The 144,179-nt window shown below is 37.6% G+C and overlaps 2 long non-coding RNA genes across 7 annotated transcripts; one reads left to right on the forward strand and one right to left on the reverse strand.

The window, feature by feature from the left end:
* Positions 1–26,219: 26,219 nt before the first annotated feature.
* Positions 26,220–111,750, reverse strand: LOC103563395 (uncharacterized). Of its 6 annotated transcripts, XR_547870.2 has the most exons (6): positions 111,462–111,750; positions 110,228–110,351; positions 109,596–109,784; positions 103,832–103,917; positions 82,778–83,104; positions 68,175–72,259 (listed from the first exon to the last, which is right to left on the reverse strand). It is a non-coding gene; the product is annotated as an uncharacterized lncRNA (long non-coding RNA). The 6 variants fall into 6 exon arrangements; XR_011543154.1 differs by lacking the exons at positions 109,596–109,784; positions 110,228–110,351 and adding an exon at positions 26,220–27,679 and having other exon boundaries at positions 72,105–72,259; positions 111,462–111,724; XR_011543152.1 differs by lacking the exons at positions 109,596–109,784; positions 110,228–110,351 and adding an exon at positions 73,435–73,522 and having other exon boundaries at positions 68,180–72,296; positions 111,462–111,724.
* On the forward strand, positions 47,442–51,261 carry LOC139085108 (uncharacterized). Its single transcript, XR_011543155.1, has 2 exons — positions 47,442–47,523; positions 51,040–51,261. It is a non-coding gene; the product is annotated as an uncharacterized lncRNA (long non-coding RNA).
* Positions 111,751–144,179: the final 32,429 nt, after the last annotated feature.

Raw genomic sequence — 144,179 nt, forward strand, 5'->3', positions numbered from 1 at the left:
CTTAATAAAGGCACAAATATTTTTGTAAACTTTTTCAAGCAAATTATTTATTTATGAAATAATTTATGAAAAAAATTTTTACCTCATGCTTTAGATATATTACATATGCTCTTGATTGACACAATATGTTTAAGCTCAAAGGCCCTCATAGCATTTTTTAATTCTAGTAGGAATATTTCAAAACAACCAACTAGTACATGAGGTCATAATTGTTTGACAGTTGTTTTTAATATATAAAATAAGTTATGTATATTGTTTTCCTTCAAATGTTTGTTGATTTGTTTTTATAGTCCTGACATTTGCATGGCACAAACTGAATTAGGGGAAATATTAAAGATTTATTTACATTTATTATCTTCTGCTGTCAAACATATGCAAAGCTTTTAAAAGCATTCTCTTCTTTTGCTTTTATTTGCAATGCATTTCTGAACAATGGAGGCTGGAGGTTAAAATGACAACCTGAGTTTTTATAGGATACATCAGAAAATAAAGCAGAACTTAAGAGGAATTAAAAAAAGCAAACAAAAGAAATAACTTCCAACTAAAATAACTTCTTTATAATCTTTCATAATTCTTTGAATTCTGGATTATTCACTCATGGCTGGACCACTGACAAAACAGATCCTTGAGCAGTATTAATGAGTATTATTTATTAAAATTACACAATACACGTTCTCTGTTTTATTATTTAAACACTCTTTTTTTCCCCTTTTCTTGTAGTTTATTTAGCAGAGATACAAAAACGGATTCGTAGTTAAGCACAAGCAGACTTGTTTTACATTTTCAACCTTTAGCACATAACTTACAGTTCCAATGCCTGTAATCACAATGATTTTACCTGATGGAACACGTATTTCAGAAATGTAATCCAACTGTTTACCCTAACACGTCATAAATTGCAATTCCTTTCAGAAACCTCAAAGATTGACAACCCTTGGTCCTAAATGCAGACTGCTTTAACACATATTATCAAGAAAATATTTATGTATGATTTGCTCTCAAGTTAATACTATATCGCATGAAATGGAAAACCATTTTGCCTCTTAGCATATCAAAAGCAATTACTGAAGTAGTAGTCTGCCCTCCTTCATGGCGAGACCTGAAGGAACAGAGAATTATCAAAGGTGAACTTCCCTGAGCTTATTTCTTCTCACAATCGCACACCACTCAACCTTTAAAAAAAAGTCTCTTCCACACAAATTATGATCATTTTCCGAACTACCTATTGCGGAACACCTCTGGGTGAATTTATTAAAGATAAATTCAGCTTTAAATAGCCTGTATCTGGTATTCAAATTCACACTTACACTTGCCAATCCTCCCCCTGCAATCTCAGGCAACTGCCTAGTTAAACAGATGGGCCTTGCAGCCCACCCTAAAAGCCAACAAACATGGGCTTTGTTTAATTAAAAGAGGAAACAAATTTCTGAGGTGTAGACACACACGCACACACACATGCATCCACCCATGCACACAAAATCCCTGCTTAGGGTACCCCAGAATAATAAGAAGGATTCTTGCTTTTTCATAAAGTTTTGTGAATGTCCAACCATATACTATCCATTGGATCAAAAGTAGTATTAAATAGGATCACTCAGTGCTGTGTATTCAAACCAAACCACTATGGGAAATAGCTGGCCTCATTTCCCTTCTCTTAAGAAAGAGAGAATATTTACATCTGAATTTACCCAGATCCACCATCTGACCCTGAAAAGTAAGTGTTTTCCTGTATTCTCCGTGTTTCTACCCTCTGCTCTATTATCTTCTCCTACTATACTCTCCCACCCCATCCACCCTCCAAACTTTATGCAATTAACTTTCAGTTGTATGGAACCAAGCCTGATACCCTGTTTTGCGTAAATTTCAGAGTGAAATGTTCCGCTAGAAATTCAAACTTGTGAATTTGAATGATATGATATGCATCTAATATCATAATTTAGGTAGAGGAGGCTCTAAAGAAAGACAACATGGAAGGAGGAAGGAAATAGACAAACCCTATCTCTGTTAAAGGTATGAGTCATCCGGACCAGAAACCTCAGACATTTGGCATCTTTGGCAATACCCTCTCCCACAGGCCCCACATCCAATCAGTTACTTAGTCCTCCCATTGCTCCTTTTCTAAAGGCTTTTCTACCTCTTACTGCCTTTCTTTCCATGCACACTTTCTCTTCCCAGGTTAAAAAGTTATTATCTCTCTCAAGACACCCCATCGAGCTTTTTCTCCTTACTCTCTCTCCTTTCAATATTATGCAGAGCTGCCAGATCAGATCATCTGCCTTCTGCATTTTCTATTCCTCATGACAAAATCCATGACTTCCGACTGCCAAAAGAATAACACCAAAGTGCTTGGGGCATTCACATCCGTACATAACCTAGTCCAAAATGCTTTTCTGGCCTCATTCTTCACACCGTTCTTCCACACAGGTCACTCTCCTGACCCACCAGTTGAGCCGTTCCCCAGATCCATCTGACATTTCAGACTGCCTTGTTTTATACCCACTGCCACCTTCTACTTGGAAGGCTTGGAAGGGCCTTTCCTGCCAATTCTCCATGTTAAATACCCTCTCTTCTTCTAAGGTCAAACTCAGATTCTGCCTTTTGCATGAAAGCCATGCCCAAATTCCAAATCAGAATCAGCAACGAAGGAAGTAAGGTTCTAGGGAGCTTGCTTCTCTCTCTAGGCAGCGATTCATCACTGTGACTTGTGTGATGTTGTTTGTTGACTTATCTCCCTCCTTGGCTAAACTGTAAGATTCTTGAGGGCAGAAGACCATCAAAGCATAAATACTCAATAACGTCTGTTCAATTGAATTTAGAGATGGAACAACCTCTTTACATTCTACTTAGAAACACTATTGAGCCCAAGTTTCAAATGTTCCATGTGGCTTTTTCTTCCTTTCTTTCTGTTTTGTCTTTTTTTTTTTTTTTTTTTTACTTTAATACATATGGGCTGATGTCTCATGTGCCATGGAAGCTTCTGGGTGGTCTTCATCTCAGCAGCATATTTTTGGCAATGTATCAGAGGAGACGTTTGTCCTCCTCTGAAATATTGTCCTCATTATCATTAAGTTTGGGTTCATAATTCCATGTTGCTCTAAAAATAGTCAATTAAATGATCTTTAACTACATCTTAGGCATTAAAATGTGGGGATATAGAAAATGAAGCTGAAAGCTGAGAATTTTTAGATAGGAAGGTATTATTTGTAGTTTTAGAAGCCAAATTCTGAGTTAGGAAAGTTATAAAAGTGAGGTAGAGGGGCTGGCCCCGTGGCCGAGTGGTTAAGTTCGCGTGCTCCGCTGCAGGCGGCCCAGTGTTTCGTTGGTTCGAATCCTGGGCGCGGACATGGCGCTGCTCATCCGACCACGCTGAGGCAGCGTCCCACATGCCACAACTAGAAGAACCCACAACGAAGAATACACAACTATGTACCGGGGGGCTTTGGGGAGAAAAAGGAAAAAATAAAATCTTAAAAAAAAAAAAAAAAAAAAAAGTGAGGTAGAGATAAATGATCTTTTTAAACATTAATAATGTTTTTTCTATTAACATTAAAATATTGGATCATTTTAGTAGGTCAACCTATCGATAGCTATTAATTTTTGGAGATGTTAAATTATCAAACACTTATGTGATATTTAATTGATGCTATAGATCCAATTGTCCAAGTTCTCACAGGGATCACATTTCATAATGTCATATGAATCCCATGGAAGTGTATGTGTGAGTGTGTGTGCACGTGTGTATTCATGTGCATGTGTCTAGCAGTGTGTGATCATCTGGTAAATGAAAACTTCCATTTAGTTGGTGTTCTATCTGGGTGTTCACACAATTGATTTATCCTTGGTGCATCTAGATAACTTAAATGGGTTGCGATATAGACAGCCACACGGGCATGACCAAATGATAAGTACTAGTTATAATTCTGACTCTAAACTTGGTTCATCAGCAACTCTACACTGAATGGAAGACTGTAGACTGTCAGCTTCTAGAAGGAAGCTACCCTCCACGTTGTCTTTCTGTCACAAAAGGAGGAACACTCAGTCACCTGGGCTCCCTTGCCATCTGGTTTCTGGAGGGGTTTGACCCATGACACCATCAATTCAGAGAATGGGAAGAGAGACAGTCAGGGTACTTATTCCCCTGACTCCCTCCTGTCAGGCATCCCCTCTACCATGGCCACACTCTCATGAGTTCCAGTAATAAGACCCCCTCCTTTGTAATTTTAGACCTAGGGGCAGATGCTTCTGGCTGTTGCTGGTGATTCACCATCTCTTTTGGGCCCCAAAACCTGCCCTTGACTTTGCAAATGATCCTTCATTAAACTCTCTTCAAATTCTTCTATGTTCCTTGTGTTATCTGCCTGGACTCTGATTGATACAGAAGGCCTTGTGATAAAATCATCTTTGTACCCTAGGGGCTGGCATAGTCCTTATAATATAATTAATAAAGTTAAACAAAAATATGGTGAGTAACTATTGTGTGCCAAACACTGTGTTAGGTGTTGGGTACCCCTGTGGTAAATGAGCTGACATGCCCGATGCCTATGGATTTTATGGTCTAATTAAGTGCTTCGTAAATTACCCTGAGTGCATTCTAAAAATACACATGTATAGACCTCACCTACTGAACGTGCATCTCTAGAGGTCTAGAGGTAGGGCCTGAGACTACAATTTTAACAAGCACATCATATGATCCTTGTATTCGCTAAGATATGAGAGCAAGAGCAATCTTTTGACTACGACAAATATCAAATAATCCAATACAAATCTGAAGGTACAAAGAAAGACCTTGATAAATGTTAGTTGAGTGAATGCATGAAGGCATGAACTAATGTTGAAATAAGGCAGTTTAGATATGGAGAGTAAGGTCATTTACAGTGGTTTGCAGTGCTTAGGGCACTGGGGTCACTACCCCTTTATGGGGTGGGCAAAAGTTGGAGTAGAGGATGCTCTACAAACTGTGCAAATTGCTTTTGATAATCGTGCTCTATTGTATTAACTCCTATGTTCTCCTCCTTCCTCCCTAGCCAGCATCCACAGATCCACTGTAGCAGCTCCAGCTGCTGGGTTTCCCCAGCAGAGCAGAGCCATGGGCAACTGTTCCAATCTGCTCTAGTCTAGACTCTGGAGATAGCTCTGTCTGGCGAGAGAAGCATGGACACTCCTCGTTCAAAGCTAATTAAGTCAGTAAGATAAACAAGGTAAGACTCCTGGGAATAAGGGGAATTTCTTGAGTCCCAAGAAATTCACAAGTTAGAGACTGAGAACGTTGGTAATATGTGAGACGTCTAATTCTATTATTCACCCTTCCCAAGGACATCTGAGGTTTTTAGATACGGGGCATGCCAATGAGTACAGATGACCACTATATGATCTTTGTGATTAGCTTTTTATTAAATGATATAAATTACTGTTTTTTTCTGTTATTCACAACCTTGAACTAAGTTTCTAGACAGTACTACCTACTCTGTTCTCAATATTCTTTAACTTCTTTTTTTAAAGCAGTCCTGGGCAAAATCTTTGAACTACTTATATTCACTTACATAGTCATGCAAAGTATCATATCACAATACATACATATCCATATCCATATATTTACATGAATATTAAGGTCCTTTAAACAAGGAAACATAATCAAAACACATCTCCTATTGTGTTTCCTAAACACAGACACGTGAAGAATGCGAATACTGCTTCAATTAGGCCATGAGTTTCCAACTGTATATGTTAGATTCTAACAGTTAAAATCACAAAACAAATTTGAGGGACTTCAAACCAAATTTTATTTTATTGAAAGAGACATGCTACTTCATATCTTGATCTCGTATTAGGTGAATAGAGGCAATTCGACCTTTAGACCACAAAAGTGAAAATGAACATTAAGTAGCCATCTAGAAACAAGCCATTCTGTGAGGTACATCTGAACGATGTGTATAGATTAGTATATGGAATCGGTCCTAAAGACGGTCCAAGTATCAGTTACAGTTACCAACGCTATGATCTGTCCTACACGCAGAGCACACTGTTCACTAGGATACTGTGCTATGACTTATATGTCATTGGACAAAAATTAAAATCTTGCTCAAAGTTTCATCACATATCCAGCATGATACTCTATTGAAAGCCTAGAGGTAAGAGCTGAGGATCATTCTGCTTTATGAAGACTTTTTATGACTCAACGACAAGCTACTCTAACAGGTAGCTTAACCATATTTTTGGCACTGGGTTTCTTTTCTCATTCAGAATATAGTTAGAGGAAAGTTATATAATTTCTACTGAGGTCTTGGTAAAATTTAGCCTCTCCATGATGGCTTCAGGCCTCCTGCTTTAAAGACTCCTTTGGAAAGACTATATTAGAGGACGAGAATCGTCCACACGCTTCTGAAAGCACAGAATTACAGAACATCGACTTTTGGTTATAAGGCAGACCCTCCTCCAATTTTACAAATAAAGCAACGGAAGCCTAGACATGAAAGACGGCAATGCTCCAGGGCACGCTGGAGTAATAATAATGGCTAACAATTATTCAGGCCTTGCTGTATGCCGGGCTCTGTTCTAAGTCTTTCACACATATTAATTCATTTAATCTGAACAAATACTACATGAAGTAGGTGTCACTATTATCTCATTTTGCAGATAAGGAAACTGAGGCATATGCGATGACGTAGCAAAGGTCAATCATGTGGTCAGATGTGGAACTAGCTGAGTCAAATTCTAAGGTCCCGCCATACGATACTTTCATTCTGGTGGCAGAACTGGGACTCCAGTCTATGGTTTTGACTTGACACTAAACTTTGCAATTATGGAGTCTGTGAGTGTGTGTGTGTGTGTGTGTCCACTTGTGGCGAACACTTGCTATTCTTTAGATACCAACATCCATTCTCTCTTCCTTAGCAATAGCCCCCTGGTTTCCCTCTGGAGAAAGAGAAGCCCCAGTTCTTAATCCATAGAAATAACTCACTGTAAGGAAAGCAAGCAATCTGACTCTGGCCTTTCTTATCAGAGCATCAAATTTGGGAACCTGACAGAGTTGGAGCCAAGGAAACCTCAGAGGACAAATGGAGAGAAAATCTGGATCTTTTATTCCACGGCACTGGATCCCAAGAAGATAGGAGGCTGGAGCTCTTGCAGCCCTCTCGCCACCACAGAAAATTGGAGCAAATGCAGAGAAAACAGAGCTTAGACATGGAGACACGAATTCTGGGTTCTGCAGCATTGCTGGGACCCCCAGATAACACCGCACCCCAAGTCAGCTGTACCTCCTGCATTCTCCAGTTTTCTTTGTTTATGGCTTAAACCAGTGTGAATTGGTAGCAAAAAATTATACTATTATGGAACTTTAACAAATTTGTAATTGCATTTCTAGCCAATTATAAGCAGTTCAAACACAAAGATTTTCATGCTTTTCACCCAAAATGATGTTGCACAGATTGATGACCCATCTTACTCGCCAGACTTGGCTCAGTGTAATTTTTCACAATATTCAACATCAAATTCACCCTCAAATGGCCAAGACATGAAGATATTAGAAATGATTTGGAAGTGGAGCAAACGTATCCAAAAGACAAATTCTGGTAACTTCTGTGGACAATAGCAGTGTGTTTGGAATACCCTGTGCTGTCTCAAGCTCTGGGATGTTTGCTTGTTTAAATCGGCAGTTTTATCTAATAATCTTAAATTACGTATGTCCTTTAGTTCACAAATTATTACTATTATATTAATAGAAGGCTGTTTTTTGCACAATACCCTTGAAAACTTACTGAAGAAACTAAGAGACAAGGCAAATGTTTATCACAACATGTCGACAATCCTTTGGTATTTAAAAAGCTCCATACGAAGATGACCAAAGAATTCAAATCCACACATGGGAATGGAGATTTCGTAGAAAGTCATTGGTGGCCGTGAAATGTTGATGGACAAGATTAAAATCTGTCCAGTGCAAGAGGTTTACATTTAGTGTTAGCATAAGTGGATACAATGATTACATATTTCATGCCTATAAGCTTTGAGCTCTAAAAGAAGATTATGGGCCTGAGGAGACCTAGGGAGACAGACTCAAATAATCTTTCTGCTGTCAATTTTTTTTTAGCTTTTTTTTTTTTGAGGAAGATTGGCCCTGAGCTAACATCTGCTGCCAATCCTCCTCTTTTTCCTGAGGAAGAGTGGCCCTGAGCTAGCATCCGTGCCCATCTTCCTCTACTTTATATGTGGGACGCCTACCACAGCATGGCTTGCCAAGCGGTGCCATGTCGGCACCTGGGATCTGAACCGGTGAACCCCGGGCCACCGAAGCAGAACGTGTGAACTTAACCACTACACCACCAGGCCAGCCCCTGCTGTCAGTTTTAATAGTGATTAAATACCAACCCATTACATTGTGCTTCATTACTACTTATTACACTGTATGCAGTGTGGTTCTAGTGGTGTCTATTTTAGGTTTGCCTATAAACACAGCACATATTAAAACAAGGTTGTTCTGTAATGATGTGTAAGACACTGAAGTCTAGGAGATTTAGACCTTGGATGTTATATCAGCATCTAAAAAATCTGTTAAACTAGTAAAATGTTTGGATTATTCTGACCTTTTAATACATATTTTCCAATTTATTCATGAAATATTGTTTATAAAAAATAAAACTCTGGGGCAAGGCAAAATGCAACATTGTCTTACTCTAGTCCAGATAAAGTCATATAATGTTAGACCTGAAAGGTTCCTTAAAGATTCATTTAACTGTTCCCTCTTAACAACTTTAAAATCAGAAACTGAACTTTAATAATAATAATAATTATTGTTATTACTATAGAACGTTTATTCTGCCAGACCCTGTGTTAAGCGCTTTATGCTTTATGCTTGTTGTCTCCTTAACTTTCAAAACAACCCTTTCAAGGAGCTATTGTTATCATTCCCATTTTAGAGATGAGAACATTGAGGCACAGAGCTATAAGTTCCTTGCCCAGGATTACACAGCTGGTAGGTGACAGAGCTAGGATTTAAATTCAACTAGTCTGGCCCCAGAGTTGCCCTAAAAAAATTAATTAAGATATTTCATATCATACGTATATTTTTTTAAAGAATCATTAAAAATTTTTAAATACTACCAACCAGTTATCCCTATGGTAACTTTTCAGACACCTTCTGCTTAAAACCCAAAAGATCGGAAGGATTGTGAAGCCCCGCTTTCACGGTCTGTATTCTTAATAAATATCAAGATCAAGCAAGCTTTTGCCCTTATGGTCCACATGAGGTTTCTGTCCCACCTGAGCTTGCCTTAGCATATTACATTTTATATTTCGTGATGATATGTAATCACTAGGTTAAAAAGGATTCTCTTTTCACTCACTAAAAATTAGTCCATTATGTAAAGACTGTGTTTACCAAGTGGTTTTTTTTTCTTGTTAGAAGAAATTTTTCTAAAAATATAATTATTGCAAGTGCTCTTGAACATTATTTCATTGTCTTTGGTGGGTTTTCCTTTATTTCTTGTTTGGGCCAAAATATCAAAAGTCTTGTAACTAACATGCTCTGAAGTACGTGACTATAAATCGCATTTGGACAAGTTCTGTAATTAAGATAGTTTTGAACCTGGTTTATATTGGCATCCCTCAACTAACCTTGTAGGCTAGCAATTGTGAAATATGTTTTGTGATCCTGTTAAAACTTGAGCCAGATGGTTTAACACACATGACCTCAAAATTCCCCAATGGCTTTCCACATCATTCTGCGTTAGACCCAAACCCTCACCCCGTAACTCAGAAAGAATTCCACTGCCACCCCTAACTTTGCCTCTCAGTTGATTTCCTATTACCCTCACCTTTGTTCAGTCCACTCCAGCCACTGACGTTGATATTCTTTTCATATGAAAACGTGACCTCCTCAGGGCCCTTGTACCTGCTGTTCCCTCTGCTTGGAATGCATTTCCTATGAACATCCCTATAACTCTCTCCCTCACTTCATCCAAGTGTTTACTTAAAAGTCAGCTCCTCAGTGAGGCCTTCCATGGCCACTCAATCTAGAACGTTAAATCCTACTCCACATTTTATATCCTCTTTCCCTGCTTTATTCTTTATTCGCCATGCTTATCAGGTTATGATATATGTTTTACTTTTTTATCTGATTTGTCTGTCTCCCTAACTAAGTTGCAAGCTTCCTAAGTGCAGGGTTTTTATGTTTGGTTTACTGCTGTATTCTGTGCATTCATAACAGTACCTGGCATATAATAGGTGCTCAAAAATTATTTGTTAAATTAATCGGTTAATTAATAGGTGTTGGTTGCATTGAATTATTTTAAGTAAGAGCAATTTCCATTGCAAATGAGAGAAATTGCAGTGCCATTAACGTGAATGTACCTCTCAGTCCACCTACTTTGAATATTCAATTTTATCATTCAAGTTCTTTACTTGGCAGTTATATTAATAGGGACTTTAATTTTATTTATAAAGCATCCCAAGCCAATTCATATCACCATCTGCTGATTTTTCTTCAGCTTTCCAGAACAAGTCAGTGCTCAGCTTGCTGCCGGTTGAATCTAATCAATTGATGGGTGGAGAGATTGACTGATTAAGTTTTTCGTTCAATAAATATTTACTGAAAACCTACTATGTCTAAGGCACTGGGATAAAAGCAAGAAATTCAAGACCAAAAAGAACCCTCATGTTACAGAGCTTATGATTTTATAGGGAAAAGCCATCGGAGTGGTTATAGGGCTATTAGAATACTTAGGTGAGAGATTAAGGTTGTGCCTAAGGAGGAAGAGAGAAGTGGGCAGCCTTGAGAGATAATTTGCCTGAAGAATTGGTAGGTATTTCTGATGGCTTGGATGTGAGAAATAAGAGATGAGGAGAGTGCTAAGATGTCTTCAAGTTTACATGAGAAATAGGGTGATAGTGGTACCCTTTACCAGGATGGAGAAGGCTAGGGAAGGAACAGCTTTTAGTGGGGCATGTGCAACGTTCAAGTATAGATGTCAAGTCTAGAACTCCTAGTAAAAAGATCTTGGAAGAAATATATGTAAATACAAGTCATCAGTATAGAGGTGATATTTCAAGCTGTGAAAATGGACCACATTATTTTTGGAAAGATTATAGAAAAGATGAGCATCAAGGGCTGAGATGAGAGAGGTCAGTTAGAGGAAGAGATTTCTTTTCAGCCAGCAAAGTAGGTTGGGAAGAAACAATCCATGTGAAAGGAGGAAAACCAGGGCAGGGTGCACACAATCCAAAAGGAAGGAAAATATTTTAAGAAAGAAGGAAAGCTAAGAGGTTGAGTTACATGAGTTATATTTTATAGCATTAGGTTGTTGGAGAGCCTGTGGCAATATGTTCCAGTGGAATGATGAGAACCGAAACCATAATGGAGAGAGGTGGGGAATGAGTCAGAGATGAGAAAGTGGAAGCAATGTGCACAGATAACACATTGAGGATCTTTGGCAATTAAGGAGCTAGAGGCTTAGTTACTTGGAAGTATGGGTGAAGGCAAGACATCTTTTTTAAAGATGGCAGATGCGTGAATATGTCTGCATGTGGAAGGGATAGATCCTGCAATAAAGCAAATAAGAGAGGGCATAATGTGAGAAGCCAAGTCCTTAAGATGGTGACAGGTGGCGTCTATAGCATATCCTTCTTCTTGGATGCAGGAGGGTGCACTTCCTCCACGGTGTCCAAGAAAAGGCAGAGATGCAGGTATGAGTGTACATTTGGTGATGGAAAGCAGAGAAGAATGAGTGTATCAGAGTCCTCAGTTGCGAGCTAACTGGATGATTAAGAAGAAAATAAATCTATTCCACGTGTACCTGCAGCTCAAACAATCATTGGGGGAGCTGGAAAACTAACTGAAAGCTGAGCTTGCGGAAATAACACCCAAACTATCTTCAGAATTAGATTGATAAGCACATCACCGCTGCCACCACTGAGCTCACGCAATATTATCGTATAGAATAGCACATGCTGTTCTGTAACTCTGGGGATTTTAAGCCAGAAAAAAGAGAAAATCCTTCAGTTATAATATAGAACCAATAAATACGTAAGCACAGTTGCAGATATTGTAATTCCTGATACTAAAGATGTTTCTAAAAAAAAAGCCATTCCAAATTTTAATATTTCACAACTTAGCCTTGATCCAGAAAGAATGCTCACCATTGGCAGTGCTGTTACCCAGGTGTTCTTCTGTATTCACTTTCAGCTCATCAGGAACTAAAGTGATTCTTTATTCATTTTACTGTTTTTGAAATATTGATACATATTGATTCTAAAAAATTCAAGCACTACAGAAAAGTTCCAGAAAAGAATTAAAAACTACTTGAAATCGTACGAATGCATTTACATTCATCCACACAGACACACGCATAACTTTTCATAAATGATATGGTAGAAATGCTGGTCTCTAATTTCCTTTTTATAATTGATAAGATGTTGTCCACATTTTTCCACTCCATTTACATCATTTTTTTTTTTTGAGGAAGATTAGTCCTGAGCTAACTGCTGCCAATCCTCCTCTTTTTGCTGAGGAAGACTGGCTCTGAGCTAACGTCCGTGCCCGTCTTCCTCTACTTTATATGTGCCTGCCACAGCATGGCTTGACAAGTGGTGCCATGTCCGCACCCGGGATCGGAACCGCAAACCCCCGGGCCACCAAAGCGGAACATGCGCACTTAACCACTGTGCCACTGGGCTGGCCCCTACATCATTATTTTTAATGACTGTTTAGAGTGCCCATCTGTTAAGTTTTAGATTGTTCTCAATTTTTCACAATTGTAAACCACACTGTCATGAACATTCTTGGATGCAGAGCTTTCCATGCCTGTGTGGTGATCTCCTCAGGTCACATTCTTAGAAGAGGGGTTCCTGGGCTACAGGATATACACATTTTACATTCTGATACATGTTGTCCAAATTGTCGCCAGAAATAAAGCACTGATTATATCTTTACCAGCATGGCATGGAAATGCCCATGAAACCAAGACTATTTTGAAGACACTTGGAGGAAATGGGCAAGACTATATAATTTCATACCTTCTGACAGCTAACTTTGATCCCCCAGAGCTGCTGGGGCTCTATAATCAAGTTGACATTTACTATTCCTCTCAGATTTTTCCCCTATGTATTACAGGCAGTGGAGGAATGCAGAAACACAAAGAAAGCAGTCAGCCAGTAGCTCCAGACTCTCTTGTGTTGATAAGGTTCAAAATCAAAGTTCATGGGTTTCTCTTCAGCCTACTTGGTCACCTACACAGATTCCACATGATAAAATCTCATAAAACTTAGTTCTGTGAGAGAGCATCTAGTCTCATCTCTTCACTTCTCAGCTAGGGAAATGAAAACCCAGAGAAATTTAGTAACTTTCTCAAGTTCACACAGCTTCTTAGTTAAAAAAAAAAAAAAAAAAGTCACAGAACCAAATTTAGTTCCTGTGCTATGATATTTTCCCCATCCATTTCTAGGTTAGATCATGTCATATGAGTTCAAGCCATTCTTAGATGCGTTCAACATTTGGAGAAGTAGGTTATCTCTTTCAGGATTTGACTTTTAAGCTATATATCAGGTAGCACAGCTCTACCCCCACCATTTAGCAGATATTTTAAACAAGTTAGCAAATTAAAACCAAAATGTGAATTAACACAAATAACTTTCCTCACATCTGTTCCTAAAACAAATTCTTACAAATGAAATAAATTTAAATATATTATGAGAACGTGGGACTAAGTCTTTGATAAATATTTTTACAGGGAAACAATATTATATGACTAGTAATTTTGGCTTTTCGTACCCTGGATATTCTTACTTGAGTTAGTGCTACGTATAAGGTACAATCAATGACAAATTCTGAGGAAGGGAGATTAGTTTCGCTGCTCTTCTTGGTGAATGTTTTTCGACCAATTCCTCATTGATAGTCTTGCCAGATATTATATATTGAACCCTAACTTAGCTTAAGCACTACCCAAAGTGTCATACCCTAATAAGAAATCTTACTGATTTAAAAGGCAGCATATTTAAGAGCTGTGAGATCTGATAATGAAAGACTTCATTTTCACGTAGTACGTCAGAGCACTTCTGGACAAAAATCAAATGAATACTCTTCTTTTCAGTGGAAACCTTAATTTGGAGATCTCCACAGAATTTCCACTTCTGTATTGTTTGTTATCAAAAGTATATGTAATCTCTGCCTTTTAGGGACTTACATACTTAACCATTGTAATACATTTGGTCAAGAAAGTGTAATGGATGCACATTTCACTTATGCAACATAAGTCACTGAAAATCATGTATTCTTTTTAAGAAAAGTCATCAGTCAAATATTATCAACAATTACAATGAATCACTTAATATGATATGGTTTTCTTCTCTTCAAGTCTGCCAACCAAATGTTTCCCATATTCCTTCCACTCCATTTTGGAGTATTACTCACTCAGGATGGACTATCCATTTGCTCAATGACCCAGATTCCACAGATCCAGATTTCACAAGGCTGACAAGCATATTCCATGAAAAAGTACATTTCTGAGTAATGAGACAAAGCCTCTCAGTCACCCAAGCTCAAAATCATGTATTCATCTTTGATTCATTCTCAACCATATCCCATATGCGCAACCAGTCATGAGGTCTTATTGATTTTTTCCTTTGTCATGATATTTATTTCCATAAACTTTTCCTTCCCTGTGGCTGCTTCCCCTTATCAAGACCTCTGTCTCATGCCCGATTGGTTTGCTCTATTATCTTCTTTCATTAATCTACAATATGTATTTATTAAAGAAATACTTTTAAAACCCTTTAGTGTAATTATTCTTCTGTATCAAAAACTTCAGGGAACTCCATATTATTTAAGTCACAGATGGTAAGTATCTAGCGTGCATTCTGCATGCATATTGCCAGTACTTTCATATCCACAGTCATAGCACTCTTTCCAGCTGAACCTTGAAAATCCTTCCCAGAGCCAATTCGTAATCTTTGTTAACTCGAATTTCAGGAAATCATCTATAAATCAATCTATCTGTAGATCAGTCAATAAATCAGATAGGACACATGATATTCACTATCCTAGGCTTTCAGAATGGAGCTTCATCTTCTTAATCTAGATTCAACGTCTACCTAAATCTTTCCCCAGCCACCTTTCCAACATTTTCCCAGAAACTCCCCATGGGCTCTTTATTCCAATTATTCCATTCCATGAAAAACACCTTTTCCTTTCTACTTCTGTGGCTTTTCTCCCAGCATTCCTTCAGTCTAAAATGCCATTCCTTCTCCTTTCTGCCTGTCAATAGGACGTTGGAAAAGTCCTGTTTCTTTGTAACAATTTTTATAGTTCAGGTTAAGACAATGTGATAGATTCCATGCCTAAATCTGGTCCATTTGACTCATTTGGTAATTAACCACATGATATTCTTGACATTTCTTGGTATTTAATCATAGAATTATTTAACTTTTCATTTATTTGCATCTTGCATCATTGAATGGGTTGTAGGTTTCTAATTCATATTTTTCTTCCATACATTACAGTAGCATGGGAACTCATAAATACAAGCCAATATTCTAAATAATTTTTCTTCATTCCCATAGGAGGAGAAAATGGTAAAGGAAAATATCAATCACACAAGAATGAAAATATAGTGGAAGGAAATACAAAGAAAATAAGAAAGCAATAAATATAACTAAAGTTAAAAAAAATATTATAAAATGCAAGCTTACATGTTGTGACCAAAGGCTGAGGTCACCATGCTAAAGATAATCTGACCTTTTGGAAACAGAAATCCTATCTGGAGTTTATAAGCAAGGGCATGATATATACTACAGCCGAGAGATGAATTACAGTAACTCTTCCTTCCCTTGGAGATATATTATCCAGCTAACTGCCTGTGCTCTGTTTAGTTTTATAAAGCCAAATGAGATCATCCATATTCAGGCTTGTTCAACTCTACTCTCTCAAGTAGCAATCAAACAGCTGTCTTCAGTTGCGACTTTGTGACTCATAATACATTCATCCCAAAATGCCCTTGTACATCTTGTAGACCATATCATCACCATCATAATAATAGTAACACTTAAGCATTGTGTACAGTCTGTTTCATCTTCGAAGCTTGTTTAAATTCAATAATGCAGTGAAAACGTGACAAGCTGAAAAGGTATGGAGGGTTTTTCTTGTTCTAGGAAAAGGGTTCTGAGCAGTGCAACCCTGATAACAATGTGGAAACCACGGAGAGGGGTCTACAAGTTGGCAGCGTGCACATAAAATGAGACTTCAGAGCGAAAAATTATCAGCTTGAAATGATCTCTCCTTTCAGTGCAAATAGAAGAGAAATCTTAGCTCTTTAAAGATATATCAACTGATTACGTGGTTCTTTTCTGAAAGCATAGTATTTGGTGACTGTCTAAGCTTAGTTTTTCATCAAACTTCATCTTATGAAGAAACAAATGATTTGTGGATCATTAAAAAAACTTGTATGCAAGCTTATAAGTTTAGATGCCCATCTTTTGGAAATAGTTCTCTGTATATTTAAGCTAAATTTTTAGTTGGAGTTACAGTGTTATTCTTACCAGTTACCTGAACTGTCACACTCATTTGTTTGCAGGCTTCTCTTTCTGCAGCTTAAATGACACACTTTTTTCTCTTCTAATGCATGCTTAGAGCTTCTTCATTATTTTGATTGTTCTTGGCTCTTACTCAGAAAAATCAAAACTGTCCCAAATTTTCTTATTTGGATCCCAGGAAGAAAGAGAAAGCACTGCTCCCTTTTGGACATTAGTGTTTTTCTTTGTGAACCAACTATGTACCATCCATTTCTATCATCTACTACGCTGCTTCTCAGTTTTCTCTCAAGGAAACTATAAATTGGTCATCTTTATGGTTTTACTGGCAGGACTAAAAAAGTTCCTAAAAGAATTCCACCTATTTGCTTTATTGAAAGGAATATAACAAGGATTATTGCAACAAAACATTTCGTGGGCCATCGGCTTCCCTGAATCCCAGGCAGGCAGTGTGGATTGTAAATGACAGCCAGCTCTATAGAGGAAGATATTTATTCCAAGTGGATCTGTAAATGCTGGTCACTCGTCCTGTTGCTGTGGCCCAGAGAAAGACTCCTCAGCACCCTGTTTTTCCTCCCTATTATTTCCTTTTTACTGGAAGGGGGGTCTGGGGGTGAGGAGGGTAGAAAACCAAAATACACGTCCTTCCCCTGTGCCATTCTGTGTTTATCCAGAAGGTCAGGAACACATTTTCCCTCGAGGATCCTTCGTGACGCTTCTTTAGACCCTCAGCAACCTTAATCTGGATCACGACCCAAGGAAGGGAACCAATGATCAACAACAATTCTTAAGCATCTTTCAAGTTCACCACAAAATAGTATATTTTCAATTATTTTCCACAGATATTTTGGTTTATACTTATTTAATTTACATCATTATTTCTGTAACCATTTCCAATTCTTTAGGAGTACTCATATTTTAACATATTTCTTAGTGTTGACAATTTAATATATGTTGGCATCGATTCGCAAACTCCATTAACATAGATGCCCTTCTCCAATCTTTAAGAAGCTAAAGGAAAATATACTTGTAATTCCCTTTAAATACCCTTATATAACAAAATATACTGTCAGTGAGTAAGTTCTTTGAATTTTGGCCTCTTTTTCTTCCATATAATTTTGATGCTTAACTAATTCAGCAAGTGTTATTTGGGAAAGAAAATTAATGCTTTTCTGAAATTTCTGAAAGAGGAACGTATTACTTATGGTTGAGCTTATTTAGCATTCTTTTGGACAACGCTATGTTTTTCTTAAAACTAATTTGCCCTAAAAATTTATTAAGCTGTTTTCTTAGTCTTTAGGCCTTAAGATTTTTGTTTTTCTGTTCATATCTGTTTGATTACTTTAATTATAGAGTTATATCTACAGTAACTCTTCTTATTTTTGAAATTCAATGAAATCCTTTACTATGTTGCATATAGAGTTCAGGAGTAATACCTAAAACAAAAGCTAAGGGGTATATCAAGTTCTTTGACTTTTTTTTCCTGTGCCTAATTCATATAGGCCTGAGGGTTGGAATGGATGGGTGGGTCATGATTTGCCCTTTCGCATATCTGAATCCTTGTTATAATGAAATGTATTATACCTGAGGTTTGCTGTGCTACGTTATTATTTTTTAATCCAACTACCTATAGCAACTTTTGCCTACGGTGTGATCTTCCTATAAGCACTCCATTATGGTGATTAAATTACCTCTCCACGAATCCAGCAAGCACTGAAACTTATATAATGATTATGTAAGGTCATGTTAGCTAAATTGCTTATACTTTGCATATGTTCAAAAATATTCCTTGATGTTATCAACCCGTAGTCAAGTTTATTGAATGTTTATGGTGCAGTAAGCAAGATATGTAATATACAATACAACTGCTTTCTCTTTAATTTCGAAAGAAAACCTTCCTATCATTCTATCTAAAAAACTAATTTAATTTTTCTCTGTATCTTAAAACTCCTCATTTCCTATGAAATATGCACTGAGGTACTAGCATCTTTCAAGAGAGTGCTCCATTTTAGAGACTGCTTCTTTTTTTTGCATACAGTTCATTGATTTGAATATACATTCCAAAGATTTCATCTTTAACTGACATGCAAATTTTCTGAGCTAGGAGTCCAAAAATTTTATACGTACGCCACTCGTGAAGACATATCCTACCACTTAGGCTGAATTTGAGTAGCTCATGGAAACTGAGAGTAAGTGTGATTATATTTTTTACAATATCAAGTTATTTTCATCCTGTCAGAATTTTTACTTTCTTGATGATAAATTTTTAGCACAAAAGACTCTAAGAATCATCAACCAGTTGCTCACTTCTGAGTCTTGCAATCTATATTTAACTAAATCAGTAAAGCGAAAATGATGTTGAGCTAGTATAAGTGTACGGTTTAAACATGCTTCTTTTATAACAACAAATCAGATAAAATGGCAAAATATATGTTCATCGTTAAGATCACATAAATGTTGTGCCTATGCCAAAGAAGAAAGCTAAAATAAAGCTTTTTCTGGGATGTATTGTATGATGACGTCTGAATGCCTGTCTTCATGGCAATAAAAACTACTGTATTCAATAAACATTTTCTAAATATTTAGAGAGTATTCAAGATATTTTGTCTTTCGTTTACTTTTTTTTGGTGTCCAAAGAATATTAAGTACTAGTTACAACTGCTTAGAATCAAATAATCATAGAATTGAAAGGAATCTAAAGACTTGACCAATTGCCCAAGCAATGCAGAAATCCCTTTGTTCTATTCAGTCTCTCCCTGAACACTCCCAGAGACAGGAAAATGATTGCTTCGTAAGATAGGCGGATTCAGTTTTTGGTATTTCTAATTGAAAGAAACCTCTTCCCTGGTTTCCTGCGACATCCACCAATTGTTCCTGGCTCCAGACTCTGGATCTGCTCAAAAAAATCTATTCACTATCATGTACTCCTCCTTATATCATTGAAAACAACTCTTCCAATTGTTCTGTTGTAAGTCCCTCCATGGTTTGCCACTGTGATGGAAGTACACTTCATCAGCCTGGTCACACTTGTTTGGACAGACTGCAGGTTAACAATATCCTCCAAATGTTGGTGCCCCAAAATTGGAAACAAGAAGTGTCAAGATGAACTCTGATTGGGTGCAGGTGCCATGGTAATGCTGTTTTCCTTCATCGGTATTAATAGACCCTACGATATCGTCACCGTTTTAGCATAGCTGTCACACAACTGGCTGACACTGAGCATGTTGGCAATTAAAAACTACAAGTCCTGTTCACATGGCTCTGGATATATAAATTTTCATCTGTCCTGAACTAGTAAATAAATTTGTCACCTAACATACCATACTGCTTTGTGTTCATGTTATATATATGTATTTTTTTAAGTAAGATTATCCCTAAGCTAACATCTGCCACCAAATCTCCTCTTTTTGCTGAGGAAGACTGGCCCTGAGATAACATCTGTTCCCGTCTTCCTCTACTTTATATGTGGGACTCCTGCCACAGCATGGCTTGCCAACAGGTGCGTAGGTCCGCACCTGGGATCCTACTGGTGAACCCTGGGCCGCCAAACTGGAACATGTGAACTTCACCACTGGGCCACTGGACCAGCCCCCACGTTATGATTTTTGACAGTCATTTTAGTAATGATGATTTGTGACGAAATTCAGAAATTGAGGTTAGTTTGGCAATATTTGTTTTTAGGTTACCCACAAAGACTTATAGCAATTACTGCATTTTTTCCCCCTACTTACTTCTAAGCCATCTATTTGATCACATAATCTTGAATTGACTGGGAGCTGACAACAAGTTTGATCGCATGTAGTTGATGCAATTTGCTTTTACCCCTTTTAGAGAATTGAGATATTTTCACATCCCTAGTCTTCTGGCACCTCTCCTGTTGTCCATGATTTCTGAAAGATTACTGACACTTGTTTCATCATCACATCTGCAAGTTCTTTCAGCACTGGGGGATGTTATTCTTAAGGAGACTTGAATTCATTTGAAATGCTAGGTACTTTCTACTATCTCCTCATCTATTCTGGAATTCAATTCCCTCTTAACGATGTTTGTTCTAACCTTTCCAGTTTGAAGATCATGCTTCTTGATAGAAAAGTTGGAGAAAAAGAAGTTGAGTAGTTCTGCTTATTTTTTTGTTGCCTGTTCACATTACAAAATCTTTCCTAGGCAGTGACTATAACCCTCCCTTGTTCATCTTCTAAAGCAAATAGTAACATTAACAAGAACAACAAAAACCTGTTTTTATTTTTAGCATTCTGATCATTAATAATTAAAAGTCTTAATGATGTTAATTAGTGTATAGCGATTTTTTTCATGCTGTGGCACTGAGGAGCTCCCTAAAGCAGCAGTCATTGAAAGAGTTAGCGTATGAGACAGCTCCATAATGAAAAATCTAAATTCCACATTGTTCTTTCTAAGTGATGTGAGGGTCTTTAAAGATGGTTTTCTTTCATTTTGCTTCGAAGTCAAATAAGTTGCCATAAAATCAGAAGAGTGTTTTCGATGGTAGAATAAAATTTGATTCTAAATCAAGTCCAATTTTCAAACTTCATTAGCAAATACACTCATTTTTGTGATTTATACTTTGTATGTTTAAAAGTCCCCTTTATAAAAAATTTTGCAAAACAGCAAAAACTGTATTTCTGAAGTTTTCGCAAATTCTATAATGGCTTAGTAGAAGTTCTATGAAGACAATATGGATACATGGTCCCATACAAGATGAAAATCTCTCTGGCCCTCAAGTTTAATGATGCTGGGGTAAAGAGGAACCAGTGTTCTGAGATCCTTAAAATGCTTTGTAAGTTACAGGGCATTTTGGGTTTTTCTTTTTAGTATTTAGGAGATGATATGTATTGATTGCTTAACATATGGTTAAATAGATTTATTTACACAGGTTTGCCTATACTAAATGCACATCAATATGTACACATTTATGTATTACTCTCAGTCTAAGGAAACATTAATTAGCAGCTACGCATACAAATAGGCACTTTCACTGCATCACTTTTTTAACCATACATGTAAAAACATTTCGAGTTACGCTATAAATTTGCTAATGTTTCTGAGAAATGTGACTTTATTTTTGTACGCAAACATCTGCCAAAACAGTGTATTTTCAGACGAAATAGTTGAAAAACTTGAACTTATTAAAAAAAAATTTAAAATACACACAGCATGTTAGTATATAAAAAACAAGGGTAATATTAATACTAATTTCTCAGGTTAAAGAATTTCTGTTAACATCTTTTAAACAAAAATTTACACAAATTAAATGATACTTACTCAATAATTATTACTCTAAAAATGGGAACTATGCAGAAACAGGAAAATGGAATCACATTTCAAAATTAAACAAAAGTTTTAAAGAACCTTTTTAAAAATCATCATAGTCTGACAAAATTAAATAAATAGTAACACAACCAGTAGGAATAGTTATGAGATATATTTCTGAACATATAATGAAATAGTGTCTACAAAATAAAGTGGAGCTGATAAATTATGGAAAGACATATACATAATGATGAATATCTTCCTGAGATGTATATGTAAGGGGTTATCACCAGACACCAGGAAATACAACTAAACATTCACCAACAGCCCGTGGGATTTAAACGCCTTGCTTGCGAAGGCGTTCTTCTGGATCAGGCTGAGTCCAAGTAGGCTGTCAACGTGACTTATGTCACCCTTGCTCTTTCACCGCCCTTGCGAGTCTACCTCTGTGTGGTTGTGGTTTTATTTACTTCTCTTTTTCCTTCTCTGCTTGCCTGCATACTTTCTCCCTACTTGGTCAGGTTGCTGACATTACAATGGTAGACTTTAATCTATTTTGTTTATCTCGGACAACTGTAGTTGTCAAGAAGAAATAAGTCTAGCATTATTTCACCTTTTGCAAACCACTAGTCTTTCGGTAACATTCAGTGGAATGGAACTAACTCTAGTGTAGATTAGTTTAATTTATTCTGTGCCATGGTTACAAACTGCAGGCTGATTCCCTGCCAGCCATCTCACATTTAATGGCATTGGGTACCGGGAAATAGAAGAGGAGGTGAACTGTATATCTTGCGAGAACATTGTTCACCACTTCTCAGCGCTTAGTACATACTAGGTGCACAAAAATATATGTTGAACGTCCAGTGAGTCAATTGATCAGTAAAAATCTATCACCACACGGACTATTAATGACAGCCCAGTCCCACCTACCTAATAAAAAATTATATGAACTGTACGGACAATTTGATTGTTGCTACTCTGATTTATGCATATGGCTTTCTATCTCTTTTATTCTGTCTGTGAGTGTAAAATTACAGTGCCTTAGAGCATAAAAGGACCCCGGATGCCATTTTATAGATGAAAAAATTGAGGTCTACAATAATTCATATCTACAAATAAAATTTAAACCTCTTAAAGGCTCAGGTAAATATAGGTATTTGAGTGCTCTTACTATATGCCAAGCCATAGCAGTGAATTACTGCAACAAAATCCCTTCTCTTGTGGAATTTACACTGTCCTTTCTGCCAAAGAATTCGATCTACAATGGGTGTGCTACATATATTATGCATGTTGGACAAGTGACTATTGCTCGTGTCATTAGTTATGAAACTGATTTCCATCCAGGTCTCTAAATTCTTAACATTTGTAATTTTTCTAAAGTACTATCTTGCCTCCCTGATAATCACCAAAACTATAATTTTCTAAATAATTTCAAGGTGAGATAAGTAGCTTTTTAATTTTACTTACCTTTTGGTAATAATCACAAGATAAATGTGATTCTATAGGAGTGGATTATCAAGTCTGCCATATCGAAGGACATCCTTAGCTATCCATCTCTCTCTTTCTCCATTTATATAAATATATATATTTGATCTCACTTAGACAATTCAGCGACTCTGCAGGCATTATTAGTCCCCCTTTGCAGATGAACAAAATCAGACGGAGAAAAAAGAACAGCATAGCTGGTAATTGACATGACTGGGTTTTGACTACAGAGGTGCCTCACTCCAAATCCCGTATTCAGGATCACACTACCTGCAACTAATCCTGCGCTGCCAGCTAATCTGCCAGAAAATTAACCTTTGGAGTGTGACTTACTCCCCAAGGCATTTTAGGACTACCGTGCTACGGTGCACCTGGGTTCTTCAGGTGTGCTCATCTTAGGGAATCCCTCTGAAACCTGATAGAATTTTCAATGCCAGAGAGAAAATTAAATATGGATAAAACCCCCCAAATAGACCGCATTTTTGACTCAGACTCAGTAATTTCTATTTCACTTATAAAAGTAATATGAGCTAGCTAGCAGAAGACTGTGAATGTGAGTCTCCTCAAGAAATTAATATTCCAGCTTTCGAACTAAAACGATTGCCAAATCCGGTGGACATAAATCTTCCTGGAACCCCGCTGCACTGGAATTTGTTGAACACACTCTCCTGACACACTCTCTTCCCGCGGCTCCTGGATGTCCTCGGCTATCTTTGACTGCTCTTTCTTGGTTTCTTTCTCTCAACTGGTGTTGTTCTCAGAAATTCTGCGTCCCTTTGCTCTTCTAAGTCAACATGTTCTCCCCAAGTGATCATGCCCCCCGTCGTGATTTTAACAACCAAAAATAGACTGATGGCTCCATATCTTTCTCTCTACCCTAACGTTTCCTCAGATCTACAAATAAGAGAATCCAAACTTCGGATGGACATTTCCCTTTGAATTTCACATTTCGCTTTGCTAAAAATTGAAAATATTGTCTCCCATATCTTCTTCTTTGTCACCTGTTCTTTACTCTGCACTTGCTTTGTGAGGTGTTTGAACTCAAGTTTCTCCAGTCTTTGAATACAGATGAGATCATTGACATTAATGTCTACGATGCGATAGTGTGTTAGCCTCATGGAAGACCCGCAAGACCCCAGCAATGACTCTCACTCGTTCAGGCCCAGGTTCCTCCTTCTCAACGACTCTCAAAATCTAATGCATCACTTAGTTCTGCTTAGTCTGGATCAGTGCTTCTTAAACTTGAATGGGCACATGAATAACTAGGGGATCTTGATAAAACGGATCCTGATTCAGTCGGGTTAGGGTGCGGCCTGAGATTTTGCTCCCAGGTTATGCCCATGCTATCCGGAAATCACACTCTGCAATTGTCTCCTCACTCATCTTCTTGCTTCCATATTTGTCCTTTTATGGCAGCCTCCTTTTACACTGACTCTAGAATGATCTGGAAAACTAACCAGGTCTGCTGCTTAAAGTTGTTCTCTCTTGGGCACTGAAGAAAATCCATGCTTCTTTGTATGGTCCTCTAGAGACCTAGTAGCCATCAACCTCTCCAGACCCATCCCACAACATCTCACAGGTATTAATTCACCAAGAATACAAGACTTATCTTAGGTGCTCCCTCTTCTAGAAAGCCTTCTCAGATCTGTAGCATCTTCACTCTTTATTATAGTTTTCCCCAGATGTTCCTGGATATTTTTTTCTATGTGTTTATTTCCTGTTTCTATATCATAAGCTCCTTAAGGTGAAGGACTATGTCTTGGTTACCTTTGGGGTCCACTGTGCCTAGGATGGTGCTCGCATATAATAGATGTTCAGTAATTGCTTGCTGAGTTAAACTAACATGTTTAAATTTTCCACTTTTCACTTTTAAAAGTGCATCAGCCTCTTCAAGGCAAAATATGAATATGCCATCATATTTTTAGTGGAAAACTACAACATAAGCTTGAAGCCTTGGATCGCTTTCAGAAACAGTGGCAGAGAATGATTCAAGAAATTAATTAGAAACTGGTTGCTTTTCAGTCTTGTCTTTCTTTGTAGCACATTTCCTCATGGACTTTAGATAAATATCTTAATTTTTTGTCATCTGAAAATTATATTGCCTTACCTGCCAGTGCCAAAGTGATATTGCTTTGATGAGCTAATTTATAATTATAAATGCCAAATCTTATGAAAAGAGGGGAAAACATGGGAACACGTGGAAAGTACTAGTTAAAGCCACAGAGCTAATTCAGTGGGACTGAGATGTAAAAAAAGGATGAAAAATATAACATAGCAATTTCTAGACTATATAAATAATTTTATTAATTTATTAATGGTATTAATTTTAAACTGTGTTGTCTTATTTTTAATATGCAGGCGTCTTATTTGAAATGCATAATATATTCAGCCAAACACTCTGATGTCAGCTACAATCACAGATGAGGTAAAAAAACAAAGTTTGAGTTTCCTTCTGGCTGTGTTTAGATGACTTATTAAAATGGCCAGGTATGGAAACCCTCCTATTGGTAGATCCAGAGCTGCACATTTCACTCCCTGCTTCGGCAACATACCAGGGAAAATTCATGATTGATGAACTGTGGAAAGATTAGAAGAAGGAAAAAAGTATGCTACACTTGCTTCTCTACAAGCAGACCGAATTGGCCTTTTTTACAAAATAACTATTTTACTCTCAATGCATGTAGGCAAATTCAGCTGGTTTAAAATTTTCTCTCTATGAGAAAACATAGAGGTAAACAACTTGCTTTGTGGAAAAACGACCCTGATTAAGTAACTATGATGTCCAATTTTTCCTTTAAGTTAATGCATTTCTGGGCTTTTTCCGTTGTTTTAACAAATAGGTGATACTCTTAGCAGAACTGTTAAATGTTTCACAAACATAAACCAAACCAGTTTCTATTGAATAGTAGTTTACCTTACTTTCTGACTCGTATTTTTTTTTTTTTTTTTTTTTTGCGTTATGGAAAAAATACATTATATAATTTGCTCCTACAATTTACGGATTTAGTTCCTCTAATTTTCCAGGTGAAACGGTCTTTAATTCTCCACACCTACATTCTTTTGACTGGGTGAGGACTGCTCCAGAAGATCTTCTCTATCTTAAAGAAACAGCTTTTCTTTTCCTTTCTTTCTTCTTTTGTAGATGGCATGTTTTCTTTGAAAGATTCTTACTGCTTTGTAGAATTCAAATAAGTGTGATTGACCCTTTTTAAAGCACTTACAAAGAAAAAATATTTTCTTAATGACAGCCTCTTTAAAATCAGTTGCTCAGGTAGAGTTTAGATTCTGATACATGACAGATTATAATGTTGTTGAAGGACACAACAGAATATCTGTACTCACTCTGAGCTCTTTGAAAGTTGAAAACAATGCTACTTTCTACTCAAAAGACATTAAAAGAAAGTTCTATGTTGAAAGAGCACTGGCAAAGCGGGACTTATTGGAAAGCATTCTTAGTGGAATGTTGAAATGGCAAATGCATGAGAGAGGCCACAGTGTTTATATGCATTCGTTCCACGGGCAACTTACTTCTAGAAATGATCCTCTCCTATGACATGTGAAAAAATTAATGTTCACCCACCTCGCTTTGGTGGAGGAGAGTTTAATTAAAGCATATTTCCATCTGCATGGCACCTTTTATCCAAGAATATTTATGAAGTATCATTATGAGACAAAATAGTCGATAAAAATGAAACAAGGAAGAAGGAAAAAGGGATTCTTAGAAAATTATTTGTACTGAGATTTATATCAGGAAATTTTCGTAGTAGAAAAACTATCCTCAGTAATAAAATTTTAGCTATAAGTTACCACTTTTAAATTACCTGTCTGAGAAATATTAAATCAACATTTTTAAAAAGTTGAGTTGAGGGGAATAAAAAGCTCTATTTTTTGCAGAAGGGTTAAGATCAAGCCCAACTCAACTCAAAATTATTTCATCTGTGAAGAACATAAAAAACAAAAATGAATTCCTAGAAATATGGAATAGTATCAAATGACATGAAAGATAGAATGAAGTTTGAAATGTTTTTCAGGTGCTGTCTTTCTCCTAAAGTTACACAACAGAAACAAAATTGAAATACACTCACTTTAAAGAAAATATTGCTGACATTAGAGTATTTCCTTTCTAAAGAAATGACTTTGAGTTGGGAAGGAAAATGTATTGCAATTCTAAAATAGACCTCAGAACACCCAGTCTAGTGTATGCTTGAATCATTGGGAGTAACACAATTGTTGAATGTTCACTTATAATAAATCGCATTCTTCTAGTTGTCAAGTTTTGACGGACATAAAATATTTGAAAATAATCCTATTTCCTCCATTCGAAACAGAGACCACTCTTCTGTTTCTCCGAATGCAGTTATCTTCATTCTCCCTCTGCATTTCTCTACACCAACATTTCTTTTTCTGCTGGACACTAGAAAGAACAAGGAAACAAAATTATTAAGATATTTTCTCCATTGATTCAAATAGCAGCATTAAACAGGTCGACCAACGTTGTTAGGTGAAATCATTCCACCACAAGCCAGCTTCACATTAAGACATCGATGCTCAGGTGCTGATCTTACGACATTTTCCTGGAAATAAGAGCTAGAGAGAGCAATGAAATGATGCGCATAAAGCACTTATCACAGGGCATCACACACAACAAGTACAAGGAAAAGTTTAAGGATGATGATGATGATGGTGGTCATGATATGATATGATGATAACGATAAAATATAAAACACGCATGGAGCAGGTAAAAACTACTTGAGTGTATCCTAATTACAAGAAATATTTTCTTATGTTTTAATGCTTTGAAAACACTCCAAATTTATTCTTCAAGATCTAGTGTCATGGGCTTCCTAAATGATGTAACAGGAATATATTGGCAAGGAATATTTTCGATATCATTAGATAAATTATACATTTAAATTAAATTTACAGAAATTTGCTTCTTTTTTTCAAGTTAATGATGAAGTATTTAGTTTTGAATTTTGAGGAAAGAAAATCAGCATAAATCCACTAGTAGCAAATCAGAAATGCCTCGACAATCTGTTGGAGCAAAAACTTTAAAATTGTGTAAAGTAGTTTAGAGAATAGTATGATATATACTTCAGTATGGGACCTTTTGCATTTTGTTTACTAGAAAGTTATCTTTGAACTGTGGGTCTGACATATTACCTAGTTATACAAAATATATTCAAAACCCTACAACATCATCTAGCAGGTTGGAAACACTTTGACTCTCCTCAGGAAATCACAAGAGTGAAGCATTGGTGTGCTGCAGGAGTTACTGTTTTTAGTGACCTTTCCTTTAGACGTTCTCTTTGAATCAAGTTTCCAGATCTTTCCTAAGAACTTTGTTCATGAAGAAAAAAATAATTGTCAAACTGTAAAAGTGAATGCTTGGGTTCAGGCATAAAACCTAGCAAAGCACACGTGTCTCGCTAATTTTTTAAAACTTGTGACCCAGGAGACCCGGAAGTAAACCCTGTTCCTGCTTCCTATGATGATTTTTAAATGCAGAAATGAGACATCCTTGATCCTTGTGAGGTGCCGACTGCTTGCTGTATCTACTTTACTGAGTGAAATTTAATAAGAAAATAATATCCTTTGCTAGCTGTGTGAAGGAGAAGTGGCATAGCAGTCATCCGGCTCACAAGAAATTCCATGTAGATCTGCCTATATTTCAGTTATGGTAAAAACCAGGTTAAAATAATTCTTCAGTCAAGAATTTTCAGTTTTATTTCCCTCTTGCAATTATTTTTAAAAATTGAAAAGAACAATATGGAAAAAAACAGAAATGGTCTTTATTTCCATTCTTTAGGAAAGGAGTGAGAAATAATTTGGCAGTCTTAAGTATTCATCAACATTTAAATTTCATATTGAAAAATATGACGGTATTTTTAAAGAACAGTATTTTTAAAGAAATACAATCTTTTTTTTTCCAGTTTTTATTAGAGAAAACTAGTTTTGCTTAAACATATCTAGTGTTTGTTTTCTTTGCCAATACTTTACACACTTCCATAAATAAATAATCTTTTTTTATCTTTAACAAAATGCACATACCTCGTCTCAAATTACTAATTCAAACTGGTCAGTATGTTTTGGATAAAGTTACTAAACCAATCCAGAGAACTGCTTCTTGAGAAACACCGGGTAACATGGGCTTTTGGTAGAAAATAACTCAAGGTACTCTAACAAAACAGCATTCTAGAACAGTGTAGTAGAGGCATTGATCTTTGCTTAACTTTGAGGTCCGGTTAGGCTGCTTGCTGCAATGACTATTCACAAAATAATTTCCTTTACTTTTCCAAAAGTGCCATCTCTTTAAAATGTTTGCCACTGCAGTGTGACTGCTTTTTAAATGTTGTCAGCTACTTAGAATGATGAGGCACTCTTTGTTTGTCAGTTCATTAATTTATTTAAGATGTGTGTATGGTCAGATTCATGAAGGTAATAAATCTCTTGTGTAGAGACAGATAATTACTTTAACATGGCAGGACACAATAACACAGAACTTAATACAAAGCAAGTTTAGCATATGCATGATAGGAAACAATAGAATGTAAGTATTAATAGAAAATACAAAACAGTTCTCAATTACATAATCATCGAAGAGAACACATTTAGAAGTTGAACATTCGATATTTTTCTCCCTCTAACAAGCAAGATACTTTCCCACATTAAAATTCCACTAATGCCACTGTATTCATATCTCTAGGGAGCCCTTTCTCCTCTTGAAAATATTTTGGGGTTTCACCAAAATTGTTTGCCTGTCTCACTGGATTGAACCTCAAAGATTCCTTTGACGCAAGCGTGATTTTTGACCACGTGAACATGGTTTCCATTTTTTAACTAGATTAAAACATGCATGGACAAACTGCTCATTGAACTTTAATGTCGCTTTGTAGCTTTGATGGTTTACAGATTTCTGTTGCATAGATGGTTTTCCCCCATACATTGGAAAAGTGAAATGATACATTGTAATTTGAATGATAATTTTGTTTTGATGATTTAATTGATAGCAGACAGCGATCTGATCCCCGCTTTTCCATTGATGCTTTTCCCCCTGCTGAACAGATGAGACCACTAGGAGTTTCAGAAACATCTGTAAATAATTAAGGGATGTGACACTAAACTGTATTTCCTTTACCTTCACCTGGGCTTTTCTTGAGAAACTAGATGGTAATCCTGGTTCAGAATAAGAGCACCTTCTTCTTGTCACTCAGAAATCCTTGCCCTCTCTTTTTGTCAATTTCAGTGATGAGTAAAGGCAATGTGCCCGCATTCATTTTCATGACGCCAGGCAAAGTCTTCCCACACCCTTTATTGTTATCATTCCGACAGTCTTTGCATTCACTCAGTTCACCTCTAGCAGAGCATTCTAATGCTGTCTTTTTTTTTTAACTAAGATTTTCAAAACTGTTCCTATGTTTTTGCAAACAATTTTCAGAAAACGTCATGCAAAATGCTGGCGGAAAAAAAACCAACCAGAATGTGGTTTCTAATCTGCTTGCTTGATTCTCCAGCAATACCATATTTTAGAAGAGCTGTTTATCTTTGTATGGACATGTAAAAAAAGGAGAGTGCCAGCTGTTCAAACCTGCTCCACCTCTGTTGCATCCAAGAAGCTATTCATTTCCGTTTATCAGCTATTAAAAAGATTAGATTACATCCCAAATGGACTCTGACTTTCAGCGAGGAACATCCTCAATAGATGAAAAAAAATTAATTCAGCTACCAAAACGTCTTTGTTGGCTTCAGTCCTAGCAGGACCTTACGGCCTAGTAGAAAGAAAAATCCTATCAGCAAACTGAAAAACAAATCAAAATTCTTTCACTGAGTGCTGTTTGGTTATCCTAACACATATAAGGTCAAAGTTTAAGATGCTACTATATATTTATTTTGACCTGCTGCCTTGAGCTTTTCAATGCTGTTTTCTGTTTACGGAAATTTGCAGCCCCGGGAAGTCTTATGGCATTCCCTAGATAAACTGTTTTTCTCTAAATCCACCTTCTGAACCCCTCCCTCCACTCCGGTCCTCCCACATGAGCAAAGTCTGTATTATTGGTAGTTGGTTAGACTTTTCCACTAAGAAGTTCAGGAAAATTGGAGGGATTTTTTTTAATCACTGAGAGATTTATCGGATGTAGAAACAAAGTCGGGGTGAAATCTTAATAACTGTTTGAGAAGTCTCGTTTTGAATTTTTACACTTTGATTGAAATATAATTTCCATACAGACTAGTGCCCGTAAGTAGTCAGCTGGAAGAAGTTTCATAAACTGAACAAACTCGTGTGTCTTTGGGCAAGTACTTTGGGCAAGAACCAGTATGATGCCTCATCCAAGAAGTACCTCTCATGCTCGTCCCTTCTCCCAGCTAATGGCAGCAACCATATGGAATTTTCCTCAATTATTTTATGGTACTTAGTGAATTATTGTAAAGTGAACACCTACTTTATACCCACCACCCAGGGCCAGAAACTGATCTTTACCAGCCACCTCAAAGCCCCTCCATGTGCCCCATCCTAATTGCAGCCATTCCCTCCCACCGGGCTGATTTTTATAGTAATCATTTCCTTGCTTTTACTTTTATGGTTTTGTCACTCAAGCATGAATCCCTAGACATTACACTTTATATTTAATTTTGATGGCTCTGATGGCTCTCAGAGCATTCTCAAACAATTATATAGAATATTGATTTGTATTTACTTGTGACTGCCATGCTATAACGTTTATACTGCCTGCTGAAAACCTTGGTATTATGAAGCTTGCAGGAGAAACAAGTTAAAGTGTGTTAGTCAGTGGTCTGGAGAAAGAAACAAATCAGTAACTAGCCCTCCTAATTCCTCTCTGAAGGGGCCCAGGAATGAAGCAGCGGGGAGGAAAAATTAACTACCTTCATTTAACTGGGTACCCCCCCCAGGCCAAATTTGTGATTACTGACAGACAGATTTGCATTTTGCCTGTTTGTACCCTACCTGGTGTATGAATGAACAGAGGACTCCAGTCTCTAGCCCTGACAGTCCCTTTTTCCTTGTAAAGCGCATTTATTCATCACCTCGTTAAAAGGAAGAAAATGAGCAAAATATAAACAAGTTAGATGGGAGGACAGTAGGGGTGGTCTACTGTTAAATTCTGAGCTAGAGAAAAGATTGCCCCAGGAGCAGATAGAGGATGAGTCTTCATGGCCGTTGCAAGTCTTTCTTTCTTTTATTATTAGTATTTCACTCAAAATGGGTCAAGACACAAGGGAGGGATGTGTAAATGGCAATTGAGGAGAAACAAAAAAATCACACACACACACACACACACACGCACACAGATGTCCAGAGAAAATACAACCCTCCCCACCAAGAGTGTTTGCTGCACACAGTATTTCTTTTGGCAAAGTTTAGACATGTCTTTCTAGTTAACAAATGTATTCTGCTGTCAGCTCCTTTTAAGAATTATACTCCAAGCTTCATGCCAAATAACCTCTTTAAATATTAATAAATAACTCAAGGTATCTTAGAGAGTCTGTGCTTGAGGAATTATGCTAATACTTTGAATAGAAATGACAGAGGGAATCCCCTCTTAGGTATCTGCTCCCAGGAAAAGACTTCCCCAAATTTGGCCTCCAAACTGGTGCACTCCCACAAAAGGGGGCGATAAAAAGAAAGTCCATTAATTTTATTCCCATAAGATATATTGTGCATGGACCCGCTGTAGGCTCCTCCTAAACTGTGTGGTTTCATTGTCAAGATTCTCCATTGTTGATCCAAACCAGGCCACCCTGATCCTAACCCTATGACCAACACCACAACGTTTGCACCATAGATACAAAAAGAATGAAGAATCCTAAGTAGAGAGAAGAATTTACTGAATCTCTTTCTACTGGCTGTGTCCATGTGGTGGGACCTTGAAGGAATCCTTTGACTAATCCTGCTACTGTGGGGTGTGTCTTGCGTTTTTCGTGCAGTCATCATAAACAGTGTGAATGTGTGTGTTTTGTCGGCTTTATCCCAGTTAGTTGGTTTTATTCTCCAGTCTCTCTCTCAGAGGCCTTTGATACGCAGGCACTGAGGCAAAAATGATTGTTCTCTTGGTTATCTCTAAAATATTCCAAATGATCCCTTCCATAAATCACCCTTCCCACACAGACTTTGTCCAAGAGATGCAAACAACTTTTTAGCTGAGGGATTCATCAACTCAGCTTCGTGACATCAGCAAAGGCTGAGATAATTTATGAGTAGTATGAGGATAAAGGAGACTGATCTTACAAGGTGAGCTATGTCTCAGCCTTCTTCACAGGGAGAGGTTAAGAGAATATTGACTCCAGCCCTTGGCCTCCTCCAAACACAATATCAAACAAGAGCCTTTTAGCTATACCCCGTTTGTCTCAAGCAGAATTAAAATCTAAATTAACTGCTTTTTAGTTGCATTATTCTTTCCTCATGAAATTAATATGTCATTAAAGTGGACCCCATATTTAAGTATTTCAATCTTGTTTTGTTCTGAATTGCAGGTATAGGGCATATGGAATATTATAAAGGATGATTACGAAATTATCCTATAATGCAAAATATATATAATTAATATATGGGTAATGTGTATCTGTGTATACACACATACACATCTGTATGTATATACATATATATTCATACATACAGGTGTGTTTTTGTGTATATATATATACAGTTATTATTTGAGCTAGTTATGTTCTATAAAGTTGCCGTGAACAGTGAATTAGTGAATACTGAAGCATTGTTCCTATGGAAAATAAAGGGTTAGGTTCCTGTAAGCCTCGGGTCACAACTTTTTCATCACTTGATCAATAAGCAAGCTTGATTTATGTGTGTTTCTGTTTAAATATGCCTTATTTAATATATATTATTGACTCATTAACATTGAACTCATGGCCAACTGCACTGTAGCTCATGCCTGAACAAATCTTACACGACAGAAATATTTTCCCTGTACAGCATTCATGCCTTCTTGCGCTAAGAAACATGAGACAGCACCTCAGCCCTACTCTTGGGAACCATTTTAAACAGCAAAATCACCAAGAAAAGGCTCAAAAAGGTGAAAAATGTGGCAATAGGCATACCGTGTCAAGGACACCTGTTTGCTGTATGAGAGCTGAAAGGAGAAGCCAGAACATCGCGTTGCTCAACCTCAGCTGAGAACTGTATCTCCAATGCCTCCAACTGTTTGCCGCTCTCTGCATGCCCATGAATGGCTGTAACATGCCATTAGTACTGGTTTTGGGTTTACAAATAATTGTTAGTGAGTAGGCCAATTTGAAAATATAGACTCTACAATTAACGAAGATCGACTCTCTCTGTATAACACAGCGATTATATATCACAATCATATATATATATAATATGTATGTCTATCTCATATTCATATTGAAGCACTATAATTGGCTGAATTATCCCTTTGTTGTTAAGCATTTAAGTTCTTTATAAAATTTGTTATTGTAAGTAAAGCTTCAATGAACAACATTGCACATAAACATATGATTACATTTCAAATTATTTCTTTTAATGAAATTTCTCAGAAGTGTCACAGGTATGAAATCAAAGGGTAAGAACTTTCTAAAGCCTTTGTAATATATTGTTTAAAGACTTAGCTACATTTATACTCCCACTAGTAATGTGCAGGTATCATTTTTCCAAAAAGATGAGCATCTCTTCATGATCCAGTACCTGATTATCTCTTTAGAACTCACTTTTGTCACCACCACTAGGATAACCCTACTAGGCAGCTGTACCAAACAGTTCACAGGCCCAGCGATATCCCCCACGTTCTGGGCCTCCATGTCTGTCTCATTTGCCTCCACCACTTTTCCTTGGGTAGCACATCCTTATCTTTCCCATTTCATATTGGAAGCTGCTCTTTCAGCATGCCTTCCCTGATCTTCCCCAAAACTGATGCGGGGCTTCTCCCATTTGTTCCTAGAGATCCTCTCCTTCGTTCCTACCATCGTGTTTACTGCAGTGCCCTGAACTAGCTTGTTCACCTGGATGTCTCCTCACCTAAATTTTAAGCTCTTTAAAGGCAAAGATTCTGTCTTATTCATCTTGTATCTAAACACTTATTACCGTGCTTGACGTCATAAAGATTTGTTGAAGGGATAAATCAATGAACAACGTATGAAAGAACAGCACAGTTTCTCACCAAATCTTTATTGTAAAAATGAGTGAACAGGATGGAATGACACTACGTGGTCAGTGCTGAGGGTCAAGGATGGCAGTGTGGTTCTATCTGCTCGCTTCTTTCTCCCTGAGATTCAGTGTAGGGCAGAGCTCAAGATCACAGACGTTGAAATCAACACAAGGGTTGAAATCCTAGCACTGCCAGTTATGACTCTATAGCTTTGAATAAGTCATTTTACTTTTCTGAGCTTTGGTTTCTTCATCTTTAAAATTGGAATTATAATACCTGCCTCTAAGTACCATTGTGAAGATTAAAGGAAAGAATATGGATAACATGGTTTACATTCACATAAGGCCCTTAACATGCATCTGGGCATTTAAAATCACCTCAATTCATTCTGAACTCTGCTGTCAAATTAAACTTGCAAAACCTGTTCCTGGATATTTCATCCCTATGTTCAAAACTGCCTTTTCAGCTTCAACTGGTCATCCTGTGTCCTCTTCAATATGTCCTTACTCCTTGGACACTTGAGCACATCCTCGTTCCTTGCAGCTCTCACCAACTGAATGGGGTACCTAATGCTGGCCTCCCTCTGGTTTTACTCCCTAACGATGGCTCATGTGTGATTCGGTTTCACCATCATACTCTTAGCTCCTTGCACAACGTGTGGCCAACAATATATTTATAATGAATTTTATATGAGTGAATGAGTTCTTCCTTTATTTCTCCTTATCACAATCCTTTGAGGCCCATATCAAGTGCCACTATGATAACCATATGTGACAGTCAAGCCAAACTACCCATATCAATAGCTCACACTCACTCTGCCTTCCTGTAAAGCTTTTGGACTTTGACACAACCAAATTTGATTCCTCTCTCCTTTGAATCCTGTGACATTTTATTTTTACCCCCATTACGCACTTGCCTTTTTTACCTAACATCTTATTTATTTGTGTATCTGTATCATCTACCTTTCAGAAAATACGTTTTCCCAGGGATTCCACCCGTATCTGCCAAGTACAACGTCTTGCACATAATCACTAAGCAATTGTATTTGTTGGGTGAAATCTATTGAAATGTTTGTAAAACTAAGTTCTTCTTTAATATCACAGAGCAGTACCCCCATGACGTCCTGTAGTTGGATATTATGAATTCCATTTTATTTATTAAGACACAGGGAAAGAAATAAATTATGTAACATGAGACTTCCGAGATAAACTAAAGACAACTTGTCTCTGCAATTTCCACAGCCAAGGGGGAATAAACATGGATTCACTGAGTGTGCAATTCAATTTCTCATACCTATAGGTACATGCATCCATATTTACATATTTCTCTCCAACCTTCTTGTTACTTTATTGTCCAGACAACTGTGACTAGTTATGTTCCTAAAACCTTAATTTCTAAAATTCCCAGTGCTTTATCTTCTATGGTCTGATATAAAGACATCCAAAGGATAAAACATGATCTTTATTAACAACCTTCCTGAACCTAGTAAAAATGATATTAATAACCATAGTACTATCTTTTCCTAGTATACTACTTTATAGCATCCATATATCCTCTCATTTGATCTTCACAACCACGCAATGAGGCACTGAAGGCAGGTGCTTATCTCTGTTTTGGAAACAAGGAAGTTGAGACAATTGCATGATACTCAAGGTCCTTCACTTGGTGAGCAGCAGAGACGTGACTCAAATCCAAGTTGTCCAACCTGAATTTCTCTCTGCTCCATTGAAGTGTTTCCCTAGGGATGCGCAACAGCAACAGTGAGAAGAGAAAGGTAACGAGGAATGAAAAAAAAAGACAGGAGGAATATTACGAGAGTGACGGAAATGAATTAAGATTAATTTAGGAATATTGTAAGAATATTCTAAGATGTCTGTGAGTGGAAGGGAAAGTTCCGTTTTGAAGATGGCATTCTGCATATACCAACGAATGTGCAGAAATTTCATTCAAATTTGTGGAGGAGAGAGAATATGCATTCTCAAATCTGAAATCTGAAAACTAAAAGCTGTAAATTAACATATGGTCAGTCCTTTTTAAAGGTTAAAAATATAAGAACAAAACAGTGTATGCTGCTTCTTGCTCAAAATTGTTCTTTAAAATGAAATCTTTACATTTGATATAGAATAGAATCCCACCCTCCCCCACAAAATAACTGAGTACAACATTTTCCCCCAAAATGAAAATAGTATTTTTTCTAATTGATTATGTTTTGTAAAAACAATCCAAACACTATAAAAAATACAGAGAAGGTTGAAAAATATCACCTCCAATCTCACTGCCCTACTCATGTGCAGGTTTAAACCCATAAAAATGTCTCTTTTTTTTTAAACAAAATTGGATCATCGCATGCATGCTGTTTGTGCTGTTTCCCCCTTCCCCTGGCTCGCTCTAGCATCCTTCAGTGAAAGAAGCTTAACGTCTGGCACCTGCATCCCTTCAGCTCTTTATATACTGAGTCGAAAACAGTGGAGCCCAAAGGAAACCACATGTGTTGAATCTCTGACATGTGAATTAAACCCAAAGTGGGTTGTTATGAATATGGCTATTTTCTGATGACAAAATTGCTGGGGATTAAATTTAAAAGCACTAAGCAAGCTGATAAACATAAACTCTCATGACAGATACCCTGAAATGTCAATAAAAAATTTCCCAGAGAAACAAAAAGGATACTCCCCTAGAATGTATTAGGAGGGAAATAAATTTTAATTCCCGGTTTGTTCATGTCAAAAGGGCCTTAAATGCCAACCAACCCGTGAACTCTCATCAAAATATACAGAACTACGACTTGATTCTATTCATGCATCTATAAATGTAAAGTCTTGTCCAATTTGTTTGAAATTTGTAGTTTATGTGGAGTAATTCACTATGCCCAAGAACACCAGTATTTTTTTCAAAACTTTAAATATTTTCAGATTATAGTAACTCTTTAGTGACATGCTTAAGAGAACAAAATGGAGACTGTGGACAAAGAGAATGTCTCAATACCAGCAGGGTTATCAAAATGTCTTTTGCCCACTTCCCCTATTGTAAAATAAAATTGAAGTATGTCTAAGACAAATTGTCTCAAGGTATTTAAATTAATTCTGGAGTTTAATTATAGTCTGTAAAGTTTCATCAATTTGTCACAAAAATAAAGAGACATTCTAGTTAATTAGTGAATATTCCAAATTAAATTGTTTTAATGAAATGTAATCATTGCTTTTAAGCATGAGTCATTTTCTAGTGTGATATGAAAAAGTATTACTAAGAAAATTACAAAAATATCTCATTCAAGCAGCAAAGGTATTCCTAAAACAACAACAAAAATAAACAAATAAACAAAAAATGCTTAACTACCGGAAATTTTGGTAAAAATTGTGAAAGCAAATGTTAAATTCATGGCAGAAACCCTTATTTAAAGGAAATCACTAATACAATACTTTACTTAAAAGAACTTTTTGATTCGTTTCTTTTGAAAGGTTAAATTTTGAAGTGTAAGCTTATATTAAAGTAAGAAAGAGACATATAAAATGTGTACATATTTGGGAATAACTTTTAAATAATTAATTATGATTAAAGTAACAACTGAATTATGGTGTGTCCAAATTATCCCCACTTTTCAGTTACTAAGTGTCTATGACATTTGTCCCAGCTATTGCTGAGCATTTTAACAGATGGGCCATTTTGTCACCCTGAAGAGGAAAGAACAATATCTTTCTTTGCCTTAAGGTCCAATCTTCTTTAAGGCCAACTTCCTGGATCTCCATGAAGTGGCCAGGATGGGGTAAAACCAACCCCAGAAAAAAACAGATCCTGAAACTCTTCCCTGAGTAAGCTAATACATAGCTGAGTTGTCTGCATCTAATTTAGCCAATGCTTACGTCTTCCACTCTGTTTGGAAGTTAATTACATGTCAATTTCTCCTACTGGGCAGCTAGCGCTTTGAGGGTAAGGTCTGTGCCTTGTCCTCTCTGTAGTCCTCAGAGCATTCAGCACCATCTCTTCTACACAGCACATATGTGAATTCACCTTTCAGCAGTATTTAACACTTTGGATCAATTTTGTTCTCCAAACTCTCTTTTCTGTGGGCTCTTCTCTTGGTTTTCTGTCTTGGACTCAGAGTACTCTTTCTCAGTCTCTTTTTCTTGCTCCTCTTCTTCTTCTCATCTTTAGGTAGCAGAGTTTCTCAGAGCTCTGTCTTATAACTTCTTTCCTGCTCGCTCTATATACATTCTCCTTAGGCAATCTCATATACTCACATGGCTTCAATTACCATCCATAAAAGCAAATCTGAAATTTATATCTCCAGCTCAGAACTCTTTTCTGAGCCCCAGATCATGTTTTCAAATGCTTACTTGTCATCAACAATTGAATGTCTCACAGGCACCTTAAAAGCAACATGCTCAAAAGTGAGTTCATCCGACTTTCCCCGAATTTGTCTTCCTGGTCCAGCTTCCTCAAAAATCCACCATCCACCCAGTTGCCCAAGCCAGAAATCTATAAATCTCTCTTTATCCCCATATCTAAACTAATAGCCAGGTCCCACTGAGTCTATATTCCAATTACCTATCCACACCTCTAATCTTCACAACTGTGTCCTTAGTCCAAGCTATTGTTTAGACTACTGAAATAACTTATAATGGTCTCTCTGTTTCTACTCTTGACTCTCTTCAAATTGTCCTCCACCCTCCATCTTGAGATTGATTTTCTTAGAATCTCCTATTTAATAGCTTTCTCTGGCTTCCCATTGCACTTGGGACAAACTACAAAGTCCACATCATGGCCCATAAGACCCATTATTATCGACCTTCTGACTAGCTCTTGGAGACCTCATCTTATGTTGCTCCTCACTCTGCTCTTCCAACTCCTTGGACACTCTAACATCCCTCAGCATTCAGGATCTTCAACCTATTGTTGGTTGCTTGCCTGAAGTGCTCTGTCTCTTCCCTCTTTCTCTCTTCTAGCCTAACATTAACTCTTACTCATTCTTCTCTTCTTAGCTTACATGTCACTTCCTCTTGAGACATTTTTGTCTTTGCCTTCCAGATCAGGTAGTCCTGCTACAAATTCTCATTTCAATTTTCCCTAGTCTTTTATAATCTTCTCCACATCCTCTTATCTTTCATAACATTCCTCACACGCAGACTTATCTAACTGACGTGACTCTCCCCGTGTTAGACTGTGAGTTCCATGCAGGTCGAGGCCATCTAGGTCTTCTTCACGGATGCGTTCTGCATGTCCAACACAAAGACTAATATATAACAGGTACTCAAAAAATATTTGCAAGACAATTGAAGGAACAAATGCATGAACAGAAGCTGCTCAAGAAATGTTTACTGGATGAGCAGCTGTGCATCCCACTATGTTAATATCAACTCAGTTTTTAAGTGTATTATCAATAGTTTTTGAAGAATCAAGGAAGTTACCAGTTATATTTTATTCTTATTTTTGTTTCCATAAAAGATTTAATGTGACTACTTCAGTAATATTAATTCTAGATTCAATAACATAACTCATATGCTTAAGAGAAAGTAGAATTTTTTAACAAATGCTAAGATAGTCTAACTTACTCATTGCTGGTGGACAAATACTTGCAAAGAAGGGATTTATTATTGCAAAAATGACTTCATTATCTTCAACTGTTCAGATGAAAGAAATCATCTGTTCAGATTTAAAAAGGCATATTAGAAACATACATTTAGTTCCAATGTAAATGTATTAAGAGAAATTGTTTTAAGTAACTCAGGAAAAAATCTGGTTTACTTCCTTGCTTTTGCTGAAACATTAAATATTAGAGTCTCAGGAAATAGTATATTTTCTATAGTATGTATCCATGTATGCGTAAATATAATCTATTCCATTTATCAAACAAAAATTTAGTGTGGCAGAGCAAAATTATATTATATGAACAGAGTTGTCTGTGTATTTTCTTCATCTTTATTTTAAATGGTTAGACTTTAGCTATTTTTCTCAGAAATAAGCATACATGCAATTCCCAAATTACAGAAGGAAGATCAGGCTGGTACATTCATTTCTCCAATGAGAAGAGAAAAGAGATAATGTGATCAGCCTATTTTTTTACTAAATAGCATTTCTCAGTTTTTACATAGAACTTTCATACTTTCTGAAATTATGGAGACTTTTTATTTAAAAATTGTTGAACTTGACTCATTTAAGGTCTAAATATATATATAAAGTAAATAGAAATCAAGCTAAATTTATCTCTTTGGTAGCTAAGTGTCTATATTGGGAAGTGTGCTCTATAATAGGTAAACATCAGAATAGGAAAGTTGGAATTTAGACAGTTTTATTGAAAATGTCTCACTTTTTATCTTTATATTTTCCAGTTATATTTTCCTTGTAGAAGCAGGAAGCACTTACAATTTTTAAGGGGGTGTGGACCCTGATTATATTTGGGGATGATCTTTCTTTTTGCTGAGAGGAAGAGTAGGGTATACCTTGAAAGGAACTGGAGTCATAAATAATGTCCACATCTAAACTTTAGCCAAAAAGACTCAGTAAGTCAGTTCACCACACTCACACATTATAAAGGCAATTCCACTTGTGAAAACTGGGCACTAGTACATTTTCAAGACAATTAAGAACAAAAGATCAGTTCAAAAGCTTTGGCGTGGAAGACTGGTGCTTGGTGCCACTACAAAATGCCAGTAAGTGCAATGTGGCAGAATTCAGACTTAAAGCCATGCAAATTTCTACAGAAACTTAATGTTGAAAATCACTAACTTGAGTGAAATATCAATACTATTGTGCACTGAATGATTTTCAGTTTTATTTTTATACAAAATATTCAAACAGAAACTATCATATCTTGAACACAATTCCTCTTTATTCCAACCCTAGGTAGTAAATCAAAAGAAGTAATTCAGTTTACTTATTGGAAAGTATTTCAACTCCTACTCACCAACAGATTAGAACAGGTTAAACAGGTATTTTATAGAAGTATTAAAATGATAAAGCCAAATATCAATCAGTTTAACTGCCAAAACCATAATGTAGCTTCACATGAGGATTGGGGAGAGGTGTATTAGTCATGTCAGGAGATGGGGCATGACTCAGATGGTATTACATGCCTACATCACCATGTACGTACAGGTTGTATTTTAGAAGTAAATCTTCCCTTTGATGATCATTTATTTGTGTAGCACATTTCCTTTCATAGGCTTTCAAGGAGGAGTTTCTGAAAGAGGATCACATAATTCGCCTCTGGTGGAAATGCACACTAGTTCTGGAGGCACAGTCTGCCTTCAGTACCTTGTCATTGCCTTACCAGAAGATCTTAGCTGAGTCATAAAAGTGGGGAATTTCATAGATACAATCCATCTTAGGGGTAATCTGGTCCAAATCCCTCATTTTACAGATGAATATGTGAGGACCAGAAAGACTTAGTGAGTGGATTCAGGCCATTTAACATGTTTGTTAGCAGAAACAGGACTTGAAGGCTGGGCTTCTGATTCCCAAAATAGGTCTCTGTCACCTTGAACACTTGTCTTTCAACTTGTTTTCATGTCTTTCAAGTTTCAAAGAAACTTTTTTTTTTTGAGGAAGATTAGCCCTGAGTTAACATCTGCCATGAATCCTCCTCTTTTTGCTGAGGAAGATTGGCCCTGAGCTAACATCCGTGCCTATCTTCTTCTATTTTATATGTGGGACACCACCACAGCTTGGCTTGATAAGCTATGCATAGGTCTGAGCCTTGATCTGAACTGGCAAACCCCAGGCCATTGAAGCAGAGTGCATGAACTTAACTGCCATGCCACCAGGCCAGCCCCTCAAAGAAACATTTTTAAAGTTCAGAATCAATATATGTTCGCCAAAATTTATTTTGCCAGAGGAGATATTAAAAACACATCTATCAACTATTTACTATTACTATTATTTAATAGAAGTAATGGCATTTCGACACACAAGAGAGGAAGAATATACAATAACAATAAAAGGGAATATTCTAAATTAAATAAATTGGACATTCTGGAAATCTCACTAAGCTGTTTTTGGTTTGCTCACTTTGTTGTCGGTCAGTACACTTCACCTTAGATCGGTATTTACCCTTACCACTGTGTCCTCATTTGCAAGCTCTCAGTGTCCATTTCACACAAGACAGAATTCCCTCATGACAATAAATGTAAACACCAGTTTTAAATGATTGTAAAATTGAGTTTTCTTCACCTCTTTCTCCAACTCTGAGGAGCTTATCTCAGTGATATCTCATTCTTATTTCTGAATGAGAACACCTTTCTGGTTGAAACAGTTTGAAAAGTTAGGGTACACTAGCCTAGCTGCTAGCCAGATGTAGTTATTATGCAATTCAAACGTGGCAGAGCCAAATGAGATGTGCTGAAGATGTAAAACAGACACCAGATTTCACACAAAATAGAACACAAAACATACATAAATAATATCTATATTGATTATTTGTTGAAATGATAATTTGAATGAACTACATTAAATGAAATATATTATTAGAATAAATTTTGCCTGTTTATTTTTGCTTTTTAAATGTGGGCGCAAGAAAATTTAAAATTACATATGCAGCTCACAGTTTGGCTTTCATTACGTTTCTGTTGGACAGCACTGGGCCGCATGGAACAATGCTGTGACTAAAATAGCCAGGTTCCATCCCCTAGCTCTCCCCAGTGCTGTCCTCAGGGGTCACACATGGCTTAGTGTCCCTTCTCACAGAATGACTGTAACCTAACAGCAGAGTGCACGTGCCGTATCTGATGAGACCGTGATTCAGGAGGCATCCTTCATTAAAACAGGGGCATCACTCCTAGAACTAGCCTGGGTCCTCAGTGAATTATTTTAGGCCAGTGTAAACGCGGCCACTCCTATACGATCTAAACGGATAAAGCAGACAGAGCACTAAGTTCTCTGAAATGCCAGGAGCATCTAAATAAATTCAGGTGCTTATTCACATGGGCTTCTAAAGTGGATCTGTCTACCCTGTAGAATACAAATAGGAAGTGGTACCTCTCTCCTGGAAGCCTTTATTACACTGTCCACATTAGTAAACAGAGCACACAGGCAGAAACATTCTGAAAAAGCAAATAGAAAAGGAATGTGAATCCAAAAACATTTGGAGTGCTTAACAACATTAAAATTTTTTTCTTCCGTTTTCCTAAATTAAAGACATTGTCCATGACAGCAAATTGAGGGATTTTCCCTGTAATTGAGAGTGATCACAGAAACTGTTTTTTTCTCTAAATCTCGATAAACTGAACCTTTTCTCAATTAGTGAAACCTACTCATGTTAATGTCTAACAGTTGATTTCTTTTTTCACAACATATAATTCCATTTGCTGGTTGGGGCATAGGCTGTAGTTTATAGGTTGAATGGCTCGTCTGTGGCATCACAGAATTATTCAGCACAGTTTTTGATGATAATCTTACCCTACCTTCCAGGTATACTGCAGCTGAATACAAAGTGAGACTGTCTGAATTCATTGTTTAAAATGTCTCCCGTGACTCATTGGTCGATGGCCTCTGTCCAGTTAAACTGGTAATCTCCAAGTTGGCAAGGCCATGTTTTCGTATTATTTTCTGAAAGACTTCATAGACATGGCCGTTGCCATGAGGTTTACATAAGGGAGAAGAAAGTCCAGGCCATCATTATTGCACACCTGGATTACTGTAACAGCCTATTAGTTGGTTTCTCTTCTGTCCTTTCACAAACTTAATCCATCCTGTATGTGGCTGCCAGACCGGTATTCTGATATTTATCTTTTTCAGCATATCAAAACCTACAGCATATCGTAACTAACAAGGACTGGCACGTCTGGTATAAAATCTATCTCACGTCAGAGTCTTTCATGTATAAACCACTTACTCATTTCCAATCTTTTTTCCTATAACTGGAACCTCTCTCTGTCTTAGTCACTTTTTATGGTCCTGAATATTCTACTTCCATATGTGTGTCCTCATAATTCCCACTACCAGACTCACCATCATCTCTGCTCATTCTAGGCAATTTCAAGATCTTTCTTTCATGACTTTTCAGTCTCCCAAAGATGTCTTTATTCTCTAAATGAGCTTACCACTAAATTATACTCCCTCTTGACTTCTTTCATCTTTGTTTCCCATCTGTTAATCTATCCTCCCGGGTTAGATTGTAAATTCCTTGATATTGCACATCAAACTCAACAGAGTTCTAAACTCATACCTTATGTCACGTATAAGAGCAGGAATGTGTTCCCACAGACCTGCTTCTGAAATTCCAGCTCTAAAACTCACCTAACTTCTGTAAGGCACAGTTTTGTTGTCTGTAAAATAGTGATAATGGGATCTAATTCATGGTTGCTGTGGGGTTAAAGAAGATGACCATAACAGGTTTCCTATCTTCTCCAAGAGAAGTTTTTGATGAGGAGGATGAAGTGGAGTGTATGAGAGGTGTGAATAAAATGAGTGTACTATAGAGGGGGAAATGGGTACAGAAACAGAAGTGATGGGTGTGGATAACAAATTCATTTTGCATAGGGCTAGCTTTCATTATACTTTATATTTCTTTTAGTGTAGGTCATTGCCATTTAGCTATTTTATGCAGTTAAAAAAACCCCTAATATTATCATTTGTCTCTTTAAATACCTTGGAAGCTTCCCTATTGCCTGCCACATAAAATCTAAATTCATTAGCTCTACATGATCTGACCCCAACATGCTTCTCTAGTTTATGTCCCATTTCACATCTACATTATACTCTGCTCCAGCTGAATAAAACTATCTTTTCCTGAAGATACTATAGTTTGAGTCTGCATTCTCCTTCTGCATGGAATACTCTTATTTCTTCTATTTTCTCCATTCTGTCTTTGAGAACATCTGGCTGATCCTTCAAGCTCTGACTTGGTCTCATCTCCTCCACAGATAAGACATTCCCTAACTTTCTCAGGATTATCTTGGGTCTGAGTGTAAAGTGAGCTTCCCTCTCAAAATCGTCTTTCTAAAAAGAGGAAGGGGACCTTAATTCTTTACAAAGCATGTTATTGTATGGAATTCTTTCCATTTCTCTTTTGAATAACAGTTTGTTTGGGGGAAGTCATATTAAGCAGAAATGATTGCTATTGGTACTTAAAGATATCCCTGATGAAACTAGTTAATAAAAGCCGGCAAATATGTTTACATGGATTTAAAAGTTACTTTTTCCAGGGTGTGGCCCAGTGGCTAAGTTGTTAAGTTTGGTGGCATGGGTTTGGGGGTTTGGATCCCCAGATGTGGACCTAAATCTCTCATCAGCCACGCTGTGGCAGCAACCCATGTACAAAATAGAGGAAGACTGGCACAGATGTTAGCTCAGGGCTAATTCTCCTCAAGTGAAAAAAGAGGAAGATTGTCAACAGATGTTAGCTCTGTTAACGATGTTAGAACAAATCTTCCTCAGGAAAAAAAATTACTTTTTCCAAAGTGATATCACACCTGAAAAAAGTACTTATTGGGAATGTCTTTTAATGATCACTTAAAAATGTAATACTGGAAGTTGTCATAATATGGAGTTCACAAATATATTTGTAAATGAGAAATTAAAAAAAAATGATTCCACTGTTATTTACGTAGGCACTTGAGACTTTGGATAAAATTTTCAATGACAATACCTAGATTAAACAAGTTCTGTGCCTCCAACAATTTGAGAGAATGAAGATGGCATGCTCCAAAAAACAGCTTGATGAGCCAACAGTCTGGTGATGACAAATACACTGAGTCAAAGTACTAGGCAGAGTTTGAAGTACAATTGCTACACGGAATACGTGAAAGACGTGAAAACAGTATTATAAAATTAATATCTCATTTTAAATAGCTTTTATAATCCATTCAACAAATAGTGGACATCATTCTTAACTAGTTCTTCATCATTCTAAAGTTTTATGAATTCGAGGTGACCAAAAAGCCTTGTTTTGCTTTTTCATTGTTTCCTTTGTATCTTCCTTTTGTGAAAATGGGAAATCACCTTACAGTTTTGGTCACTGTTTATTGGCACACGCACAGTAGTTGCTCACTTCCCTGCGCTGCGCTCTCCTGACAGTGTGTCCATTCCATTATGTCATAATTATTTGTTTTCTTCTCTGTCATCCTCCTACGCCAAGAATGTCTCCAGCACAGGGTCAATTCTCTTCTCATCTTTCTGTCCTGAACATGTAAGCCAAACTTGGATCAGATATTTTTTCATAGAAAGGAAAAATAAGTGAAATCCTAAAAAGAATGGTTCCTTAAGACAGTACCATATTAAAACTTTTATTTCAATATTTTATTAAACTGCTGTAAACTATGTGCAATCTAAAAGAAAGTGAACCTAACTTTTATCGTGACCTTTTATAATAAGTGCTCAGAAAAATTTTCTGAAGGAATGAATGTGTGAATGATATCCTTTCTAAATAGCATCACAGATCATTGATTGTAAAACATGCTTTTTTCTTATTTTAACATCTCAGAAACTGGGGTGTGTTACTATGTCTATAGAATAAGATAGCATTGTCTCATAATTTAAGTAGTGACCCGTCTTTTTTTTCTTCATGGTACATAAAAAAGGGTATTTCTTACAAAGAGGTGACTGCCTACAGAGCAAAAGCTATGACTTGTTAGTCGCTTTCTATATGTAAGGCACAACAATCTTAAGTAGATAGTATAATCCTTATTTTATAGATGAGCTCCCTGAGGCACAGAGAGGGTAAATAACTTGACTTAAGATCACAGCTGGCACCACATGTTCTCCCTTTTGGAGGAAAGATTGTTTGACTTTTGAAAAGGGAGTGAAGAAATTATGAGAGGTCTTACTTCTATTCTATAGGTTTATGCTATGGTTTAAAATGTATCATTTCTAGTCCTTGTTAATCGCAACAACTGAGTTTATAATAACACTTCACTGTCATAGCAATTATACTTAAGTAACTGCTACAAGTAAGATATTCAAACTATTTGTGTTGCTTGTTAAAAGCACATATTTCTAAATTTTATTTTATTTTCATTAGAAAAGCGGAAAAAGACCAATTTCTGCTAGGTACTGGAGAGAAATACTAAGATAGACATTGCTTGCCTCCCTGACATAGCCCAGTTTTCAAAACAATTGCTATGAATTCAGACATTAAAGTCAGTACAGCATCCCTCCCCATACTATTAACTCCAAAAACCCTTCTCCTTTTTCCCCATAGAGGAGAAACAACAGCAACACATCTTAAGTGTATACTTGTAGGCATCTTACTTTGTTTGAAGGTGGCACTAGGATATTCTGTGATAACAGAAATACTTTATGTATGTGCATGTATATATATATATATATGAGGAGAGAGAGAGAGAGAGAGAGAGAGAGAGAGAGAGAGAGTTTATGCACACACACTTTTTTTCATTATATAAATATTCATTTAGCAATACTACTATGAGGCAGGTGCTATGTAGGTCTACATACATTAAAATTAAAATAGGCAAAGTTCTTGCCTCCGGGGAGTCCGTTGTCTAGTGGGAAAAAAAGACAAAGACATTTAAAAAACATAGTTATAAATTAGAAAAAAGAAAAAAGATTAAAAAGGAAATGGATGCTAAATATGAGGCATGAGAAATAAATATGAGGCATGAGAAAACTTCCATCTCCTCATATTGTAAGAAGTTGAAAATGTTGCCCTTTGAGTTAAACCTAATCCATGTGCTATGACTGTGTTGTGTATCAGTAGAAAGCAAACCAAGGTGGACCAAGTAGGGGTCTCTTAGGATGTAATTAAAGAGGTAGGAGATGTTTAATGCTTCAGTCAAGGCGATCAAGTAGTCCCAGAGAGGGAGGGCATAGTTTCAATCTAATAAACAGAAATATTATCAGTAGAATGGATTGGGAGACAGACACAGTGATCAGAAAGGGCAAAAAGCATCACCCACTGCTGTCTGGGGAAGAAAGCCATCATGCTTAAGGAGACTTGAGGATCATAGTTTCCTTGCCAAGGCTATCCCCATAGTAGAGGGTGAGAAAATTTAAAGCTGCCTTAGCTGAGAGAAACTTGTTAAGTTTACATAACTCTCTTTGTTTAGCAGCCATCTCAACGTTGGCTTGCCCTCAGGCAGTGGTCCTTAGTGGGGACTATTTGCCCCCCAGGAGACATTGAGAGTGGTAGGAGACAGTTTTGATTGTCACAAATGAAACAAGGGGACTGTTACTGACACTAATGGGAAGAGGTCAGAAATGCTGCTAAACATCCCACAATGCATAGGACAACCCCCACAACAAAGAATTATCTGGTCCAAAATGTCGATGGTGCAGAAGTTAAGAAATACTGCCCTATCATACGAAGGACTCAGCAATAACAGAGAGAGAGAGAGAGAGAGAGAGAGAATATGCTAGGTAACTACTCTTGGGAGGAGTTCTCTAGTTCCTGAGAGCAGTCCTTATTTGAGAGCCAGTAAGAAGGCAAGAGCTTCAGTCCTACAACCTCAAGGAACTAAATTCTGCCAACAAGAAGGAGCTTGGAAGCAGATTTTCCTCTACAGACAAGAGGTTGTTGTCTGTACAGGCCTACAGACAAGAACTTGGCCTGCTCGACACCTTATTTCAGCCTTGTCATACTCTGAGCAGAGAATCCAGCTAGACCATGCCATATTTCTGATGCACAAAAATATGACTAAGAAATGGGCATTTCTTTTAGCGACTAAGTTCATGGTAAGTTGTCACACATCAATAGAAAAGTAATACAATGCCATAAAGGACCAATACAGGAGGTTAGCACATTCCAATATACCCAGTTAGACTGGAAAGCTCCCCTTGGGGCAGGAGTTAAGCACATAGCATTCATTATTATATTTCTCAGCACTCACATAGTGTGAGGAACATGGCAGCCTTCAATAAGTATTTGTGGATTCACTCATTTTCCTTGGCTTCATATTTTTTTCTTTATAGTCAAGGTACGCACTGGAATTTTGTGTACAAACATGAACTAATTTTATGTAATCTTTGATTTTGTTTAATGTGAACCTGACACAAAGGGTTGAATCCATGTTGACTGTGCCCATAAATGTAAATTTCTTGTCAGACAAAGTAAAGTCAAAATCTTGTAAAGAGTGCGTTAACCATGGCAAAAGTCATCTTGTTGAGGAAATGACCAGGTGGTCAGTTGGCCTTAAACAGGTGAATTTACTTTCCCCGGTGAATACGTTGGTTAATGTTGTGTGTCAACTTGTCTGGGCCCTGGTGCCCAATGATCTGGTCAAACATTTTGCTGGATATTTTTGTGAGGGTGCTTTTGGATGAGATTTACATTTAAATAAGTGACCTTTGAGTAAAACAGATTACCCTCCATAATGGGAGTGGGCCCCATCTAATCAATTGATTGACTAATAGCACAAAGTCCACCTATTTAAAGACTTAATTTGGTACAATAGATTACATAACTATTATGAACTTCTGAGGGCTCAGTTGTTTAAAACCTTAAAAAAGTTAGTCTATAAAAATATATGCTTTCTTACATCCAGACTTCAGTTTCTCTTACATGAAAGGCTAGCATATGCTAATTTATTTCCACACAACTTTATCGCAAATGTGAAATGTATAGTTTCATTATATATGAATTGCTAGTGACTCCTAGGTCAGGCTCGTTAGAAAAAGTAGGATTTGAAAAGGGGAATTGAAAGGAAAAGGTGCCCAGAAAGCAGAGGGAAATATAATTTTCTTTTTTCAGTGTATCATAGAGAGAAACAAATGAAGATGGAATGACGAAACCTGGCTGTTAGAAGCATTGACTAGTGTTGGAAGAGGTCGAGAACTGAGACTGTTTAAGGACAGAGCACGAGCTTTGCCATTCTGTCACGATGGGTGAAATGAGGCTACTTAAAGCTCTCCTTTGAGGAAAGAGATGAGAAAACCCCAATTCAGTAATATATAATAAACTAAATACAAGAGACTGATGTTTTTATCTTATTATGCTGAGAAGAATATCCAAGAACAGGATCCAGTCAATAGTACCCAATAGTTCATTCATGAAATTGAAAGTTTTAAATATTTGGATAGGTTATTAAACGAGAATAATAATAATAATGGCATCTAATAGTTGTTGACGAATTAGTATGTGCCAGGCACTGCTATATATACCTTAGGCATAATTATATATTCATTCCTTATGACAATCCTATGAAGTAGTATTATTTTTTAAAATTTTTTATTTTTTTAAAGATTGGCACCTGAGCTAACATCTTTTGCCAATCTTCTTTTTCTTTTTCTTTTTCTTCTTCTCCTCAAAGCCCCTTGATATATAGTTATATATTCTAGTTGTGAGTGCCACTGGTCGTGCTATGTGGGACGCCGCCTCAGCGTGGCCTGATGAGCGGTGCCACGTCCGCGCCTAGGATTCGAACCAGTGAAATCCTGGACCACCAAAGCAGAGCGCGCAAACTTAACCACTTGGCCATGGGGCTGACCCCAAAGTAGGTATTATTTTTAAACTCATTTTACAGAATAGGCAAAGAAGAATAGGCAGAGAAATTGAATAACTGGCTCAAAACTAGCTTGTGTGGGAGTTGGAGCCACGGTTTGATCCAAGCAATCTAACTTTAGAGCTCATGCTCTTAATCACTATTACTTACAAGTCTCTTAAAATGTAAACTATTTACTACAAACCAGAATAAATTCACCAAAATATTTTAAAATTGTAACATCCTTGTTGAAAAACAAAGACTAATCAATAGGATATCAGACTAAACTACATGAAATGTCCAACTTGTAGGTAAAAAATGATTAAATATTGATAATCTTGTATGGCTTAATGTATTTCAAACCCATTGCTGTTCACTTAGCAGGTGTAAAATTTCATTGGTCTCTTTAATATATCACCTTTAATATTTAATTTTAATTAATTTAAAGATTCAGAAAAGCATTATGTGTTTTTTCGTGATCTTGGCCCTATTTATTTATTTTTTTAAAATAAGACCTTAACTTCCTTCATCACCATCTTTCAGAAAATTAACACCAATAGTAAGGGAAAATTAATAGTATTTGTTGTCATTGTGAACTTGATGTATTCCTATAAATATTTATCTCAACCACCATGGAAATAATGAGGATCTCTTGAAAAGACATTACTAACAATTAGTTTATTCTTTTTTTTAAAAAAAGATTTTATTTTTCCTTTTTCTCCCAAAGCCTCCCAGTACATAGTTGTGTATTTTTAGTTGTGGGTCCCTCTAGTTGTGGCATGTGGGACACCGCCTCAGCGTGGTCTGAAGAGCGGTGCCATGTCCCCCCCAGGACTCGAACCAGTGAAAGCCTGGGCCACCGGAGCAGAGCGCGCAAACTTAACCACTTGGCCACGGGGACGGCCCCTATTTTATTCTTAATTACTTCTGCTTTAGCATCAATTCAGAATAAAATCCAGAAGTAGCAACTTTATAAGAGAATCTTTCTTAGAAAGGTATTGGAAACTTTTTTTAGCAGCAAATACAATGTACCCTCCACAGATATAATTGCCTACCACATTAAATTCAAACTTCATAGCTCGATGACACAATGGATGGCACATTGGACTTCTAAACTCAAACTTCAGGGTACTTTTCCAACCTTTTGTTTTCCTTTTCCTACAAATGTGTTACATTTCTTCTTCACTCTCCCCAATCTGGAATGTTCCCTTCATAATTTTTTTTATGCTTGGAGTTGTCATTTCACATTAGTGCCTGTCAAAACTTTACTTTCTGTTAGATTCTATCCCATATGTCTCTATTACATAAAGCATTTCCTAATACCTACTTTTGAGAAACGAACTCCCTCCTTTGAGTTTCCGCAGCATTTCCTTCGCACCTTTGCTGAGGGTTATCACATTTTTCCTCTCACTTATTTGTGTTCATGTTTTTTCCCCATGCTGGTTCCTTCTTCTACATCTCAGTCCCATTGATTTAATCTCTTAAACATGTAATCCATCTTTCCCCTCTCCTGTTGTCTCTCATTTAGATTAATTGCAATAGGTTTAAACTAATTTCTTTGTCTATCTTCTATCAGTTAGGATGCTTTCAGCTATGGTAGCAAAAACCCTCACTCAGATTGGTTTTAAACAGTGGGGATATCTATCATCTCAGACAAACAGAATTCTAGAGATAGAATGAGCTTCATCCGAACATCAGGGTGGGAGCTTCATCAGGGCTCACTGCTATTGTAGTGGATTCATCTCTACACTTTCATCCCTCGATTCTGCCAGATCTAGTGTTTCAGCTTTGCTCTTGTGCCTGCTTCCATCACACTGACTGCATGACTGTCCCAGGGTCCTTGTGTCACATCCAGATTCAAAAATGCCCAGAGGAAGAAATAAATTTTTTTCCTTTGTCTTTTTCTTAGGAGTGTGGAGACTCCATTGAGAAGACTCTTGGCAGACCTTATAACCTTTTCGTTTCCTTCTATAGACTTTTATTTCCTTCTAAATTCATTGGGAAGCATTGTATTAGGGAATGGATTATAGGGAGCCAGTCACTGAATTGGGTAGACCAGTTAGGAATCTGATAATCTGGGAGAGAGACGATGTGTTGAGATGAGGAGACAGACAGTGCAGATGAATTTAAGCAGGTGAATTATAAATGGATTTCATGTGTAGAAACAAAAGGAATTGATGAGTGTCTGTAGGGATGTAGGAAGGGAGGCTTCAGGGCTGACCTCTGGCACGAACTTCTTGGGTGTCATTTACTCAGAGGGTTAACACTAGAGGAAGAGCCTTGAGGGGAAAGAATGTTGAAGATCAAGGAGTCGGATTTTAAACATGTTATGTTTGAAATATGCAAGTAGATATGTCAAGTAAGTGGTCATTTATACAGGTCCGAAGTTCCAAAGAGAAGTGCAGGCTGGAAATATAAGTGTGGGAATTGCTCCCTTATAGATGGTATTCAAAGAAGTGGGAGTGGATGAAAGTACTGAGGAAGTATACGGAGAGTGAGAAAATAGAAGACCCAGGCCTGAGGCCTGTGGAACACGAGATAGAGAAGAAGGAGTTGACAAAGGAAAGTGGAAGGGAGTGGCCAGAGACGCAGGGGGAACATCAGGACTGTATCATCTCACAAATGCCAAGAGAAGAGAGGGTTTCACAGAGGAATTGCTCAACAGTAGAAAGAAAGACAGAAGCAAAGAAAGGAAGGGAGGAAGGAATACTGGCTCCTACTTAAAATACGATCAATCCATTGATACTATTTGAAACCAAAAAAGAGCCCACTCGTGGGAATACACATAACTAAAAGGACAGAGATCTTCACTAGAATGTCTTCTGACTGTCTTCTGCCCAACTTGGCACTACCTGAAGCTGTAAAATATTTAGAAACTGATCATTAAATGGGTTTTGAAAGCTCTTTTGTGCCAGTCTGTCTGCTTGCCTTTTATCTGATCTCTGCACCCAGTTCTCCGTTGGAACATGCACTAGTCAAAATGGCCATTATTATCACAAATAATGAATTAGATGACTCATGAGACCTGAGTCTTCAAAGTCAGCATTCCAGAGAAAAATAAAAATTTCCATCATCCCAATGTCTGACATTATGTGGACAATGCTCAACCCCACGGAATGAGCAGCTAATGATAGGATTTTAGGCACTAGGCACTGAGTAGGGGAGGATAATTTAAAGTAAGTTATGAAATCATCTCGTATAGACAACTGCCTGTACTGTTTCTGACTTGAATAAATATATAGATAAAATAATGCTGATATAACATATTTTTTCCCCAAATTAGACTATGCTCTTGGAATTTCAAAGAATATATCAACTGTACCAATGATGATGAAACCGGAATAGTTTCATATGGACAAATTTGATAACTTCTTATCAGTCTTTGATTGCCATTGGTGAAGGCTCTTTTTCATTGTCCAACTTCTCTGCTCCCCTCCCCCTAACAGGGAGAGGTCAAGTTTCAGGCATTTTCCCCCAAGCCTAGGGAAGAGGAGTGGCTATATAGATTGACTTACAATGCCAAAGGGAAAGAGCTTTTGCTGTACCTAAAGTTGGAGTGAACTGAAAGTGGTTTTCCTTTGGAAATTAGGAACAAATTACATCTTAGGTGATAAGATGGCCTTGGTGTTAGAACAAACCAAAGTTCAAGTCTCAGCTGCAACACCCACTAGCTCAACTCACTTGGATTATTACTTAACCACTTTAAGCCTCATTTTTCCTCACCTGTAAAATGGTGATAATAGCATCATCATTGATTACTCGAATATCTGTGAATTATTGTGACCATTAGAGGTGTTAATGCATGAGAAGCTGTTAGCACCAAATAAATGTTATTATTACTGCAATTATCATTGATAACAGCATTGCTATTCCTAAGCCTAGGGAGAGTGGTGAGGGATCCTAAGCAGCTCACCTATGAGACAATCTCCAGCCATTGCTCTTTCTCTCTGATTGTGTTTGCTTTCTGAAGCTGGAATGGTGGTCTAGGCTCAGTGCTGTTCCTGAGGGAGGAATCCAACTAGAGATGTGTCTCTTTCTCAACCCATCACCACTCTCATTGCTACTCAGTTTCTTTCCCGGGGGTTACCTTTGGGGAAAGAGTGCTGTTTAGTCAGCTTTGGTTTTAGTCTGCATAAGCCCACCTGGTCAAAATGAAAAGGAATTCTAATAATCCACCCTAGATTGCTGATATTTCAGCTGGGACTTTTGGATCAAAATCCCAGCTAGTAATGAAGTGTTCATTGGCTTCCATATTCCTTCGGTTGCTGAGAGATGTGGTGGTTTTCAAAGGAAAGTGTTCAAAATGCTCATTAGTTCTTGTCTTCCCTCTCTCTTTGTAAATAACCATCACTCCTTTTCCTAACAAAATTTGCAGGTATTATCATCTGTTTATTGACCAGATATGTCACCATATTTATTTGGCCATTGACCTGAAGTCAAGTATGGGATGTATATGTTTCAAGTTGGCTAATAATCCCATACGGCCAGGCATGGTATAATTAGTGAATGGAAAATCCATTTGGAAAAGAAAATTTGACATATTTAATTTCTCCACTTAAAAATTTAACTAATTTTGTACATCGTATTATTCCAATCTTTCTAAAGCCTGGAATGCTTCTCGCTTTCTTGAGTGATTTCACGTGCACCAGATGGTTTGAGCCTTGCAACAACCCTGTGAAGTAGTAGGTGTTATTTTCATTCCTACTTTGCTGATGAAACTGATGGTTCAAAAGATTAACAGATTTTCCAAGAAAATATGTATGATGGAATGATGGAAGTGTCACTTGAACCTACATGATTTTGCTCCAGGATCAAAGTGCTTCCTACACCAGACTTAGATCTCTGTCTCATAGGAATAGGATAATGGGGCCCCATCATTTTTAATAAAAAAAACATCTAAACTCCTTCCTATGGCTTGCAAGGAAGGCTCTGTATGATCTGTCCTACCAGGCTCTCTGTCCTCACCTCTACACTAGATCCAAGGCTATACTGCTCAGTTACAGTAGCCATTGTGTGTTTATTGAATATCTGATTCTCCTCCCCACCTATGGGCTTTAGCACTAGTTCCAGTTACCTATTGCTGCATTACAAACCACCTCCAAATTTGGTGGCACAAAACAACCATTTTATTTTAATCCTGGATTCTGTGGATCACAGATTTGTACAGGACACAGCAGGGACAACTAGTTTATGCTCTGTAAAGTCTGGGTATTCAGCTGGGAAGACTCAAAGGCTGGGGGTGACTCTGGTATCATCCAGAGGCATCTCTAGCAAAGGCCTCATGGTTGATGCTGGCTATTGGCTGGGGACTCATTTGTGGCTCTCAGCTAGAACACCTAGTTTCTTCAATGTATGCTATGGGTTTCCTCACAGCATGGAAACTGAGTAATAAACGCAAGCATCCCAAGAGAATGGGACAGAACTGCATAGCAATTAGTGTTGCTTCTACCAGGCTCCATTGGTTGAAGTGGTCGCGAAGTTCTGTTCAGGTTTAAGGAAGGAGTGTCAGTGGCACATCAGAGCAGATTGGATGTGATATCTTGTCTTGGCCATCTTTGGAAAATACAGTCAGCCACACAGTTGCTATTTGCTCTGTCTAAATAGTTTTTTCTTCTGTTTTTTGTATTGCTGGCTCCTTCATGTCATTCCAGTCATTTCATAGGTACAAATATCCCCACCTATGAAAACTGTATCTAAATAGTATACGTCCCATCTCTCAGCTTTTTAATTCTTGCTTAATATATCACATATCCTGCCTGATTTTCTTTTTCCCTTTCTCTCTTTCTTTTCCTTTTTCTTTCTTTCTTTCTCTCTCTCTTTGCTTCCTTCTTCTCTTCCTTCCTTCCTTCCTTCTGTCCTTCCTTTCTTTCTTTCTTTCATCATGGATCAATTTATGTCTACTTATTTATTCATCTATCTGTTGATCACCATATTCTGAGACATAAGACAATGCCTAGTACAGAGAGAGCAGATGCTCAATAAATATTTGTTGAATTAATAAATGCATGAATAAGTCCACTGATATGAATGAGGTTATCAGATCATTTTGTTTTGGAGCTGGAGGCACATAGACCAGCAATAAGATCACTGAGAACCTGGGTCAGGGAACTGCTCAAAGGCAAACCTGCAAGGGCTGGCGGGAGGAGATGGAACAACCAAACTGCTAACTTCACGGTTTTTTCCTGGCTCAACTCTGACTCTCCAAATTCCCAAGTCAAGATATTCTGACGTGGTTTATCAGCCTTTCCAAAGTGTGTAGAATGTAAGAAACATGTCATGATACATCATTTCATTGCTTAAACTTGACTTAATCTTCATGTAACTGAATTTTCCTTTAACCTGTACATTTTATTGCACCAATTACTCATTCTCAGAAGTGTTTTTCCCTCCTTTGATTTGTTCTACTTTGTGATTATAGATGGTGAAACCAGACTTTGAGAATGTCACCTCAAATTTTGCCTGACACGGTATCAAGAGTTGAGGTTACTTATGTAATGATCTTCAAACTACTCTTAATAAATTACTAATGTTTGTGGTGTCATTTTAGAGTTCAGCAGCAGTTGAAAAGAAGACCTGTTACTCCCTTACATAGCAACATTATCTTCCATATTTAATAACTAGGTTCCGATTTCTCTCTAAATCACCATAGATTTAAATCTAAATGATAACTCCTCAATTATCTATTTCCAACTCAGACTTCTCTTTTAAAGGCAAGATTTATATATCCAATTAGTTATTGGACATTTTCATTTTGATGACTCACTGGAGTCATATCTAAAATTTATTTTATCACAGACCCTGAAAAATCTTCTCAGTCTATATTTTCTCTCTTAATGAACGGACCCTCCGTCGGAAGCAGATTCTCCATGAAGCTAATGAAACCTAAACGTCTAAATTCTGTGCATGCATGGATTTTTTCTTGTATTATTTTTCTTAATCAGGATGCATGTCCATTTTCTATATTGATAAAAGATGACCGTTCTCTTTTAAGCATATGATACAGTTTTATTATCATGACCTAGGTTGGCCTTAGCAAAAAGCTGGCCTTGCTGAACACCATTTGCCCTAAAGAGAATCTATGGATCACTATTTTAAAATAAAAGCCATTATTTTTATTAATACTTTACAACTTTTAACTTTTTTGCTACTAATAAATGCATTGAGCAAGTTACCTCGATGTCGAGGGTACGCATGGCAGTTGCATTATTCAAATCTAAATATTCCAGGGATGCTTTACTAATATATTTCAAGGACTAGCAGATGATGGGACATACTATCTTTTAAATTTTTCAGACTGTAGTTCTGGTCATATCATATGATGTAGAATTTTGAGTTAGAACACATATATGTATTTTCTCTGTGATGTATTTCTTTTACCTGATATTATCCCTTTTGCTTATTTCTGGATAGAAAAGGAGTTTCCTTATATCCACCTATTGTCCTAGCCAAGCTTTACAATATTCTCAAAGGTTATCAATGTTACCCATAGTTTATCTTAGGGATTTAACCTGAGCTGGACAAACTAAATGGCTGCCCTTCAGATACTTGTCATAGAGTATAATTCTAAATTCACTACTGCCCAATACTTGCCAATGGTTTTCCTGGGAGAATAATATTTCTAAAGGAATCCATGAAGTTTTTAAAAATAAATCTATGAAGATCTCCTGAAAGCTATTCTTAGATTATGCCAGACTATTAGGGAACTGAGCACATAGCACACAATTTGCTTTTATAAAAGTGCTTTTTGGTATGATATTTTTGTCCTAACCTTAAAGCATTATTAGAAATACCTCTATAAAAATTCTTACTTGGTTCACTCTAACAATGCTTATGAAAATGCTACTCATGAAGTTAGAGAGTTGTCTAGATTCTCTCCCTTCCTTCTCAAGGTGGCAGAGTTTGATAGGTTTCAGGATACAGTCATCCCTCTGTATCCACAGGGGATTGGTTTCAAGACCCCCCCATGGGTACCACAATCCGTGGATGCTCAAGTCCTGTATGTAAAATGGCATAGTATTTGCATATAACCCATACAATGCTCTCCTATACTTTAAATCATCTTTAGATTACTTATAATTCATAATACAATGCAAATACTATGTAAATAGTAGTTATACTGTATTGTTTAGAGAACAATGACAAGGAAGAAAAGTCTGTACATGTTCAGTACAGACACAACCATCATAGACCTACCCATGTGTGGTTGGTTAAATCTGAGAATGTGGAACCCCGGATATGGAGAGCTGACTGTGATCAGAAAGTTTGGTTTTACTATTCTCTTTTCAGGGCACGATTGTGGTTGAAACATTGATCTCTCCTACAAACTAAATGGTTGGGAGTCCCATAGATCTATTCTCTGCTGGTCTACTTTTACATAGCCTTTATCTCACTTTTGGAGGGAGAATATTCTAGTTCACAACTCCACTTATTCAGGAAATATTTTTTGAGCTCTCCATATATATATGTCTGTCACTCTTCAAGTCATTGAAACTATAGCAGTGAAAAAGTCCCTTTACTTAAGGATCTCATGTTCTAACAAAGGGTAAGATTGTTCCTGACTTCCTTTATATGAGACTCTTTAGTAGATATTCATTCAAATTCAGCAGCAGGACAATCCTGATCAACTTGTTTATCTTACAGATATAATAAATCATCGACTTATAGGAAGCCTAGAGCCAAATTTGCCTCCCTTAGATGTTGATTATAAGCGCATGACCTATTTTTGTGTTTTATCTCATTTCAGGTTCCATTTCATGTCCCTGCCTTTATTTTCCCTTTGCCTTATTTCTACCACTACTTAATAATTTGTTAGGTCACTGTGCTGTATGTCTTCTGAGAGTCTAAAATCTGCTTTAAGAGCAATATTGAGTGTAAAACATAAAAAGCATACAAATAAATAAAAATACTCGCCTCTTTATGCCTCCCTGTCCCCATTTTTCTCTCTCTAATCCACTTTACCAGAGCCAACTTGCTAAGAGGCCACTTCCTTCATATCATAAACTCTCTCATTCCTTTGGTGGCTCCCCACATAGGTCCTTCATAATCTGCCCCCGCTGAGCTACCTCATTTCAGCCGTTTTCCTTCCCACAGAGTAAGTCCCTACTTTACTCAGTGATTTGTAGATTCCCAGAAGTGTTTTGCTCTCTCTCACCTCTGAGCGTTTGCCTTTGCTGTTTCCTTTGTTTAAAAAGCCCATCCTCTCCACACCCTCTCACCTGGCTTGCTCCCATCCACTCAGTGTCATCTTCTCTGGGAAGCCTTACCCACCGCCTCAGGCTTAGTTGTGTGCCCCTCCTTTGGGTTGCCATAGTACCCTTTGCTGACGTCTACCCTGTACTTATCTCATTGTGTTATAAGTGTTAATTTGCCTGTTCTTGTCTGTCGCTAGACTGTGACCTTCTTCAGGGAGGGGACTCTCTTTCATCTACGTGTCCTGGGGCCTAGCACCATGCCCCCAGACAGTGCTCAGTTCACTTTTGTTAGATGACTCAGTGAAGAAGAGACATATTTGCAAAGGTTGCCTAGAAAACTGGCTTCCTTCCCCAAGTGACTCTAATTTCCAGGAAGGCTTGAAATGGCCTATGATTTACTCTACCTTTTCAGTCAATGACTGGATGAATATTGATCTCTCTTATAGTCTCAACTTTTGAAAGTTTGTTCAAAAAGACAAAGGAGGATCTCAAAGAGAAGTCGACCACTTCTTTACAAGTTTGCTATTTTCTTCTCTCAGATTATGGTCACATTGACTAGTACTAAGCTTAGCGTACAACAGATGCTCACTAAATACTGGTTAAATAAATATTGGTTGAACCAGTGACTCGCTGATTGAAGATACGAATGTAGAAGTTCTGCCTACGTGGTATAGCTGTTTTATAGTAAGCAGAACTGATTGCTCTCTGATGCTGGGAAACCTCTGCTCTCCCCTTTCTGCTCTACGCCATTGTTAATGATCGACATTTTGGGTTAAGGATTAAGAATAAAGACTGCAAGGATGGTAAAATACTGAGTGGCCTTAGTCAATAAAATTACCTGACTGTTTTGTTTGTGAGTCCAGGGCCGGTCTCATTAATTGGAGTGCCATGGGGGATGGGAGGGCAGAGTTGATAAACGAGGAAAAGAAGTCTGAAATAGGACAAACACAGGGAGAGTGGAGACCAACCACTGACCAAACTTCACCTATCTTTGCTTAAAACAGGCTTTGCTAACTCAACCCATCACTATTTTCTTCTCACCCTCCCTGTGTCCTTTCTTCCACAAACATTTACTAAAGACTTGTCATGCGCCATCTACCTTGGGGATGCAAGTGGCAGAACAGAGAACAAAATAAGCACAACTATTTCTTCATGGGCTTGCAACCAAGCATGAAAGACTGATAATACAATAAGGAATAACATAAATTGCAATGAATGTTATCAAAGGGGGATTTTCAGAAGTTGGGGACATATTCGAAATATCTAAGCTGGTTTCCAAAACTTCTTTGGTTTCGTGGGTGGCTGTTCAAGGTTTTGTATCCAGGTAGTAGTGCTTTGAATAAGGGGTCCTTGAAAAGGCTCTTGTGTCTTTGTAGAAGGTTGAAGCTATGTAAACAACTCTTCTAATGACTGAAATGTGCTGGCTCCCCTACAGTTTCCTCAAGTTCTGTCTAGACTCAACCATTGTTCATTGACTGAGAGTATGTCAAAATCTCTTATGTAATTAAAGTGCCTGGCTTGAACACATCAAAATATTTGATCTCAGGAAATCCCCCAGATACACCATTTCCCCTTTTAAAGGTGAGAATAAGGGCAGATTTACCTGCAAATATGGAATCCATTTTTAAATGATCTATTCTATTAAGTTACCTGAAAACACCATGAGCAAAATGTAAGCAGTGCTCTCGGCATTTACTAAACCAACTGAGAATGTTAAAATTGAATGGTCACTTTTGAAAACCTTAACATAATTGAAATAATTCTTGGAAGCTCAAAGCTTGATAAAATGGCTATTCATTTAAGGCTTTTCATGAATCAGCCGTGGGTGTGTAAAAACAGGTTTATCAAGATTCTAAAACTTGTTTTTTTTTTTCCTTTTTGAAAACATATTCAGTCTGGGACAAAGTGATGTGCTGGTTGAATAGTGGAAGCATAAATTTTTGCTTTGGTTACCAAATTATCTTATCAACAACTATTATATATCTTCCTTTAAACTATGAAATTAAATACAATATCAACTAAATGGGACACATCAGAATTTGATCTTCTTGTTAGCATTATGTCTACATACCAGCCAAAAGAATTGACTGACTTGGCAAAGTTAAGTCAATTGCTGATATTCAACAATGAATAAATAAATAACTAAGTAAATAGAGATAAAATTATTTACATAGCATTGCATGACAAACAGCGAAGCCATTTGACTAAAATTTTACTTTTCAAATGATGGAACACCAGAGGGGAGATATAATCCAGGGGCCTGGATTTTGACACAAGCCACCATGAAAAGGAGAATCCATTCCTTGCCTAGTGTTTGTCCATTATTTTAAATGAAAATTTAATAATTAATCAATATTCGTAAAACTGAAATTCCACAATGTGAACGGCACAAAGAAGTTGTAGGACAGTTTGCTTGCTGGCTAGCTGTTCAGAGAAGACACATAAAAGCACCTGAAAATCTGATTAATAAAACCAGGTGAAGAATGTTAAATTCCAATTGAGTAGCATGGTTCATTAGTATTGGTTGAGTGCAGAGGAAGGGAAAAGAGAGAAGGAGAGCCAGGCCTGGCCGCTCAGGATTTGAAGTCTAAATAGGGGAGAGAGAGCATTTTGAGCAGAAGAGCAGTGCTAAAAAATGTTAATATCTTTGAAAGATTGAGGGTAATTAGTTATCTGAAGCAGAGATTTGTTTTTGTTTCTGAGAGTAATGGAAAAGATGCCAGAAGAAATTGAAGTTGATTTCAGGCTACAGAGCTTAATTTTCCTTCCCAAATATTAAAAGGCCGTGATGTACTCAGAGGCCAGCCACTGGGTAAAATACCGGCAACCTCAAATCCTCTTTGGAAACATGTGGGTTATAAACAACTTATATAGACTTATTTATACATAAAAATATATCTAATAATCCTGAGTCTTCAAAAAAGCATTTCAAACTGATAAAAAATTAATGTTGTTGAGATTTGTCAAAAGAGTGCTATTTCTTGGGCTCTGTATTATAGGCTTTACATACTTTATTTCAACTAATCTTCACATCCAAGATGCATTATCTTGCATAACTCTCAGAACAAACCTGTGAGATAGGAGCCATCATCACCTTCATTTAACCAGTGAAGAAACCGAGCATCAGAGAGGTTCTACAACTGCTCAAAATCATAGATCAAGGGCTTGGGGCTGGTCAAGCTTGATTCAAAAGGCTGTGTTGGAATTACAATGCCAGTTTCAAGTATAGATAATTCTAATTAACTATGTAGGAAATATATTGCCCAAACCCAGGCCAAGGCTAGGCACTGTGTCAACACTTCAAAATGATTTGTTTGAATCAATTATGCTAAGGTAACTTACATATTTTCATTGCAGAAAACCAGGTAATCAAATTTCAGAGAATGAAATAAGTAATGAAGTAAGATATCTAAAGAAACCGCTGGGAAGTGGAGGTGCTGGTTTTTCATTGTTAATGGATGGAGTTTGTAGTCTACAATTTGAAGTGTCTCAAAAATTGTTATAGGAAATGTGAAATGATTCCTTTACTCTTCCCCAAATTCCTCCTGGGCTTTGCCATCTATTGGTTCTAGCTTAGGGACTAGGAGTGTAAGCCTGGGAGCTAGATAGATGTGGTTTCCCCAGCCTGGCTCCTCTCATGCAGTGACCATGGGGGAACTTTTTTCACTTCTCTGAGTCTCTCAGTCTCAGTTTCTTCTTCTGTACAATGGGGATAATAAAATCTTTGAAACATTGGTGCGAGAATGAAGTGTAAAGATGGAAAGAAACTACTTTGTGCAGTGCCTGGCACAGAATTAATGTTCAATAAATGGTAGTGATTATTAGTCATTTTAGGCAAACCAGCATTGTTCCTAAGAAGAAAGAACTGTTCAATGCGAACAATGAAATCAGAGTGGATTTCCTGTTCTTTGCCTTTTAAGCTTTCCATCAAAGGCAACACAATGCAACAGAGTCTCTCAGAACAAGCCCAAGACTGAAGCCTCCTTTCTCTGATTAATGCAGTGCTTTGAGCACAAGCAAATAGTCTGAAGAAGGTTAAATTCATGCATGGCTTAACTTGAACCAAAGTGGTCAAGGATCTTCACAGGCTCTTTGCAGCTGCAGAACTCCAGGGAATTGGTTAACCTCAGAACTTAGACTAAAACAAATTTAGAGACAAAGCATCATCAAGAAATAGGTTAAGTTTTGGCCCTGTGGTGACATCAGTAGCCTATAAACTTATCTGATAATTCATCTTACTTATTTAGGGATTATACCTTCATCCATTTAGCAAATTCCCTTTCTACTTCTGGGAATGCATCAGCCTAGCAACAGAATAGTATGCTTACTTTTTCCCTGCTGTATACATATGAACAGAGGAGACCAGGGCAAAGGACAGTGAGGGGAGTGGTTCAGCTTTATCCGGATAAGCGCTACTATGATATATTCCTGCATCACTTTCCAGATCATCAAGTGCATGCGTATACGTGATCTCACTGTATTCTCACACAGTAGAGAAGGAAAATGAGGTCCTAAGTGTTACATGCTTGTTCAAGGGTACACCCCATTAGAAGCCTGACCTCGAACTCGGGTTCAGCTAATTTTGCATCACACCACAGTGTCTGAGCTGTGACATTCCCCAAATTTTATGTAGTGCTTTATGGTTTGTGGGTCCTTCTACATACATAATTCTACTCAATTCTCATGGTATTCTGAAAGGAGAAAAAGTCTTGTCCTCACTTTAAGGACTAGGAAATAATCTCAGATAGAAAGGCCATCTACGACTTGAAGTTTATGGCTTCAAAATATCATTCATTCATTGATTTATTCATGAATTCAACACATACTTACTGAATATCTTTTATATACTAGGAACTTCTCTGGACCATGAGGATAGAGAGGAGAATATGACAAACTCTCTGCCTTTATGGAGGTCAGATTCTAGTGGAGGAGATGAGCAATAAACAAATGAACCAATAAAAATAAAAGTTAATGTCAGATAAAGATAAGTAGTGTCAAGAAAAATAAAGAAGAGAGTGATAGAAATAGGGAGGCAGTTATTTTAGATAGAATGGAGGACCTTTCAAAATGAGACATTACCACAGAGACCTGAAAGAAGTGAGCAGGAAGCCAGAAGAATAAGGCAAAGCTTTCCAGGAAAGGGAATGTCAAGGTCAAAGGCACTCCAGCTGAGTGTGCTGGAGAAACCACAAGATGACCAGGCAAGAGATGACTTAAGCTGAATGCGAGGAGGTGAGTGTGGAGTGATTGGCAAAGTCTGGGAATAAGTAGGGCTTTAGGGCTTTGTCATAGCGCATCACGACTTTTTTCAAAGATCTCACTGGGTTGGAAAAAGCAACTCAAGCAGGATGGTCATAAACCCTTGCAAGTTCCCTTTCCCACCAATTCATTTCTCTTCCCATCCTTGGTACAATTCTTCCAAACCATTTCAATTCTTACCAGCTCTTCTCAGATCAGTGTGGACCAACAGAGCAATAGTTTCAAAGTCATGACTACTTTCATGAAATGTGTAGCCAACTTGTAAGCAAGAGGTCATGTGTTCTGTATTTTGATTTTATGGCTACTAGTCATGAGCAAATAGTTTTCAAGAGCAGAACGTAGGAGCCAGAATTTTGGTAACCCTGAAGTTCTTCTAAGCTAAGTGAGTAGCTTGAAACAAAGTAGAATCTAGGAAAACAGAGTCACTTAATGCCTGAGAAAAAGTAGTGCAGTGACCCTATAAATTTATATAGATTCATTGGAAATCCAGGTTTTTATGAGAAATTGCTTACTGACATAAACTTGATTATTATGCCAATGTGTAGAAACAAGACAGAATCTGAGAATCAGAGTCATAAAATAGAACCATCAATTTATCTGGTATATTTTTAGTTAACCTAATATGTATTTCCTTTAAGTCCTGTGCTCTCCCCAGCATGTGTATGGCAAATGTTGCAGTAAAAAAGGCCCTCGGTATCAAGTACCTCTGATTGGAATACATCTTCTGAGAAAGACAGAATTGGGCAATGCCCAATAAGCTTCTCCATGTCTTTGCAATGTCATCAGTGAGTTTCCAATTTCACCTTCTTAAGAACTCAGCTATGATTCCAGCTGCAAAACTAAGGAATAGCCCAATAGACAATGCTCTGTGATATGAGGTGAAGCAGTTTAGAAAAAAGAGGCAGCTGCTAGAATGGAGGAGGAAAATATTGCTCCAAACCAATTAACGTGTGATAAATGACAGGAAGATTTGTATTTTAATAGGTGCATGGCTTCTTATTCAATAGTATTTTTAAAGTTTGCTCTAAATACAGGAAGTGTGGATCTATTTAAAAAGCTTCAGGCTGATCTTATAGCACTTTATATTTGCAAAAGATTTCTGCAGAGGGATCTCAAATCACTAAATCCAAAGGTACTGCTATAGCTTATAAATTACCCTGTAAAGCAATAACAGACAATTCTAAGTGATGCCTTCAGGGTTTGTGAAAGTGTTTCTGAAAAGTGACCACCAGCCACCTGATGCCTTGGCCAGGGCAGCTCTCCCTTCCCTTTAGCGCTTCCCACTGCCTGACCCATCCCAGTGCTGCATCTTCTTAACTCTCTAACCACGTGCTTACTCAGGACCATGGGATTTCAGTTCCCCTGGGGGTTTCTCTTCTCCATCCCCATGAAAGGTTATCAATATTTGTAATTGCATGTGAAATGCCAGAGGGAAACACTGGGCTAGTCCCCTTTCTCCCTTCGTCTCCACTCCCATTACACACTGTCATCAAAATACCCACTCACTATGTGATTTAGGTACACCATCCTGGCAGTAGCTAAATGTACTTTTTAAAATAGCAAGATCTTTTTACTTAGAAAACACGTGGATTCAAATTTGTGTTTAAACAAAATTAGGCACATATTTATCTTAAGGACCTCTGAGGTCAGTTGCAAATAACTCAATTTGTGAAAGTCGAAGAGCTACTAGATTTGGGCTTTCAGAGTCCTTTCACACACGAAACCTCATTTGATTTTGAAGAATTCCTGCCAGACAGGTGCAAGAGGCATTCTCTTCCATTTTAAAAGTGAGATCACTAAATCTCAGAGACATTTCCCCCCCAACCAAAAAGGCAGGTACTCGCCTCTTGATTGAAAGCCTGCTTCCCTCCTGCTACATTAATTTCAATTAAGCTATTTGGTGATCATTTACAAAGGAGACAAGTAATAGGATAGGAAAAAGAATTGCCTGATTATAAAATAGTAATAACGGCCAAGGTTTATTGAGCACTTAGTACATACTGTGCAGTTTCCATGTGTTTTACTCTGGACTTCATTTTTGGTGTCATCATCAAGGTCCATAAGTAACATGAGAAAGTGTGACAACCAATTAAAAAATATATCAAATCTAAGAAATTTTATGAGATCATATTACCGAATTTGGATATATTTAAAGGATTAAAAATAAAATTGAAAAGAACATTGGATAACCCCTAGATTTTTCTCTAAATATAAATGAAAGCTGTTTTACTAGCTCTACTTGTTGCCCCTATTGAGTAATCAATTCATCAACTATCAAGATGTAGTATTTATTATGATCAGAACTATGTTAAACTTTTTCTCACATAAGTTTTATGGATACAATCTGTATAATTCAATCCAAATATTTGCTATTTTAATCCTATTTATTTATGGCAAACAAAAGATTCAGTTAAGACAGAGACCCACATCAAGGTTGGCTTCCTATTATTTCCCGTGTTGAATTTCTTCTCAGTTTTTAGCCATCCAAATTAAAGGACATCTAAGCAGCTAGGATAGGACACAAAGGAGAAAAATAGAAATAATGTAAAAGTGAAGAAAGATTGAGAGGAATAACTATTTATTCTCTAAAACAGAAGTATGGGGTATGGGAAGGATAACATGGTGGCTAAATACTTGTAGCTGGAGAACCAAAATAAGCTTTCCTCTTCTTCCAGGGTGCAGAGCTGGACCAAATTTCCCAGGCTTTCTCGAAGCCAGATGAGGCCATAGGACTGAGGTCATTCCAGTGGAATGTGAGCAGAAGTGATATGTACTATCATGCTCCTTTTGCCTCCTGAAGACCTCAATGGAGAAGACCATGGCAATCTTGGAAGCCATAGTTTGAAAGGGGCCGTGTCAGTCTTGGTCTATTTCCCTAAATGACTCTTCATGGAGCAGAGACACTGCTGACTTAAAGTCACTGCCCAGGCCTGTTTCATAAAAAAAGTAAATTTCTACTATGCTACCTTACTGATTCTTGGGGATTTAATGGTCTCAGGAGCTTAGCCTCCTCTAATACGTATAGCTTATGCTGTTAATCCAGAGAAAATGAGCATAAAAGACAAAAGATAAAGATATGTTATTAGGAAGTAGAATATGGAAACATAATTCGTAATAAAGCACAGAAAAATATTACATGCTTTAAAATTCTTTAGGCGTGTTTGAAGAAAACCAAAACTAATGATGACAAATCTGAATTAAAATATATGGTGCAATGATGACACACACTCTAGATGTGCTTTTCTGACTAACGTAGATACAAGTCAAACGGTGACACTAGAATCTTGGAAACTTCGAATGATTGCAAAAAATGTGATGGAAACATTTGGAAGGGAAATGTGGGAACGATACATTTTGCTAACTCTAGAAATTTGTTAATCTTCAATTTGCTGAACATCTCCAATTCTAGTCTGTTGAACAGGACTCTACTTTGCACTTCTGCCTCCCTCTAGGCTAATAAACTACTTTCTAAGCTAGATAATTCTTCTAAATTCTATTTAGTGGCCTCTACGTTCATTCAATTGTTCAACAATTACTTTTTTAAATGTCTTGTTTAGGGCTTGATGTTGTAGACTGGTATTCATTACATTTGGATATTGAAGAATCATTTTTGATAATCCTGAAGATAGTCCTCTCAGCTTTAAATATATATATATTTATATTTGATTGTTACTGACTCTTTGGGTTTACAAACTTGACTTTACTACTTAATCCATATAAGTGACTTATGCTGAATTGGCACCTAGAAAATTCAATCCTAGTCATGCATATAAACATAAATCTCATCCGGAAGAAAAGGGTCACTGCAAAATTAGTCAGATTTCTGTCTCATGTTTCACATCACTTCACCCAACCTGGTATCTTATATGTGTTTAAAAGCGGATGAAGGTAAGAAAGAAATAGGGTTTCTTCACTGATGGATCAAAACAAGTGAAGTGTTAAAGGAAAAAGTCAAAAATGTTGTCTTTCTTCTGCGAATTATCGTATCAGTCAGACAAAACATGTTTGAACACTTCTAAACATAGAATAAAAATATCCCCAAATTCCCTGGAGGGAAAAGAAATCTCAGTATAATGATACAGGTATGAAAACACAAGAAAACACCACTAGGCAACTGAAGCCATGGAAGCAGTTGATAGGAAATATACACAATTGACATTAAGTTCTGCCACTCAGATGTAGTAAATCATCCACTTTTAATGACAGAAAAGATTCCCACTGAATACATCCTGCCGTGTTAAAAAATGATGAAAGAGAATCATTTCTGCCTTCTGTGAACACACACGAGACAAAACATTAGACAAACACACGTGTGGAGTAAAATAATCAAATTCCATAAAACTCTCATACATGTATCTGAATAAACTTGAGAACACGTTGCTACCTCATTCCCCAAACTTTTCAAGGGACCAAGTAAGATCTGGGGAAGAGTGGAGGCATTGACTTTCCACACAGAATATCAGTGAAACTGCTGAATTAAAACCAGATTGCAAAAGCCAGTGTGAAGACAGGAAGTCATGGTAAAGAATTCTAAAATAATGCCACTGGTACAAACAAAAGATCTGAATGAAAATGCCAACATGATACATTATTAAGTACAATAGTAATGATGACTAATATCAAAGTCTCAACATGATTGACCTTTACTTCTGCCTGTGTCAGTAACTCATATTGATGAAGCACAAGCAAATTCCAAAAATGGCATATAGGAGGAACCTGTATTCACATATCTGTTTTAACTCTAGCTGTGCTGAAACATTTGCAACATTGATGATAGCGTTTAAAGGGATCTTAGATAGCAGAGCTAACATGTTCATGATTAAAGATAAACAATATGAAGCTCAAATAAGGAAACTGACTTGTCCAAGGTCACCACAACAAATTCCGGACAATTGACTGGCTGAACATTCACCCCCAGTCCAGTGCTCTTTCCTCCATATCTCATCTACATCTCTTGAGTCCACCTCGAACAGTAGATTGAGGGATTTAAGAATATTTGAATTGGTTTTGCTCATAATATTGTCATTTTTAATACAAATAAAACAATAATGGCTACCATAAATTTTTGAGCATCTACCACATAATCTGATAGTCATATAACAACTCCAACTTGTTATATAATCTTATGATAACCCCATTTTGCAGACAGGAAAACTATGGCTCAGAATATCAAATAACTTGTGCAATGTCACATGGCAGAGCTAGGATCCAGATATAAGTTTATCTTCATCCAAAGTGTTTATTCTTGCTACTAAACATCATTACTTCTTTTAATCTCTCGGTATTTTTTGAGGCGTGTCAAGAAATCCAAAGCAGAGTTGACACTTGAAGCCTTGGCTAATCACTCTAGAATCTACTGTTTAGCCATTCAAATATTGTCAAAAACTGATTCTTCTGATCAAGATTATTAGAGATCTGTTTCTACAACAGCCCTCCCAACCAGCACCATTAGCAACTTCATATACAAGGAAGTGTTTAATTAATTTTGTTTTTTAAATGATGAGAAAACAGTGGGCACTGAGAGAAAGACTGGTGAAAATTTTATGGTCTGGTAAAAGTCTCTGCAGCCTGGTAATTGTATTATCCTAGCTGACACAGATTATGTCAGCCTTGTAGATGGTGTTAAAAAAAATAACCCTATGTCTGTATGAGGTCAAAACATCAAGATAGAATTTAACCCAGATGCTTGGCGCTGTGTAGACACAACCTATGTCATATCTTCCGTTTTCTGTGGCGGCAGTAGAGGAAGGGTGTGACTACATGCAGTTGTTAAAGGAATGATATTTCCAGGCAAGCTTGCATTAATACTTTAGGTGTTTTTCTTCTCCCTCCTCTGTTTAAATTCCTAAAATGCATCAGACCTTATGAGTTTCAGGCAGACATACTCTGTTAGGAGTTGAAGGAAGATTTGCACATTTCTTCTCTGACATGTGGACAAGCAGACGCTCAATTGCAGGCCTTCGACTGCTCACTGGCTTTCTTTGTCTTCATTCACACATAAGCCGTTGCCAATTTCCCACTGAAAATGCCACTGCAGATCCTGAAAAGTTTTTGGAAAGAGTCTCAGGGCTTTCAATCTCCTCGACAGAAAGAGAAAATTTAGACAGTCTTACTTAACAAAAAAAACAAGATTGAAGGCAGAGTTCGTCATCAGTACAAGCATCATGAAAGCACTTAGGGATAATGGGTTAAGTGTAACTGAATCAGAAACATACCGATTTGGCAGTAATCTCATTCACAAAATGTTAGAGTGGTTGTAGGTGATGCCAAGTTAAACAGGATGATGGACTCAACACAATACATGTTTGCAACATTAATGGGTTGTCAGTTCAAGGCCACCCACTTCCAGGTGACAGGAAGTGAGGGCAGCTGCCCCATCTCTGGAGAGTCAGAGGGTCTTCCTGCTCACATGGTCAGATATCCGGGGTTGTGAAAAAGAGAACGAGGGTTTGCTTGTCCTTGGTGTTTCATGATCAGTGAGGAAAGGAACATTTACCCCTGCACTGGAGAGCTGAGATCTCCCTCTCATGGCCTGTAATTCATTTGTGATTCGTGGTGTAAGCCAAGGGATAGATGGATAGTAGAAGTGTCTTGCACTTCTACTCAGTGGGGTAACTAATAGCTGTGGTCTTAAATGGCAGAACGTTGGGAGGAATATTAAAGAGGAAGCCAGACATTTCAAAGCCGTTTGACATGTATGGTGCCTTTGTCCAGAACCCAGATATTTTCTTTTGCTTCTTTCCAAGCTCCATTCTTCCTACTACTTTGTCTAGTGTGCTACTTTATCCCAAGATCAGACATCACCCAGTGTGATGTGAAGACTTTCAGACTCATGGTGTCTTCACACTGATGGTCCCCTTGCTTTGGAATGCTAGGGCAGACCCAGTGGCACCCGTAGTAAGTATTGGCCCCATGGAGAAAGCATTATTTGAATGTCCTCCAGTATTTAAGTTGAAAAAGATCGCACTTGTGGAAAGTAACCTTTAAAAATGTTATTTCAATTTGAGTTAAATTGATGGTTATAATTTTAAAAGAACTGTAACTATAGTAGTCAATAATAATTAATTAATTCTAATTGAGTTACCAATGCTAATAGTGAATACTATGTGCGAGGCATGCTTCTAACCACTTCACATGTGTTAACTTGTTTTATCTTCACAGAAATCCATACCATTTTAGATGTGAGGAAATTGAAACACAGAGAGGTTAAGTTACCTGTCCAAGGTCACTCAGTCAGACAGCAGCAAAGGCATACTTCAAGCCCAGGCAGTTTTCTGTTTATGACCTGCTATTTGGCACCAAGCTAGATACAGATACAGAAGAAATAGGACATGTGTGCAGGAGGCAACGAGACCAATTTTTTTTTAACTGAATGACCAGGAATTATATTCAAAGTTAGAACCATCTCCTTCAAATTAGTCACCTTTGGAAGAAATACACTTAGAATAATGAAATGTCACTCTTTAAAACATGTGTCACTATACGTCTGGCATTGCCATCACAGCTGGTTTGTAAATAATGCAAAAAAGTCAGTGCCCATATTTGAGAGTCTTTATTCCTCACCAGAAACTGGGACACCCTTCTTAATCATTGAGTGATTGGTTATGTCCAGGCTCCAAATGACTCTTGGCCGTTTCCAAAACCTAAATCCATCTTCAAAAGTCAAGGATTTATCATCTTAGGGATTACTCCCAAGAAATGCTGGGCCATAGATTCTGAGGACAGGCTCCCAGATATTTGTGAGTGGTGGCCACTTCCTTGCAATGCAGGTATACCGTAGTACAGTGGCTGGCGGAAGGTGAGGGCTTTCTTTCACTCGGATGTCCAAGTTCAGGTTTATTTATGAGAAAATCATTTGTATAGTTTTATAGTCAAATGTCATCTATAGAAATCCCCCAGGAACTTTGTACTCTTACTGGGGAAGAAATGTTAGACATAAAAACCTAATCAGTGAACAATATATGGCAGATTAAAGTCAAGGGCCAACAAATATGGCAGAAACAAAAAGTGCTAAGGGATTTCATAATGGTGAAAAAGGAATGTAGAAAGCAACCAATAAGTCAGGAAGGCTTCAAGGAAGAGGTGACTCTTGATGTAAGCCTTAAGGGAAAAGGAGAATTTGGACATCATTTTAATCATCATACTAAGAACTATTAACATGGTAGATGGATGATAAATATTTGATGACTAACTCTTAATTCCTGACCCTCCCATGTTTGCTGAAACATTAAAAGACAGGGATATTTAACTTCTCTCCCTAACCAGTCTGAGAAGTATTTTAAGTTTCTCTTCTCTGAAACAGGTAAAGCAGAATAAAAAAACAAATAATACCAAGAAAGAGGGAAAACAAAGTTCTTAGAAAGTGATTAGGGGAACTTTTGTGTACTTGCTGTTTAGAATGTGAGCCATACAGAAGAGAGACAGGACTTACAAGTATTCTTTACAATCTTTGTTGTGCTTGGAAATATTTGGTAGACTTGTTACTCTAAAAGGTGCTGTGGGATGCCAAAGACAACTCTTTAAATACCCAATACTAAAAACAGTTATAAATATGCAAGAAGAGAATGACTGCTTCCTTCCAGAAACAGACCCTGTTTATTCAGCTCCTACAAGATACAAGTTAATTCATAGCAATGGTGGCATAATTCTGTTAACTATTAGTTTCCAAGTTGACACCAATATCAAAATTCAGAGAAATCTTTTACAATGATTCAGTCATGCATCAGTAGATTGAATACCAATGACCAAATTGCTCACTCTAACGTGTAAACATCCTTGAAGTTAAGTTGGTCAAACAGTCGGTAGAATTAATTAACTAAGTTTTGAGAACCTTTAAGTTTCTCTTCATTTCTCCACGTATGCCTTCCTGTACATAACCAGATTTGGGTATAAAATACAATGGGACTATTAGATCACAAAGTACTTCTCTCTCGCTCTTTCTTTCCTTCAACTATTATTCTTTCTCTTTTTTTCTCTCTCTCCTCCTTGTCCTTCTCTCCATCCCTCCCTTCCTTTTTATCAGAACAGCTCTAAGACGTAAATGATGAAAGATCACTAATTAGGATATGGGATATAACTAATCCACTGGCACTGAAACAAGTTTCATCCTAATACAGTTCTACTGGTTGGACCAAGTTGAAAGCAGTCTCAAGATTCGTAAATAACCATTTAATATGATGAGTTGCCATGAGGTGACCACAAAAAGGGCGGATGAAAGAGCTGTTTAAAGAAACACTGTGTCAGTGTGGCATCTTTTGTACTGCTGGCACACAACAGCGCATGCACCAGCTCAAATGAAAACAGTCAAGTAGAAAACATTCTGAAAGAAGGAGAATTTTGAGGAATTAGATTATGACTCCAATTGAAACTAAAAAACTATTCATTAAGTTCCTACTCTGTATACAGCTAGTGAGGAGGAGAACTGAGGACGACAGGGGTGTCCTTCAAGTTTGTAACGCAGCTGGATGAATAATGTATGAAGTCATCCTTAACATAAGGCTAGTTAATATACAACAGTTAAAATCTAACTAGACTGAACTAGGACTAGAATATGCTTGGACGCACTTGTAATGGGAGACACGATGCAACCATAGATGAAAAAGACTTTTGCTAGCTTTTGGCCAGGAATGTATTATTTTCCCCTCCTACTCCCATTGGAGGCACCAACAACCTCCCTCCAACTGTCGCAGAAGGTAATCCCGTGTGTGTGTGTGTGTGTGTGTGTGTATTCTCAGGGAGACACATAGGGGACCCACATCACTCACAGATCCTGAACTGCGGCCACATTTTTTCATGGAAAGGTATAGGTGATCTCAATTAAAGGCAGTCTTCTCAGAATTGAGAGAACTAGGCAAGGCTCGCTCGTTAAATATCATCCCGACTAGGTGCAATAAAGACGCAGGAAGAAGCAATTGTGTCAACAAGTGTTTGTTGAGCACCCATTTTGCTTCAGGGCGCTAGACCAACCACGGTGTCAATGAAAGTGTACCTTGTTAGCCTTATGGGGAGATAAAAGCTTCCTTCAGGTTTAGGGATAAAATGTTTAGAAGGACCAGGTGTGTTTTTTCGTCTCATCCTTTTTGCCCTCCCTCAGCTCAGGCATTTTAAAAGCTGCCGGAGGTTGCTCATCTCCGCCCTCTAGTTATTCCTGGGCAGCTTTGCTATTCTCTGGCATGGAAACGAAGAGTGTGGAATTGATCGAGCAGCTTGACTTGCTTCACGCTGATGTTCTTTAGTGTGGTTATCTCATGCTTTTCCCTCATGAGGCTTGTCTGCAATCGTTTCAAACCACTGTCACTTCCCTGTCAACTCTTGCTGTACTCTGAAGCCCAGGCTAAGAGCCAGAGCAGTGTCCAAGGGAATTGTATGGAAAACGTGGATCTTGAATTAGAGTTGGGATGTGTGTACTCTTTGGTTGCCTAACACGGCTCCCCTTTCATAGAGATAGAACCTCTGGGACAACATTGGAAACCTGTGTGCCTTGGAGCTGGGTTACTTCAACATGTTAATCTGGCATGAGGGCAGTCACCCAGACCAGGACTGGGAGGCCAAAATGCTGAGACATCCAGATCTAACACCTACCATTTCTCTGCCTCTTACTCCTATAGCAATACCTGAGGGAAACTGGAATAGTTAGCACCATGGAAACACTCCAAGTTTAAAAATTCAGAAAGGGATTGAGAATATCAAAGTAGGCATTGTGGAAATTCTAATATTGCCATTGAAACTAAGAAATGCCTGGGAGAATGCAGATCGCTATGAGGTGCACAAGTAAATATTTGGAGTTTGCAATAAAAAAATCAAAGTGATAGATGAAATAAAAAGATAATGTGAACCCAATGACTTCTGGCTAAAACTTCACCAGAGTCCCACTTAAATTATAATTACAAAAAGCCTGCATGTTATTCATAATTCACTAAACATTTTGTGTTTGTCTAGAGGATTGTTAACAGAGAGTAAATTGAGATCATACATTACAAGTAAATTGGATCGATGGTAACCTTGCACAAAGTCTCATTATGTGGTTTACTTTCTCCTCAATTGTTCTTTTGGTTATATAAAACCATAAGTTAAAAACCTCCTTTTAGAGTACATCCTACCAACATTTGCTGTTTTTCTCCTAAGGAGAGCCCTGATTGAGTTGACTAGACAAGTACAAGTTTGACACTTTTCCTGTGCTTGGTTATTGGGGATGTTCAATAAATGCTTGTTTAGTAAATAAATAAGCCAGAAGCACACGTGTTATGGGAGTTCAGAGGACGTGCTAATGCTGTAGATGGTGAGAGGATAGCAGTTAATTTTAAATTGGATGACCAAGTCTTTCTGAAGGTAGTGATGGCATTTGACCTGAGTCATGCAGGATAGGTAGCATTTGGACATGCAAAGATGGAAAAAAATTGTTCATACGGTGGTACTGCAGGAGCATGGGTGCAGAGTTACAGTTGTGAGTAAACAAGGTCAGAAAACTGATGGTGAATGAGAGAGAAAATGGAGAATGAAGTGAAAAAGCTCCAAGCCTAAAGGAATGCTAAAGTACCTGGATTTTAATGGCTAGACAATAAGGAGTCAGTGAAGAATTCTGAGCAGATGAGGAACAAGATCAATGTCATGAATTAGGAAAATTTATATGGAAGTAAAGTATGATGGATTTTAGAGAAGGAAAATAAATCCTAACTTCTCGTAGCTGGAAATCAAAGTTTGATTTTCATACACACATATTGTTGAAACATCACATTGCCTTCACCGTATTTTCATATATGCTAGTAAAAGATGAATAGAAATGATCCATATATGTGTATGTGTGCATGTATGTACTCAAAATAAATTATCATTCATCTGAATGATGCTGTCATGCATGCACATACCTGTGCGCATATACATACATCCTCACTGGGAAAAATTAAAAGCAAACTAATATTTATTCAACCTAAGTGTCTACTGTGTACTGATGCTATTCTAGAACTGGAGACAAAGATGAATAAGGTCCTCGCCTTTTAAATTTATAACCTATCTGGAGAAAGACAAACAAATGTGATAATATGTAAAGAAAGCAATTGTAGCCGTGTAAACAAAGTACAACGAAAACACATAGAAGATAAACAATAAATACTTCTTTGGAAACAATAAAACAGGGACGTTTTAGTAATTAGATGTCCTAAATCTTAATTCCTAATCTGGAACTGACAGAAGAATAGCGTTCTGAAAAATCCTGTTGGTGAAAATGCCCCATAGGTTAGAAATTAGCCCAAGGAAATTAAGAAGGTCTGGAAGATATGTTTCTCTTACTTTTACTCAGTTTTGGCTGGTATTACAGGTACGTGTGCTTACATTATACGTCTTTGCTGCAGAGCGATGTTTTGGTGTTTTCCTACATTAACAATGGGGAGCAAATGAAACATGGAGCCGGATTCATGACTGTGAATGCATGAATGGAGGTTCTGTGATCAAAACAAAGCTTTTACAGGAGGAATCACTGAATTAATATGTGTGGTTCTAAAGGTATTGATAGAAATGGAGACATATGTAGTTAAAACAGCAAAACCTCTTTTCAATAAACTGTACTTTTGACTTTAGAAAACAAGGGACAAAATAACATCTAATTCTCATTTCCAGCTTTCTTTTGATTTCATTCCTTTCATGGAACATACAGCCTGAATGAAGGTATCTGAAGCCAGAGGAGAGCTAGGATTCATGGAAAACAAGGCCAAGAGTAGGGAAATATCTTCTAAAATCTAGGTTCGTTGGGATTATAGAAAACCTCCTTTCACAAGAACGCTCCTCCAGGTGTTGGCACTGTCAAAAACTATGCCTAGAGTCACCAGAATAAAGGCAGGTGCAATCTGTAGAAACCACAAGATCAGTGTAATAGAGGGCTATTTTGAAATTGGTTAATTAAGGAATCCAGCAATCTCATTCTGCTTCTAGTTACCGAGTGAACAAAGGATGCTTGGACCCGTCATGCACGAGCGCCTTGAAAGTAGGAAAAATATCCATTGAGTTGACATTTACTCACATCCTTTTGGATTAGCACCCACGCCATATTTACTTTTTCAGCTTTCTTTTATATTTGCTGGCTCATGAGGTTTTTCTCAGCAAAACAGTTTTGTTATGCTTGCTTTTCTTTACAGAGCTATCCAGGTCATGTCTCTAACATACGAAGAAGATTTGTGGATCAGTTATATTGTAGCACCATTTATATTGCCAAAATACAAAATCTGCAAATCATGGGAGAGAGTGTCTATTGAATTAGTGCCACAGAATAAAGCACTACTGTGATGCTGAAGGCACTATACGATCAGTAGGTACTTAGACTTGTCCAATAGCTTTTAAGACACTTGGGAAATGACCTTATTATAATATTGTCCAAAATGATATTTTATTTGTAAATTTGATTCCTTTCCACTGACAGAGATTGGATATTTTCAAACATCTTCTCTTGGGTTGTGGTTGATTTATAGCAATAGGCAGTGTACAAATAATCTGCACTGTTATAAAAATTTTTCATAAAAAGTTAAATTATTGCCCTTTGAATCTCACAACTTGTATTGCAAATATAAATTTTACCAATGAGCATAAACCTTATAACTTAGCTTTCTCTGACTATATAGCACTTACTTTTGAAGGCAGAATCCATGATATATTTTAAAGTTAAAGTGCTCAAATATATTATTAATCTGAATACTGTTGTCATCTTAAATAAGCTTTTAGTCTGGGGCTTGAAGAGCATTATTATAAACAGGAATCTTCATGTTAGTGGCATTAGTGTGAGCAGCAAAGGATTTTTTTCTTTTCTCTCTTTTTGTTTTTTTAGCATTAACACTCATTGTAGCCGATGATCCTTGAGCAAGAACAAATCCGTCAGGTGAGAAGACCCGAAGAGAGAGAAAAAACCCAGAAATCTGTAGAGAGTTAATTTCACTTTACAATTCTCTATTCAGATTGCATAGCTCACATTCCAGGGTGTAAAATTCTAAGGGGTAGTGCTGATAATTTTTAGAGGAGAGATATTAGGCAGCTATTTATTTTCATTGACATACTCTTCAAGGAGGCTGCCATGGATAATAAGAGCCGTTGGAATCTGAAGATTCCATCAGAGCTGTCTAACTCAATGGAAGAAGAAAAGAAAGGAAAAAGGAAGAAAAGAAAGGAAAGGAAGAGAAGAGAAGAGAGAGAAAGGGAAAAGAAGAAGAGAGGAGGGAAGAAAAGAAGATAGAAAACAGAAGAAGAGAAACTTGAGGGAGTAAGAAACGATCCCGATTCTGCTTGATGGAGTGCAGCAAAGCCTTTCTGCTTCAGGATCTTTGAGTGCCCCTCCAGCAACTTCGCACCCCAACACGAGCACTGGGTCAGTGATCTGAGAACATATGGCTTGCTTAGAAACTGTTTCTATTTTTCTTAAGAAATTGTAAGTCTCTCTCAGCTGAGTAGATTAAGAATGTTGGTGCTCATGTCTCCAGAGAAATCCAGCTAGGAATCCCACTTGACAAGCTTGGCTCAGCAAATTTTATGAAATAAGAGAATTCCATGTCAAAGCTTCTAGGAGATAAAGCCAGGATAGATCACTTCATAGTCTTGATTTCAGGTAGATAATCAGCAATCAGTTTCAGAAAGAGCAGTGTGTAGCTTGTCGGTATCCTCAGAAATGACATTTGAGAAATAATATCTTACTTTAACTGAGCTTCCCTGATTCGTACCTGCCGACTTGATTTCCCTAAACTCATGAGGCATAAGTCCCGATCAGGCAGACCCTGGTCAATTTATTCTAATTTGGAACTGTCCTAATTGTCTGCCAGGATCCTAAGTGAGTAAATGACTACAGAGTCTTGGCTTGAGCAAAATTCTTCCAGAAATGCTTCATGGAACCTGAGTTCTGTGGAAAGTTAATAGATGCCTTGTAAATAGAGGTTATGTGTTCAAGTTAACTTGGAAGTACTTGGGTTAATCAACAACAAGCAAAGTTCTTTACTAGTCTTTACCATGGGACTTCTTGGAATCTGTCACGAGCATTGCTATTTGCTGAGAGGAGGATAGAAGATGAAGTAATTTTTAAAGTGAATTTTTTCTCACAGAGCATCAAGTTTTCCACACAAGATTAACTGAAGAGCATTATTTCAGCTGGTTCCACATTGGTTTTGTTCCTTTAATACCTACCCCTGAAAATCTGAGACATTCACAAGCCTCGTGAATATCTTAGAATAGTGTGGTCTGATAGAATTTTCTGCTGTGATGGAAATGTTCTGGGTTGTCCGATATAATGGCAATAGCCACACGTAGCTACTGAACACTCCAATGTGGTTAGTGTGGCCAAGGAACTGAATTTTAAATTTATTTACTTTCAATTAATCTAAATTTAAATGGCTATGTGTGGCTGGTGGCTACTGTATTGGACAGCACAGGTCTAGAATATGACACATGTTAGACAGAGGGATGTTAGCAGCTCACGCATGTTTCCATGCATCCCTGAGCCCTGCAGTGATTTGTAGGCTGGGGAAGTGGACTTTTGAGTTGAAACAGTGAATGAAAATTCAAACATTTTCAAGTGCAGGGTTATTTCCTCATCCAATGTTGCTCTAAATTTTCATTTATTTATTTATTTCAAATTGCAGATTCCAGCATGGGCATTTGTTCCTGCCTGCTTTCCCCCTCCTCTTTTCTGTTTGTTTTGATCCACAAATTACAGGGAATTACACAGACATTTAAATCTTTCCATGCAAATCCTGAGCCAGGGACGGCCAGCATCTCCCTTGTCCTCTACTACAAAGGGCTCCACCCGAGACAAATGTGCCTCTGTGGCGGCGCTCAGCTGCATTCCCCACATACCTCGCCCATTCATCAAATAGGGCTGTTTCAACATTTATTACAGCACTCTTCTGTCCCCGAGGCTTCGTACCACTTGGCCCACCACCTTTTCCTGTTCGAGCCTGGGATCACACTGCTTCTGCCGGTTGGCACCAGATTAAGCTGCTACTTGCAATCAAATGAAAGGAAAACTTGAACCCTTTGGAGAACTTTTCCCGGTAAAGAGGACAACACTTCTGTTCCCTTTATAAGGGGAAAAAAAGGAGTAGGGGCGGCGTTACGCTTTGGTTCCAAGACCCGTAAATGCGGAAGGTGTGAGGAAGATGACTTTCAAGGAGAATATTTTCCCTCCTTAGCTTAGGCTGTGGTCAAACAGCTTCGAAGCTTCACAACTGTTCTTTCTCTTGTTGGCTGATCGAGTTCCAGGACATTGCAAAAGATTTATTTACGATCACCCAAAGAGCCAGAATAGCCTCACCTTCATCTAGGAAATAATAGCTGTTTTGTGCTATTTTGTTCAACAACAGTGATTCATTATGTAGCACTAGTCCTTCCCTGATACTTGTAACTGTCAGGCCCATTTCCTATGGCTTGTCCTCACACAATAGACCTATTTTGTCACATTAAACCTAGAGATGTATAATTATCTGTGTGTGTAGATATGAGTGTACTGGCGTATACATATATAAGGATGCAAATGTATTTATTAATACATGTTTCTACAATGACATCATTCTATAGCCATTGTAGGAGTGCTCACCTGAGGATCCATCCCCTTGGTCATCTACACATGACTGGCAGACAGAGCTCAAAGGGAGTGATGGCTTCTAGTTGAAATGTGCAAAATTATTCCTCTTCAGGGCATGGAGGTGAATTGTGTTGCTCTGTTGCCAGGGGAGAGAGAGACATCTGAGGTCTTTAAATCTCTGATAGCCAGGTTAACCAAAGGAATGATTGTGCATACAATGATTGCTGTGGAGATGATAACAAAAATACGTGGAGGGTTGTCATGTTCAGTTGTGAGAATTCATCCGACGCTCTTTCTTCTGTACATCTCCTTTATAGCCTCTGGATCCAAACATGCGTCCTGTGAAATGCAGGAAGGGGGAATGTCAACGCTCCTCCACGTGTTCAGGGCTCTATAGGTTTCTCTTAACTAGTTATAGGGATAAGTCTTGGACTTGGTATTTATAATCAAGTTTTATTTTAGAATACATTTCATTTAAGCTACAAACAATAAAGTAGACCACATCTTGCTTCTTCAACTTTCTGTCGAGCTAAAATAGGAAAAGCAATGATATAACAATGTAAGGTCCTGATTTCCTCATCGTTTATCAAGAAACTTGCTTCAAAATTCAAAATAAGAAGATAATTTTTTTGAAGCAAAACAATCTGTTTTAAACAAAAGCCTATCAGAAAATTCCAAATCACTTTTAAACTATTTGCTTTATACTAATTTGATTCAAACTTTATATGATATTCAAGGAAAACAACCAAATTTCTAATGACTCATAGATTCTCAGTGGTGCCCAAAACTTTTAAAAGCCTTCAGCAAATGGGAAATACAGCTTGTAAAGACATTTTTGTGGTCTCAATAACATCATCTTACTAGCCGAAGATAGTGATTTGTCTGAAATAATTATCTAACTGTGGTCAGGTATAAACTAAAAGTCAGAACCACCATGGATGCAACAAATAAATGAGAACAGGAGAATTTCTTTAATGAACTTGAAACTCAATATGAGCCTAGACTTCTGTTTTCAAAATATCGGTTTTAACTATAAAAATGATCTTCTATTTTATTCTTGTTTGAGCGTCATCTAATAGCCAACTTGCTGTCAGTAAAAAAGGCATATATCCTGTTCAAGATCTTTGCATTTTTGCTTGTATTCATTCATTTGTCCATGCCAATGGACTAAAGCAACTGTAGTTACCCAGAAAAATATATTAAAAACAGTACCCCAAGATTTGGCTTGACTGGAAACCCAGTGAGTCAAAGAGTAATGAACAACCAGAAGATCTAATGCAATCATGAATTGCACCAATGATGGTGTCTGGAAGGAAAGTAAAAGAAATTCTCTACACGGATTAGGTTAGGCCTGGATAATAGAGCTCATTTCTGCCTGATGTGTTTTCAGAAGGATGCTGACAAACTGAGTATGCTCAAAGAGTGTAACCAGAATTTTGAGAGACATGAAAATGATGACATATGGAAACTTGGGCTTTATAACACAGAGAAGAAATGATTCAAAGTTGGGGATTTGTGTTTGTCTGATTGGTTAAGTATCTTCAAATATTTGAAGTATTTACCGATATAAAAATGTTTTTCTTACAGAGGGTAGAACTAGCATCAAGGATGAATAAACTCCAAGGAATCAAATTTCCTTGGATCATAAGAACTTTGTAACAGTACATGGAACGAGATGCAATGAATTGCCGTTTTCCTGGAGTAATTGAAGGGGAAACTGTGCATGAATCCTCTCTGAATTTCAATCACAAGATTTTGTAAAAGGAAATGAACTCTTAGATGGGACAAGAAAAGGGTTTGGCTGTCTGGAGAATCTCTTCTTGTCTTACACTTTGAAATATCTGCTGAGCATCTATTGCACATTCTCTTCCTTTTTTAAGAAATTACTTTAGCAAACTGGTTCAAGAAAGGCGAGAAAATATATTTGGAAATGGCTCTTGTGACTGACATTGTGAACTCATAGTATGCTAAGACCCCTGAAAGTTCAGTGACAAGAATCAGAGATGTGCGATCACTGCTTCAGCAGAGAGAAATTGTGCAGAAGCAAATTCATTTCATTTATTCCACGACTCATTGTGCAAGAGAAAAAAATAAATGGGAAGAAGGAGGAAAGGGATGGGGAAGCCGCACATCAGTCACTTTCATTTCAGATGAGCAGTAGGGTATTATCAATGTTCTGGGCTTTACCGATAGTTTGAAGAGTGTATCAATTTGCAAGGAACAGAGGCCCTGCCGACTGCGATTCCGCAATAGCTTTCAGTACCCTGGGTCAGAAGCAGCCCAGTGAAGGGAGTTACCGTATTTCAGCCACTTTGAGGCTCTAGGCCCTCTATTGTTTCCTCCTTTTGTCATCACTCATGCCTGCTGTAGCAGGAATAGCATAAACGGCTTCCTGTCTGGTCAGGTCTTAGCTAGTTCAAGGTTTCTATGTTTCAGGAGCCGTGAGTCCTCACCTGTTTTCTTGACTGGGCTCCGCGCTTTCATTCACTGCATGGCCCCATTTATTTTTTTAAATAGCTTTATTGAGGTATAATTCATATGCAAAAACCTGCACGTATTTAAAGTGTACCATTCGATGAGTGATTTTGGTGCCGTGTCTGTCTCTGACAAGGTGACTGCTTTTCCATTCTCTGCTCTCTTTCAGCCTGGGGATCTTGTGTTTTCCCTATTTTTGACAGCTTAACTTTTTTGTGTGTGTTTGAGGAAGATTGTCCCTCAGCTAACACCTGTGCCAATCTTCCTCTAGTTTGTAAGTGGAATGCCACTACAACATGACTTGATGAGCAGTGTGCAGGTCTGCGCCCAGGATCCGGGCCTGCGAACCCGGGGCTGCCATAGCTGAGAGTGTGAAATTAACCACTGCGCCACTGGGCTTGCCCCTAGCAGCTAACTTTTAACTTTGACTTCCTCAGCTTCTTTTTCTCCATTATCAATCTTAGCCTTAGTTTTATCCATCTCTTTCTACATCCCAGTTTCTCTAATCCACTGCTATTCTTAGCCTGGGTGTAGCACTTCCTAGAAATGATCAGATGCTGTAAGTTTTAATTTGTAGGTTTTAAGAGAACAGCATCACAACCAAAATGCTGTCATCTCTTAGCACCTGGAAGAGCTGAGGCTTATCTTCAAGGACAATTTACAGTGAAGGTGTGCATTAGGACTTCAGGAAAATATGCACTTATTTATTCAACAAGCATTTCTTGAATGGACAATGCGCTAAGCTTTATGTTAATTACTGGAATAGCGTGTTGGATGTGGACAGCTCACTGTTCTTAAGGAGCATCTCACATTAGGCTCTTTATAGTGTATCAGCGCTTCATTTCTCTCAGTCCAATTCACTAAAATTTTTGTGATATTGTATTGCTTTATCTCTACTTGTCCTATACCCCCCTTATTTTTCTTTTTCCTTTCATAGAAAACTGAGAACTCTGTCACCCCTTCTCATATATTGAAGAATGCCTCCCCGCTGACCTTCCCAGTCGTTCCTAAAAATGCATTTGAGATTAAGAAAAGCATCTTAAACTGCAATTTAAATTTGGGGGTGTGCGGGTGGTAAATCACACACAAAAAGCATTTGACAAAGCAATTTATCACTTAATTTTTAAAGACATATACATTTCAAGTGAATTTAATTTGCATATTTTCTGACTCATTTCCATTCCATTATCATAAGCTCTTTTTAAAGAGTTGCTACATTTTTACATTTTCAAAGGAGGCATTTGTGTCATCTATGACTTCCTAACCTTTGCTTTCTGGCATTTGACTACTAGAAAATTCTTCCTTTGTCTAACCTCAATGCCTCTTAGCTGAGATGGAATGCTCAGCCATCTTCTGGAACCATAAGGAATGGGAGAAAGTCAAATCCGGTTGTTTCTCATCGGTATGAAAAGCTACATAGGACCTTTGGTCCAAGAGTTTTCATTAAATTTTTTTCATCATTTCAGCACCATGTCTGAGCACTTCACATTCATCAAATTGTGCAAATAAAAACTGACCTAGATGCTTGGCAGGTGAGGATATAATAAATGGGTTGTCAAGTGGCAACATTGGGGTACACCTCCTATATCGTTTTAAAGACTGTATTTTTCCTTTTTCTCCCCAAAGCCCCCTGGTTCATAGTTGTATATTTTCAGTTGTGGGTCCTTCTAGTCGTGGCATGTGGGATGCCGCCTCAGCATGGCTTGATGAGCGGTGCCATGTGTGCGCCCAGGATCTGAACTGGTGAAATATTGGGCCACCAAAGCAGAGGGCGCAAACTTAACCACTTGGCCACCGGGCCAACCCCTATATCATTTTCATAGCATATCTATTGATTCATCCCACATCATGCTCTTATTAACGAATACTATTGCTGACTTGGGTTTTGCAAGTGGTCTGTTAAAACTTGTGTCCTATTGCACTTCACATAAACAATGTCCATGTTGAAATATTGAAGTGTCATAAGCTACACTTAATTCCAAGCTGGCATTTTAAAACAACTGGACTGAGCTTTTTGAGGAAGGGTGCCATGTTGTACTGACATTGGTATCTCCAGAGCAATTGGTTTTCCAGAGTTATCATAGTATCCGACACAGAGAAGGTGTATCATTTTTCACCTGAGTCAATGGACGAATGATAGCAAGTGTTAACTTTATGGAATGTTTACTGTGTGCTGGGTATTGTGCTAAGCTTTGTACATGGACTATCTTGTTTAATGCTTCCCAAATCTCCATGGTACAATTATTATCTTCCGTTTGCCATTGAGGAAACTGAAGTGCAGAGAATATTGCTGAAGGACATACAATTACGAAGCAGTTGAGCCAGAACTCAATCCTAGGTAGTCTTAGACCAGAGACTGAGCTCAAAGTTGCTCTCATGGTGTCAGGACCAGTTACATATGTATGCACATATGTATATGTGTATATAAGTACCAGTTAAATAGATATGTATATTAGAATAATGCACGTTTATTGGGTTCCAGGAAAAATATTGACCAAGAGTCAGGAGCTTGTGAATTTCATGTCTTCTCTGACTTTTTAACAACAAACTGTCCTAAGTAAATCGTCTCACTGCTTCATGCCTCAGTCTTCATCAGCAAACTATGTATTGAATCAAGAAGAAAAATCCTTTGGCCTGTAACCTTCCATGATTCGTTGGTTCCATAAGACCGCACAGCCGAAAGTGTTTGAAGGCGGGCAGGCCTCTGAGTTGGGTGCTGAGCCATGACTGAGCACAGAACACAGAGCTGGTGTCTGTTCTTCCTGTTGGTCTTAATGCTGGGTATGGCTTGTCAGCTGCTGCTTATTTTCCCTGCTCAATCTTTTCTTATCAGAGGCAGAAGGCATAAAGGATGCCATCTGGGATTGCTTGTTTAGATACAGCATGGTGTTAACAAGTTTTTCTCTCTTCTTACTCTTTCTTATTTATTGCTGGTTGCAAGGAACAGGGATACACATGTCCAAATGCAGCCATTGCCCAAGCTCTGCTCTTCATCATGAACTTGGGGACCAAAGGGAAGGGGGAGACACAAGCTGTGAGTAAACCAGAGGGAAGGCAAGTAGTACTGGGACCAGGGGTGAGCACTATATTCCACAGCACCTAGAAGAACTCTGAGATCAAGTTGTTTTGAACTGTGAAAGAAAATATAGGAGATTTTATTGACACCTTCTCTCGGAGTAACAACAGGAGATTGCATACTCCTTGGAATCTGGAGACTGATAAAAACTTGGCACTTCTTAACCCAGTTAAGAAATTTTGTGTTTACAATATAGCACAGAACTCAGAGCCGGGGCTTTCGAGTCACACAGGATTTGAAGCCAAGTTTCTCCACTCGTTAACTGGCAATGGATGCTATGACTCCTCCACCAAGCTTCCCTTTACCCAGTCTTTGCACTCACCCTAGCTGCTGTGAATACTGGCTGCTAACTCTGGTCACAATTGCCCCCTCCTTCAAAGAATTGCCCTCGGCAAAAATGCAAAGACCTCTCCGGGAAGCCAAAGAGTGACTGTCAGTCTGGAAAGAAACAACTGCCCTTGCCTTAAGGTGGGATCACATCTAGGGTGCACTTTTTGCTTCAGTGCTCCCTGTGGGATCAGAGTGAAGGTGGACGTCAAAGGAAGGCCCAGTCTTTCCCTAAATAAGTCACCACTTCCGGGTCTGCTTCTAGGGAAACTGACCTGAGACATTGGGTGAATTTGGGAAGTAACAGCTCGTTCTGCTTCTGGCCTCTAATCTGTTAAAATCAGAGTGATGCTATTACTGACCTCATAGTTTTGTTGCAAGTATAAGTGTCCACAAAGTGCTTAGCACAATACTTGGCACATAGTGTTGCCACATGATCGGCTACATTATTTGCTCTATGAATTGGGGCTTCTGAAAAAGTGAAGCCTCCTCAAAGGTTTGGAAACTCCAAGAAGTTCACCACCCCCCCAATCCAGAATGAGAATAATGATTGAACATCCTGGGTCCTAATCAGATTAAAAAACAAACAAACAAGGGCCGGCCTGGTGGTGTAGCGGTTAAATTTGTGCACTCTGCTTCGGCTGCCTGGGATTCCCTGGTTTGGATCCCAGGCATGGACCTACACACTGCTCATCAAGCCATGCTGTGGCAGGCATCCGATGTGTAAAACAGAGGAAGATGGGCACAGATGTTAGTTCAGGGCCAATCTTCCTCAGCGAAAAGAGGAGGATTGGTGGCGAGTGTTAGCTCAGGGCTGATCTTCCTCAACAAAACCAAACCAAACTAACCAACCAACCAAACAAACAAACCAACCAAGGAACAGTCTAAACCGACCACAGGGAAGATCTTGAGCTCCTGGTGCCCAGCCTCATGCGACAAAGTGATGCATCTGTGGACTGTGTGTTGCTCTGTGTGCATACTAGCTGCTGGCAGTCATCTGTATTGTGCAATGGAAAACATTGCTTTCCTCAGACAGAAAAAAATATATATACGTGTGTATATATATATATACATATATATATAAAATGTCTCCCTACTGCTAGTGTCTAAATTAAGAAATGTAAAAGCCAATTCATGTAAGCCAGCAGGCAAAACCAACAGCAGAGCTGGCTGTGAAAAGAGCAGACTTCCCAGACGCGGAGCCTCTAGTCGTGCCTCCCCCATCGCGCTCGTGGGTCCTTTCCAAATGGAACATGGGAAATTACGTGGCACCTTGGAGCAGATGTTCATTCAGAATGCAATTAAGTGAAGGAGGGTCCAAGAAGTAAGGGGAATTTTAAAGTGTTGATAGAGGAGTCGAGGAGCCACAAAGTCAAAAGCAGACTGGGTGTGCCAATCAAGAGACCCATAAAGAGGGATTCTGGGGCTGGCTGCAAAACTTCCTCTGCACTTTGTGGCATTGACTTATTATTTACCATCTGCTGTTGATCCCTTACCTGGGGCCCTCATCTTCTGGGCGAGAGGAGCTGCATTCGTTTATTCATTCATTCAATTAATACATTTTTTCCCTCCCAGAATACTCCAGCCACTCTACAGGGTGCTCAGGATAGAACCACAAGAAAATAGACACCATCCCTTGGCTCATCAATGTTGAAAAGCAGAACTGGTAATTCCCAACCTGCTGCAACTTCAAAGATGAGTTTCTACCCCCAGGGAATTTTGCTGACCAGTAAACACTTTTGTGTATAGCTGGGCTATCAACATCGTAAGGACATGGGGGCTGTTTTATTAAATGACCTCCCTGCCTGGTGCTTGGCACACAGTAAGTGCTCAATTGTCACATGACTTGAGTTGATTTCCCCATCCCTTAGTGATTTACGGAGGAATTCACATAGGCATATATTTTAGTTGAGCTAAAATAAATCCATTTTTCTTTTTTGCTCTGTCTCATCTTCAGCACAGCCAGGCCTGCAATGTTGTACCTGAAGAAGGTCTGTCTTCACGTCCTAGGGCTGCCACGGCAAATTACCACAAACCGGGTGGGTTGAAACAACAGAAATGTCTTCTTTCCCAGTTCAGGTAGCCAGAAGTCTGAGACCAAGTTGTCTGCAAGGTTGGTTTCTTCTGGGGGCTCTGAGGAGAATCTGCTCCTGCTTCTCTCCCAGCTTCTGGTAGCTGCTGGCAATCCTTGACATTCCTTGGCCTATAGTTGCATAACTCCAATCTCTGCCTCGGTCTCCACATGGCCTTCCCCTCTGTGCACCTCCTCCCCTTTTCTTCTCTCATAAGGACACTTGTCATTGGATTTAGGGCCCATCCTAACCCAAGATCCTCTCATCTCAACATCCTTCACAATTACATCTGCAAAGACCTATTTCCAAAGAAGATCATATTCACAGGTTGCGGGTGAACATATCTTCTAACGGCCCACCGTATGACCCAGCACAGGATCCCAAAACTTTCAAGTGAATTACTGGGAGTGGCAGTTGCCTAGTAAACCACAGACCAAATATCCAGAATCAGGCAAGGACTACTGTGGGGTCAAGTGGGGCTTAGAATGCATGAGTCATATAACCTATGCAAATAATTGCAATCCAGCCAATCGATCCTCCCCTTCTCGCCTGGGTCTACAACCAATCCAGTTTTTCACCGGATCATCCAGCCTTTCATCCTCATTTTATTTCTGCTCTTGGCTTTCTTATTTCAATGGCAAGATGGTGGGCATTTGAGAAGATGTCACTCGGTGCTTTCTTCTTCTCTTTGAAGTAGGGGAATTCCTAATTCTACTGCTCATGCTCCTCCCTCATACCACTCTCTGGTATCCTGATCCCATCTCTCTTTTCACATCTTTTTCCTGTTGAAGCTATTTGTGATCGTCTAGGTTTGAGCAGAACATGAGCTCCTTACCTCTAATTTGTCTTGCCTTAATCTCAGTTTGTTTTAAGGCCTCACCAGAATGCCTATTAAGGAGATGCTAGTTCTTTCATATGTGGAAACCGAATTTCAAAAGACAGCCCCTATTAGAAAAAAAAATATTCACTTCTCTCCTCCGTTTCTTTGCATATGCCTCTTATCAAGAATATATGCTCCACAATAAAAAATAATGTGTCTGAGAAAGCCCATTAAGTTCCTTTTGAGGTTTGAGTAAGCTTATGCGAGAATTGGATCTCAGAGAAAAATGACTCTTCTTTAATGAAACTTGTCTGCTTATTTATCCAGCAGCTATAGTCAGGCAAAACAAAAAATGAAACAGCAAATCCAAGGCCTGGAATTGCTATGAGCCTCTGAGGGTGAGCCTCTCCTTTGCTGATCAATTTGACAAGTTTCGTTGGGGAAATTCTGGAGACTGACTTTTTCCCCAGAGGATAGCTGTCACCACTTGCTCAAGGTTTTATCACCTTAGAAACTCTGCCAAAATCAGACACACCCAGGCCTGAGCTGATGGGCTGTACTCGCCTTCTTGCTTGTCATAAGCAAACTCAATCATTCTAGTCATCTGAATGCTAAGCTTCCTCTCTCTTACTACTTCAAGTCTGGTGGATAAAAGACATGAACTTGATTTTCTTCTCTGTCTAACCAGACAGATCATTGCATCATCTCAGAGACGCCTTCCTCATACGGGACATGAAGGAGAGAATACCTTGGTCTTTGCTTTAAGATGCTGATTTAATCAAATCTTCTTACCCTTTTCCTGTGACGTCTTCTCTCCAGCACTCTGCTCAAGCTCATCTTTGTTGTTTTTTAGCCAAGGTGCATTTTGCATCTTTAGTTCTATCCGCCTATAAATTTCTATCTTTAAACTGAGCAATAGACCCCAGCAAATGCTTCACCAATGAAGGCTGGGTTTGCTTAAGATCTACTTTTAGCGAAGCATCAATTTTCTCCTTCAAAAACAGTCCAGAGCCAAGGAGAGTGGCATAATAGAGTGTTTCATATTTAAATTTCCCCTGTCTTGTGTTATTTTCTTGACAATTGGATTCAGAGTTGCTTCTGAGATGATTAGTTCCACGTGTATTCAGACATTAAGACCCCTGTTATAAAGACACCACAGGAAAAAGCAAAAAAATTTTTAAAATGTTCGTACACTAAGTGATTCTGTTTCTTTACATCAGTGTGCTTGATCACAGACAAAATCTGGAAGGCGCATTCGTACGCATTTCCTCAGGGCACCTGGGAGTAAGTAAGAGGAGAGAGCGTTTATTTCCTGGTTTTCCTAATCCTTCTGTGCTTGTTTTCATTAGATTCGAAGGCCATTAAACATTATGTAGCCCAAGCCGATTTCAGACTCACAGAGATGAGCTTCCTTTGGCCCATCAAGAAAGCTCTTTCAGAAATGTGTTTTGAGCCCTTTGACAAACTGGGCATCATAAACTCCTGCTGCTTTTCCTCTCTTCCCTCCCCCTCAGTCATCTCTCCCCTCTACGCCCTCTCTCTTACAGCGAGTTGCCTGTTTTTAGCTGAGTCACAGCAGCTGGCTGGCACCTCCAGGGTCATACTGTACGTAACACAGAATCCTCTCTGTTGGCTGCCATGGTGCTTCAAAAGAGGGGCTGTGGCAGCCGCTGCAAAGCATCCTGGGTCCTCCAGCCGAGCCCTTCTTTGAAGCCCTGCAGCCAGCGGCTGGCAGAGCCTGGGACAGCTCAGGGCTCCAAAGCTCCTGGCTAACATGGCTTCACTGAATCCCAGGGCCCCTGCTGCCGCTGAGATGCTGCTCAGAAGCAAGCCCTTAAGAAATTCAGAACAAAATCCAGACGGACAGAAGCAGAGTCATATGGCCTCTCAAAGCCAATGGCTGCCAGGAAATAGTCTTAAAACTGCCAGAGCCTTGGCAAAAGGCCTTGAGCTGTGCCAGCGGGTGAATAGCGGGGTAGGAGTGTTGGTCACACTCTCCTTTTCCAGTCAACTGGATTGTGCCTGGGCACGGAAGAGCACATATGGAAGCGTGAAGCAACAATAGAGCACTTTCTCTCTGAAAAGGAATGCTGGCCTGTTCAAGTAAAAATATACCCGAACCAGGTGGAACAATACAGATTTTCGTGGTTGAAAATACAATCTTCTCGCTGTCAGAGGCTTAAAACCGGACTGCTCTTCACTTCCAAAAAGTTGTCTGCAGGCTGAATATTTTACAAAGTGTCGACCCTACAGCCCGCAGGTCGATCAATTTGCTCTTTATTCCCACTCCTCCTCACGTGATTGATCCCTATCAGATTCTTGTTTTATGAAACAGTTTTCTTTCACAAATAATTTGTAAAGCAAATATGCTAATGATGATGATATCTAAGCCATACAGTGGTCTTTCTGCAGCTTGGCGGGAGAAATTTTGTAGGTGATTATTAACATTTCTTAAATATGTGGTTTTTTTACACATACTTTTTTTTTTTTTTTTTTTGCTGAGGAAGATTTGCCCTGAGCTAACATCTGTTGCCAATCTTCCTCTTTTTGTGTGTGAGTTGCTGCTGCAGCATGACCACTGACAGGCGAGCAGTGTAGGTCCGTACCTGGGAACCAAACCTGGGAACTGAACCTGGGACGCTGAAGCAGAGTGAACCAAACTTAACCACCAGGCCATCGGGGCTGGCCCTTTATACACACTCTTTAGCCTCAGAGTAAACACAGATGAAGAAGTAATTGATCCTAAATGGCAAATTTTAAATCACTAGGAGGGCATGACTTGTAAGGAAAATCACCATGATTTGGTCTTTGCGCTCTATCCTCCACACAAACCCTAACTGGTAGAGAAATTTAAAAATATAAAATTAAAGAAGGGCAGCAGCTGCTTTTCGTAGCTTTATGGAGACATTAATGTAAACTTATAAAGCCAGATTATTTACTGCCACGACCATGGTATATACAGACAGAAATTAAAGCAAATACTAAAAACACAGACATAAAGCACATCATCTCAAAATATTTACATTTTTCAATTTTAGAGGCTCAATGAAATACAAGAGACAGGATATTTCACCTCAAAGGCCAAACTTTTTAATCGGGATGGTTTTCTTCAGCTGTCAATGCCAAAGCAAGCCGAAGTTAAGCAAAAGTATCACTTAGAAGATAGAGAAGAGCAAAGGAACAAGTGACATTTGAACTGAACCCCTGAGGAAACATCAGTAATTGCTTTTCTGAGATGTTAACACCTACAATGTGTGACAGGACAGGTTCATCTGGGATTCAATGTTTTAAAATGTACTTATCCCTGGTTAAGCCATCTTCGATAAACAGCATAACTTAGAATTGATTTGCCAAAAGCCAGGTGATTCATCAGCACAACAGGTATAAATATTTAGAGAAAGTGATCAGCCTGTACCTATTGTAAAATTCTGAACTATATTTCATTCCTTATAACAAAATCTGTATCTTCTTTTAATCATAAAGAAATTGATGGTTTAAATGCAGGATGGGAATGAGAAAACCCTACGTTTCTCCTATGAAGAATAGCACTGTTGAGAAACAAAACGGAGGACTACATACACAGAAATAAATAAATATGCTAGATCAACAACTGTAGCATAATCCACAATAAAGCAGATGACTTAGAAAAACCATAGCTATTGATGGAGGGAGACAAAGAGGAATGAGGAATGAACTGTTTGACTATGATGCAATGAATTGCTTGATCTGAGATTATAGTGTAGGTGAGAAATCTAAATTATTAGTCTAGAAATGTCAGAAAAGTAGAGATCTCCAAGAACTCCCAGTAGAGCATTAGGTACATAGTAGTTACTCAATTAAAGCTTAATTGTTTAAAGACAGACCTGCTTCTGACGTTTGCAGAGTTTGGAACAAGATGGTGGAACAAGATGGTACAAATGGTGACCCACTTGCCATGGATCTAAACATTTAAAAGTTTTAAGTTAAGAAATGGTTAAAATAAAATAGGTTCTATCTATGTCACTTGACAAATATATTTCTCAACATCCAGAAGGCCAGGTTTGAATGTCGAATTCTCAGAAGCCTTGGAGATCTGTGGCCCAACATGAAGAGCTGCTCCCTGGCCCATGCCTCTGGCTCACACTCTCTTCCCACATACTCTCTTCTTGCCCTTGGCTTCCTCCCACACCATGAGGGGCCTTGTGCCTATGCACGTAGACACTTCAGCCCGTAGGTCCAATATCTGAACAGCCCACAGCAAAGAACAGCTCATGGCCAACCCATTGGGCTTGAAGTATTCACACCAGGGTGTGGTCTGCCCTTAGAAAGACAGACACAAGGAAGAGGCCCACTCAGTGACCATTTGGGTCAGGAGTGCTGAAATGATGAGTACCCAGAGTGTGGTCTAGAAGCAGGAGCGAGGGCTCCAGGAGGGCATGCCCTCTTTGCTCCGTACTGTCCGAAGAGTTACAACTGGTGATGGGATCCAGGGCAGACGTCTTTCTTACTCAGGTCTAAGGGCAGTATTAAAATCATCTAATCCGCAAACATCCAGTTATAAAATAAATAAGTCATGTGGATGTAAAAATGAAATAAAATAAAATCACTAATCTAACCCAGACATATAATAAGTATATAAAACATGGTGCGTGTAAAATATGGCTTCAAGTGGGATGAATTCCAGTAGCAGAGTCTGTGACTGAATTGCTATTACAGAAACTGTTTTACTGTAAGAATAATAGAAACACAATTGATTTTGGATAGCGACCTTGTATCCCGTAAATTTGCTAAACTTCCTTGCTACTTCTAGTAGCCTTTTTTTTGCTATATTTCGTAGGATTTTCTACATAGACAATCATATCTTCTGAGAATAAAGACAATTTGACTTCTGTTCTACTTTTATGTCATTGGCCAGAACTTCTGATAAGACGTTGAACAGAAGTGGTGAGATTAGATATCCTCTGGTTTGCTTGATCCTCGGGGGTAAGCATTAAATCTTTCACCATTTAGTGTGATGTTAGCCATTGGATTTTTGACAATACCCTCTATCAGGCTGAGGAAGTTCCTTTTTATTCCTAGTTTGCTTACAGTGTTTATTATGGATATTATAGGTGGATGTTGAATTTTATCAAATGCTTTTTTCCTGCATATTGAAATAATAACTTTTTTTGTATTTTTAGTCTGTTAATATGGCATGATTTGAATTTTTGTTTTAAAGATTGGCCCCTGAGCTAACATCTGTTGCCAATCTTTTTTTTCCCCTTCTTCTTCTCCCCAAAGTCCCTCAGTACATAGTTGTATATTGTAGTTGTGGTCCTTCTGGTTGTGCTATGTGGGTCACTGCCTCAGCACAGCCTGATGAGTGGTGCACGCCCATGCCCAGGATCTGAACCAGGGAAACTCTGGGCTGCTGAATCGGAGCACGCAAACTTAACCACCCTGCCACAAGGCTGGCCTCTGATTTGAATTTTTGAGTGTTAAACCAACCTTGCATTCTTAGGGTAAAAATCACCATTGATGTACCATTCTTACTAGAATCAATTTGGTAAAATGTTAGAAATTTTTGTGTTTATATTCATGAGGGATGTTGGTCTGCAGTTTTCTTTTCTTGTAATATCTTTAGTTTTGATAGCAGCATACTAACCTCCCAGTATACATTGGGAAATATCCCCTATTCCTTATTCTTCAATGTTTGGAAGAGTTTATGTAGAATTACCACTATTTATTCCTTATAGTTGGTAGAATTTATCTAGGAAGACATCTGGGCCTGGAATTTTCTTTGTGGGAAGGTTTTGGACAAAAAATTCAACTTATTTAGGATATGTAGCCTGTGTCTTTTGAGCAATTTTTAAATTTCATTTAAGTTTTCAAATTTATTGGCATAAAATTATTCATTGTATTCTCTTATTATCTTCTTATGTGTATAGTATTTATAATAATGTCCTCCTCTCTCATTTTTGATACTGGTAATTTGTGTATTCTCTTATTTTTGATCAGTCTGGCTAGAATTTTATGAATTTTACTAGTCTTTTCAAAGAATAGCTTTTGATGGCATTGATTTTTTCTATTGGTTTTATGTTTTCTAGTTCTTTGCTTTCTGATCTGACTTTATTATCTCCCTTTACTTCTCACTTTCCCTTTTCTGTTTAATTTCCTCTTATTTTTCTAGTTTCTTAAGGTAGACTGTTAGGTCATTGATTAGAAGCACTTTTTCTTTTTGATTATAGATGTTTAGTGCTGTAAGTTTCTCTTTAAGTATAACATCCTGTAGATTTTAATATGTCACGTTTTCACATTCATTTGGTTCAGTCTAAAATGCCTTCTAAGTTCCCTTGTCATTTCTTCTTTGACCCATGGGTCATGCTTCCTTTTATAGATTGTACTTTTGATGTCATATCTAAAAAATTTTATAGTTTTGTGTTTTACATTTAAGTTTATCATACAGTTTTGAGTTAATTATTGTATAATATATGAAGCAGGTGTCAAAGTTACTTTTCTACAAGTGAATGTGCAATGATTCTAGTACTATTTGTTGAAAACATTTTATTTTCAAAATTATAATTACCTTTGAACTTTTGTAAAGTTTCATTTGGACTATATTTTGGGTCTGCTTCCTGGGCTCTTTATTCTGTTCCGTTGACTTTTGTGTCTATCCTTTCACGAAATCACACCGTCTTGTTGTAGATTTAAAGTAAGTCTTGAAATCAAAGAACATGAGTTCTCCAACTTTTCCTTCCTTTTCAGAATTTTTTTGGGCTAGTCTAGTTTCTTTTGTTCTCATATAAATTTAAAAATTATTAATATCTAGATAAAACTTTCCTGGGATTTTGATTGGAATAGTATTGAATAAATAAATCAAGTTGGCATCTTAAAAATATTGAGTCTTCCAATTCAAGACAGCTATAACTCTCCACTTATTTAGATCCTTTAAAAAATTCTTTCATCAGTGTTTTTTGTAGTTTACAGCATAGAGATTCTGAATATATGCCTTTACATTTGTATATAAGTCCTTCAATTTTTTGTGCTATTTTAAATGGCATTCCTGGCTCTGTATGATCTTTCAGTATGGCTCAGCATGGTTCTTTCTGGTGGGTCTTTCTTGGCCTTAGGTAGTTTCTTCAGATTTCTGTAGATTTTCCAATTACCTCTCTGTGCAGCTCCACTCTTTCTGCACGTCTCTCTTTTCTTCACTCCTCTGCCCTCCCCAATTTCTCAGCTTTTGTCTCTTCAACTCAGAGATCCTGCTGGTTCTGTTTGGTGCTTACCTCTCTGCACTGTAGCCTGGAAACTCTCTCCAGGCAGTAGGCTGGGGCACATAGCACTCGCTGACTTTGTTTCCCTTCCTGAAGCGATTCCTGTAGGGCATTGCCTATTGACCAATGTCTGAAAAATCACTGTTTTATATCTTTTCATCCTTTTTATTATTGTTTAAGTCAGGACGGTAAATGTAGTCTCTGTTACTCCGTTGTGATTGGAAACAGAATTTTCCACTATAGCTTTCAACATGAATTATTTGTAACATAAGCGTACAATAAAAACTTTCTCCTCTGCCTCTATTCCAGGCACATTGAGCTTCATGCAATATTTCATATATACTAAGGTAACTCCTAAAGCGCCCTTGAAGATAGTCTTTCCTTTGTTCAAAATGCTTTTCCTTCTATTGTCTGCTTAATTTCTACTCATCCTTCAGATTACAATGCAGTCATCACTTTTTTCAATGGAAGCATTCCCTGACTTCCCTAAGGTGTAAAATCTCCTGTTATATACTCTCATAACACATCTTCATAACATTTACCTCATTTCTCAGTTTACGTTTGTTTGTATAACTATTTGATGCATGTCTGTTTCTTCTACTAAACTGTAATGAGCATTGGGACTGTGTCTGTCTTTGCCTATCATTTTATCCAAAGTGCCTGTATTTCCTTTTACATGTAATGCACCAGTAAGTAATTATAGCTTCTCTCCTACAAAATTAAAATTTTCCATATCTCACCAAAGCACAATTAACAGAAGGACAACTGTTCTATCAAACTGTAACAACATTCACTATTTGGAGACAAATAATTTAACTCTTATTGTTAAATAAACTACTGATAAGAGAATTCTGCAACCAATTAGTGCTCTTAAATTGCCATTTGCTGGTCACAGCTGCAATAAAGTGCGACTTGGCACAATCAGGCAAACAGAAACCGACTCACGAGGGCTATCAGGTTTCCTTGCTTCTATTTTGTTTTCATCTTTCTAGTTTGTTTGAAAACTCATAAAAACCATATGATGAGTTTTGGAACAAGGCTAGTGGTAGTTCTATGCCGACTTTTTGCCCCCTATAGTTTGAGTTTTTATTTCAGGGCTGTGGTCTTGGTATCACAAACATCCCAAGGAAATATTGTTGCATTGCATCTTACATATGAGGTAGATGAGGAATCTGATGATGAATTGCTTTTTATGTGGTGGTTCTGTCACTTGCATTTCAAGTCAATTGAAATGTAATGGTTGATGCCCGAAACGACTTATTTGATAAGAGATGTTGTTATCAAATAGGAGCTGTTGTTGCTTTTCTTAAAATAGTTGCCAGAGAACCACTGGATATTTGCTGTAGTTGTAGAAAGAATACACAAATTGATTTACTTCTCCTCAATTTTTGTTATAACTCAGAGTATCCCTTTAATGTTAGTCATTACTATTTTTCCACTTAAAATAGAGACATATTTTATTATAACCATCCTCAAAATACAGCAAATACTCCCAAAGTTAAAAATAAAATTTGAGATCTATTGAGAGATAGATAGAAAAGATTTTCCTTCCCTTTGCTTTTGTTTCCCTATCTGAAAAATCTGGGAAATAATTGCTACTTACCTTCCTAGCAGAAAAATTATGAGGATTATTAAAATAATATATGCAAATTGCTTTGCTGTCAGAAGCCCTGCATACTTGTGTAATATATTACACTGCTAAAAACTCCTATTAGTAGACTTTAAATTCTTTCTTAATGTTCAAATAAGTAATTCCCATATAGAGCTCAACGTATTGGCCCTGATTTTTCTTTTTAAGTAAACATGTGCTGCTTTAATTAATTTGAATGGGCACAGATTTAAAATTGCGCCTGTAAGAAGGCATTATTGTTTTAATATTACTAATATTAAATATAGTTAGAAGCTTTTTATTTCCATGAGACTTCTACTTGTTTTGAATGCAGTACTCATTTAATAAGTCTGATCTCCTGATAGAAATGCAACATGCTTGGTGACATAATAATGTAAATTGCCTGGGTTCTGGAGTCAAACATTTCTGGACTCAAATTCTACCTTTGTCCCACATTAACTGTGTGACCTGGGGGAAGTTCCTTTTTTCCTCTGTGGCCTACGTTCTCTCTGTGACAAGTGAGTGATAACTTTGCAGGGTTTCTTGAGGATCAGTGACCTTCATGTAAAACACTGAGTACGAAACGGATACTCACAGAGTGGCAGTTATCATTATTGCTGAAAACTGCACTATGCATGCAATAGTGTGATGTGGCATTTATATTTAAGAAAAAACCCCAATGAGGCCAGCCCAGTGGCACAGCGGTTAAGTTTGCACATTCCGCTTTGGCGGCCCTGGGTTCACCAATTCGGATCCCAGGTGCGGACATGACACTGCATAGCAAGCCATGCTGTGGCAGGCGTTCCACATATAAAGTAGAGGAAAGATGGGCATGGATCTTAGCTCAGGGTCAGTCTTCCTCAGCAAAAAGAGGAGGATTGGCAGCAGATGTTAGCTCAGGCTAATTTTCCTCAAAAAAAAAAAAAAAAAGAAAAAACCCAATGCTTGTAGGTTATTTACTGTGTTTGGCCAACATATGATTTATAGGTATCATTTTATGTAATGCTGACAAAGCTGTCATGTTGTCATTTTATTCCCCTTTTTGCAGATTGGAAACTGAGGCTAAATGAATGAAATAATTTGTTCCAGGTGCAATCAGGATTTGAATTTACATCTGTTGGATTTCAAAGTCTGAGCAGCAAGCCTTAATTCTGAAATTGAACTGCTTCACCTTTTGTTTAAGTTTCTTCTGCAATAAATGATTCAAGCGGCTCCCTGTGCTTAGGTATCTCTTTTTTTCTGTACTCAGGTTTTTTTGTTTCTTTTTGCATCATTTTAATAGCTTTTGAGTTAGGGAGCAATCTTGTTGGTTTGGTTAAATAGGAAAATGTAGAATAGCTCTCAAGTCTGTATGTATATGTGTATTTTTAATGTAATTTTGAACATTTATTCATTAGCATAAGTTATCACCAAAGCTATAGTGAGGGGCAGTGGAACTGTTGCCTATATTCCAAAAATATTTCCCTAGGAAATGCAGGGTGATTTGCAATTTATGTAGGAAGAGTTGGAGAGAGAGTTACCGCTCCATTTTCCTTCTCAAAATCTCCTCTCTGGTGTTAGGACGTACACATTTAGATCACCTCTAATATTTATCATTTTCTGTATGTCACCTCTCCTTCTGAAACACTGATTTAGAATTGTCGACCACTTGACAGATAAGAAGGCCACTGAAATCTTATAGCCTTGCTCCTAGTTTTATTATAAATGGCTGAATTGGTAAAGAGTGCAGGATACAGAGGAAGGTAAATATCACTCAGAATATTCTGTAAAGAGTTCGTAAATCATATTCTACATCTGTGCCCTACACTAAGAAGTTAATAGACTCAATCATGCTTTAAAGAAAAAAATGTATGAAAGAGATCTAAGGAAGATTGTGTAAGTTTTAATATTATCTTAATTTTAACCAAAGCAACACATGAGCATGTTTAAAAAATCAATTTGTCCCCAAAGATTTGTTAATAAAACTAACATTCCCTGCCTTCTTTCTATTTAGTCTTGTTCCCAAGACGTGATAAAACCTTTAACTCTTTAGATGTTCTTTTCTGGAATCTATGTCCATATGTTTAAATAGCATACTTATTGTTTCTTGATTTATACATTTTGATATTTTTTTACTTCCTTTTTGAGAAATGTGGATTGAAATCACTTATACCAACCCTCATCTCTATTCTCATTCTTCTTATTATACTTATAGCAGTGTTTTAATTAAATTAATAATCAGTGTTTACATGCTCATGACCATATACATATCATTTGCTTCAAAATCATGTAGGTATTATGTTTATGTGTCTTTTTGGACAGCTCTTCGTTTTACTAATAGCTTTTAATCACTTTTATTATTTTCAAGGTCTATTTGTCATGATTACACATTGAATATTTTTTTCAAATACATCATTATACTAGGATTTTTTCTCTCATGTTCTCCTCTTTCCCCCACATATACTTCTTTTTTCCTGAAAAGCTCCCTTCCAGACCCAAGAGGAAACTATTTGATCATTTAAAATAATTAACCAGGTGTTTGTAAGCTCTGGAAGGATGGGGACAGTGTCTGTATGGGTTCATCTTTATATTCCCAATGCCTTGCATAATGCTTGGCACATAGTATATTATACACTCAGTACATACTTGCGGAATAAATGAATAAATAGCATGGTTTGAATACATATTCTTTAAAAAAAGAGGGAGGTAAATACCACACTAGTCATCACAAGTCTTTAAATGATCTCAGTATTGATAATTAAGCAGAAAGTATTAAAAAAGAGTACTTTTGCAGTTTTCCTCTATTCTCTACTATTCTCAAGAGGTTAACAGTTCTTCACGGGATTGTTTCATCCCACAACACTAGTTAAATCCAACTCTCTCTTAGTTTTTCCTCTTCATCTAATTAAAATTCTTTAAAGACTGATTCAAAATAGTCTGTGGATAACAAAGTGGTTTGTGCAGTACTTTCTATCTTAAACTACAAATTCTATCCCCCTGACAGTCAGGCATCTCGTTTCCAGGCTTAAGGACCACTGGAAGTACAAAGCGTAGCGAAGTGTGGAGCAGAACAAACCGTCTCTCTTTGGCTCATCCATCATTTGTCCTCTTCTGCTCCTCGTCAGTGAGAACTTGGGTTCTCCAAACTGCTATTTCCAAAGCAATATTTTAAACTATCAGTGGCCATAACTCTCTTATGACAATGTAAACTCAACCAACTCATAAAACACAAATATAGATTTGTCTACAGCCTATTGATAAAGTGCTTGCAGCATTATACAAAATTAAGGTGCTGAGGCTAGATTTATAGCTTGCCCTTGGAGTGGGAATGGGGGAGGAAAAAATTTGGCTGAACCAAAATAAATTTACACGAAACATTGACACATAAAAGTTGACGTGCCTCTCCCGCTGCCTTGTCCACTCGTTGTGAATTAGTTTCTAACACACTGGGTTTTACTCATTTTTAAAAAACTTACCTGTGACGGCACAAGGAAGCAAGGATCCATCTTGGCCTGCTCTGAGTGTAGGAAGAGGCCATGGGAATTCTGGTAACTGTTTTTCTCTAGAAAAGGAAAGCATTTTCTCTCAATCTTAAGTTTCAAATTCTTCTCCTAAGACATACTGTAATTAAGCAGCTCGTGTGCTGCTTCATAAAACATATGGGGACCCATCACTTGTTTTATTTAGGATAGAGTGCTGCTGGGGGGGGCGATCTGTCAAGTCTTTGTCTAAGGCTTTAGCTATGAACAGAAATTCATTGGCAAATGTCAGGTGACCGAAGAGAAGGTTAGTCATAAAATCCAATGCAGCACACATTTGAGGACATTTAACATGGTAAATAGTGTTCCCTGCATGTGAATTTCAAACAACAAAGAATCTCTAGGATGGAGAAAGGAAGTGTCCTTCTTGGGAAAGAAAGTTCTGAGAAACTGGCAAGTGAAACTCTTTTCTGGCACTGAAAATGTGCCGTGAGCCTGGGAAACTAAAGATACACTTCCTTTGGTAACTCCTCTTGACCCCTGATGTCCTTCGAGTCAATCTATTTGTCTTTGTCATGTCTTCAGAGGTGCGTGAGGATAAATTGGAGCTAAATCCAATTTGGAGCACAGAGGCAAATTTTAAGTTGCTGTCAGAAATAACCCTCAAAACCCCCAATCTCCTAATGATATCCTATATTTTAGCAGCTAGACTTAGTAACAAATGCTTAGAATGACAGTAAGAGGAGCAGCATTTTTTCATACGAAAGACAAAAGAATGTGAAACTCAGGAACCTAATGAACTTTGAGTTGCCATTATTTACCCTAGGAAAGTTCCCGCTGCAATTGAGCTCATTAACAATTTCAAGGAGAGCCTAAAGTTTCCAAATCAAAGTGAGTAATATTCACCCATACTGTCCACTAACATTTACAGAACCATACATAAGATGGCCTTTGAGTAGATCGCAAAGCAAACTTTGCGATCTAAAAACGTAGACAAATGTTCAACATTTAAATTAGTTTTTCTAAAATACCCATATCCCAAACTCTACATTCTAGGTGAGATGAAATGATAGTATAAAAAAGAATTGAGAATTAACAATTTAAAAGAATTCTAATTCTGTTATGTAAAGCTTTTTTTTACCCAATAAAAAAGAATATATTTCCATTCATCCTCTTGTTAATGCCGGGGCTCTCTGAAGCTGTGGGATAATGCCATGTGTGTCATGACTTATCTTATTTGAGTGTCAGTGATGGTTTCTTATCACTTAAGAAATTCATGCTTCAAAATCTCTGAACGTGCTCTTCTCTCTGCTCAGGATGCTCTTTACTCAGATCCTTTAGAAGGCTCACTGCCTCCCTTCAAATTGATAAACTGATTCTTGTTTTAAATGTTACCTTTCTTAGAGAAACATCCCTGTCCACTATTCCCATTGTACATCACTTTCTTTCTCCTTACAGTACTTTGTTTTTTTTAAAATAACACTTATAATACCTAAAATCACACTGCGTATGACAAATATATTAATATGATTATTTTTTAGTTATATTGATTGTCTACTTGATTTGTTACTATCTTCACCCATAAAATATAAGTGCTCTAATGATGGGAACTTTTGTTTTATTCAATGCCTCCAGTGTTTAGCAGGCTACCAGGCACATAGTCGGTACTCAATAAATATTAGTTAAAATATTTTTTTGGAATGAATATATATATTATTGAACCAACAAGATAAAGTTCAAATGCTTTACCAAGTATGTAATTCTCAACTCCAGGCTTCATTAATAACCTTTTGGTCTCAACTCCCCAGACTTCTACATATATGGCCTGTGTGTCAGCCTTAATGAACGACTTCTCATTAACTATAATATTTCAGAACCCTATACTTTCGTGTGTGGGACTTACTTATTCTTGTGGAGAGCCACCACTCAATTTCAAATGTCTCTTACTCTGTGAAGCTGTTTCCAATGCTTCTGGACTGAGATCTCTCCTCATGTTCTCATAGCACACGATATAAACTTCTATTATAGCATTTATCAGATTCTAGAGTAACTATTTGCTATACAACTGTCTTATGGCTTTTTACACCTAGAGTCTTGCAAAGTGCCTGGTACATGGTAAATTAGCCCTACATGTTTGCTGAATAAGTAAGTCCTATAAACTCAGCAACAGTCTGATTTCTGCCAATAAACAGTTAACTTCATAATGTATTTTTTCTTGTCAAATTCAATATTATACTATAATGATATTTCAGTATTTTCTAGACTCTAAGTAAGTGCAAATGGCAAAATGAACAAAAAAGAATGTTGGTCACGTAATTTGGAGAAGGTTGGAAGTTGACATTTAATAATATTCAAATACTTGCAAGGACGGCTGGCATGGTGGCGGAGTGGTTAAGTTCACACCTTCTGCTTTGGCCGCCCAGGGTTCGCCGGTTTGGATCTCAGGTGCAGACATGGTACTGCGTGGCAAGCCATGCTGTGGTAGGTGTCTCACATATAAAGTAGAGGAAGATGGGCTTGGATGTTAGCTCAGGGCCAGTCTTCCTCAGCAAAAAGAGGAGGATTGGCAGCAGATGTTAGCTCAGGGCTAATCTTCCTCAAAAAAAAAAAAAAAAAAATACTTGCAAGGAACAAATCTGAGCAACCTTAGTATTTCTGTGTAAAACAGCCAAATGATAATAAATTGGAACTTCTATAAGTGTATTCTTTAGACAAGCCTCTTAACAAAACTTGCTGATTAAAGACTTAAGATTTGTAGTTCTAAAAAAAGATGTGGGGTCTCATTCTCTGCCAATTGTTAAGGATATATGAGACAAGCGCCTTTTTGAGAAGCACACATGAACTAAAGGATGTGTTACCAGCCTGATTTTTGAAACTGACTTTCCTAAGACCAACAAACAGCTCCACAAGAGACATCGCTACACTTGAGAGCATACGCACAAACATACATACCCATACCAATCAGGGACACCTCATTCTATCATTTTTTTTTTTTTGGTATGTGTCATATTTAAGACGGGTAAAAATTCACATTTAATGAGCGTGGCTTGCATTTGGGAATCTTTGAAAAAAAAAACCCAACAAAACAAGTGTTAAACTTCCTGTGAAAGAGGAAAAATGAAATGAAAGTAAGATTTCCATTATGGATGTAGAAGTCAACTATGGCATATAGAATGAAGATGGTCAAGAAGCCTCAAATATTTTTTACTAATACTCTCTTACAAGTGATTTACATGCTATGGTTTCTGGCAAACCTAAGTAAGGAGAATATCTTAAAAATAAAGTTGAAGCTTCCTGTATTTGACAGTGTTATTATGTTATTATCTAATACCTTTAATATTAAAGATTATCCAGTCCAATTTGCCTCTGTGAACGTGGGAGAGCAAATCCCACAGACGGAAAGTTTAAGGATAAGGATTGTCCTGACTCTCACGCTCTGCCAATACGCCAGGTAGAAATGATGTGGTGCCAAGTGCCTGGCCTCTCCAAAGGCTCAGAGAACGTTAGCCATTCTGGTGATCACTGGTGACCATTATAGAGAATGACTGAGAAGGAAAACCCAAAGTCTGTTTCTTTGACAGTCCTTCCTCTCAGCTGCCTGGCTTCCCTGAGATGTTGTTGGAATTTTTCCCCTTAACTCATCTCCAGTGCGTGGCCAAGAGTTCTCACAACCTGAATAGAATTGGCAATGAGAGAGTTCTTAGGGGCATTGCTTGTGGGACTTCAGAGAAACTGGGAGGGGGCAGGGAGAAAGGCTCCTCTGTTCCATGGCTCAGAAGGACCCACACTGGCCTTCAGCCGAGGCTCCAGGTGAAGAAGAAAAGACTTGGAGAGAGAAACTCACTCTGGAATGGAGATCAAGCAGGAAATCAAAGCCACTGAAGATTCTCTCACCCACAAGACACAAATGTTTCCCAATTCAGAAACAGGGTGGGAGTGTATTTCCATTTCAATAGCAATACTTTGGCTTCCTGAAAAAATGATGCCAAAGAGTCGATTCTCAGGGAGAAGAGCAGGAACACAGAGTAAGGAAAGGACGTGATCATTGGACCCATGTTTGCTTTTGAGAACAATTTAAGTTTTTTATGTCTTATCAAAGTCATAGGTTCCACTTTAGTCCATGAAGTGTTTAAAAAGTTACACTCTGCTACCTAAGTTTTCACATTTCCTTGTTTAGTTTGAAAACTAACCCCTGCATTGCTCTTTATTGTCTTTACTGTATTTACATCTTAATGGGCAGTTACACTTGCAAAATGGATTGTAATTGGCCATGAACAGTGCTCTGATATTTTTTAAAGGAAAAACAAATAAACAAATAGCAGAATAAGAGACAATCTTGGCAGGAATTCCTTCCTCCACTCTGAACCCACGCTTGGAATTTTTATGTATGTCCATTTCAGCTTTTGGTACACCATGCATCGGACATTTTGAAACGTTTGTAATGGTTTAGGAAATGATGCTTTCCCTCCTCTAACCAACAGGAAGGAAGGAAGAAGGCGAGAGAGTTAGGAAGATGGAGGAAAGGAGGGAGGGAGGAAGGAAGGAAGTAAAGAAAAAAGAAAAGCAGGAAAGAATAGAGAAGAATTACATCAAGGATATCCCTTCCAGGGGCTGGTCTGGTGGCAGAGTGGTTAATTTCACATGCCCCAATTCAAAGGTTCGGATCCTGGGTGCTGACCTACATGCAGCTCATCAAGACATGCTGAGATGGCATCTCATATAGGAGAACTAGAAGGATCTACAACTAGGATATACAACTGCGTACCGGGGGCTTGGGGAGAAAAAACAAAAAGAGGAAGATTGGCAACAGATGTTAGCTCAGGGCCAATCTTCCTCACACACACACACAAAAAAGCATACAAAAAATGAATATCCTTTCCTGAAAATTATGTGGGCTCTTTTCACAAATAATTCACTTATCAACAACAACAGCAACATAAAACCACCAGAAAGTCAGAGGCAATGCTCGTAGCTTCATAATTAAATTTCTATGCATTTATATGAAAGCTTTAAGTTGACTAATAAGAGGATACCCCTGAGTAAGTAGCCTGACATTCTAAATAAGTTTTGTTCATTTGCTCAGCTCACTAAAGGAATGGAATTTCACTCCATAAAATGTTTTTAGAGGCTTTTTTTAATATTAGTCACGGAAAAATAATAAGATTGTGACTATGTCCATATAACCAAAACATTTTGACAAAAGCTGAAAATTTCAGAAAGTAAATTGAATGTCCTATCTTCCTGCACCAAAAACCTGTATATAAGAGTTTGACAGAAACTGTCATTGGATAACGCCTTCTCGACCATAGATAGTGTCACACACAGGGAAACACATAGCAGCTACATCCCCCTTCTTAACGTTTCCAACCACATTGTTTCAGACTGTTTACTATTCTCTTGGTATTCAGTCTCATTTTGCCTATTTATCTTTTCTTTGGTTTTAACTTTTTTGGTTAGCAATACGGTCCTCGCCTTATTCTGATAGTAGTAAGCTACCTTGGAATAATTGTGAGTTAGTAAATTGAGGTCTCTGATGTCTTGTTGCGTTGCAGAGATTTGTGACAACAGTTTCCATCAACAGAGTTTTTGTCAAGTGATTTGAGCTCTTTGGTTCAACCTTCTTTCTGGGGAAATATAGAGTAATAACTGTGATAATAATGATTATACATCTTCAGGCATATTGGTTGTAGGGTGCCTGTCTTTTATATTCATGAAATTAGTCTTATAGAAATAGGAAAGTCCCAGCCTCCCACTCACTAACCTTGTAGCCACAGAAGAGATTCCACTCCTGTCTCCTTGTTATCCTCACTCATCTCTTTCACGCCAAATTACTGAGGATGACTGACAAACATAGCCATGGAAACTGGACCAGCAGCTCTTTAGTCCATATTTTGAAATGGTACTAGAGTTGGTATGTTACATACACACTATTGGGAAAACTTGGGATTCTCTGGAGAAAGGAAGAGGCGGAAGTAGAGAAATTTGTATTTTCCATTTCACAGAATGTAAAGTACAGGAAAATTAAAATTCCCTTTTCCTCTGCAAAGCAAGATAAAGAATTTCAAATTCCTTTGATGGATCAGGGTACAGTGTGTCGATTTAATTGCAAAACCATGACGTTGTCAAATTTGCATAAAATGTGAGGATGCAAAAATAAACGGATGTGAGTGTATAATTTAGGAACTAGACTTTCATCTGTAAAATTGGATAAAAAACAAACTTACCCAAGGGACATTTGGAAGGTATTATTAAATACCATAGAACCCATCCTCACACGTATTTGGAGAAAAGAAAAAAGAATTTAAAAAATAAATGTGACTTTTAAAATCACCTATCCTATAACCCAGAAAGATAGAAAAGTAAGTGAAATAAGTGAAAATCAAGATTTCCTACCTCCCTCCACTGTCACTTGGGCAAGCGATAATTTGTAACAATTAGGCTACTCTTTACATGTCCTCTCTGAAATCAACTTTATCTGAAGAACCCAGTATGTTGCTCTGGCTTCATGCAAAGCTTTCTAAAATAGAAAACAATGAACGTATTGTCAACACTAGAATGCTATTTTAAAATATATAGAAGTATTGGAAACAGTTCAGAGGACATCAGAAAGAAGGATTTGACTTACTGCATGAAAAAATATTAAAAAAGTATGTATAGCTTGGCTAAGCAAGGACTAAGTGGGAACACGATAACTGCCTGCAAATCTTTCAAGGGTGTGAACACAAGGAAGGGAGGAGTGTTGGGTGGCTGTAAAAAGAAGACTCGGATTCAGGAGTCCACTATATCTCTTTCTTTTTAATCCTGTTGGAATTGAGAATCTTATAGTGTTATTACATTCAGATAGGAATTTCCTAGCAAAGAGGGTTGCAGATTTATTTTTTTTTGGAAGGGGGAGCATATTATTTGGGGACGTGTTAAAACTAGATCTGAAAGTAAGAGAAACTATATACATAATTGTCAGTCACATCTGCATCTAATTAGAGCTGTAATTGTGTCACATTAATGGCATAATAAATGTAACTTACACAAATTGTAAGGACGCAGAGAGGGAACAATGCCTGGCTTAGCACACTTTGGAAATGACATTACATTTGTTGTGATTTAAAGAATATTGCCAATATATTTAAAACAAAATGTATATTTCATTTGATGAATGAACATGAAAGGTTAGAGAGTTGTCATTAAATCTTAGTTGGACTAACCGAAAACCCTTGAGAGCATTATGATGTCCTTAGCAAGAAACTGAGTGCTATCAAAGTAGACTAATTTAAAATAAATAGGTTTCCATGTCTTATTATATACAGCAATATATTTCTCTGTTACCCAAGTTCATATACTTTAACTGAAAACATTATCATTGTGTTACTGAAAGGATGTCCTAACCTGACAACCAGAGTTTGAGAAATGTTTTATTCAACAGTAAGAAAAATTATCACTTAGCTAAAATACATAATTTCATACAAAAGGTGTAGTTGAATACACAGTCGCAATACAACGACATTTTTTCCCCTTAGGATACAGCGAACACGACAGAGAAAAAGGGTAACACAAAGCAGAAAAAGTGCAATATTCAATAATTACTCTGTTACCCATCTATTTTCAATGTAAACAAGGTAAATTTCCTTACCTAGAAACTCCATTATAAATCCAACGTATTTTTCTCTTACTGTCACTCAATATTTTCTGACTTTTACTTTATGTTTGAAAGTTGAATAAATCATTTAGGTTGAACTTCTTGTACTTCTGTTCTTGAAATAGTTTATATGTATGTAGATTCAAATCCTTCTTTGAAAAGACAATTTTAACTGGCAAAGAATAACTAACTTACATTGGGTATAATTACTTTTAGCCTTAAGACCTTGGCATGCCATCTACTAGAGAAACTATGCCAGAGAATGCCAGCCACACCTACTTATGAAATGGCCTTAAGAAACACACTCATTTATTTTCCCCCCTGATATTTGGTAAGTCAAAATAAATGATGACTGCGTAAAGACGTTTTGATGTCAGTCTAGAAAGGGAGGGATTATCCATTGTCAACGAAATTTTGAAAAATATAGCCAACATTTCAATATCCTAAAAAGTACCATACAGAAAGTTTCTTTTCATCAAAATGGTTCAGCTTTAAATTCATACTGATGGGCCCACCCGCTGGCGCAGAGGTTAACTTCGCACGTTCGGCTTCTCAGCGGCCCGGGGTTAGCCAATTCGGATCCCGGGGCAGACATGGCACCACTTGGCACGCCATGCTGTGATAGGCGTCCCACATATAAAGTAGAGGAAGATGGGCACAGACGTTGGCTCAGGGCCAGGCTTCCTCAGCAAAAAGAGGAGGACTGGCAGGAGTTAGCTCAGGGCTAATCTTCCTCAAAAAAAAAAAAAATTAATTCATACTGAATTAATTATGAAAGAATTATACAGTATGTGTGTATTTAACAACCATTACTGACCAGAATATGCATACTCGTAGACATGGATTATAAAGTGATATGAAAAATGAAAATTTGGTTGGTGGATTGTGGCTGGTGGCTGATATTTTCCTAAAATCCAAATTTTTGTCATGTTTTATTTTTAAGAAAACAATTGTAATAGACATATTCATTCAGCAATAAATTTTTTACACAAATTTTCTTGTAGTAAATCCTTCCAAATTAAGAGAAGTAAATCAACTTACTTTTCCTTAGACAAGATAATCTTTTACTTACACATTTGATTTTATGCATGTAGTACTACCATTTATTCCTATTTACATGTTGAAATTTCCTAAGCCATGCCCACATTCTGCATTCTATCTGTGCCCTTTATTTTTGTCCTAAATTTCAGAGGATGAAGTCTTTAAAAAATAAAACTGCGTAACTTTGCCAAATACTGGCGCTTCCTCTTTAATACAGATTTTCTTTTTGTCGGTATTCCACATACACAGATTTCTAGGTGGCTTATGGTTCACTGCTGAGTCTGTTACACAGGTGAATGCCTATCAACAAATGCCAATAATAGGAACCTAAACGATTTTTGAATGACCATCAAGCCTCCATTGTTTAATAAGAATTGATATGCATCTATCTTTTACCAATGGAAAGACATCTGCTCCTGGGAACAAAAGTAATTCAGACAGAATTGGGCTCAAGTGGAGAACACTGTGGGTTCTTAGGTCTGGCAGAGCCCACCCACCCACAAACTGTCAGGCCAGTCTTCTCTTTTATTATTGGTAGCCTAGCAAGTAGAGTTGGAGCAGAGCTGCCATGCCACTCCAAAAGAGATGTGTGATGAGCAGAAGTACAATCTGGTTCTGAAATGACGTCTCTATTCCCCCGCTTCCTCTCCCCTCTCTTGGCATCCTCCATTAGGCAGATTCCGGTTGCCTCCACCTGTAAGCAAGCAGAGGCAGGCAACATCATGCCTTTGGCATCAAGCAGAGTGAGAACAAAACAAATTAAAATGCTTTACAATGTTTTTGAACTTCCGTAAAGATTTTAAAGAGTTTGCCTGAAAGACGTAATTTTGAAAGTCTTTTGTTCATTTATGTACATGTATGTATATTTTTGTAGGAGATTGAAATGAAGGAATCATTCAAGGGAGAAAAATATTCATTTGCCAAACAATTGGCAAGCCCCAGGCACTATAGATATTACAAATACTGAAGATACAGTGACTAAAATGTCCTTTTCCCTGGGAAGAATATTTCAAGCATCCTTGGTGTGGGTGGTAAAGGGGTTATCTTGTATTCAGTCAGACTTTTCTGTATGGTTCTAATGGTTAAAAGTATATCTGGAGATACAGTCTATAGTTTAATAGAAAGTGATCTAATGCCTTTCTTTTATATGTTGAGAAAAGTCATATTTAGATTTGATATTAACTTTTGGGCAGCGCCAATCTATAGTCACTTCGAGGGCAGTAAAGGCATATTTAAGCATCTATTTTCAATATATGCATATATATAGACATATGCCCACATAGAAGCATATGCATACACACATATATAGTTACATTGTGGCTAAAATCTCTTGTAACTTTGTGTAAGTTGTAAATCTTAATTATATGTTATTATATAAGATGTGAGTAATATAGGCTGTGCTTTTCCTGCCCATTTCATTCTCCAGAATCTAAAGAAGCAAGAAAACTAAACAAGACAAAAAACCCAAATCTGATGAAAAGATATAAAAAAGGAAAAATTTCAAAAAACCAAACCAGACCAAACAACAAGAGTGTTTCAAGCCAAATGTCTACAAAGATATATTTATTCTTATGGGCTGGATGGGAGGTTGAATAGGATTGATTAAATCTTTTTCAGTCCAAAGCCAGGCAACGGGGAGAAGGAATGAGAAGAAGGAGATCGAGGGCCTCCAGTACAAATTGTGTTGAAAGAGGAAATACAAGATGTGGATCGTTTTACGTGCATACCACAAAAGAATCAGTGAAATCTTGCCCGATCTGTCTAATCTCTCTGCCTTGGTTTCCTCTTGTGTAAAATGAGGGGGTCTAGACGACTAGTATGCATGCAACAAATATGTATTGAGTGCCTACTAGTGTTAGGAAAACATATTCACATACACTATTTATTTCATCTTGGCCTTATATTAATCTAGTAAAAAATTATTACAACCCTATTTTGTATGAATGAAATAAGAACTCAGCAGTATTTGCAGGGTTTATTGAAAGTCTAAATGATCTCTAGATTGTCTTCCAGATGCTAAAAACTATCTTTAAATTTATAATGTTAAGCGAGGCACAGGATCAAAGAGTAATATGTATAGTAACCATGTGGACACAAGTCTCTTCAATGGAGACCAAAAAGATAACTTGGACTCTTCGTCCCCCACCATTTCTTTCCCATTCCCTAATCTCTTCCTTCCACTACCACATACATATAAGTCAGGGCTTGACAATTTTTTTCTGGTAAGGGGTACATAGTAAACATTATAGTCTTTGTAAGCCACATAGCTTCTGCTGCAGCTACTCAACTCTGCGGGTGCAGCATGAAAGCATCCAAAGATACATAAATGGGAGTGGCTGTGTTCCAATAAGACTTTGTTTACAAAGACAGAGAGGGTATCATATTTAGCCTGTGAGCCATGGTTTGCCAGCCAGATACAAGTTGATCTTAAAAAATGAGAGTATCCAGGGACTGCCTGGTGGTGTAGAGGTTAAGTTCGCTTGCTCTGCTTTGGCAGCCTGGAGTTTGCCAATTCGAATCTTGGGTGTGGACATACACACTGCTCATCAAGCCATGCTGTGGTGGCATCTCAAGTACAAAACAGAGGAAGATTGGTACAGATATTAGCTTAACGACAATCATTGTCAAGCAAAAAGAGGAAGATTGGCAAAAGATGTTAGTTCAGGGCCAATCTTCTGCACCAAAAAAGAAAAAGAAAGTATCTGGTAATAGTTTCAAAATTCACGTAAAATATAAACATCAAAATATTTTTTTTTTTAAAGATTAGCACCTGGGCTAACAACTGTTGCCAATCTTCCTTTTTTTAAAAATTTTTTTTTATTTTTTAAGGATTGGCACCTGGGCTAACAACTGTTGCCAATCTTTTTTTTTTTTTCTTCTGCTTTATCTCCCCAAATGCCCCCTGTACACAGTTGTATATCTTAATTGCAGGTCCTTCTAGTTGTGGGATGTGGGACGCCGCCTCAATGTGGCCTGATGAGCGGTGCCATGTCCGCGCCCAGGATCCGAACCCTGGGCCACCGCAGCTGAGCGCTTGAACTTAAACACTCGGCCATGGAGCCGGCCCCCTCAAAATATTTTAATAACAATCTAAAGTCTTGCACTTTAAATTTGAAGTGGATATATGGTTATCAAGCAAGTTTATAATATGATCCTTTATAATAAATAAACGCCCTATAATATGTTAGTGTTACCTTTGTATTTGTATGTGTGACTGAAACTGTTCACATTTATTCACATTTATCTTACAAAACTTGTTAAGGCTCTTGAAAAAGGCCTGAAGGAATTTTTTTTATATATGGATGCGATGGAGCTGGGGTCTTCTATCTGGATAGTAGATAGAAATTTGATTTTTTCTTCATTAAATTAAGTCTAGGATCTGGAGCTGCAATAAGTTACTAAGGAAGAAAACAAAATAATTATTTAGCTCAGTCATTATCAGGCAATCAAGGATATTTGTCTTCTTTGTTAGGCATGATTGATTGATATCTTGAAGTTTCTTTTTCTAGTGTCATATGAATGCAAAACTGGCCTCCTAGCCAAACATGAAGATTCTTGGAGTTTGTGCTCTTTGTTAATGATCCTATGAGCTGAAGAGACCAGTAAATGAGTCAATCAATGTATTTAAGCAATCCCTTCTCTGCTTTGCAATTTGAATGAGATGTGATATTAGACCAAATACAGGGTTTGGTACATAGTACAGTCTCAATAAATATTATGTTTCCTCTTTATGTCATCATGTTTGCTATACCTCTTGTCATCTGCAGTAAATATCAGTTAAAAACTCTTAAGACATAATGGTGTGACAGGGACCATATTTAACCTCCTATTTTGAAAAACTGGAAACTTGAACAAAACATAGGAAAAATTATTTTCAGTCTTTGAAACACAGGCAGTACAGGACTTTGATCTTTGAGAAAAAAGAAAAAAATGAGGTAAAATTTAAGATCACACTAGACTTCTGACTGAGGACACGTTCTGAGCTATGGAGTAGGAAGACAAAATCCAAAGTAGGAAGTAGAGGTCTTGCTGAGTTGAGAAGAAGTCTGGAAATTGAGAAGAAGTCAGCAAGTCTGAGTCCGTGGGAAGTTGTGTGGCACAGCTTTGGGGAAAAGGAAATGATGAAAAATAGTTCCATAACTTTCCTGAACGCAAACATGCCTATATGTATGGTAGAAATCTATAAAGATTGTGCAACATGATAACTGGTATTCTGTGAGTTGAATTCTTGTCAGGGTTCACACAGGACTGAGAATCGTTTAAGTTCTCACCAGTTAGAATAGAAATTTCTTGGTGGTCAAGTAGAAAATTTAGTGGAAACTATAGAAGGGCTGGGTCTTGTAGTGAGACTCAAATATCCCAAGAGTAAAGGCTACTTGAGACCCACAGAAACTAAGCTTAGAAATTAGCCTCAAAAGATAAACGAAACTGTGAGTTCTTACCTGTCTACCAGAGTAAAGCCTGCAACCAGCAAAGGAGGACAGTAAAATCCAGAAAGATAACAGTAAAAATTCACAGTGCTCAGCATCCAACGAAAGAGTACCAACCACCTAGAGAAGCAGGATTATGTAACCCATAACTAGGTGACAAAAGTCAGCTATTAGAAACAGATAAAAATAATAGCAAAGAAAGAATTAGAAGACAAAACACAAAAAAGCTATTGTAATCACATTGGACTATTTAAAGGAAAACAAACATAGTAGAAAGAGAAATGCAGAGCATAAAGAAACAATGGAACTTCTAAGAAAAAACATTACAATAGCTCAAATGAGAAATTTACTGGCTAGGTTTAATATCAGATCAGACGCTGCAGAAGAAATGATGATCTTAAAGACGTAAGAATGGAAACTATCCAAAATGAAACACAAATAGAAACAAAAACAACTGAAAAAAAGAACTGAGTATCATTTATCTCTGAGATGACATAAAGAAGTCTAATATACGTGTAGTTAGAGTCCCTTAAAAAGGAGGAGCAGAAAAAACATTTGAAAAATGAATGGCTAGGTATTTTCAAGATTTGATTAAAACGTAAACCCAGATTCAAGAAACTCAGTGATCTCAACCAAGGTAAGTGTAAAGAAAACCATGCCAGTAATATCGTAATCAAATTGCTGAAAGCCAGTGATAAAGAGAAATTTCATAAGAAGTTACAGGGAAAAACACATTACATACTTTGGAGGGGAATAAAAACTTGGAAGAAGGGACTGGCACAGGGGAAATTCCACGTTTTTGTTCCTTTGGCCCGAGGGTGTACTGCAGTCTCAGTGTGGGAGGTGTGTCTAGTGATCTGATCGAAAACCCTCTGTTCTGCTGAACTGAGAAACTAGGAGACAAAAATCCCAGTCTGGTCACAGCACCAGAAATGTAAAGGCAGAATTCTGGGAAGGAGAGATCCCTGGAAGGGTGGTCCAGAGAAAATTTATCAACTCTGTCCAAGTCCCTGGCTATTCCTTGAATCAAAGCTGTACAAGGCATACTTCACACACCTCGAAACTGGATGACAGTAACAACTGAGCTACGAGTGGCCTCACTGGAGGTGAGAATGAGAGTTTGTACTTTAAGTGTAAGCAAGTAAATTGTCTGCTCAGACAAAAATGTCAACTCTATTCAAAGGAATATAATAAAATACAAATTGAGTCTCTGCAGCATAACATTCACAATGTCTGGGAAACAATACAAAATTATTCCACGCACAAAGAACCAGGAAAATGGGAAGTGTACTGAAAGGGAGAGACAATCAACAGAGGCCACATGCTGGAATTATCAGACAAAGACTTCAAAGTAGCTAATGTAAATATCAATTAGATGAAGAAAAATATGTTCGTAATGAGTGAAATATTAGGAACTCTGTGCAGAGAAATAGAAAATATGAAAAAAAGCCAAATGGAAATTTTAGAAATGAAATATACTCTGTCTTAAATAAAAAATTAATCGGGCGGCCTTATTAAGATAATGGAAATGGCTACGGGAAGAGTCAGGTTAACTTGACAAGAGATCGATAGAAGGTCTGTAATTTGAAATAAAAGCAGGAAAAATAAGGAAAAAATAAACAGAGCTGTAAGTGCCAGGGGAGCAATATCGAAAGTTGTAACGTGTAATTGGAGTCCTAGAAAGAAAAGAGAAAGTAGGAAGCAGAAAAAAATAGTTAAATTTATAATGACCCAAAACTTCCAAAATTAGGTGGCAGTTATAAATTTGCAATATTAAGAAATTTAGAATATGCCAAATAAGATTAATAAGAAGAAATCAAACTTAAGCCCATCACACTCAATCTAATAAAAACTAAAAATAAACAGAAATTCTTGAAAGCATCCAGGGAAAATCCAAACATAAACACGGGGGGAAAATGATTCAAATGGCTGAAGATTTCTTGTTGAAACTATGCAAGCCAGAAGACAGTGGACCAGCATTTTTAAAGTGTAGAAAGAAAAAATAAATCTATCAACTCTGAAATGTTTATAGTGACAGTCTGATGAGCAAAGCAGTCTGAGCAAGAAATAGGAAATGCAGACATAGGTTTTGTCTGGTTGCATACAATCTTTGCTCTTTTTAAGCTCTGTGAGCTCTGAAATATATTTTTGGGTTACTTCAGTGTGTTTGACAAGACAGCTTGATATATTTCTATCAAACAAATGACTTTCATATTGCAACAACCTTTGTAAGCACCACTCAAATAAAATTCTCTTAAAAAGGAAAAAAAAAAAAGAAATGTTTAGCCTTTAAAAATATCCATCAATAATTAGGGCCAAATAAATATATTTTTTAGATAATAGAAAACAAAATCAGTTGTCGATAGGGGATTGACAGAATAAGAGATGATAAATACCTTTAGCCTGCAGAAAAATTTAACAAGAGGAAACATTTGATCTTCAAAGAGGAACAAAAAGCATTGGTGGTAGCAAATATCTGTGAAAATATAAAAGAACATGTTCACCCTAAATTTATTTAAATTTCATAGAATTATTTAAAGTAAAATTTATATTTTCTTTTGGGAATTGTAATATATTAATTTGTTACATATGAAAACCATCAAATAAAAAATTTCAAGTGGAGGAAATAAACAAGTTTCCTGTATTTTATGTGATATGGTACAATATTTATTATAGACTGTGAAAAGTTAAAGATATATATTATAATTCCTGGAGCAACCACTAAAAGATGCAAAGAGATAGTTAAAGAGGCCATCAATAAATTAGAATGGAATTTAAAAAAATATTTAAATCATCTCAAATAAGGCATGAGAGGGGAAACAGGATGACAAAGCAGAGAGAAATAAACAGAAAACTATTAATAAAATAGATGACCAAAATCTAACTATATCAATAATTGTATTAAATATGTAGTGTATAATTATTACATTTTAAGGCAGAGATGGACAAAAAAGCAGAATCAACTATTTGCTGTCTGAGATGTAGTTAAATAAAAAGATACAGACATGTTCAAAGAATGGGGGTGGAAAAAATGCACTACGCAATCATTAATCATTAGAAGGCTGATGTGGCTATTTTAATATCCAGAAAGATGTATTCTAAGAAAAAGAATTTTTCCAGAGGTAAAGAAGAATATGCATGTGCTTAAACACAAAGTTTATATACAAGAAGCAAAAATTGACAGAATTAAAGAAAAAAGAATAGTCCCAAAATAAGAGAAAGAGATTTTTATACGCCCCCTTACCAATTGAACATCTAAAGGAAAAGTTCATAGATGATATGAAGAATAATATCCACTGTCTTGATCTAATTGTATGGTTTATGCTGTGTTACCCATAACAAGTACAGAAAAAGAATTTTATCAAGGGTACAGCACAAGCTCACAAGGAGAAATCATATGATGGGTTATAAAAGATTTTCAATAAATTGGAAAGGAAAGATGTATCATACAAAGGATTTTCTCTGATCACAAGAGAATTAAATTAGAAATCAAAACCAATAACATATTTAGGAAAGTAAGAAAAATTTCCATTATTTGGAAATTAAATAACACACTTCCAAAAGACCCATGGGTCAAAGGAGACATCAACTCATAAAATACTACAGATTGAATGATAATAAAAGTACAGCATATGAAAAATAAAAGGGAAATACTTTTTTCAGATTTAACAACTGATATAATTCAATGCTGCCAGATGTGAACTCCAAGAAGTGTTAAAGCAAATTCTACACGCAGAAGGAAAGTAACACCAAACGAACACTTGGAAGTGTAGGAAGGAATGGAAAGTGGAATAGTAAAGATGGCAAAAACATATATGTTTTTCCTCGTTTTAATTTCTAACTTATTTAAAACATAATAAATAATTTAAAGCAAAATAATATGAATGCATTGTGGGGTTAATAACCTAGAATTAAATCTACAAAAATAATACACAGAATGGGAGGGGGGAATCTAAATATATTGCTGTAAGCTTCTTACATTACATGAAATGGTGTCTATTACTTGAAGGTAAGCAATAATTTACTTTGCATGAACTGATTATTTTCTACTTTACTATTTAAATTCTTTTAATGATTTTTTACTGTATTTTTCAAGTTATTTTCATAGTGATTGCTCTAGGGTTTGCAATATACATCTTATCAGAATCTCCTTCAGATTTATACTAACAATTCCAGTGAGTTAGAGAAATGCTACTCCAATTTTCTCTTCCCCAGTTTTTGTGCTATTATTGTTATACATATTATAAATCTAATGACACATTGTTATAATTGTCACTTTATATGATTTTATGTCTTTTAAAAGAGCTGAGAGAAGAAATGAGGACAAAGATATATTTATTGAATTTGTTATAGTAAACTTTTATTTATGATTTCTGGTTCTCTTCATTTATTTCCCATGGATTTGACTTACCATCTGGTGTTAATGACCTTCTCCAATATAGTACCTCCCCTCCTCCTTCATGTTATTATTTTCGAATATGTTATATTTCTATATGTTATAGAACCACAGTACAATTATAAAAATATTGTTTTATAAAATTACTTTTTAAATCAGTTAATAAAAAAAGCAGAAGAAATATGTATTTCATTGTCTTCCATAATTACATAATTACACCAGTACTGTGTGTGTGTTTGTGTGTGTATGTGTATTTCAATTACTGTTTGTGGTCACTTGCTTTCAGCGTGAAGAACTTCCTTCAGTATTTCTTGTAAGTTTGCTTGGCTAGGAACAAATTCTCTCAAATATCTTGGAATGTCTATTTCATTTTAGTGTTTTGAAAGACAGTTTTTTTAGATATAAGATTCTTAGTTAACGACTTTGTTTTTTCTTTCAGCACTTGGACTATGTCATCCACTGCCTTCTGGTCTCCATTGTTTTTTAGTAAAAGTCAGCTGTTAATCTTATTGGGGCTTCTCACACCCGACAAGTCATTTTTCTCTTGCTGCTTAAAGAGTTTTTCTTTGTATTTCAGCAGTTTTACTATGCTATGTCTGAGTGTGGATCTCTTTAAGGTAGACTACTTGGAGTTTGTTGATCTGCTTGGTTGGATTGATTAATGATTTTCAGCAAACTTAAGTTTTTAGCTATTATCTATTTAAAACTCTTTCTCTCTCCCCTCTCCTTCTGGTACTCCCATTACACATATGTTGGTACTCTTAATTGTGTCCCTCATTTCTCTGAGACTGTTTCTCTCCATTCTGTTTTCTCCTTCTTGTTTGGACTGCATAATCTCCTTTGATCGATCTTCAAGTTTGCTCTTTCTTTCTTTTGCTAGTTCAGACAGATCTACTGTTGAGTCCCTCTAGTGAATTGTCATTTCAGTTACTGCAATTTACAATTCCAGCATCTTCACTTGGTTCTATCTTATAAAATCTGTCTCTTTATTAACATTCTCCCCTTGATGGGGCATTATCATTGAGCTTTCCTTGACCTAATGGTAATATTTGGTTTCCCCTAGTTCTTTGAACATGGTCACAATGACTGCTCAGAGATGTTTGTTAACTCCAGCAATGAAGTCTTCTCACAGACACTTTTGGTTGTTTTTTGTTTTCTGTTTTTGGGTGATACTTTCCTGTTTCTTTGCATGCCTCTCAGACACACCCAGAAATAATGCTTTACCTGCTCTTTAGCTCTTTGAACATATTTAAGACAGTTGATTTAAAGTCTTTGTCTATATGTCTAATGACTGAGCTTCCTCAAAGATAGTTTCTATTAATTTCTTTTTTCCTGTGAATGGGCCACACTTTCTAATTCTTTGCATGCCTCATAATGTAATGAGACATTTATAATTTTCTGTTGAAAATGGGGCATATTTTCATGTGGCCACTCTGGATATCAGATTCTCTCCCCTCCTTGTGGTTTTTGTTGTTTCCTTATTTGTTGAACTTTCTGAACCAGTTTTATAAACTCTGTGTTCTTTGTTGAATGTGGCTTTTGAGCTCTGCACTTTGTTAGCTGAGTAGTCAGTTAGCATCTTGATAGTTTCTTTACATTCCTGGAGTCAAAAAAAGAAAAAAGAAAAAAGAAAGAAAAAAGAAAAAGAAAAAAAATTCTTTGTAGATTGGGACTTGTTTTGGGTCCCTCTTTAAATACTTGTCTAGCTATTTACAACTCTGCTTTAGTATTCACTTCCTACTTGCACAAAGCTTGAAGTCAGCCAGAATTGTAAGTGTAAGATCTTCTCAGGCCATTTCTGGGCAGGCATCCAGCCGTGGGAGTGTGTGTAGGCTTTTCAATTCTCTAGTATTTGTGGGAGATTTTAAAAGTCCTTATCCCTCCATGTATCTCCTTTCCCAATGCTGACCTTTCCAGGATTTTCAATCTGCCTATCCCTGTCCTGACTGTTATCTCTTGCCCTCGTCTGCTATCACCAATACTTGTGCCTTTAAATGCTTTTAGGATGTGCCACCTGGACAGCCACTCCATCCCTGAGAATGGTCTGAGTCAGGCAAAACAAAGGAAAGCCCTTGTGCTAATCCATCAGGGAAATATCAGAAAGGTTGAAACAGACAACCACAGTTCTTTGAGCAGGAGGCTAACATTACTCCCAATGGCACTAGTCATCTGCTCTAAGAGTGTGGGCTGTAGTCCTCATAGCTGCTACTGACCTGGGGATTGGGAATGCGAGGTGGCAAATTTAAAATGCCACAATGCTCTTTTACTGTTGGCAACAGCTTCTTTCTTCACCCAAATTTTCCCTAGCTGTTGTGAGTTTTTGACTAGATTCCAGAGTTCTGTAAAAGTTGATTCTGACAGTTTTTGCCAGCTTATTATTTGTTTTTATGGAGGAATGGGGCCCTAGAATTCCCTCCTCCACCATTTTTTGTGATATCCTGCAATTCATTTTTGTATATTGACCCTGCATCCTGTGATATTCCTGTGTTTACTTATTAGCTCTGTTAACTTTCTTTTCAGCTTTATTAGGATTTTTTATATGGATGATTATGTTGTCTGTAAGATAATTTTACATCTTCCTTTACTATCTATGTTCTTTTATTTCTCTTGCCTTATTTCCCTATAAAGGACCTCCAGCACAATGTTGATTAAAAGTCCTATGGTTTCTTGTGATCTAAAGAGACATTAAATGTTTTCTCTAAATATCCATTAATGACTGTTAATACTCTCATTTAATTTGGGGGTTAAGGAACAGGTGTCACAAAGCAGTCACTGATCTAAGGTGATTCTAAAATTCAACTCCACACAAATCACCAGTTCCTTAATTTATTTTTCTTTTAGATTGGCACCTGTTGCCAATCTTCTTTTTTTTTTCTTTTTCTTCTTCTCTGCATAGCCCTCCAGTACATAGTTGTATATTCTATTTGTAGTCCTTCTCGTTCTGCTCTGTGAGACACCTCCTCAGCACGGCTTGATGAATGGTGCCAGATCTGCACCCAGGATCCAAACTGGCAAAACCCTGGGCCACTGAGGCAGAGTGTGCGAACTTAACCACTCGGCCATGGGGCTGGCCCCTACCAGTTCCTTAATTAATGCTCGGTTTTGCTTCCTGGGAATTGTTTTCTGTGGCACTTGGAAAGACCCTCTGAGCTTTGACTGTGTTCTCTGGATACTTGGCTCTCTACACTCTAACTCATCCTTCCTTTTTGATAGAAAAGAGAAGAAGAACTATATTTGTAGCTGAATAGCTTTTCAGTTGGCTTCCTGTTCATATAACGTTAAGTGCTGAAAAGCTCATTTCTTGTTGAATTCTCCCCCAACTTTAAAAAACATTCCAGCTGATTTTGCCTTTGTCAATATAATTCTCATCAAACTTTGTGGGTTTCTTATAAAATTTATTGTAGTTCATTCCACTGGACAAAAAAGTACATATACAAATTTTTTCAAGACAAGCCTCTTTTAAAATTTAGGTTGAGAGAGGGTGCTACCTAATTATGTCCTTAAGATTATTAGAAGGTCATTTGTCTAGTTTGGAGAGTTTATGAGCATAACTTTAAATCTTTCTGAAGTCTTAGCAAAGGATTTTACCTCCTCACCTCTGAGGTGATCTTTACCTTGAGGCCCTTTTCTACTTTGAGAGCCTTTACCATCTGGAGAGGCTGGTAATTAGAAATAGTTTTATTTTTGAACACAGAAAGTCTTATATGCTTTATATTTCCCCTAAATTCTTTTTTTAAAATTCATCTTTTTCTATCTATTCCTTATCATATATAGCTAAAGAATCCAGTAGTTGTTCAACATTTTGCCTGTAAATCTCCTTTTGAAAGTCTCTAAGTTAATTAGGTCCATTTTCTGTTTTTCTCATTGCTGCTGGCTGCACTCTCACTAAACTTTCTGCCACTGCACATAACAAGGTTCATCTTTTCACCTAGCACCAATAGTATTTTCTTTGGCGTTCTTGCAACCCTCAAGCCCATCATACAGCATCAACTGGATCAGTGTTCCCTGATCTCACAGGTTGCCTGGTCCCAAAGCCAATACTATAAGTTTCACATGATTGTTATTATAGCTCCTTACTTCTGGTAACATATTCCCTTCAGTTATCTGTTCTGCATAACATACCACTCAAAACTTACTAGCTGAAAATAACAATTTGCAATTACCTATCATAGTTCCCTAGATCAACTGGGAGCTGCAGGGTGGTTCTCATAGAGTCTTTTGTGTGTTTATAGTTAGATGTTGGCTGGAGCTTCAGTCACAGGAGGGCTGAACTGGGCTAGATGTGCATGATGGCTTACTCACAGGACTGGAAGTTAATACTGGCTGTGATCTATGACAGCTCAGGTGGGACTGTCAAAATGTCTTGAGACATTTTATTATCACACCACACCTGAGTTCCAAGGAGGAGTGTCCCGGGGCAAACATTTTAGGTGACCCAAATGGAAAACTGAAAAGCTTTGGCCTCGGCCTTGGAAGTCATGTAACTTCGTTTCCACTGAATTGTGTTGGTCAAAATGAGTCACAAGGCCAACTCAGATTAGGGGAAATGGCTTCCACCTCTCAATGGAGGAATAGCAAATTTCATATTTTGTAATTGACTGCATTTGGAATCTTGAGTTCTGGCTTCACTGTTAGCTTTCCCACCTATTAGCCCTGTGCCCTGTAAAAGTTTCCTCATCTCTTCTTGTTGAGGGACAGAAGAAGTAATTTATATGAAACTACCTTACATGCTGTCATAGGAGAAGCAAAAAGAAATTATTCATATAATCAAATTATCACTTTGAAACTATTTTGAACAATACTTTCCATAGGTGACAATCCTTTGAGTTTTACTTTTATGTAGGATTTTTATGGGCTTCTAGGTTAATTCAAAATCATTGAATTTACAATTTCTAAATAACTATGAGGAGTCAGGTGCTGTCCTAGGCCCTAAAGACACAAAGTTGAGTAGATATAATCCCCGTCTTCGCTGGAACAAAATGGAATAAAATATTGATATAGTGAGGTCCAGCCACAGGAGATTCTCACTTAGTTTTGGCTTCATGCCTTGCTTGAATTTTTGTCATCCATTGGCCAACACGCATTTGCTGAGAGCACATGTTAAATAAGGAAAAGCCTCTAGAAAGATTGCTCAGTGAGGGGTTGAAGACAAATTCCCAAGCTATGCAGAGACATTCTAGGTAATCCAAAGACAGAATGGGTTGAAGGAGGCATTTTGTACACTTTTATCCAACACTGCTGATTTCTTCACCTGTTGCCACACTCAGGGACATTACTGCCCCCAGGGAAAGTTGGTAAATTTCAAAGATGAGAACTTGCCCTATGAACAAAGACAGTGGAGAGTCTTACATGGCATGACTCAAGGATCTCACCTGTTCCCAGATGTCCACTCCACTGTGTCATAATATTAACCTTTTGTATTTCACCCAAAGTTTACAAGGTTAGTCACTTTTTCCAGTTAGGCAACAAAGATGGAGACATTGTTTTCAGAATGCTTCTGTAAGTAAAATGCATACTCAACACAGTTTTCCGTCTCTAGCACTTTAGAACAAATTTATTTATAAAATTACCTAGTCAGACCTTTGAATGTATAAAAGAATCTATCTTATAATGGAATTGTGTATAGAACAGTGAATTTTCAATAAAAGGCATAGGCACAATAAAAGCATAATACATAGATATATTCGGTTATTAAAATTAGGCAAATGTCTAATATTTTGTTTCATTTAGACTGAATTGAGCTCCAGGAAATTCACATTTTTAAAAAGTTTCCTGGATAATTTTGATGTGCATCCAGAGTTGGGGACATTTGTCCAGATATATGCTTTCTGATAGCATAGTGTACAGGAGGTAGAAATTAGAGAATATACATGTAAATGGTAAGAATGCCCTTTCTCTTGTACATACCAACTAGACTTTTGACAGTAGCTAAATAGCAGAAATGTACCAAACATTTTATTGTTCTATTCCAATCTCTTGCCGTTTGCCAACATGAACTTTTCCTCTGGAAATCCAGAACTCCTTATAGCTGCTTGAATGCCTCATGCTCTTTCAAGCCTCTATGCTTCTTCATATGTTTTTCCTACTTCCCAGAATTCCTTTCTCTCACCTTCTTTTCTTTGCTGACCCTTACTCACGCTTAAAAATTTCACTCAACCATCACCTCTCCCAAGAAGCCTTCCCTGATTTGGATCATCCTTTGCTTTTTTTCTTTTTCTCATTCTATGATTCCCCAAATTTTACAAATCTAAGATAAGTAAATATGCACAAAACCTCTGAAAGATCTGGGGCAAAAAGTATACTTTCTCAAAACAATGAAGGTAATTTCACACAAATATGATGTCTAGCTACTCTGGCCATAGGAAGCTTTTCAAAAAAAAACAATTAAAAAAATCAAAGACACTTGTCCAATACTCTAGACAAGTACTGTAGTAGCCACAGAGTAAACAGAAGCATGGCTGCTGCCCACAGGCACTTATGACATAAAGATAGAACGAATATAGAAATGCAGATTAAAAGTTGTTTTCTTCAAAGATCTTCATTTCCCAGATTTGCTGTTTCCGCTGCCTTTTCCCTCATTCCATATCATGGGCTGCTGGATGAGAGGAAGGAAAAAATATCTTAAGCTGGAGGAAGAAGTGAGAGCTTTTTAGTAAAAACGTTCTGAGGGTAAGGATTATCTTTCCTTAAATCTTCCCAAATTCTCCGTTCTGAATTAATCATAACTCTCCACACCAAAGTAGTGCAGTGGTTCTTTGTATAGACTTTCACATCCAGTGGGCTTGGCTTTGATTTACTTTACTCATTTCATATGTATTTACTCAGTCCCTACTGTGTGCTAAGGGTATAAAAGAAAACCCTTTCTTTGCTCATGGTGTCTTTGAGCCTCAATTTCCTACATATAAAATGAAGATTAAAATTGTATTTACTTCGTAGAGATTTTGTGGCTATTAAATGAGATGATGCCTGTGTAAGTCTCTTACTCTCCCTTCAATTTAGACCTCACTTATTCTGGAAAGCCTCGCCTGACCCCAATCTGCCTGGGTTGGATGTTCCTGTCTCATGCTCTCATAGCATTTTACTTCTTTTTCTGCCATTGACTGTTTGCCTGCATGCATTCCCTACCAGACCACAAGATATGCAAAATGAGCCTTTCTCTTCTCTTGTTATTCTAACACAGTTGTTACTTCCTTATATCACTTAATCAGAATTTGCAATGACGTCTTCTTTTTGTATAATTATTTTTTATGTTCCTCCCACACATGATTTTGTAAATCCATGATGGAAACATTATAGTATAAATCCATGAGGGAAAACCATCATTTCGCTTACCAGTGGGAAAATCAGAGACTGACACCCAGCAGTCATTCAATATGTTTTTTGAATAAATAAATACATTATAGTATCAATAAATGGATTTCAACTATCCACTGTTATATTTAAAGTGAACTCCTTGAGGGCAGGGAACTGGTCTGATTTTGGTCTGTATGCCTTAGCAACCGACACAAACCTGTTCAGCAAAAGTCTAAGAATGGAATTGAAAGTGGAGAAAAAGTTGTGAAGAAAGAACAGTCACAGGAAATAGCAGAGGGTTGGGAACGGGGTGAAGACCTAATGAAGTATAGTTGATTATCCTCCTTTTTCAACTAAAATATTTTTAAAAGTCCATAAATGAAGACTCACAAAATGGAACAGTATTTGAAAGGGAAATGTTAGGGAGGTGAGGAAAGGATAGAGAAACGTGACAAGGGATTGGGCAATAGCAAAGGGTACAAGTGTGTGAGGGAGGGTGCCGAGAGATAAACTACTATTTCTCCAATTGTTTGCCTAGAATTAGAGTACCAGACCCCATCCAGCTACAAATGGAAGTGGAACTGATGAGGAGTGCTATCTGAACTACAATGGCTGAAAGAAATCAGACACGTCAGGAACTATGGCTCCTTCCAACCCAACCTTAACAATTTGAAGACCAACACTCCTGAGTGACAGCACTTGTCTGGGATATGTGTTTTCGTGTGAGGCAACTTAACAATGCGGCAAACCTAAGCAGGGTTTCCATCTCCACTTTCAGTCTTGGGTAGTTAGAGTTTATATTTCACTTATCACCAGTTCTCTAATTCTCAAGTCACTACCACAAATGCCATGTATTTCAAAACTGTTTAATGTGCCAGCTACTTTGGCCTGCATTATATCTCGCAATCCCTATTAAATAGGAGCCCAGAAATCTGAATCATGTGTTGTTTAAGATACCACAGATAGTAAGTGAGGAACTACAATTCGAACCAAGCCTAAGACTTAAAAATCTACGTCTTTTCTAATGCACCTCCGCATCCAATCAAGAAGTGGTGATATTATTTGTTTTAATAACGGTCTTCCTGCTAGTTTTGTTGACGTAGGGTGGGGCATTGGGCGTATGGAGGGGCTTTTTCCAGTGTAGACATTAAATAAGAAATAATCCTTTGGGCTGGCCCCTTGGCGTAGTGGCTCCCCTGTGGCAGCCCAGGGTTCACAGATTCGGATTCTGGGTGCAGACCTAGCACCGCTTGACAAGCCATGCTTTGGTGGCATCTCACACAAAAAATGGAGGAAGATTGGCAACAGATGTTAGCTTGGGGCCAATCTTCCTCACACACAAAGAGAGAAATAATCCTTTGGGTAAAAAAAGTTGAAAGCATCTATTCTGTTGCCTACACTGCAGAGGATTACTGTACAGCTGTGGAGGATGGGATCTCTGATCTCACAGAGAGAAAGAGAAGCAAGCACTCACCAAATGGCTTGCTTTCAAAATGCTTTGCAGAATGCTGATGATAGCTAAACTTTCCACTGACATTAGTTGATGGAGACTTCATATTTAAAGGCTTCTTTTTAAGTAAGTGCATGTGTAAAAACCAAAAGTTACACATAGTGCCTTGAAGCAAGAAGCAGTCATTGTAACAGACCAAGAGCATGGAACAAGAGCTAAGTGGGACACACAGAAGAGGATCCTAGTGGGCCTAAGACATGCTCGACCATACTTGCTGAAGGTAGTCAGGGTCCCTTTGATGAAGAGCTAGAGATAACGCCAGAATCTTGTTGTAGTTCAACGTGCCGCTTCTTATCTGAGCACAATTGACTCCAAAATGTTTCTTCATGGATAAAAACCAACAGAAGTGATCATTAATATCCATGCAGAAAAATAGACTCAAATTGGTAATACTCAAAGTATTTGTTCATAATTACATAGTGGAGACAACTGAAAATGTTACTGACACATAAATTGAAAAAAAAAATCCTGAAGAAATTAGCTTCCACAACTTTAACCAGTTTCTTGGGAGTTTCGTAAATTGGCACAAACTGATAGAAACACTCACTCATCTGTCACAAATAAGGATAATCTTAAAGTACAAAACTGTGTTTCAATGTAAGAAAATGAGCTATATCAGTTTATCAAGGATAGATCTTTATCAAAGTGTCCAAAGGATAAATTGCTTGATGCCACATCACCATATGCTTCCAAGATGCGACAAGCAGGTTAAGAAAAAACAAAACAAAACCAGAAACAACACCTCACTTACACATTATGGGAATGAGGCTCATTAATGCCTGAGTGTGCTTTGTGTTAACACAAGCATGGGGGCCGTAATGTTTTCCAGTCTGGTGGATTTTTTTATTGTTCAGAAGATTTGCCTTTTCTGTAGAATAGAAAGCAGAGCTGCTCTGATAGCCAGTGCGGTTTCTTTGAAATGTAGCCAAGTGAAGGTTGAGGCATGTCCAGGCCCTTGCTAGGTGGCTCTTTTAAATCGTTATGCTATATACTTTAAAGATCGAGGCTGACAAAATAGCCTCCAGGACTGAGGGTACTTTGTACATAATGTGTCAGATGTCTGGGAGAGGTAGCTGAGTGTTTACTTTTGAATTGCTTTCCCTCCGAGGGAAGTGTGAGTTAACATTACAGCATTCCATGGGGAGGGGTACCAAGATGCAGACATCCTTTAGAGCAGCCTTTCCCACCCAGGGAACAGCATCTCTTTTATACAGCTAGTAAATCTGAGGGTTGAGTCTGGAAAGATCATTGTCCTATGGCTTTAACAAATCAAGTAAGTGGATTATTCTAGAACAAGTCAAACCATATGCAAATCCGGTATCACCAGCTCATTCGGTTATCATAAAAGGTGGTTCACATTAGTGAAAAATAATTAAATATCCAGATAATGTAAGTAATATAGATGAAGATAGAAGAAAAACTCAATTAACCAAATGTGTTACACCACATCAGAACCTGTGATGGAGTGAATGGAATAGTGAAGAAGAATAAAAGTTTGCTTTACAAGCATTCTCTTTTCCTAGGACAACTAAAACAAAAATTCCCTGGAATTTTCCCAACATGAAACTTCTCAATCTCACTAAAGTTCATATTATTAGCCAAAAACTAAGAGACTTTTTTCCCCCTCTCAGGGTGAATATTTTATACATATTCTGTTCAATTGGATTTAATTTACTAGATTTTTAGCTCACAGAGACCAGTAATGTGAAAATCATCTTTCTTAGTTTGTTGTGTATGTATAAACCAATTCATCCAATATTTTCACATTAATCTGTTTGCATCATTAAGGTGGTTGGCTCTATGTCTACTGTTATTTCATAATCGATAATTTGCCTATAATAATCAAACATTGAATCTATTTCAATGGCTCTAATCCAAAGCCGTATCAGTTTCATCACGTCGGCAATATTCTTTGCTCTGCTTATGAAATTCCAAAAGTCATTTTAAACATCTGTAGAATGAGACATAGTATAAATACACAAAAGTATGGACGTGAATGAACTAAAATATAATACCTAGTCTCTATTTGCTCCACATTATAACTTAATTACATGAAAGTAAGACTTTCTTTCCTGCCCAAGTTCGTTATTTATTATTTTCTTATCTCAGTATGATCCCAGAGATTGCTTACTACATCTTACAAGTCATTGAGTGTAACCATCTCTGCAAATAATCCTACTCGAGGATTAAAGGGACTGGCAAGAATAAGAATAAAGAAGGGAAATTTTTCTGGTAGATTCATTTGTTAAATTTACCATCCTCTTTCTTTTCAGTTTTACTTTTTTTTGCCTCAAGTGGAAATGAGAACCCAGTTAATGGCTGAACATCACTGCCACTCAACATGCAATGATATACATTATAGTCTTCTCAGGTCTAAAAGCAATTTCCGCAGAAAAGGGCTAGCTGCAGCTCCTTTTGAGGACCATCTGCACCCTGTAGTTAGAGCTGTCATACCACTTATACCATTGTATTGTTTATGTTCTTTCTCTTTGCTTGAATTATTTTTTCTACTAGATTATAGCTCTTTGAAGCAAAACCTATGTTCTATGAATCCTGGCACGTCAGTGTCTACTGACTATATTAGCAGTGCCTGCTAATAAATATATATTGAATGACTATCCAAGTTCTTAAAGAATATGGTTAAAAACTATGAGAAAACTTAAAGTACTGACTTATGTAGAGTAAAAAAATTGTGCAATTTGTGCATTTAAAGCAGAAGCTCTCTCCTGAGCTCCTATGAACCATAGACAGCCCTTCCTTCATGCTTCTCACTGTGAGATGCCTCAAAACCTTTGATATGACAAACGTATTCCTGTAACATGTAACTGCGCAAGACATTTTTTTTCCGTATGTCTGTTTTCTTTCCATTCTAGACATTTGTTATCTAAATAGTGACATGGTACTTTGATTATGGGTGTATATACATGGATATGTTGTCAAGAGTCTAGATTCCTGCTCTCAAATATAGAACACATGAAATTAAAAAAAACATACAAAGAAAAAAATTTAAAAATTGTTTCTTTTAATGGAGTAACAGCTTAATGAAGAGAACCACAAAAATGAAAAACAAGTGGTTATACTTGCCAATAGTCATGTAAATAAGACCCTAATTAGCTGTTTATTTTTATTATTGATATTATTATTGACATTTCACCACAGGTACTTTAGAGTAGAGATGTTCTTTTAGAAAGAACAGAAATATATATGAAATGTTCTTTTCTTGGAAATTAAATATTATCCCTTGGTACTAGGTTCCTGTACCTAACTGAGAAAGAGATTCTTGTCATTACAGTTACTGGTCATTAAGAAGTCATAATATAAATATACCATTCATAAAAACCAAATACAAATCTTTTAGATAATAAAGCAGATAAATTCAGTCATGAGTATTTGCATTACAAAAGGATACAGCTTCACATACCAAAAGATTAGCTGCTGAGTTCCCTGAAATAGTCCACTTCCCAAAGTATTAAAAATAGGATTGGATTTATTTTAAAACCGATTAACTTTTCAGGAACGTATCTTTCTGTAAAGCAGGGCAAATCTGTATATTCCCCTACTTTACAATTCACCAAGCTGCTCACTTTTACTCCATTGGCCTATTTAGGTTTAGGAGGAATAAAGTGATAAACGCTATTGCAGATTTTTTTCAGAGGTTTGAAAGAATGCATTTTTGTAAGGCAGAGTTCAGTAAATGCAAAAGTCATCGGATCTTTAAAGAGAACTTCAAAACCATGTCAAGACTTCATGAAATTCCCTGAAATCAAACATGAAGGTACATTATCTAGAAATATATTATTTCTTGGTTGCTAGTGTATGACAGTGCAAGAGATCAGGGAACAGCAAAGATATTTTTCCCCTTTCCGACAGATAGGGAGACAGTAAAGAAAAACGAAACAGGGTTGCCTGAAGCAGCACCCAAAGCAGTAACTTTTATGTCTCCCTTCACTTCATCCTGGCAGCTCGAAGAACTTATCTCTTTAAACACACTGCTGGATAAGAAACCCAATTGCAGCAATTAGGAAATAATATTGGCTGACAATTAGGAGAATGAGTATGAATGTCATTGATTATTATTTTCTGTATCTTGTTCCTTTGGAGAAAAGAAGGGTGAGGAAGGAGCAGGGGATGATAATGGGAGGGAAACCCAGAATGATCCATGATATTCTAGTGCTGTGTCCAGGGCCTCATGAAAATTGAATTGGGAAAAAATCTTCAGTGCATAAAGGAGTCGTGTTGAATTAATACTAGCAATTGTGCCATTTGGTCAAATAAATGGTAGAAGGTTAGAGCTAAAGACGCCTATGATTTATGGCCTATAAATCTTTCTACAAAATATTTCCAGTCTATATACTTCTCCCCATCTCCACTGCCATCGCTTGGTTCAAGCCTTTGTCATCTGTCACGTGGATTATTTAGAGCTTGGTTGTCCTGTCTCTCCCTGCTCTCCTCTATACCAATGACAGCACTTACCATTTCCCAAATCTTGACAAATTCCTATCATACCAACAATATAATCTTAAACTCTTAATGTGGCCTGGGAGACCCTGCAAATTTGCCTTCAGTCTGCCACTCGATGTTGCTTCTTTACTACTGGGTGCTATGGGTGTGTACTGAGGAAGATCAAAATTTCCCATGTTTCTTTTATTGATTGTGAATATTTAAGTTACAAGTGACAGGAAACCCTACTCGAAATGGCTTGAACAAGTAATAGTAACGGTGATGATGATTAAAAAAAGGAAGTTATTTTTCTAGCATAACAGAAAAGTACCCAGACTGTCTTCAAGAGGGGTGCTGCATGTTTGAATGTGTCTCCGGAAAATTCATATGTTGACATCCTAATGCTCAATGTGATGGTATTAGGAAGTGGGACCTTTGGGGGCACTGAAGTCATGACGGTGGAGCCCTCTTGAATGGGATTAGTGTTCTCATAAAAGAGACCACAAAGAGCCCCTTTTATCTGCAAGAGGGCACTTACTTGACCATGCTGGCATCCTGATCTTGGACTATCAGCCTGCAGAACTGTGAAAAATAGATTTCTGTTGTTTATAAACTATCTAGTCTGTGGTATTGTGTTATAGCAGCCCAAATGGACTAAGATAGGTGCAGTTCAAAGAATCAAATGATATCATCATAGCCTGGTCTCTCTCTATCTCCGAGATCTCTCTAACTTCTTGTTAGCCCCATTATCATTTTCCATGTGATGGCGAGATGGTACCAGCGGTTTCAAGCCAACATCCTCACAACTCTAAGTCAAAAGATAAAGAAAGGTATCCTCCCAGGAGACTTCACTCAAGTTCTAAGATGAACTCTTTATTGAGTCAACCATATAAGTACCCCCAGCCCAGTCAACATTGTTAGGGAGCCTCAGAGCACTGACTGACAGGACAGAATCATATGCTCCATGACTGAGAGCAGCACAGGAGACCTGTCCAAATTCATGGATGGAGAATGCGGGTAAGGTTCAAAGGAGACATTGAAGAATTGTAAAAAAATAATGATTAAATGCTAGGAAGGCAAAACCAAGAAAAAACATTCTGTTATAGAAAGGAGAGAAGCCAAACCATAGAAACTAAATATGGAGTTTGAAGATTTCTAGCTAAAGAAGAATTCCTATGAAATGATAAAAAGACCCAAGAGAACCCAAAGGGAATAAGGGGAAATAGCCTAGAGATGGGAAATAGCTTAACTGCTACAAGCCTTAGCAAAATAGTTTACATTGTCACCAACAATTAACTACTTGCTTTTAAGATTTTTATAAAAAATCATCAAATCTTGGCAAGGATGTGGAGCAAGAGGAACTTTCATTCATTGCTGGTGGGAATGCAAAACGGTACAGCCGCTTTGGAAGATAGTTTGGCAGTTTCTTATAAAACTGACCATATAGTCCAGCAGTCATGCTCCTTGGTATTTACCCAAGAAGTTGAAAACTTATGACCACACAAAAACCTGTACATGGCTGTTTATAGCAACTTTATTCACAACTGCAAAAACTCGGAAGCAACTAAGATGTCCTTCAGCAGGTGAATGGATAAATAAACTGTGACACATCCAGACAACGGAATATTATTCAGCCCTAAAAAGAAATGAGCTACCAAACCGTGGAAAGACATAGAGAACCTTAAATGTGTACTATTAAGTGAAAGCAGCCAATCTGAAAAGGCTACATACTGTATGATTGCAACTATACGACATTCTAGAAAAGACAAAACTATGGAGACAGTAAAAAGACCAGTGGTTGCCAGCGGTTGGGGTGGGGAGGGGAGGGATGACTTAACCCAGCACAAAGGATTTTTAGAGCAATGAAAGTAAATGCTCCGTATAATACTAATGATGGATACGTGTCATTATACATTCATCCAAACCCATAGAATGTACAGCACCAAGAGCGACCCCTTGTAAACCATGGACTCTGGGTGATTATGATGTGTCAACGCACGTTCATCAAGTGTAACAAATGTACCACTCTGATAGGGGATGTTGCTATTGGGGAAGGCTATGCATGTGTGGAGGCAGGGGTTTATCTCTGTACATTCCTCACAATTTTGCTGTGAACCTAAAACTGCTCTAAAAAAATGAAGTCTTTAAAAAAGATTCAATGGGTTTATAGATTTTATGAAGCAGCATATTTCCATTTTGTATAAAATTCAACGGGAGGAGAAGTCTCACTTTAAAATCAATTTTTCAGGAATGCGTCTATTCTATACATTGAAGAGTATCTCTGTAGGAACTAGTTTGTATAAACATTGGTTCTAGAATGTACCAGATGCTGAGGCTTTCATTGTGAAATGTCTGTTTTTATTTTTGTTACTGCTTCTCGCTGCAATGAATACTTAAATAAAGTAAAGAAATTTAGCTAAATAAGACAAATGGAAATTATTCACAGGGAGAGGATAATAGTATACCGTTTCCTAGGGCACTAGGTGATCAGTGAATGATCATAGTTCACAGATGAATCATCATTCCCATTCGCAGTTAATTCAGTAAAAAACAGTTTCATTAACATCAGTGTAAGTGCTTCCTTCAGAGTGGCAGTACCGCTGCCCCTGGTCAAGGCCTTGACCTTCTGCTTGTTTCATATGTGACAGTGGCATGGAAACTAGGCAAATCGCTGATCCAGGTTAGATGCTTGCTGAAAGGCAATAATTTCCATCTTGTCAGTCACTTTTTTGCCCTGAGTTGCTTCTCTACTGGTCTTTGCTTAGATACTTGATTGACACTCTTAATCAGGATTTGCTCTGATGCTTCTAAATCTTCAGGAATAATGGTGGCCAGTATGGTAATATTAAACATAACCCTCTTTTTTGCGTGCGTGAGGAAGATTTGCCCTGTTCTAACATCCATTGCCAATCCTCCTCTGCTTTTGCTGCAGGAAGATTAGCCCTGAGCTAACAGCTGTGCCTATCTTTCTCCATTTTGGATGTGGGACGCCTCCACAGCATGGCTGATGAGTTGGGTAGGTCCACACCCGGGATCAGAACCTGCAAACGCCAGGCTGCTGAAGCGGAGTGCGAGGAAATTTAACCACTCGGCCACGGGGTCGGCCCCTAAACATATCCTTTTATAGGCCATATCTCATAATGAAATGCTATTCAGCCTTTAAATGAATGAGTTATGTAGATGTAAGCACATTATTAGAGAAAGTAGTCCATGATCTTATTAAACTAAAGAAAAAAAAAGTGAGTATAAGATAATGTGAATAATATTATTGTATTTCTGGTTCTAGATTTAGTATTTCTGGAAAACTACATAAGAAATTGCTTATAATAGTTACTTCGAGGGTGTATATCTAAGGTGAATTGGAATGAAAGGGGCATTTACACTTCAACTTACAACCTTCCATACTTCTTGAATGTTTTTAACCATATCCATGAATATTTTATAATAAAATAATAATTTTAAACAGATTAATAAGTGCTGTTTACAGTGAATTCATTCAACATGAATCTAAAGATCTCAGACTGAATTTCTAGTGAAAAGTGAGAAGAAAGTGGCTCTATGTGCCCTGTTCTGCTTCAGTTCTTCATCTGCAGGGTGGCAGGCCACTTGAGATACTTCCATTGCCCAGTGCTCCAGACCCATGCTATCAATCTTATCCTCTGTGCCTTGTCATGCTATGGACACTCATCCCTATACTTCTCTGTTGGCTGTTAATTGGAATCCTCTCCCCCACCCACCTCTTCCACTTGGCCCTCTGGAACCCATGGTCCATCATCAACAAACCTCTTTAGTCTTCCAGTTATTTTATGAACATTCCCTTCATCCTGTTGCAGTAACTGAAACACAGTTGTGCATTGAAGATGCTATTTTCACCACTTCTCTCTTAAGTAGAATTTGATTATTATCCCATATCTTATATCTATCAAGGCCTCATGTGCTTGGGGATCCTCCTTCCTCCATATCACTGCTCCCCGATTATCCCTTCTTCTTCCTTCAAAACTATTTTGAAGTTTGTCAGCTTCTACCCCTGCTGTGTCATCCTGGTTCATTGATAAGTTTCATCAGTGCCTAGCTCGCTGATTCCCTCAGCACCACTGCCACTATTACTATAACTGGTGATTTGAGCATTCACATTCTCTGACCCACCCATCTCTCTGACTTCTTTAATTAGTGACCTTTTAGTTCCAATGATCTCAGCCACCCCCTCAAGTTGCCCTGCCCTTTTCCTAACAACACCAAAAACTGGAGCAAATCCAAAATCTAGGTCAAACATCCTACCCTTTGGCTTTCACTACAACTCTTTCTATCTCACTTTCTCTGGTCTTCTTCCTCCTCCAGCAAGCCTTGGACCTCATGGACACCTCCAATCCACAGACTGTAATATTTTTTCACTTGGCATCATTTTCCTCATGTCCTCGTTGCGCACTTTACCCAGCCTAAATTCTGTGATCCAGCATATAACATCTCTCTGCAAATAATCCTGATTTCCTTTAAACACTGTCCTCTCATCTTGTCTGGAAAACATCCAAGCCTAACTATTTATGTGCTAAGTCTAACTATCCCTGTTCTTATTGCTGTAACAGAGGAGCAAAATACCGAGGGGGAAAAAATCCACATACCTGTACTGAGGGGGCTCACTTCGCACATTACTGCTCTGTCCAGATATGTTACTGCATTTAACTCGTTTTACTTGGTTTAGTATTTCCAATCTGGAGTGACAATTTCTTCCTTCTTTTTTTTTGTTAAAGTCTCCAATCTCCCATTCCTGATTCATTCTCCTGTGATAACTTCATTGCATATTTCACAGAAGCAAATAGAACTACCTTATCTTCCCATTGTTGACTCCACCATTGTTCCTGCATCAGAATCCATATGCTCCACATTCTTCTTATTAAAATAAATGTCCTCTCTGTTATTAAAATTTTGACTTCCACCTTGCCTTCCTGAGAAATTAGTTCCTACGATGGTGCACTTTCTCTCCAGCATTATTAATTTCTCTTTCTGAACTGGCTCATTCTAATTGGCATAAAACATGCCTTAATATTACACTTTACACATCTTAATAAACAAAAACAAAACAAAAAACAAAAAACCTCTTTTGACCCAGTGCCTCCTTTGGCTGCTACCCAACTTTTCTGTAACTCTTCACAACAGGAGCCCTCCAAATAGTTGTCTACATTTATTATTTCTCTTTTTCTCACTTCTGCTTTTTCTTTAACCGATATCAACCTGGTGGTTTTTTCTCATCACTTCACTGACCTTATTGTGGTCACTGATGACCTATATTGGCACCACCTACAGCTTCCCTTATTCCTGCATTTCTTGGGACCTATTTATTTTAAATGTTTCCATTCTGTGAGCTACTCAGAAAATCTCTGAATTAATCAGTGTTCGTGGCTTGTTGCTTCCAACCAAGGAACTCTAACTTAGATAATCATATGTGAATTCCTACATATGTGGGTTATATTTTATATTCTCCAGTCTGTTCGTTACATCCATTTATGTATTCCAAAACCAATTTTACACAACTTGTATTACTATGATGTTTAGTGAATTTTTGTTTGCTGGAAATCCAATTGTCCTTATTTCTTCTTTTTTAAAAATTTTCTTCCAAAATTACCTTTGCTTTTCTTGCATAGTCTCCCAGATGAACTTAAATTTGCAAGTTCCAAAAAAACCAATCCCATTGGCAATTTGATTCGAATTTCAAATAATTTCAAATAATCTATAAATTAATTTTGGAAAAACTGGTGTATTTACATAATTAATTCCTATAATTTGTAAATGTCAGTCTTTCCATATATTTCGTTTTTTTATGCTTCTTATTAAAGTTTTCCTTTTTTCTTCAGGTTGAGCTTTCTTTCGTATTTCTTAACTTTAGTCCCTGATATAGTTGAGTTCTTGTTGCTATTGTGAATGGGATATTCCCCCACAACTTGGCATACAATAAGAGCTCTTTCAAAGAGTATAGAGAAGGGGGCTGGCCTGGTGGTGTAGTGGTTAAGTTTGAGTGCTCAGCTTCAGTGGCCAGGAGTTCGCAGGTTTGCATCTTGGCGGACCTATACACCACTCATCAAGCCGTGCTGTGGTGGGATCCCACATAGAATAGAGGAAGATTGGCAACAGATGTTAGCTCAGGGCCAATCTTCCTCAGAAAACAAAAAAAGCAAAAACTGGAGACTCTTGGATTGAAGAGAAGGTAGGCACAAAAAGGGTAACTGGCCTGGACCTGAGAAAGAGACCTAAAGCTGCCTGGTGAAGGACCAATCCAAGTTGTTTGCCAGTATCTGGTGTACCAGGAGTTTGTATTCTCTTCTCTTTGCCCCTAAAATGACTTATTAGGACCTAGAGTCCAAACTTCTACATATCAATATCGTCATATATTAAATGTTGAAGTCTATAATGAAAATTTAATCAAGACAGATTGCACCGTAGTTCCTGAATATATTGCAAGCCTGTCGCAATACTTTTGTTGATTTACTACTCAGAATATGACTGAAGATGTTATCTCAGAGTAATGAAGTGTTATGTGATTTGGGTGTTTTTAGAAATGATTTTGCTCCCTCCCAGTTAGATCACTTGGAGCATTCTAGCTAATGGCTGCCAAAATGGGGTCATGTGAGACTGTCGTTATTGAGCTTAGCATCAGGAACTTCCATCTATGGCTATGTTTCCAGATAACGCTTTTCTCTCAAATATTACCTTTTATCTTCGTGCAAAAGACTTAAATTTTATTGCTTTCTGTATCAATCTCAAGGGCCATCCTCGATAGTTTACTGAAAAGTTTCTCACTGTCTTTTTCCTACTTGGTTCTGAGGTTTTCCCATAACGTCCAAGGCATCTCTTTTTCTATGATAACCACTGACCAGACCAAGGATAGAGATGATACCCTTTGCCACTTTATAGCCTCGGTGTCTAATACAGTACCTGGTGCTCAGAAGGCACATAAGGAATATATGTTGAAGGATGTATACTTTAAAATATAGCTTTTTAGTGAGCTGTATTCTTTTTCAGGTGTTCAGCAAACACTTAACGATCACTTACCATGTGTTAGACACTATGTTAGGTGCTACAGATAGTGCAGTGAACAAGATAGACAAAATCCTGCCTCCTAAGAAGTTATATTCTAGTGGGAGCAAACAATAAATTCCTGAACAATTATATAAGTCAGATAATTTCAGAAGGAGGAAATAGATCACGGATGAGGGCCAAGTTTAGAGCCCCAGGAAAAATGTAGAGGGATAAAAGGGGATGGGAAGTGAGCATAGGACACTGAGAAAGGGCTGCCACTGAGGCAGGTGGTAAGCCAGATGGATGTGGTGATGTGGAAAACTAGAGAAAAAGGTTTAAGGAGAAAGTGGTCCATTATGTCACATGCTACAAAGAGGTTAAGTGAGAATAGGAGAAGAATGGTCATTGACTTTGGGAAAATATATGTCATTGTTTTTATTCACCGTCCTTTGTGGCAATGTATGAGCTCTTAGGATTCAAATTCCAGACAGACACAGTTGACTGACCTGTACTGGGTGATTTGACCATCTCTCTTGCCTCAGCAGATTGGATTATGTTATTGATAGCCCCATGAGAACTGCATGGAAGAAAGGATTGCTAGTGCCTTCCAAAGAAGGTGGGGCTGTGGTTACTTAGAGATGGTTAGATGCGATGCTAACCAGATAAAAAGAGCAGCTGTCCAACATGATGATAAAGATGGTATTTTAACTTAGTGGTGAAAAGATGGACTATAACTTTGTTAGGACAACTGGATGTTTTTACAACATAAGAAAGTTAAGTCCATACCCTATGGCACACACAGAAATAGATTAAGTATCTATACAGTAAAAGAATAACAACAATAATGACAAAACAAAACTGAAAGCTTGGAAGAATACATTAGAGAATATTTTTATGATTTTGAGGTGGGAAAAGCCTTCTTAATAAAGTGACCAAAAAAACCCAACAACCCCACCCCCAAAGAAACCCTAATACAGAAAGAGAGTAATGTGTTTGAATGAGTGAAAATTTTTAATTCTGTAAAATAATAAGAGTGAAGGGTTTAACAGGGGGAAGTGACAAGGAGAGTGAGATGCTGAAGAAGTGAAGGTGGTGAATAATGTTTTTTCACTTTTAATCCATAAACATCTGCATTTTGAAACAATATATCATGTATCTACATACGTATACGTATATGTCTCAGGGACAACAATTGATAGTGGCAGATCTGTATCTATGTCTCTATCTATATCATCTATATCTATATCTATATCTACATCTATAGCCATATCTACGTCTGTGTCTGTATCTATATCTACGTCTATCTATATCTATGCCATCGGTTGTTGCCCTTTGTTTTCTCTTCCCTCCAAGGTTACTTGTGAAGCGGGATGCCAGAAACCCACCTTCTCACTTCATTTGCTGCTCCGTACCAGGAACATAATGAGTGCTCAATAAATGCTTGTTTTTTTAAGTTAAAAGTCTAGGTGTTTTGGTTTGGTTTTAAGGATTTTCTTCTATAGGTAAATACTGTGGACAAATAGGTACAAGATGAATAAGAAATTTCTCAAATATTCCAACGGTAATGATACCAATCTCCCTTAGTAAGATTGTAGTTAGAAGTATAGTTAGATTTTTGTCTCCCAATTTTATTCCAGAAGTTGATGCTCTCAAAACTCCCAGCAGCTGCTGTACCTTTATCTAACACTTAATAAGAATTCTTTTGCCCTGAGGGGGGCTGTTTGCCATCTCTAGTTAGTTTCAGACTGGGTGATGTCCTCTACAATGGCTGTTTCTTATGTCACCCTAGCATTTGTTCCTACACTTCTTCTGGCATCAGATCCTCACATCCTTGGCCAAGGAGAGGGCCTAGTACATTTCTATTGATCTAAGATAGGGATTTCTTAACACAACTGGTCAGTCAGAGCCTCTCTCTAGTATTTTGATGTTTAGCAGAGATAACCAGAAATGGAAGGTGGTAGGAGCTGAGACATCTGATGGCAACGTCTTAGGAAGAAGGCCCACAGATTCCTGTTGCTCAAATCCCGCTCTTCTGAAGTCTTGGCTATTGAACTCATCCTTCAATGAGTGAGCTACATCAGTGTCCTTCCATCAAATCTTCTTTTCCCTCTACCTCATTACTTGAATATTTTACCACCCATCTTAATCTCTGTACACTTTTCCTTCTGTTTTTGATATCAACCTGGCTATCCTTTCACCAGCAGACCTTCTAGATCCTCTAATGTTTTCATTCTCCATTCCGGGTCTGTTACCCATTTGCAAGGTCATTATGGTAGCTGAACCCTATTATCTCAAATTCCAGTGCACCACTCTCTGACCACCATTCCTTTTTATTTATTTTTTATTTATTTATTTATTTATTGAGGTAACACTGGTTTAAAACATTATATAAATTCCAAGTGTACATCATTATATTTTGACTTCTGTATAAACTGCATCGTGTTCACCACCAAAAGTCTAGTTGCCATCTGTCAATGTACACATGTTCCCCCTTACCCCTTTTTCCCTTCCTCTCCCCCTACCCCTCTGGTAACCACCAATCTGTTCTCTGTATCTATATGTTTGCTTGTTTGTTTATCTTCCACGTATAA

The sequence above is a fragment of the Equus przewalskii genome, chromosome 8 (genome assembly GCF_037783145.1).
Source record: "Equus przewalskii isolate Varuska chromosome 8, EquPr2, whole genome shotgun sequence".
Classification (NCBI taxonomy): domain Eukaryota; kingdom Metazoa; phylum Chordata; class Mammalia; order Perissodactyla; family Equidae; genus Equus; species Equus przewalskii.